The sequence below is a fragment of the Bos grunniens genome, chromosome 8, assembly GCF_055505025.1.
Source record: "Bos grunniens cultivar Pamir isolate PY7600 chromosome 8, Bosgru_T2T1.0, whole genome shotgun sequence".
NCBI classification, from domain to species: domain Eukaryota; kingdom Metazoa; phylum Chordata; class Mammalia; order Artiodactyla; family Bovidae; genus Bos; species Bos grunniens.
The window spans coordinates 68,388,008-68,492,723 of record NC_141172.1 but is presented as its reverse complement, the minus strand read 5'-3'; the positions used below and the strand labels follow the sequence as shown (position 1 = coordinate 68,492,723).

Here is a 104,716-nt window from a genome sequence, read left to right as displayed (position 1 = left end):
CATCAACAAGTCTTTATGGGTGCGAAAATAATTTTCAATACAAAAATGAGAGGGGAAAAAAGAAACACCCCTGATAATTAATATAGAGAAAAACTATGAATCAGCCAATCCAGTAATAAGATTGTTCTAAACCATTTTAACTGACTGGTCACCCAGAGTGGTCAGGATAAACTTAATTCTCAAGAGCTTGAGTTTTGTATGTATAGGTATGGTACAATCGAAAATTCTGGAGATCAGCAAACAATATTTACATAAAACAAGGGAGAGTAGAGGGAACAGATTTCAGCCTTATTTACTCTGAGGCTAGAGAGACTCTTGAGTAATGACCATGAGCAGTGAATCCAGCTGTATCTCATGTAGGCATGGTTTATAATATTTTTCTTAGAGCAGCCACCTCAAACTTTGTGTGTTAAAATAACTCAGAAGAGGATCTAAGGGACAATGCCAAGGCCCCAAGTTATCCAACTCTAAGGAATCCCACCCTTTCTCCATAAGGATATTAAATAATGACATTCTGTTTACAAAACAAGTAAGAACATTTCTTTTCCTATTTTGAATGTGTGTTAGTCACTCAATCATGTCCGACTCTTTGCGACCCCACGGACTGAAGCGTGCCAGGCTCCTCTGTCCATGGGACTTCCCAGGCAAGAATACTGGAGTGGGTTGCCATGCCCTTCTCTAGGGGATCTTCCCGACCCAGGGATCAAATCCATGTATCCTGCATTGCAGGCAGATTCTTTACCATCTGAGCCACCAGGGAAGCCCTATTTTGAATAGTGTCATGAAATCAGATATCCTGTTACCAGGATAAGAAAGCAAATCTTTGCTATTGAGAAAAACTTGTTTCATGGAACTGTATCTGTTCTATAGGAACAGAGAAGGCTATGTAAACATAGATTAAAAGATATGAAAAACACCGATATTCCTGGAGAGTCTGATGCTTCTGTCTTAGGCAAGAAGGCACATCATGCCCATTGGTGTGATAAGCCATTTTCGCTTTGATGGTCAATATCTAGTCAAAAAAGCCCAGTGAATTAGCAATGTCTATACCTATAACCTACGGTTTTCAAGAAAACAGGCTGCTTTTGTTTTAGCATTCTGTCACACACACAGTTTATTTGTTTTGCTTTTGCTGTAAATATTCAGGACACAGAAATTAAAAACGGATGTATGTTTTGAACTTGTATTAGATAAGTACTGAAATTTTGATTAATGAGAACTGTCAACTGATCACTCTGAAATTTTGTATAACATGGAAGTAAACAAAATTGGGAAAACTGAGTTTTGGGAAGTGTCATTTCAAAAATGGTTATTTCAGAAAAGTTCACAAAGATATAGAAAGTGCCCCATGCCCCCGCTGCCCCCCACCATGAGAAGAGTTGAATAAGGTCCCTGTGAACTTTAAAGTGAAGGAGAACAAGAGAAAAGTATTTCCAGTATGTTTAGAGCAAACATTCAAAGGAAAGATTTAGTAAAAACAGAAGAGGTTTTCAAAACAGCGACACTGCAGAGCACTGAGAACATTAAAATGTTTGAAATGATGACTCCAGGCAAACGATCAGGCCCAAGGTAGTCCTATGACAAACTGACGGCAGGCCACCAGCCCTCTTGGGAGCTGTTGTTTAGATTAAAACATTAAAAAAATAGGTTAAAATCCTCCAATGAAGTCTAAAGGGAAGAACAAGTACCATTATTACAATATATTCCTAAGGCTCACATCTTCTAAACTGTCTTGAATCACAGGTGCAAATGCCCATACAGGTACACTGACTGTGGTCTGGTTTTAATGGCCACCCATTCCAGTGTTCTTACCTGGGAAATCCCATGGGTGGAGAAGCCTGGTGGGCTACATATAGTCCATGTTGTACAGAGTCAGACGCAACTGAAGTGACTTAGCATGCACGCACTGTATTATACTCACCACACAACTTTCTAAAGCATTGAAGTACACACCCCAGCCTTCCACAGAACATAAGAAATGCTTTTACCTCTAGCATTCAACAGGATTTCCAAACCCAACTTCCTATAAGAGCTTTTGCTCTTTTAAACCCCTTCTAATTTTCTTGAATTGTGACCACTTAACTTTTGGCTGGTACTTCAACTGCTCAAAGGGTACCTGTAAAATACATCTTTTCACTCAGCTTTGTCAAGGAAAATTGTTTTATCATACTACTTCATTTTGAGAAGAAAATGAAGACCTTCCTAAGTAACTTCTTTTTTAAAAAACTAATATAATTTTTGCTTATAAGGATTTAAAGTAACTACTTCCCTATTCGCCTCTTGACTGAAGCCCTTACGATCGAAGCCCAAGGTTTCTACCTGTGGACCGTGTATGTGTAAGAATAGCCTCGATGGACAAGAGAATGGGATCAGGGACATCCATCCATCAGACTTGTGAACTGATGGTCAGTGTTACATGAGATTTCCAAGATGGCAGCCCTTTCTCTGTTGGGATTGGGGGAAAGAGGAGTATGAGGATATCTAGGTGATCAATTCCTCTGATTATAAAGAAATGATGATCAGTAAAGACAGCTACTGGAGACTCTCCCTCCTTTCAGAAGTTTTACTCACAATCCAAAAAGAGATGTTTTTCTCTTCGTCCCAATATCCTTCCTATCTTTTTTGTTAAGAGAGCAATCTATGCCATCAGATTCCAACCTCCAAAATACTTTGATTTCTGTCATAAACAAATCGGGAACTGTTAGCAAGGTATAGGAAAACAGAGATAGATGGGCTTAATCCTCATTCTCCTTATGAAATTATGTTTGTTTTCGGTTTTTTTTGGCTGTTGTTTCTTTTTTGAGCCACACCACGTGGCTTGAGGGAGTTTAGTTTCCTGACCAGGGACTGAACCTCAAGCCCTCAGCAGTGAACGTGTGGAGGAGTTGTAACTACTGGGCAACCAGAGAATTCCCTGAAGTTGTATTTTTTTGAAAAACGTTTTCTGGTGTCCTCGAAGCTCCAAACATAAAGTACTACTGCCTGGGATACATGTTTCAAGGCTGACCGATGAGTTATTACGACATGGCACCTGTCACCAGGCTAAACCAAAAATGGGAGCCTAAGGATCCCTGAAACGTTCTTCACTAGTTGGTTGTGACCTGAAAAACTAAGGGAAGGTTATTCAAACATTATATCTGAACACTTGTTTTTATATTCTAAAATATGCGACAGAGACTAATAATACACAGTTCAACCTAGTGAGTGCTAAAAACATGGAGGAACGTCCCAGTATTTGATAGACAGGAATGCCCTTTAGCAAGACTTGCAGTTCACAAGGGGACCGTTTTAACCTAATCAGTTTCCACGACCCTGTGCGCACGTGCTAAGTCGCTTCAGTCGTGTCCTACTCTTTGCAACCCTATGGACTGTAGCCCACCAGGCTCCTCTGCCCATAGGGTTCTCTAGGTAAGAATACTGGAGTGGGTTGCCATGCCCTCCTCCAGGGGCCCCAGTTGGTTTCAAAAATGTCGACACAGAAAAACAGATGGAAGACAGGGAGAAGAGATGTGAGAGCTGATGCAATAACACGGAAGGGCATAACTGTCGAAGGTTCTACAGAGGGCATTTATAAAATATTTAGAAATGTCACTTCCTTTGCAGATGAGGTAAATTACCTAGGATTCAAAAATAAAAGCAAAAGAATCTGGCAACAGTTAAGAAATCTCCAAAGTTCTAAGGGAAGTTTAAACCAATCATGCTCAAGGTTAGATGAATAAATTTTAAGTCATTCTAAAAAAATCCCTCATTATTTTTTATTTTGCCATACCAGGATACATTAAGAGTAACTGAGAGTCCAGAAGAGAGTAGGTTATTATGGAAAGCATTTCCCTTGGCCCTTAAAATCACTGGGTTTGGGTTATTCACTGAGGAGTTCTACTATAATCAAGTTTTCCATAAGAAGAGAAGTTTTAGCCACTGAAATCTAAGAGATATTTTTCAGTGGTACCCTGTAGAAAAGGAAAAAGAAAACACCTTTTTGTGTTTGCAAAATGATTAGCCTGAAATGAACAATACTACCTCCAAAAACAAGAGAAAAGGCTGACTAGTTCAAGTCAGAAAGCCAGGGAAGCAGTTTCCAAGGCCCTTTTATTTGGGGACAGTCCCCTTTATAACACACGACTTCACTATGTGTCAGACAATCAGATCAGTTCCTAAAAATTAGAGGGGGGAAAAAAAAGGAAAAAAGAAACAGATGCATTTTACATATATATTAAACATAAATTAAAAGAATTTATAAAAGGGTCACGTTTCTTACAGAGTAAATGCAGAGTGTATTTTGAATGCACCTCCAGGTTTAAGTTGTTTAAGTTGTTTGTGTTTAGCTTTCCGATAATAAATAAATAACACGGACTGTTAAGTCTTGGAGCCACCAGTGCCACCGCAGGGCTCTGAGTCATTACTGGCTCTTCTTCCCTTGTCGCTCCTGTGTGCAGCGTTGGCTTGGACCAGTTTCACCGGCCCATCAAAGTACTGGCTATCTTTGCGGGGTGGCATCCGCTCATTAATCCGGTCGAGACCTCGGGCTTCTTCAAAACTTCGGATCCTGTGCTGAAGCGAAAACCCTCTGATGGCTACAGGAAAACAGGAAAGGGAGGAGCTCCATTAGATATCTTTTAAGTTTCTTAGCATACAGCAACCTCCTAGAGGAAAATATAGAAGGGTGACCGTGGAGCACATATCTGGTGAAGGCAATGAACGATATTTGATTTCAATTAGCCTGGTCTGAAGCTATTGTTTCCTTAAGGCCCAAAGGGCCACTGAAACTGTGAAAGTAATTTTCATAGTTCAGTTCATCACAGCAGAAGTGGACCTGACATAAAGCCCCCAACATCTTTGAAAGAGTCTCTTATGGGCCAGAAACGTGCTCAGAGAGAGGAAAGAAGGCAACACTAGAATAAGAGAACAAGTTAAGCAGACTAGTTACTCTAACACAAACATCACACTGACCACACAAAAAAGTAACAAAAGAGCTAATCCATTTGTTTAGGATAGCTTTTTTTTTTTTTAATCTTGCAAAACCAGGAGCTGAACATAAGTTAAAAGCCATCTAAAAAAATAGTTTCTAGGTATTTTCTTTCTGTCTGCACTTCTGTATCCACCAAGGAAAGGCATTCCCAGTGTGAACCACCTTATCTAACAGAACAATTAAATTTATAACATAAGTTTATCAATTGTGATGCTTTCAGCCTCAGATTCATAGATAATTTGTTACTTAAAATTTGTATAATTTAGCTTGGCTGACTGAGGGCAACCTCAGCAACAAATCAGACTGCATTCCTATCTGCTCTTGCCTCCACTTTTGATATGCTTCAGAATCATTAGATAAAGAGGTTGATGGTTTGAATTTCCAATAAATAAATGGATACCTCATAGCTATGGAAGGGCTATCAGCATGTACCATCTGAACACCCCATGACTGGTGGCTTAAACTTCAGCCATTGCATTAAAACTGAGAGAGCCCAGAAAGGACTTTGGCTGTGGAGAGGGTCATTTGAGTTAATATTACACAGATGAAGGACACAAAGGAAATACTTTGTGAGCATAGCTAGAGTTATCTTTTCCTTTTCTCAGTGTTAACAGTTCTGGTGATGCAATAATAAAAGATGTCTAACATTGACAAAGCTTTTTTAAGAACTAATACACAGACACATGATCACATCTATCGTAGGAACATGGCCATACCTTCCCGGGCCTCTACCGCTTCTACTGTGGCTGTAAGAGGCAGGAGCAGTGGCATGCAAAAAGGAAGACAGAGAAAGAGTGAGTAAACCAACAGCACCGCTGCCAGCAGACATCCCGGGCCCGACCTTCGAGCCTGTTCCCATCCGTAGTAACAGTGAACTAGTCAGAGAAGCGAGAGGCTTATTGCGAAAAACTAAACTAGGGGTGGGGCTGGGGGAACACGAGGTGGGGAGAGTTACTGAGGTTTCTCACACTGCAAGTGGCACGAGAACCTTTTAGCTGATGGCATCCACGGCTAAGACAGTCAAGCTGACTCGGAGAAACGAAATGCTGCTTTCCTCATTTTAAGTAGCCAGCTGCTAATTTATGCCTTGACATTCATGTATCCAAAATAATGACATGTCCAGTCAAATCACCTGATATTACAACCGTTCTTTAGTTTGTGATAGTTCAGATGGTACTAACTGAGCTGCTGCTGCATCCTATTAAAAAAAGTTATTTAAAACTATGGATGATTTCAAGCAACTTGTATAAGGTCTAGCTATCCTTTAAAATTACTTAATAAAAAACAGTGGCTTTTGCCACAGGAACTATCCTCCAGTTAAAATAAATAAATAATATATATATTTTTTAAAAGAGTGGCTTTTGAATAACAGACTGGCATTTGGAAGGAAAAGAAAAAATGGAATATAAGTGAGAGGTTATTTCTTTTCCAAGGGGTGAATTACTAAGCTGGGAAAGGCATAAAGCTATTCAATTTCAAATACAAATTCATGTACCATCTGGAATTAGAGAAACAGCAGAGGCTGACATATCCAACTGACATGGCTTCCATTCTCCACATGAGAGAGCAGGCCAGTTACTAACAAGGCCCTCTTCTTTAGTGATGGAAAAGGAAGCTATTCAAAAATTAGTACTAACAGGTAAACTTTCCTGCATTTGTTTTTTAAGACAGTAAAAGCAGTACTACAGCAAGTCCTCTACATATAAGCCTTCAAGTTGAAGAACATGTGTTCTCACGTTCAGTCACCTAAGTTCTTTTAGTGAAGTTGCAGCTTGTCTTCTATTGATTGATGACCATCCTTCAGTTCTACCATCTCTCACCTCCTCCAGGCAGTAACTCTTCTTGCCTGTTCACTCGATGCCAGCCCCTATGTGCCAGCTGTTTACTGTACTTTTCAAGGTACTGGACTGTGAGATGGAAAATGTTTCCTTTGTTTCTGTGTTTGTTTTTCATGTATTATGTGAAATTAGTTGGGTGCCCAGGCTACCTCTGTTGAACTTACAAACCAACTGGACATACGAACGTGCTCTTGGAATGAAACTTCTTCTTATGTAGGGGACTTACTGCGTATGAAAATGTTACAGGTTGTAGTGAGAAAAGACCTTATTAGGAAAATCCTGTCAGCTCCCCCAAAACTAATTTTTTAAAAGAAGGCAGGGAAGAATAATGAACAGTAACAGTTTGCTGTTCCCGAAGCTTTTTATAATCAATCATAGAGGAAAAACCGGAAGAACTGAAAATTAACTTCTGAAAGAAATGTGAAAAATGGCAACTTGGGATCAATTTATCAAGTGAGTGTTTACATTTGTCAACCATATGTTGGCATGTGTTAAAGCAATGTCACATCCTCCCAAATCACTTCACAGAGAACAAACTCTCAGAAGGAAAGGACAGTGCCTTCAGACAGCATACTATAACAGCAACTGTTAGGAAGTGAGAGAACAAAGCTTTACCTGAAATTGTATAGAGTGTTGGTTTAATTAGACTTTAAAAGCTATGTTTGCGGTAAAATGTGTACTAACATCGCATTATTTTGGGTCCTCCTAGAATTGCTTTTTGCACTAGGTATTAAGATATTAGCCTGCATGAGGGATATTCTTTATAAGTAAGAGTCATATAAAACTGAAGAACTGGTTTTCCCCCCCTCCCGTACTGAAATACTTTTTTTTATTGAATGAGATTTCTTTACTGAAATATAATTCATATACCATAAAATTCACTTGTTTAAAGTGTACAGTTCAATGATTTTAATATATTTAGAGTTGTGCAACCATTACCACAATCTATGGTTAGAACATTTTCATCACTCTCCCCCCACCAAAAAAAAATGATCTCCCTCCCTCATTCCTTCACCTAACCTTACAATCAACCACTTACCTACTTTCTGTCTCTACAGATTTGGCTGTTCTAGACATTTTGCATAAATGGATCACATACTATGTGGTGTTAGTGATTGGCTTCTTTCACACAGCAAAATGTTTTCAAGGTTCATTCATGCGGAGGATTGTAACAGTATTTCATTCCTTTTTATGACTGAATAGTATAGTTCATTGTATGGATATACCACATTTTGTTTCTCTGTTCATTAGGTGATAGACATCTGTGTTGTTTCTGCTTATTGGCTATTACAAAGCATGCTGCTATGAACATTTGTGTACAAGTTTTTGTGTGGTTATATCTTCATTTCTCTGGGTATGTAACTAGGAATAGAACTTCTGGGTCATATGATTAACTGTATGTTCAATCATCAAAGAAATTGCCTGATTGGTTTTCAAAGAGCTGCTCCATTTTACATCCCTACCAACAGTATATGAGAATCATAATTCCTCTCCATTCTCACCAACACTTGTTATCGTCTGTCTTTTTGATCACAACTATCCAGTGGGTCTTTAATTAAAGTGGTTTCTCATTGTGGTTAATGTCTAATGATGTGGAATATCTTTTTACATGCTTATTGGTCATCTGTATCCCTTCTTTGGAAAAATGTCTATTCAATTTTTTACCCATTTTTAATTGGGTAATTTGTCTTATTGTTATTCAGTTACAAGAGTTCTTTACAGTTTCTAGATACTAGTCTCCTATCAGATATATGCTTTGTAAAGATGGGGTTGACCAAAAAGTTCCTTTGGGTCTTTCTGCAAGATGTTATGAAAACACCCAAAGGAACTTTTTGGTCAACTCAGTATTTTCACCCATGCTGTGGGTTGTCTTTTCACTTTCTTGATGGTTCCATTTGTAGTACAAAACTTTAAAACTTTCAGTGGAGTGCCATTTATAACTGATCTGTTTTTCTTTTTCTTTTTTTAATCTTATGGTCTTTCCTCTTTATTTTGGCTACTTGGAAGCCTGGAATTAAATGTGTGATTATTGGATTTCACTGGTTTGTTTTCCTTTGTGCTCCAATTTCTCAGCATATTTATTTCCCTTCACCATGTTGGATGTATACTGTAACTTACTCAAATCCCCCTTGGAATAAGGTGGAGTATAAATGAATGTAGGCTATAAGGTTATATGGGTTGGGACCTTGTTCATTGAAGGCTGTCCAAGTAAAGTTCTATGAACAATAAAAGGTCTTTTCAGCTAATGCTCATTTGTCACTGAACCTGTGGAACTGAGATTCTGATGGAAAAATGACAAAATTAACTCAGTTCTTGCAAATCAATGATAGAATAAGAGGCTCTAAAAAGTTTGCTGCAACTTTAGTTATGTTCTGACACATTCCTGAGCTTTCTATCAATTTTCAAATATCAATGCTGCTGCCAAGTCGCTTACTGTGTGGTACCCCATACCTGGCAGCCCACCAGGCTCCTCTGTCCCTGGGGTTCTCCAGGCAAGAATACTGGAGTGGGTTGTATCAATAACAATCTTATATTGATTAAAACATTCATATTCAAGTCAGGAACGAAGAGAAACTGCATATATTGGGGACTGAGAACAAAAGGTAGATTAAGGGTTATAAACAACAAATCTCCAAACAACACATCTATGAAATTCTGCTACTTATCCCAGATTTGCTGATTTACTTTTTCAAATCAAGATCTAGAAAAATTTGGTTCAGATTAAAACAACTTTGTGGATCAGCAAATTTTTGAATCATTTCAAGCAAGGATGTATAGGGTGTTCCTTTTTTCCTTTACCCACGTTACTTCCTATTAACTCTAAAATGCCTTGTCAGAGTTGCTCTCAGAATATCTCACATGGCTAACAATGAAGTAATGATGGAAAAGTATTTTGCTTACAAGAAACTGTGCATTTGACAGGAAAAATTCAATTGGAAACAATATTCTTCCTGTGAAACTACAGAAGCTAAGAAAATTAATTATATACTTCTAAAGAGGAAATATTCATTCTTCCTCATAAATAAACTAATATTTCAGTATTTGATTTGAAAGAGAAAAGAGGAAACCAATCCTATAAAAAGTATGGGGAAACGAGGCTGTTCCTAAGAATCAATAGCCTTGGAATATTTACAAAACACAAAGAATTCCTGTAAGAGGTATTCCTATAGGAGAAGAGGAAAAAAGAAAAACTGAAGTAGAAACAATTTAAAAAAAAAAGGGCAAAAAAGCAGTGAACTCTAAGTTGTTAATGCTTCAACTCCAGTTTTCAAGCCTAGAATTTAGTCATCCAGTGATCTGATCTCATGTCTCTTCCCCCTGCTTGACCAGATCTATTTATATTGACAAACATCAACCTTTTCATTCCTGGGTTCTATCAGGCCCTCTCCTTAGGAAGTCAGCACCCACATGATTTTCAGAACTGACATTATGGTTGAAGAGGAAACCATATCTTGCAGGATATGGTTTGCAGGCAAAGAGGCAAACTCCTTCTCTGACTGAGGAACTTTAACCTCCACTCCCCATCAAATTAAGATATAAAATGCACACAAGTGAGGCACATGCTATGCACAGATATGAAGGGCACTGCTTAATACATCTTTATATATATGCACACACTTGTGTAACTATCACCCCAATAGTAATACAGAACATGACTCCTACTCCAAAAGTCCCCTTGCCCTTTCTGGGTCCATATTCTCCCACCAGAGGAGCCATTTTGACTTCTTTTACTATTTATGAGTCTGCCAGTTGTTGTTGTTTTTAAAGCAGAAAAATAATTTAATCCAGAAGAGAGCAGAAGTAAATTCATCCTGAAAATATATTTAGGCATAATTCTGGTGGGACAGATCTTCCTTCTGAGTATGTTCTTCTATTGGTGGCCCCAGTATCCTGTAACAGTTCTTAAACCCTTCGCTGATGCTCATGTAGTGAGTACGCAGAATCAGCCTTCAGATCCACAGGTTTCACAGAGACAGTCATGTATTTTTCTTAGAAAAACAGTACTTTTTATTTTTCCATTTTATTATTTTTTAATTGTATTTTTTTCTAGAACAGCACTTCCTTTTTTTTCTTTCCTTATTTAATATTTTTAGGCTCTCCCCCCAAGAACAGCACTTTCTGTCTCAGTTCAGTTCAGTCACTCAGTTGTGTCTGACTCTTTGCGACCCCATGGACTGGAGCACTGCAGGCTTCCCTGTCCATCACCAACTCCTGGAGCTTGCTCAAACTCATGTCCACTGAGTCGGTGATGCCATCCAACCATCTCATCCTCTGTCATCCCCTTCTCCTCCTGCCTTCAATCTTTCCCAGCATCAGTGTCTTTCTATCCCAGCAGAGCACACAAACATTTTATGGAGTTTGTACAGTTTACATTAGGTAGGTATACAATTCATCAAAAGGTGAAAAAAGTGACAGGGAAAATAGCACTGCACTGTAGAGTAAGACGTTCCAATGTGCTGTGAGTATTTAAGGCAGTGGATGGCCAAAGCAGGCGCATCAAGGGAGGTGGTCAGGTACTGCACTGTAGAGTAAGACGTTCCAATGTGCTGTGAGTATTTAAGGCAGTGGATGGCCAAAGCAGGCGCATCAAGGGAGGTGGTCAGGTACTGCACTGTAGAGTAAGACGTTCCAATGTGCTGTGAGTATTTAAGGCAGTGGATGGCCAAAGCAGGCGCATCAAGGGAGGTGGTCAGGTACTGCACTGTACAGTAAGACGTTCCAATGTGCTGTGAGTATTTAAGGCAGTGGATGGCCAAAGCAGGCGCATCAAGGGAGGTGGTCAGGGTATTGAGGTGATTTTGTATCTCTTCATGACTAAAGACAACAGCTAAGTGACCCGGTCATCAACAAGGGGATGATAACTCCCTAGTCGGGACCCTCAGGGATGAACCAGGGCTCCAGGAAGCTGACGAAGCCCCAGGAACACGTTCCTCACGATGAAGGCATCATGAGGCTGTGTTCATCATGGTTGTAGCCAGAGCTGCCAGTCCCTGCCCCACACCCTCACTTTGGTCCCACCCAGAAGTGTTCATCTGCCTGCTCCTGAACATCATACAAATCAAATAGTCTGTGCTCTTTTGTATCTAGTGTATTTAGTTAAACATGGTATCTATGAAATTCAACCATATATTCATAGTGCTGTTTTTTTTATATATTCATGATGTTACCTTTATTGTTGAGTAATACTCCACTGTATAAATATTAAGTGGAATATTTTTTGCATTTATTCATAATGTTTTTGCATAGATTCATAACGTTATTTTTATTGCCTGGTTATAGGGTAGACAAATGTTTTGATTTACTGCCCAGCAATTTTCTGAAGTGGCTGAACCAATCTGCAAATGCACTGGCAATATATCTTGTTTTCCACAAACTCACCAACACTTGATACTGTCACACTTTTAAATTTTAGCCATTCTAGAGGATGTGTAGTGGTATCTCACCATGGTTTTATATCCATTTTTAAGCATCAAATTTTCATATGCTTTTTGGCCATTTTGATACTCTCTTTTGTGAAGTACTGTTAAAATTTTTTGACCATTAAAAAAAATTAGTTGTTTGTATTTTTCTTATGGAGTTGCAGTTCTTTATAGACTCTGAATGTAAGTTCTTTGTTAGACATATGTACTACAAAAATATCCCAGTTTAAAGTTTGTCTTTTCCCTTTTTTAGTCATGAATTTCTGTGAATAGACATTCTTAATCTTAATGAAACCCATTAATTATTTTTTTCTTTTAATTTTAGTGCTTTTTGTGTCATATTTAAAATTTTATCTTCCTCAGTGCTTACTTTGCATGTTTTTTTCTGGGAAGTTTATTTTTTTTATCTTTTACACTTAAATTATAATTCATTTTGATTTAGTTTTTACATATGGTGAGAAGGAGCAATCCATTTTCTCCCCTCCAGAGATGAATATTCAATTGCTTCAGTGCCATTAATTTGAAAGAAGCCTTAATTTCCAATTTGACACTGAATGCTGGATAATAAGAGCACACATTCCATGAAAGAAGTATTGCTCATACTTACCTGTCTCAATAGTCTGCTTTCCTCCTGAGAGGACACCCAAAGGCAGTGTCCCTGTAGGAGTCAGGCCCTTGAGAGTTAGCACGCTCTCACTCTCTTCCCTGCAAGAGAAGATCAAAGCCCCAGGTTAATGCCATGCAGGGTGTCTACCACTTAGTATCTACAAAGATACGTGAAAGAAGACAAGAAAAGATGCACAAAGATGGAGGATAGATACTCCTTCTTCTACCTCTTCCCTGACCCCCAAAAGGGATGTTTTCTGTAAATATTCCAACTTTAAGCAATTAGCCAGGCCCTGCTTTTAAATTAGAGCCACTTAATAGTCAGGTGCTGATCTAATGTTTTCCATATATTACCCTATTTAATCCTCCAAATAACCTTAAAAGGCTGATCCTGCTATTATCTTTTACAGGCCAAGAAAATGAGGCACAAGATCACATGGCTGAGAAGATATAGGGCCAGGATGTGAACAGAGGCCACTGAGCTCCAGAATCCACATTAAATCACTAACATTCACTGCACTGTATCTAAGCTCACACCAAATAAATGTTTGCCAGAATTATTTCTAGTCACTTTAATATGTAGGACTGATTCAATCTGCATTCAACCCAAAGACCCACAGTTTTGATACCACACTCCAATTCTAAAACTACCGATCTGAAATCAACTTCTAAATCACTCTCAAAACATTTTTATTGCACACCATAATGACAAGGCTTTTCCTTACCGAAGAATTGAAAAGACCCGTGCCATCTTCCCAATAGCTCTGATTTTATTCTTGATGATCTCCTTGCGAACTGTAGTGCCTCCTTAGAGAATACAAACAATATGTGAGTTAAAGGAATATGCTAACAGGTTTAAAAAAATGCAGGATGAAGTGCCTTTCTAAGTTAAAGAAATGGTTTTAAACAAAGAAATCAAGGCCAAAGTTTGTCTAAACAAACAAAAAACCCAGGAAGTTTTAAGGAGCAGGGGAAAAAAATAAAGATGAAGTAAAAAAATGGAGGGGCCACAAGAAGGACAGAGTGAGCAGATTTATGAAGGTAGGAACTTACTGGTGCTTCTGAAAGGTAGAACATAGTGAAGAAGGAAATACATACAAACAAAGACAGTTGCTACTACAGCAAAAACATCTCTTGAGAATGCTGTGGGCCACCTTACGATGCAGGGCTTGGTCGGCCAAATGGCAAGGGATGACTTAAGCACTTGTCTTCTACGTGGAAACACAGCACATAGCTGGCTCTCCTGAACTGAGCAGGAGCTGCTTTCATTCTATCATCCTCACGTACACACTGGTGAGTTATTTCCAACCACAGACAGCTGTGCAGTACAAATGAGGATGACGGGTAAGGTATTTTATAAAACATCAAAAAAGTTAACAGAAGACTGTGGCCTTTTCTCATACCAGATTTAGGAAACAGCTCACACACCAGAAGTCAATGTCCAGGCATGCATCAGGTGGCCGCATTCAAAAGTCAGAAACTAAGAAACGTGGCCTCTCCTTCCTCACCCACCCAGCTCTCAAAATCCTGCAGGATCACACAGCAGGGGCCAGAGAAAACGTAAACATTAAAACAGAAAGGGAGGATGGAGGGCCTGTCTGAAATTATTCAACTATAACTAAAAAAGTCTAATTAATAGACTGTGATGAGACAGACAGCGAGTATTAAGCTCGTAGCACATTCTGTTCAGATACCTTTCTGAAAGCTTGAAATGTAGTGATCTTCAGGGAGAAGAGACACCAAGAAACAAGGAGATGGAAATAGAAATATGGGAAGAGAAATTTAAGTTTGCATGGAAGAGAGAGAAAAAAAAAATCAAAGTGAAATGCAATGAGAGAAGCAGGCTATTATCTTTATCAGCTCAGAAGAGACATCCTTGGTATCATGATAGAATATTAAATTACAGACTTCTTGCATGGAGTCTTCAAAGTTTTAAATGAATTCACATCTCTTATTTTCCAACATATTCTATCCCCACAGATCATGAAGATAAAATCAGACAAGGAAAAAAGATATTATTTGTGTAACAAATAATGCTGAAAACAATGAACAAAGGACAGAATGAACAGCAGGTGCATCTCTAAATGGAGCATCATGTTTTTGTATGATGGACACAATTATCTTCTCACCTCCTTCTGGAGATACTATAGTTTTTCCATGTTTAAATTTTATATCTTTAGAATCTCAAGTTCATCCACTTAGGCTGTTTTATGCTGTTGTCTCAGAGACTCTACAGAGAAGTCCCATAATCCTTGGTGTTTGCTCATTGTTAAGAATGACGGACTGGAAAGCTTTCTGAACTGGTTGGTGGTTGACTGCTGTCTTGCAGCTTTCTGTACACAGAGTGATCGGGGTGTGTCTTTTTTTAGGGTATTTTCTGTATCAGTACTGAAAACGTGGGCACATGTGCCTGTGTGTGTGTTAGCTGTTCAGCTGTGTGTGACTCTTGGTGACCCAATGGACTGTGGCCTGCCAGGTGCCTCTGTCCATGGGATATCCCAGGCAAGAATACTGGAGTGGGTATAGCCATTTCCCTCTCCAGGGGAATCTTTCTGACCCAGAGATTGAATCCGGCTCTCCTGCATTGCAGGCAGATTCTTTGAACCACCAAGGAAGCCCACTGAGAATGCATGCGATCACTTAATTTACCCATTTTTGGCAAAGTTATCGATGCCCTCAACTGTATCCCTGTCCAGAAATTCTTTGGTTTACTTTTTTGGATATTAGCCTCTGGTCTTGGGAGAAAAGACAGCTAGGACTTTAACTGCCTTTCAAATATCTCTTACCTGCTCTACTTATTTTAGCTAGAGGCCATCTCCCTCTTCTCAATAGGCCCCAGTTCTAACAACTGGCACAGTCTAGCAATTCCTCTGCTTTTTGAGAATTCTGTGCTGAACTCAGCATTCTCCATTACTAAGCCAGGCTTCAGCTTTCTTGAATCAGCCAAGTTAGTAATACTAATTCGTTTGTTTCCTGGCTTCCAAAATTCCTACAAAAATCTCTACATTTTTGTAGGCTTATAACTTTGGTAAAAAAAAAACCTCTATTGTGAAGTATGATAAACATATAGAAAAGTACATAAAACAAAGACAGACTCAGTGCTTTTTACTAAAACACAAATGGCCAAATAACCAGCCAGGACAATAAATAGAGCCTTGTCAGCACCACAGATTTCCCCCTACTTGGGCCCCTCCTAATAATTAAGAGTCCCCCTCTTCCCAAAGAAAACTGTTCTCTTGACTTCTATTGGAATCACTTTCTTGCTCTTTCTTTATAGTTTTACCATTTAAGCATGTATTCACAAGCACTAGTTTTAATTTTATTTTTAATGTATGTCGTTGGAACAATCAAATAATGCATTTTTGTGTCCGGCTTCTCTTGTTCAACATTATGTTTTTAAGATTCATCCATGTTCCCTCTGTTCCTGTAGTTCACTGTCATTATTGTATACAATTCCACTATAAGAATATGTCACAATCTATTTATCCTTTTCACTGTCAGTGGTCATCTGGGTTGATTCCAATTTTTGGCTAACTCGGCTGCTATGAATATTCTGGTGTATTTTTCTCAGCTGCACATATTTCTGCTAAGTACACTCCTACAGTTAGACTGCTCAGATATAAGGTATATATATGTTCAACTCTGGATAATGGTTTGGCATTATCTACTAAAGTGGATGTACCAATTTATACTTAGTGTATGAGCATCCCTGTTGCTATACGTTCTGGTCAACATTTGGTGTTACTCATGTTTAACTTTAGCCACTTTGGTAGGTATGCAGAATCACCCATTGTGGTTTTAATCTGCACTTTCAAAATGACTACTGTGGCTGAATAACTTTTCCTATTTTTATTGGCCATTTGGATATCCTCTTTTATGAAGTGCTCATTCAAGTCTCACCTCACTGATCTGTAGTTTTTTATATACTCTGCAAGTGAACTGTTTGTTGGTTGTGTAGCAAATACCCTCCCCCATTCTGTAGCTTGTCTTTTTTTTTTAAACATTTATTTATCTGGCTGCTCCAAAGGTCTTATTTGTGCTTTCTATCTTCACTGAAGTATGTGGGATCCTTAGTTGGGCATGTGAACTCCTTAGTTGCAGCATGTGGGATCAAGTTCCCTGACCAGGGACAGAAGCCGGGCCCCCAGGCACTGGGAGTGCAGAGTTCTAGAGCCACTGGGCCACCAGGGAAGTCCCTGTAGCTGTCTTTACACACTTGCTGCTGCTGCTGCTAAGTCGCTTCAGTCATGTCCGACTCTGTGCGACCCCATAGATGGGAGCCTATCAGGCTTCCCCATTCCTGGGATTCTCCAGGCAAGAACACTGGAGTGGGTTGCCATTTCCTTCTCCAATGCAGGAAAGTGAAAAGTGAAAGTGAAGTCGCTCAGTTGTGTCCGACTCTTAGCAACCCCATGGACTGCAGCCTACCAGGCTCCTCCATCCATGGGATTTTCCAGGCAAGAGTACTGGAGTGGGGTGCCATTGCCTTCTCCGCTTTACACACTTAGTCTTCTGATAAACACAAGTTCTAATTTTTAATGCAGTCCAATAATTTCCTATATTGCCAGTGTTTTTTGGTGTATTGTTTAAGAAATTTTCCTCTACTTCAAGGTCATGAATGCATTCTATGTAATACATATTAGAAGCTTTATTGTTCTATCATATTTGAATGTGTTAGTCCATCTGGGAATTTATTCTTGGATTTAGAATACAATAGGGGTTAGTTAGGTTTAATTTTTTTCTCAAACCATACCAATATCATCATTTTCCTATTACTCTACAGAGATACCTCTAGTGTAAATCAAGTGTCTGTATATACGTGGATCTGTTTTGTTTCACTGCTCCTCTGTCCTTGAGCTAATAATTCCAGTTACTTTCTTCTTTGATTTAGATATTTCCGTATGAATTTCAGAAACTACCCTTAGAAGTTCCATATAAATTTTAGGGTCAAATGGTTAATATTTGACTTTGTATTGAATCTGCAGATCAATCTGAGAATAACATACCTTTATAACATTGAGTCTTCCAATAATCTATGGACATGGTATTTCTTTCTATTTATTTAGATGTCCTTTAATTTCTCTAATAATGGTTTAGTTTGTTGCTTAGAGGTATTACACATCATTTGTTAGATTTATTGCTAGGAATGATATTGTCAATGGTATCTTTTTAAAAAGTTCATTTTGTTTCTTGCTGGCAAATAGAAATACAGTGATTTTTGCTTTCTGACTTTGTATCCAGCAGCTCTGCTACATCTGTTTATTGATTCTAATAAATAATCTATAAACTTTTAAATTGCCTCTATATATAATCATATAAATAACAATCTATAAATCTATAAATCACGATCTATAAATAATGATCATTTTGTTTCTTCCTCCTCAATCTTTATACCTTGTATTTCTTTCTATTGCCTTACTGTACTGGCTACAACTTCTAATAAGATATTATAAAGAGGTTTTGATAGCTGGCATCCTTGTCTATTCCCAACCACTAAGGAAAGCTTTCAATATTTCACATATGATATTTGTTATAGGTTTTCACAGATAAATTTGTCAGATTAAAAAACTCCTTTCTAAACCTAGTTTAAGAGATCTATTGTAAATGAAGGATGAATCTTATCCAATGCCATTTCTACACCTAGAGAGGTAATGATTTTTCTCCATTTTTTCCCTTAATGCAGTGAATTACATTAACTGATTGATTAAAAAAATTTTTTTTGGCCATGCCTGCAGCATTCAGGATCTTAGTTTTCCAACCAGGGATCAAACTTGTGCTTCCCGCATTGTGAGCATGGAGTCTTAACCACTCAACTGCCAGAGAAGTCCCTGTTGATTGATTTTTTCATATATATATTTTTTACTTTTCAATAGTTTTAGATGTATAGAAATGTTAAGATAGCATAGATAATTTCCATATACCCTCTCCTAGTTTCCACTATTATTAATATCTTACATTAGTATACCCTGAATGAATTCTGAATGCTAAATCTTCAAACATGTTATTTGAGTAAGTTACATTTTTCTAGAAATCTATTTTGTCTAAGTTTTAAATTTTACTGGTATAAACTTATTCTTGTTATTTTCTTAATGTCTATAGGATTGGTAATGAATGTTGTCTTCTTCTTCAGTTCTGTCATCAGTTATGTTTGTCTTTTTTATCAGGGATTTGTCAATTTGATTGAAATGAGCACATTCTGGTTTTACTGCTCCTCTATCCTATATTTTATTTATTTAGTTAGTTTTTGAGGGGTGCACTGCATAGCTTGTGGCATCTTACTTTCCCGACCAGGGATTGAACCCAGGTCCTCAGCAGTGAAAGCACAGAGTTCTAACCACTGGACCATCAGGAAATTCCCTATACTGTATTTCATTTTGTTTTCTTATGCTTTTCTTAACTTCTTTATTTCATTCCACCTGCTCCCTTTAGGTTTAATGTGCTATCCCCTTTTTCTCTTAACTTCTTGAGACAGATTTTGATTTTTCACCTTTCTTCTTTTCCAACATATACATTTGAGGCTGTAAGTTTTCCTCTAAGTATGATGTTAGATGCATCTCTCAAGCATTATTGTTTATTTTTGTTCAATTTAAATCATTCTGTATTTAAGCACTCATTTTACAAAATGTGATATAAAGGTCAACTAAATTTATAATTTAATTTGTTCATGTAAATTGTCTTCAAAATACACTGCAGCTAATATGTGTATAAAACTTTACATGCATTTTGGAAGGAATCACACAGAAACAGTTGCTTTTTCAACAAAATTAGCCAGTTTCACATCCCTTTTGGTCAGTCTCCCACAGATACGTGAAGTGAGAGGCACTTGGACCTTGTACATATTGAACCATTCTAGGTAATGATTCATCTTCTCTGCTTGCAGGTAACTTGAGACATAAAACCAGATGCCTGATTAAAATTTCTGAAAGAGAACTCCTTGTTGATGGCATCTCTCTCACTTAATTCTGACCATCCAGCTGCTTTAAGGTCAAGTATAACTCAGTTCCTCTCCTCTGGTGTCAACCAGCGAACATCTACTAAAATTCTGGTTCCAATGCCAGACCCACACCTGTCTGGTGCACTGCCTGCCCTCAAGTTTCAATGTATACTGCTTTTCATTTTCTGTTCAAATTATTTTCAAATTTTAATTGATTTATTATTTGACCGCTGGATTATTAAGTATATTTTAAAATCTCCTAAAATATGGTGGTGTTCTAGTTATCTTTTTGTATTGGTTTATATCGTATCTGTCAGAAAAGGCAATGGCATGCCACTCCAGTACTCTTGTCTGGAAAATCCTGTGGACGGAGGAGCCTAGTGGGCTGCAGTCCATGGGGTCACTAAGAGTCGGACACGACTGAGCGACTTCACTTTCACTTTTTATGAATTGGAGAAGGAAATGGCAACCCGCTCCAGTGTTCTTGCCTGGAGAATCCCAGGGACAGGGGAGCCTGGTGGGCTGCTGTCTATGGGGTCGCACAGTTGGACACAACTGAAGTGACTTAGCAGCAGCATATCTTTTCTGCATATTGTCAAAATATAGTCACTGTGATTTTAATGCTTTGCATGTGAAACTTGCTCTTAACCCAGAACATTTCTTGTAAAGGTCAAGTTTTGTAAGTATTCATGTGTGTTTGAAAAGAAGGTATAGTCGGTATGTTAGATGCTTTCTCTTTCTATGTCGAGTGTTAATATTACATGAAATAGGGACTTCCCTATTTCATGTCACTAAGTTGTGTCCAACTCTTTGCGACCCCATGAACTACAGCACACCAGGCCTCCCTGTCCTGCACTAGCTCCCAGAGTTTGCTCAAATTCATCTCCACTGAGTCAGTAGGTCAAGTTTATTATTTGCATTCTAATTTTCTACAACGTTCTTAGTTTTGTTTGTCTGCTTATTCTGCCAATCCCTGAAAAATATTTGTTAAATTCTCTATCACTGTGGACATTTCTATTTCTTATTGTACTTTGGTTAATCTTGGCTTTATATATTATGAAGCCATTTCACTAATTCACACAAACAAAAATTTTTCATCTTTTTGTTTTGGAGTTTATTTCATGTAATTTTTCAGTATTTATTTTTATTTATTTATTTGGCTGTGCTGGGTCTTAGTTGCAGCACATGGGATCAATGATCTTTTTTACAGCATGAGAACTCTTAACTGTAGCATGTGAGACCTAGTTCCCTGGCCAGGGATCAAACCCAGGCACCCTGAACTAGAAGCACAGAGTCTTAGCCACTCAACTACTAGGGAAGTCCCTATTTCATGTAATATTAATCTATCTACAATAGCTTTTCTTTGGTTAGTAGTAATATAATATTATTCTTTTACTTTCTTTTCTTTACTTCTTTTATAAAAGTAGTAATATATTCTTCTTTTACTTTCAAATTTTCTGTGTCTTTATGCTTTATCTCTCTTATAAAACATCATACAGTATTTTTTTCCTTTGTTTAATCTTACCTGACTATCTTTCATCTATTTACATGTAATGAAGTTGCTGGCATATTTATCATCATTTATTTATCCCATTTGCCATAGTATTATACGTACCTTCCCTCCTTTCTTGCCATCTAGACTGTTTTTTTATTATAGTCATTTCTTTCCCTATAATTTAAAGATTACACACTTAAAAAAAAACCTCTCTCTTCTTGAAAATTACTCTGCATATTACACCATGCATCTCTTACTTATCAAAATACAATGTTAACAGGTACTTCCCCCCACCTTCCCCAGATAATATAAAGTCCTCACACACTTTATCCCACTGCCAACTACTATTGTCATATCTTTTAATTGTCATTTAAATTCAGTAAAACATTATTATTATTTAATAAGGTCTACATTCATTTTATTTACCTACGTATTGTCTACTATTCTCGTTATTTCTTCCTGACTCTCCAAGCTTCCATCTGGTATTTTCCTTCTGTTCGAGTAATATTCTTAGTGTGGGTCTCCTGGTATTTCTTTTAGTGTAGCTTTTACAGGGAGGAATACCTGAAAAGTGCTTATTTCTTCATTTTTAAAGGATATTTCTGCTAGGTATAGAATTCTAGGTGTACCAATTATCATCTTTCAGTGCTTTGAAAAATGTTAGTCCATGGTTTCCTCCTTCCATTGTTTCCATTAAGAATATATGGACAGTTTAACTGTTCTCTTTTGAAAGTAATCTTTTCTTTAGCCTGGTCCAGTTAAGATTTTTTTTCCTTGTCTTTCATCTGAAGCACTTTTACTGTGATGTACTTAGATATTATTTTCTTTGTATTTATTCTGCTTTGGTTTTGGCGATTCTTCAATCTGCGGCTTAACTAATCAGTATTAAAAGCTTTTATCCATTATCTCTTCAAATACTGGTTGTACCCCATCCTCTCTCTCTCTTCTCTAGGACTGATTCCAAACACACAGTTGATACCTGTTCACTGTGTCTTCCATGTCTCTCATACTTTTTCTGAGTATTTTATTCTTTCTCTCTGTGATGTATTCTAGGTTGTTCCTTCTGACCTATATTCTAGTTCATTTATTCTCTGTTTAGCTTTATTGAGTCTTCTATTAATTCATCTGTTAAGTTTTTTTTATTTTTCATTCTTAGAATTTTCTTTTGGTGCTTTATCAGCTCTGCTACATTCCATTTTTATAATTCACAGTTCTCTGCCAAAATTTTTAATTTAGTCTTTTACATTCTTGAACACAGCGTTGTTTAATTTTTTAGCATAGTTGTTTTAAAGCTTGGTCTGATAACATCTGAAGAACGTAGGGGTCTGTTTTTATTTCTCACTCTTTCTGCTCATTTTCGTTTGTACTGTTATGTCTTCTCATGAATCTACTTATTTTTGGTTGTGAGCCATGTATTATATTTGAAAAACTGCAGCAGTTTAAGGTTCTATATAATGCTATCTTAGTCTGAAAAGGTTTGCTTTTGCTAGATGCTTGAGACTACCTTATTTAAATTTCAGAGACTGAAATGATTGAGGATAGTCCCTTTCAGGGAATTATACTTCTAGTTCACCCTTACTCTTACACAGATACAAGCTTTAGGGGCCCAAAATCAATGAGCAGAAGCTTACCCACTCTATCCATTTTTGACAAGTCATGAACTCCCAACTTTCTTAGCTTCTTTCAAGAGGGCTGGTCAATCTCTTAGCCCCCTCTTTTGAAATTCATGAATGTGTTTAGGAGAAAATTAGCCCCAAATGTGACCAAATGTCTTACTTCTCTGGATGTATGCTTTTCCCCAGATCTCTACTTGGTAATTCTTTTTCACTTTCTTAGCTTTCTGAATGCCTCTGAAGCAACTTTTTAAAATATTTTGTCTAGCTTTTCTACTTAAGAGTCAGGCTTGGTTTGAACTGTCTGGCATTATTAAAGCAAAAATCCTTAGCTTTTATATCACTTGGATAAAACCAAAATTGTAGTTTTAGTGTGGTTTTAGGAAGGAATGGATTTAGAAGTATGCTCAATTCACCAGCTTACCCTAAAAGGTTATTCTTCATTTCCCTTCAGAAAAAAAAATTTTTTAAGCCTGTATCAGTTTATAGCCACATGCCTTGTTTAAAAAAAAGGAAATGAGAAGATTCTATACATTTACTTTTGTACTTAATATCTAACACACTTTCCATATCAGCAACAATAGCTCTACTTCATTTTTTCACTTTTTAATGGCTGTACTTCATACCATTCAATCTAACTCAACAAATATTTACCTACTATGTTCATTTACCTACTCTACTTGGTTTTGAGGTGATAATGGTAAGCAAAAACTAATTTTGTCCTCATCACTCAAGTCCCTGTTGAGTGACTTGTAATAATACACATATATTAACAGTATAAATAAATGCAAAATTGTAACTCTATCAAATGCTAAGAAGTTAGCACCATTGATATGAGAACACGTGAAGAGTGTGTTGGGTCTAGTCTGAGAGATCAGAAATACCTTCCATGACAAAGTGGCAATAAGTTGAATAGGAACTAACTAGAAGAGAAGTGGGAAGGAAAGGAGGCTTACCGCAAGGAAATAATCTAACTCCATGTTGAGAATCTACCATATGGATATATCATAATTGACTTACCCAGCTCTCCACTGAGGGATACTGTGATGTTTGAATCTTTTGCTACTATATATGATACTTTGATAAATATTCCCATATATAATTTTTGGTATAATTTAGGAATCTTATTCTTACAATAATCAAGGATACATATAATACTGTTAATACATACAAGAGAGTTCACAATAATTTTCACTTAGATTAAAATACAAAATTTACTAGATCTATTTCTTACATATTTCATCCTTTCCTAACTTGAATTCTTTGTTTTAATTTTCACTTGGCTGCACTATTTTCACAAGAACTGGTTCCCTGCAGTGATCTCCTATCCCATTCATAAAGGTAAACATAGTTATGCTCCATCTGCTCTGCACCTTCAACATGGAATCTGAAGCATAAGTATGTGCAGGACTTTCGTCTATATTCTCAAAGTAAGCTGGGCTTTCTTCACAACAAGGATACTTCATGCTAACAGCTGAGTGAATCACCTTAGTATAAGCTTGGAGAGAATGAGGCAGTCAGAGGTTTATGCTAAGGCGCCACCATCTTTTCAGAATCTCCTGCGTTCTCAGGTGAGTTAGGATCTATCTTTAAAATCAAACCTCCCACAAATTACTAGGGGGAAAAAAAAAACAACTTGGCTACATAAACAAAATATAACTATATAAAAATCTCTCAGGCGAATAAGAAAAACAAACAAGCACATAACAGTACAGAAGTGGGGGAAATGCATGAATTGACAACTCACAAAAAAGAAAAAAAGAACTAAAAGAGGTCAGTAAGCACAAGAAAAAACGCTCATTAGTCATCATAAAAATAAAATTTTAAATTAAAAAAACACCAGACTATAAAAATTAAAATAAGCAGCATGTACGAGAGCACTGTGAGCTATGTGCTGCACACGCAAAATGTAAGCTGTTACAGCCCTTCCAGGTTATCTGCGTCTAAATAAAATTGTAAGTGCTAACTGACACAGATTTTCAATTCCTAGAAATCTATCCTATGGAAATAATCAAGAAAGTATTATTTTTCATTTCCTAATAGTACTTTTCTTTCTTTCATACCACATGTCAACATTTGACTTTATTGTTTGTCTTTCCCACCACAAGAATACAAGCTTATCGAGAGCAAGGAACTATACAGTTCTAGGAGCATATAAGGCATATAAGAAATGTTGATTGTTGGACAGAATATGCAAGGATTTATCTATAAAAATTTTCAAAACTGTGAAGTTTTAAAAGAAAAAAGTTGGAAAAAATTCAAAATCCATCAGCAGAGGATTGGTTATAACAAAGAACAATCAACATGGACAACTATGTAGCCATTGAAAATTAGTCTACAAAAATACCAGTAAATGTATGTGATGCTATCACATGACTTTATTTTTGTTAAAAAGAAAAAAAGAGGAGAAAAAAGATGCTAATAACAGTATTTATATCACGATGTTAACAGTGGGTATCTATGAGATGGCAGGATTGCTGGTGACTTTTTCCCCTTATTTATGGCTTCCTGTATTTTTCGAATTTTACTTTTCTACAACAAACATAATTATTTTTTAATAAGGCAAAGAAAAATTCTCCAAAACAAACTAAAACCCAAACCAAAAGTTCTTCATTTCTAGTTCAGAGAAGGAAAAGGCAAGTTTACCTTCAAGTTCATCATCAGAAATCAATTCATCATCAGAGCATATGTTGAGAATGTTAACCAGCATCTCTGTAACTAGATGATAAGACAAAATAGTCCAAAATTTGTATAATTAATAAGGCACTTTCTCTAAAAGGATGTGGATATATAAATAAATATATATATATTAAATAAACACAGATAAAAATGATTGATTGTTTTGCTATTCAGAGTGGCTTAAGGAGCAGCATTAAATGCAGACCTTCAAGTTTATACAGATTTGGGGGAGATTACTTGTTCCAGTTAAAGTACAGTCTTTGAAGATTCTAATGCTTAACAACTTGATTTCATTTTAGACTGCTGCCAGAACCTTTTCTACACTGATACACACAGGAGAAGATTTCCTCCCATTTTACAAAGAAAGTAAGCCACCAGGCCTATGTACGACAGGCTTATATATCTGCATAGCTCATCTGCTGGTGCTCAGTCACTCTTGTCCGACTCTTTATGACTCCATGGACTGTAGCCCTCCAAATGCCTCTGTCCATGGAATTTTCCAGGTAGGAATACTGGAGCGGGTTGCCATTTCCTGCTCCAGGGATCTTCCCGACCCAGGGATCAAACCTGCATCTCCTGCATTGGCAGGAGGATTCTTAACCATTGTGCCACCTGAGAAGCTTATTTGTACAGATGCACAAATAGAATTCTAAGGATAAATCTTCCCATTTAAATCTCTTTATCACTGAAGGAAAGGTTATTTTACCGTTACTTATGTTATTCTAACATCTTGATCATACAAGGACAGCTATTTTAAATTGATACTTAGAATAAGAAAATCATCATCAACTAGAATTATAATTTAAAATCCAATTAAGCGCCACTTAAAAGTCTTTGTAGAGAACAGTGAAAACAGAAAACCCTTCTGATAACTTTAAGAAAAACACTTCTGAACCATCAGGGAATGCAGGCAAGTAGGAGGGTGTCACTAGTTAGGATAACTGGTGGTCCCTCTGTCTTAGTTCTCTTACCTTTTTCCCCGACAAAAGGCAAAGACCACGTGAAAACATCCATAAAGTTTGGAAGCCAGTAGGGGTGTGGAGAACAGTTAAACTGCCTGATATTCATGACGTTGTTTTCATATTTTAACACAGCAGCTAAAACAGAAAAAGAAGAGAAATATCTGGCACAGAGGAACAGGACATGGTAAATGGTATACTGGATACAGCTGTGTACCTACTACCCAGATTTCAGGAACTGACTTTCCATTTATAAATTTAGGACACATGGAAAATCTTACAGCATGTTGTACACAGTTCATTCTTCTAAGAATTATCCCAAGGAACAAAGTTACCTGAAGAGCTCATATAATAAAAGTACAAAAGAAACTTCAGCTCTGAGACTTCAAAGGTCTTGCATGGTAACTATCTATAGAAATCTCAGATTCCACATGAGAAAAATTTCATCATGATTTCCCTTTGTAGGCCAAATGGTTACAATTACAACTTTCCTTTGAGGGCAAACATTTCTCATTAAATGAACACAGCCTGTTTTCCTAGTCATTAGCCAGGGCCAAAGATTTTATAAACTCTCTAGGAGTTTATAACAGCAGTTATTAATTCATAGTAGGGAATACAGATAGATGGTAAACTTGGAGCAATTTAACAAGGTTCAAAGTAGATTAAATCACTTCTCCATACAATATGTGAATAAAAAATTGCCCATCTCTCCTATACACAGTCAGTATATTGCTCACACTTTAAATGTTTAATATTAACCAGTTCATATACATATATTGCGCACATACACACTTTGGTACCAAACTGATTTTCTTTATACTTAAAATTTTTTAAAAATCCAATCCCTTAGTTTGCATCACCAGCAAAGCAATGTGGTTTGCCTTATTCTCTTAAATTATTCTTACTATGATCATAAATAGAATAGGGTACAATAGTTCACTGGAAATGACAGGTGTAAGTCATCTCCTGATTCCTGTCTCTTTGCTTATTATAGATAGCCTAGTATTCTCAAATTTCTAAGTCACTGAATATTTAAAATGTTTACCACAGATTATTAAGTAAATACATGAAAACAGGATTTTCAGCTTTTAAGAAGCTTCTAATACTGGTACAATGTACATGTCCCATTATTTTCATGTATATGTATTTTAAGTTAGATGAGTATATAAATATTCAACAATTCCCTCAATCTACACAAGAAAAAGAGATGGAAGGTGGACACAAAAATAGAAATAGAGATCTTTAAAAATCATGACTTAGGGGTCTTTCACGTAACCAGTAGAACTACTGATAAAAAATGTCTGTTCATACCAGTAAGTTTAAAGAATATGCAAGAAAGAAAAGCAACAGAAAAAGATGGAAAGGGGGACAGAGTCATCTTCTTCAAGAGGAATAATTAAGCATCACTAGAGATTATTTTAGATGCCACATTTTCTTCCTCCCCCATCCCCCCTAAAAGGTTAAGAAATGACCAAGGAAAACAAGATTGTTGCAAGGTAAAGGATAAGTCAAGGCCGACAAAAAACTCAGATTCAACTGCGACTCTAAAATAGTTTACTAATGGAATGATCAAAACAAGACCAGATTAGAATGAGGCAAAGAACAAGCTGGCAGTTAGTTAAGCTAGTAAAGTGATTGCTGATTTAGATGACATGTTTTAGCTTAGCACACTGATAAATCCACCAGACAATCAATAGACACTTTAATAGCAAGGTTAATAAAGGGAGTAAGAAGGGAAAGTCTTCATCACAGATAGGAGGGTGAGGGACAGACTGTCCTTGAGGAAGTCTGACAACATGAGTGGCACATACCATTCAGAAGGGAGGAAACAAAAACAAAAACTAAGTTTCTATTAGAAAAAGGGAAATAAAGAATGGACTTAGGGAAAAGCAGAGTATTGAAGGAGAGCCAAGACTCAGAAAAGAATGATGAGAAGGAAAGCAAAAATATAAGACTGGAAGAGAATTTAAGTCAAAGAAATGCCTTTTAAAAATGGACAGCATGTCACTAAGGACATCCAGAGATAACTGATCCAAATCAGACTGAAATGAGATGTGCCATTTCATAGTTGACTTTGAAATAGAGGAAATAAGTATACCATGGACCTCTTTTACACTTCTCTCCCCAACTGCATATACAAGATATGACTATAAAGTAATGAGACTTAAGAAACCATCAACGACAAACACACCAGACCTTATATATCAGATGAGTGTGGTCCTTTGATGTAATCACACCAGGCACAATAACAGTAGGATGTTACAGCAGTGTAGCAATTTATAGTCTGACCAATGCTTTTAATATTCATTTTGATTATTCCAACTTATCTTCAACAAGCCTATGTGACAGTTATTTAAGATCAACTGAGGCTCAGAGAAGTTAAGTATCTTATTAATTGTGAATTTAAAAGTGAAGCAGGACTAGACGAGGATTTTTGCCTCCTAGCTCTCAGTGCTCTTATCAGTGTACCTTGCTGCCTTACCGTATGTTTAATCCAAAGATGCTGCCATTACTCAAAATGTTTTTGGAACTCTTCTTTTGGAATTACCTCCAGAGCCATTTTATAAGCAACACAAGGAAAATCAGTCTCATTACCTTATAATCATACCTTGTTCCTGACCCCAAATGGTATCATCTAGCTTGATCACTCACCTTGGTCCTCAGTCTTGACTCCGAATGACTTTTGGCTGTTCCAAAAATCAAATCCACCCTCAAAGGACGAAGATTTCCCATCACTGAGGATAATCAAAAGAATGTGTCGCAGACTCTGAAGGCAATGCCAAAAGAGGAGTTCCAAAAATGTTTTGAACAATGGCAGCATTGTTGGAATAAGGGTATAAGCTCCCAAGGTAACTACTTTGAAGGGACAATACTCACTTGGATATATTTGTTCTGGCATGTTTGTTTAAAAGTTCTATTATTTTATAGTCATACTTTATCAACAACAAAACAGTTACAGAGGCATGTTACAGAAGAGGCTTTTAGGTAGAAGATCGTCCTGATACAAACTTATCAACTAGGGATCATAAAAGTTAAAATTTTTAAAAAAATGACTACGACTACAAGAAAGCCTTAAAAGTACAATTTCTGGATCAAAAGGCAAGTGTATATCCAAATCTCTTTTTTTTTTTAATGGGAAACTGAGGTTAAGAAAGCTATGCGACTTCCTAAAATCACACTATTAGTTTTGAGCAGGGCTTGGACTAAACGAAGATTTTTCTGACTTTTTGGTACGTATTCATTCTAACTACATCGTTTTTCAAGAGCAAAAACAGCTTAATAATAGACATTAAAACACTAAATAGTGACATTTTATTGAGGGACTGTTATAAATAAATTAGATTCACCAAAACCAATAATTTATGCTGTTTTAATTTCAACCTGAAGTAGTGTATTTCTTCTTATATTTTGATTCAATGGTACAATTAAACCTACTGTAATCATTACTTATAATCACAGAGAGTCCCCAAGTCCTTAGGAGATGAAAACTAAACAGAAGCCTAAATCTAAGTTTCTTGGCCTTTGTTTCAATTAAGACTTTTTTTTCTTATTTAAAATTTACAAATATATTCTAAAAATTACCTATGCACATAACATATGATTAAACTAGAGCTCACATTTACTCACAAATTCAAACTCAAGTATCGCTGGTCTCCTTTACCTTTATTGTTATAGACATCTAGGTAATTGGGTGCAGAGAAAATTGTAATGAGCGATGGAAAGCCCGTCATTTGGCTCTTCCTGTACATTCGATACCTAGAAGAGAAATGGCAGCCCGTCTGTCTTGATATTAAAAGAAGCAACTGTGCAGTGCTGCTGGGTTCAGAGTTTTGTTTTGCTTATTATTGCTGTTGTTGTTGGCCATGCCACACAGTCAGCAGGATCTTACTTCCCCAACCAGGGATCGACCCCACAACCCCTGTAGTGGAAGCACGGAGTCTTAGCCACTGGACTACCAGGGAAGCCCTGGTACAGTTTTGATATAACTTACCCGGCATCTTGGGCTTCATGGGCTCTGATTATTGAGAGCAAATTATTGTTCTGCAGAAATTCACAAACTGCAGGGTAACTGTAAAAGAAAATTAGAAAACATAAATTCAGAATGAAGACACTTGTCTTTTAATAGGAGGCAGGGGAAAAATTAAGATGAAATGAATCTGTTTTAAACTTACAGGTTTTCATTACCACTGAACTTTTATTAATAGCTTAGCAATCATCACTCTTGTTTTCCCATGTCACTGATACACCTCATTCCAGATCAAGGACGTACATAACGGACAACCTGGGACAGAAGGAGAGCTCCCCTACCTTCTAATTTTTTTCTTTAACCCATAAAACTCATAACAATAATAATACAACATCAAAACTTTTCTTGGTATCTTGATATTAAAAAAGTATTAATACCACAGCAGTGTGTGTGCGCCATGTGTGTGTGGTAGGTACTAACAACTGAACAGGTGCTTTCTGAATGGCAAATCCCAACAGAGGATACAAAATTATCCCAGAATTATCCAAGTGTTAATTATTTACTTTAGGTTTAGTCTTTGTTTCTTATTATGTCCAATAAGTTTTAAAACAGGTTGCACATTTATTCATGTGGTATAAAATGGAAAGATACAAAAAGTTCTACAGTGAAACATCTCCCTCCAGCCTACCTCTATCTTCCAGTTACCCTGGAATCATCGAATGTCCGTGATTTCTTTGAGACCCCTTCAGAGATACTTTACTCAATTTCAAGCAACTATACACATACACATGCATAGCCCCCTTTAAGAAATGTTATCATGTTACCATCGTACACATAGCTTTTTTGTAGGTCTCTTTTTTCTTCTTCACTTTATACTAGTGATTATTCCAATCAGCATATAAAGGATTTGTTTTCTTTTCTTCATTAAAAAAAATAATATTCTCATTGCATCATCTGGTATATTCCTTTGTCGGGATGTACAACCATTTATTTAACTAGTCTTCTATTAAATGTTTAGGTTGTTTAAAATCCTTCAGCATAAACAATGCAGGAAGCAAAAACCTTGCACATGCATTTTACACATTTTCAAGTACAGTGGATTCCCATTACTTGCAGTAGCTATGTTCTATATAAAGTTGCTGCAAAACTTAATGACAGAACACTGAACCACTACTCCTAGGGGAAATACATGGTTAGGGTCCAGCGAGCCTCTGGTCACAACATTTTCACCAACTAATCAACACATAACCTTGTTTTATTGTGTTTCTGTGCAAAGACATCTGATTTAAGATATAGTGTTGATTCATTAACATGAGACTCATGGCCAATAGTGCCATACTTATTCCAGAATGAAACTTATCTAACACACCACAGCCTTCTGGCACATAAGAACAACAGACAACACTTCAGTACTATGCTTGGGGTGATTTTAGACAGCAAAACACCAACAAAAATGTGGGAAATGTTTCACTAAATAGAGCACAGGAAAAAATACTTGCTTACAGTGTGAGAGTTGAAATAAGAAGGCAGAGCAACTGTGCCTTCAACCTCAGTGGGAACATGCAACGGGTGACCCAAATTTTCCATTGCTCTGTACACATGAATGTCTGTGAGTGACTGGAATTGCTGAGACTACTGACTCTGGGGTTACAAATAAAAACAAGCAGGCAGATTTGCAAAGCAGAATTCATGAATAATGAGGATCGAAGATCATGAATGATAATAGCCAAAGGATTACATTTTAGAAGTAGAAATTCTGGAATAAAGGCCAAGGCCATTTATAATTGAGAGATATTGTCAAGCTGACTGTCATAGAAACTGTACCAATTTATATTCTCCTAAAGATAAAAAGCTTTATGTTCTTTATTTTAAGCAATGTAAAGAGAAGTAAAAATTTAAATGATTCCATCATATTAGTCACTGCTAAAGTTGGCAGAATAGAATGAAAAAGTTACTTAGAAGAATGTTAAAACTATGGCAAAACTGAGGTTTCTTTTTGTGTGTAGATTTCATTTAATGAATGCATTATCTTAACAATTATCAGAGATTTCCAGGTTACTAAATACAGATATTATTTATTGGAATAAAATATTGGAATTAAAAAAAAAAGTAGGCTTCAAACTTCCCTGAACCTCCCTAGTTTGGAGTGGCAAAGCACAGTGAAAGCTCACATGGGAGATTTAAGACAACAATCAACTTCCAGGAAATGTCCTGGGCTTAGTTCACAATGTCCTGTTCTTTTTATATCTTTGCCAATACCAGCAGTTTCAAAAGCTAGAGCGCTTTTTAAAAAATAACAGGACTCCCTTGTCACAGGCTTACTGAACCAGAATCTCTGAAAGAAGAGCCAAGAAATCTTTATTTTTCAAGAATCCAATATACGATGTTTGGGAACAAATAATCTAGATCATGTAGAGTCAGACAACAACACTTAAGCACTACAAGATAGTGTGTTCAATTGTGTTTGGTATATTACACCTATTAGGGCATAACACTTAATAAAGTATAAAAAACAAAACAAGCAAAGGAAGAAAAGCGTTTTCTTCCTTTTATTAAGCAAAAAATTAAGTAGATGTCCCTGAATGACACAGATTCAAGATGCCAAATATGCAATTAAAAATATTTTCATAAAGTATATTAAGTAATTTTCTGAGGATTCAGTTCAGTTCACTCACTCAGTCTTGTGCAACTCTTTGTGATCCCATGGACTGCAGCACGCCAAGCTTCCCTGTCCATCACCAACTCCCAGAGCCTGCTCAAACTCTCATCCATCAAGTCGGTGATGACATTCAACCATCTCATCCTCTGTCATCCCCTTCTCCTCCCGCCTTCAATCTTTCCCAGCATCAGAGGCTTTTCCAATGAGTCAGTTCTTTGATAGGTGGCCAAAGTATTGGAGTTTCAGCTTCAACATCAGTCCTTCCAATGAATATTTAGGACTGATTTCCTTTGGAATTGACTGGTTTGATCTCCTTGCAGTCCAAGGGACTCTCAAGTCTTCTCCAACACCATAGTTCAAAAGCATCAATTCTTCAGTGCTCAGCTTTCTTTATAGTCCAAATCTCACATCCATACATGACTACTGGAAAAATCATAGCTTTGACTACATGGACCTTTGTTGGCAAAGTAATGTCTCTGCTTTTTAATATGCTGTCTAGGTTGGTCATAGCTTTTCTTCCAAGGGAACAAGTGTCTTTTAATTTCATGGCTGCAGTCACCATCTGCAGTGATTTTGGAGCCCCCCAAAATAAAGTGTCTCACTGTTTCCATTATTTCCCCATCTAATCTTAACTGAGGATTAGCTTACCTGTAAAAATAAGAGCACCCTCGGACAGTGTTGTGGGTATAGTGTTCCAAGGTCTTTTCATTGCCATAATCCTCGGAGGGATCAGACCAAAGCAGGTCACACACTGGCCCAAAGGCTGGAGGTTCTTTAAACCTGTCTAACTAGAAGACATGCAAAAGCCAAAAGAAGAGAAATCATGAAAGCAAAAGAGCTTTTGGAAACTGTATGTGCATGTTCAGTCGCTTCTGCCATGTCCGACTCTTTATGACCCCATGGACTGTAGCCCGCCAGGTTCCTTTGTCCATGGGATTTCCCAGCAAGAACACTGGAGTGGGTTGCCATGCCCTCCATCTGGGGATCTCCCGACCCAGGGACTGAACCCTCGTCTCTTTAGTTTCCTGCATTGCAGACACATTCTTTACTGCTCAGTCACCGGGGAAGCCCTGGTAGAAGTCAAAAAAGACCCTTCCAATCATAAGACTGTAATAGGAGAGTGGGTGGTAACCCCTAAAGAATTTTCCTTTAGTATGAAAATGAACATTTAATAAATTTACATGCATAGTTTTTACTAGTTTTTGGTAATAAATTTTAATTAATATCTATATCCCTATGGTAGAAAAGGACCCCCTTACATCCTCATCTTAAAAATGGTGCTCATTTAATTTGAATGTGAAGTCCATCACTATAGAAACATACTATTTATGAGAAAGACTCTGTAATGTTTATTTCAATTGCCTAGGTGAGTCCAGGTTACCATGAGAGCAGCAAGGGTTTTTCAGTGGCTCTGTTCACTGTTTATCTCATTCCGGTGGAGATTTATTTTAAAGAATGCTAGTTCTGGGGGGGATTTTTGCAAAAGGTTTCATCCTTTCCATTCTCTGCAGTGGAGGCATTTCACCGTAAGTTATTAACTGAAGCCTCTAATCACTGGTGCTTTAGTTAACAAATGAAAACAAAGAAACAAAAGAAACCACATGCACCAAGCAACTAGGCGAGCTGAATGCCAAGAAAAGGACCCCTACTAAATGAAAGGGGAGCTTTTTATTAACACAACTGATTTAGAATTGTAAAATTTGAGATTCACTATGTAAAACACTGGAAGTGAAAGTTGCTCAGGATGTCCAACTCTTTGTGGCCCCATGGACTATATATAGCTCATGGAATTCTCCAGGCCAGAATATTAGAGTGGGTAGCCATTCCCTTTTCCAGGGATCTTCCCAACCCAGGGGTTGAATACCAGGTCTCCCACATTGCAGGCAGATTCTTTACCAGCTGAGCTATCAAGAAAGCCCAAGAATATTGGAGTGGGTACCCTATCCCTTCTCCAGCAGATCTTCCTGACCAAGGAATTGAACTGGAGTCTCCTGCATTGCAGGAAGATTCTCTACCAGCTGTTTATTTAATAACAAGGCAGCAGAAAAGGCTGTGCATTGTTACTACCCTCTTACCCTGAGAATAGTAACTTTAAGTCAGAGAAAATAGTTTTCCAAACAGAAAATTTTTTAGTTTCCATACCTGTGTAAGAGAGGTAAGAGAATACCTCTCTTCATGGTTCCGTCTTGGAAGTTTGTATGATTCTAAAAATTTGTCTGTTTCTTTTAGGTTGCCCTATTTGTTGGTATATAGCTATTCATAATATTCTGTTGTGGGGCTTCCCTGTGGCTCAGTGATAAAGAATCTTCCTGCCAATGCAGGAGATGCCGGCTTGCTCCCTGGGTCGTGAAGATTCCCTGGAGGAGGAAATGGCAACTCACTCCAGTATTCTTGACTGGCAAATCCCATGGACAGAGGAGCCTAGTGGGCTACAGTCCACAGGTTTGCAAAGAGTCAGACATGACTTAGCAACTAAACAACAAGAGAATGCAAAGGCAGGGGAGAGAAGGCGATGATGCAGAGCAACATAATTGGAAAAGACTGACTGCCTTTTTTCAGTCATGAAGATACACAATCCTGAAAATCATGATTACCAACTAAGGCAAGTGTAGCAATTAAACTCTATCGTCTAAAAAGTCAAAGTCAATGAATTTCACAGCTGAAGAGTCCTCAGCCTATTCATTTCAACTTCCTCATTTTACAGAGAAGAAAATCTAAGAGGTTAAGTGATTTGCTATGGGTTGCACAATTAATGGGGGCTTCCCTGGAAGCTCGGATGGTAAAGAATCTGCCTGCGATACAGGTAAACCAGGTTCAATCCCTGGGTCAGGAAGATCCCCTGGAGTAGGGAATGGCTACCCACTCCAGTATTCTTGCCTGGAGAATTCCATGAACAGAGAAACCTGTTGAGCTACAGTCCATTGGCTCATAGTCAGACACAACTGAGTGACTAACACTTTCACTTCACTATCACATAATTAATGGCAGAAAAGGGATTAGAACCCTGGTTTTCTTCCTTCCTTCAGTTCAGTCACTCAGTCATGTCTGACTCTTTGTGACTGCATGGACTGCAAACTCACGTCCATTGAGTCCGTGATGCCATCCAACCATCTTATCTTCTGTCATCCCTTCCTTCCTTATTGCAACATAATTTAAAGTTTCAGGACTATACTCAAAATATGTTATGTTTCTAGTTTGTAAAAGCCAGGTTCTGTTAAAAATTAGACATTTACTGGAAGATACACAGGAAAGATGTTAATAGAAGCTGCTGCCCAATAAAAGATCACTGGTGATTTGTTTTTCTTACTTTTAGTTATCCATATTTAATTTTTTCAGCAATAAAGACATATTAGTTAACTGCAATAAAAGACGAAATTAAAAGCATATTTACTCCACGAGACTAACGAATGCTTACTTACTTTCCGAATGTCATCTAAACAAGTAATTTCAGGTGACATTCCTCCATGTACACACAGAAACTGCTGGTTTAAGAGGGCAGCAAGAGGAAGACAGTCAAATGTTTCCATACACGCATCGTACACCTGTTCAGAATATTTGATTCGACCTATTAAAGGAAAAACAAAGGAAGAGAAACAGAATTTATCATACCTGAGAAAGGATACAGGCCAGATGATTATAAAGCTACTCCAAAGCCATTTAATGCAGGCAAATTTAAAAAAAAAATCATCTTTATAAAGATATTTCTGAAAAGTTGTGGATAAAGGGCAGACAAAATCTCCATCTTTTTCTAAAGACAAGTGTGACCTTGGATTAAGTTTCTAGTTCTGTTGTCTTGGAAACCTGATAAAGTGAATGTAATCAGCTGTGTCATTAGGCAACGATGTTTATGGTAAAAATTACCCAATCACCTCAGTGCTCAGTTGCTAGTCATGTCCGACTCTTTCTGACCCCATGGTCTATACCTCCCAGGCTCTTCTGTCCATGGGATTTCGCAGGCAAGAATACTGGAGTCGGTTGCCATTTCTTTCCCCAGGGGATCCTCCAGACCCAGGGAACAAACCCACATTTCCCGCATTGGCAGGTGGGTTCTTTACCACTGTACCCCCTGAGAAACCCACCCATTACCTGGTGGAAGCTACAGCTTTGGGCATCTCTGAGTTCGGTGACTCATGAGGTATGTCCCTGGTGGGACCCTGAAAGCTATGCCAATAAAGCTTTCACAAGTGATGCTGGCACTTGTGATGCATGAGGTTTCTAAGGCAGGGTGGCTGCCTAATCTGTCCAGTGTGGATACTGTTTCCTTGCACCTGCGCTGTGACTAGGAGCAGACTGGGGAAAGCGAAGGCAAGAGGCAAGAAACCTCTGGACTGAGGCATGTACTCTGTACTCCCAAGAGGACTGCTCCCTGAAAATGGATACCTGGCGCTGCCTTCCTGGGTTGTGCTGTTTAGGATGGATGCCAAGCACCCATGCCCCATGGTCTCTCGTGAGTCTGAGAATTTTGTTGGTTCTAAAAAGCCTTTCTGGTGGTGTTGAAAATATATAAATAGAAACTGAAATTTTAGGAGTCATCAATAAAATGTCAATAATATTTTTGCTCAGGATTTTTAAGGACTTTAAGCAAATTATGTCCTATGCTCTTTTAGGTAAAAATGTTCATCTTAGTGAACTGTATTTTAACGTGGTGGTTGTTTTTGAGGCTACAGAACAGCAACAAAAATACTCCAATGGGCTGAGAGTTATCTAGTCATGATATATAATAGTTGAGGTCATGAGAGGTCATGAAAGAACAGGTAATAGTTGAAAAGTTGGAAGAGGGCTTCCCTGGTGGCTCAGATGGTAAAGAATCCTCCTGCAATGAGGGAGATGCAGGTTCAGTCCCTGGGTCAGGAAGATCCCCTGGAGAAGAACATAGCAACCCACTCCAGTATTCTTGCCTGGAGAATTCCCTGGAAAGAAGAGCCTGGTGGGCTACAGTCCATGGGCTTACAAAGAGTTGGACATGACTGAGCAACTAAACAATAAAAAGTTGGAAGATGGCTTTAGTTTAAAGACAGAGGGAACATCTTCTTTGGCCTTGGGTTCAAAAACCCAATATGCTAGGAGGTGCATATTGGTAGACACGGCCAGAAGTTGTACAAGCAGGCAGCCCTACAGAACTGTGAGCTCCTTCTCCTCTTCCATGATTTCATGAAGATGACACAAAGCCTAACAGGGCCCAGACAGCAATGCTATAGCAAGTGAGTCAGACTATCCAGCTGGTAATTATTTCTGTGTTTAGTGCCTTCCTCTAACCTCCATGCTTTTGAAAAAGTATCAGAGTTCAAGTATCAGAGCCTGGTCCTGGCAAGGCTTTGGGGAATAAAATGCAGGGTGATGGGTCCAGATGTGGGTCAGAGTGCAATTCCTCGGTGGCAGGAATGACTGGAGAGAGATTCCTGAAGGGAAGGTGTAAACCAGTGGACCACTCTTCATCCCTGAAGGTGGATACTGTCCCTTTACTGACAATACCGATTAGGATTTGAGGACATTAAGGGAGTCTGTGGGTTCCTTTAGAGACTTTTTTTGTTGTTGTTGTTGTTGTTGTTTTTTTTTTCTGCAAGAGCGCCAGGTTAAAGCGACACTTGGCAAACCCCGAACAATAAGCACCCCCCACTCCACCTAACCTGTCCCCTCATCATCTAGGTCCCTTGGTACCACGTGAGCAGACGTGTCTGTTAGTCTGAAAGTGTTTATAGCACAGCAGAAACTAACACAACACTTAAAACTGTACTCCAATTAAAACAAAAATGAAAGTTTATACCAAGACTGTTCTCTATCTCTGGTTCTTAATCTTGTCTGCCACTGGAATTAACTAACTGGGTTTAATTAAGACTCCACTCAACAAAATGGGGCCAGTGCCTGAATATTGGTAGAAATAAAAGAAAACCTCTGCCCCATTCTTACGTGTAGCCAGGTTTGAGATCAGTGACAAACGACCAATTTGAACCATAGGTAACCCACCTTTTTCAGGATCTCAGAGCAGGATACATGAGCTGAGAAAACAGAAAAGTCAAGTACTGCCTGAAGAGTTAGGAATATTCAAGAGAAAAAGAAAAAGGCTATCTTTAAAATGTTTTCACCTCTCCTTAGAATCATACTTTTGTAGCAAGTATTACTATCCAACTCCACTCATTGGGCCAGAGACCCTTGTGGCGTTAGCGAAAACTTGCCGCTCGTGTAGCACACTACCTACACTTGAGAGTTCACCGGCCAGCGGCCTCAACCCCAAGCTCTAACAATGTGCGGTCTTTAGAGACTTTTAAAGAATTCTGTATTACCACAAAGGTAATTAAAATCCATTTCACATTATATGCTGACTCTATTACAACATCCAAGTTAACAAGAGCCATGTCTTCTACATCTTTGTATCTGCTTGCAATTACATCCTTCTATTCTCCTTTGCATCTGAACACTACACCTTTGGCTATTTCAAAAGTAGACCCAGTAACAGCCATAAAAAGTTTTGAAGGAAAAAAAGGCAAGGAAAAAAAAAGCCTTTCATTTGTGGCCAGTGATTTACTTTTTCTCTTGTAAATCCATGGAGCCAGAGTTCTCCGTGTTGCCAACATCAATAAGCAATTCCTTTGTAAGAGTCCGAAGGGTGTATACAGGCAGGGATTTTAATTACTTATTAGTTCATGCTCCAAACACCATTTTACACCAATAAACTGCCTTTCAACTGTAAGAATGACTCAGAATAATTCCTTAGCCTATTTCCAGAAGAATGCCAAGTCTGAAGAAAGAAATACAGTGTCTTAACTCATTTTGTAAATTGAAAGAGGAAGTCACGAATCAAACTAAGCACACAACCAAAATATGAGTTACAGAATGTTATCATTTTTATGTTCTTCAAGTTTTTGAATAGGTATGTAAACACCAATTCTTCTTTTCTGAGCGGTTAGACTGAAGATGACTTAGTTTAACTGCATTTTCTATAATGGATATATAATTTTTGTATAGTAATATTTATTATATTATTTTTATTATATCTACATTATATATCTTTATTTATATTATCTTTATTAAAATTTGTTGAAGGCTCACAATGTTCCTGTGCCATCTTAAACACAGTGGAGTCTGGAACCTGACTACCTGGACTCAAACCTCAGCTCCACCACCTATTAGTAATAGTACTTTGGACAATTACTTAACTCTGTGTCTTCATCTTCTCATCTATAATTTGGGCCTAATAATAATACCCACCTACATTACAAGGTTGCTGTGAGGATCAAGTGAATTCACATACGTAAAATGCTCTGAAAAATGTGTGGCACAAAGTCAGTACTATGTAAGTTTGTTTTTGTTTTTTTTTTTAATATTTACTTATTTATTGGGCCACACCAGGTCTTAGTTACAGCATGCAGGATATTTGAGCTTCATTGTGGCATGCAGGATTTTTAGCTATGGCATGCAGGATCTAGTTCCCTGATTGAACCCAGGCCCCTATGCATTGGGAGCACAGAGTCTCAGACCCTGAATCACCAGGGGAGTCCCAGTAAGTGTTAACCAATAAAATTACCTTATTTTATCCTCAGAGAAACTCTATGAAGTAGGTACTATCACTGACTTCATTAAAAAGTTGAGGAAACTGGGCTCACTTGTCCAAAGCTGCAACTAGTAAGTAACGGAACTAGAACTTGAACCTGTTCATGCTCTTAACATGACGCCATACTCCTTCCAGTCTTTAAGTTAAATATTTAGTAGGAGAATATAAAGCGCCAGATATATAGTTACCGAAGGTTAAATGAGCTGACCTGAGTGTTTTATTTTCATGATAAATTGTAAGGTACATCCCATAATGAAGCAAACGCGCACCTCGGTCACAGGATCACACTGATAACAAGTTCTAACCAGTATCCATAACAGAACATGAACGAAACAAAATTCTCATCAATATTCTTTCAAAGTAATTTTGAGAGTCAACACTATTTGCAAAAAACCATGAATTGCTCTAAACAGTGGTTATATATATTTGTTTTAATTTTTATTTGCTTTCTTTTTTTTTTTTTTTTAAAGGTAATAGGTTTAAAAAAAAGGCTCAAAATTAGTGTGTCTTTCCCCTCCTTTAGGCAACTAGTTTTCTGGGTGTCTTTATAAGATATTTGAGGCATATACATGCAAATATGTGTATTTCCCTCTCACAACAGCCTTTTGTTTTTTACATAAATGCAGCATATGTACACGACTGACGTGACTCAGCAGCAGCAGCAGCATATGTACACTGTTTTCACTTGCTCTTTGGACCTTTTTCTCCTGGTTGTAATATGTGGCATGTTGCATCTTAGTCTCCTGACCAGGGATGGAACTCAGCCTCTCAGCAGTGAAAGCATGGAGTCCTAACCACTGGCCCATCAGGGAATTCCTGCTTTTTTGGACTTAAAAACATATTCTGGAGATCATGCCACATCATTATATGAAGAGCTTTGTAATTTTTAAATATCTATATAATATTTCACTTTATGGATATAACACAATCTAAGGACACCAATCTCTTGCTACTGTAAATAATGCTTATGTAAGTAATGAACAATGGCAAACAATATTTGTTTATTAAAAAAAATCAACTTGTCATAACAGTACTATTTTCATTAGCAAAATTATAGGAGTTTCTGGAACGTCCTGTAATTTTAATAAATGTTTAACTACACATCAAAAAAGGGCCCCTGGAAAAAAGAAATTAATTTACTTAGAAATTTGAACCTAGAGCTATGAGATGGAATCATAAAACCACTAGGTTACTTGCTTTCTAAATATTATAGCAATAAAGAAATGTTTTTGCAAAGATAAATAATATGTCAAAAATTAACTGTGATACTTTGCTACTCAAATTATCTTTGAAAAACTTATCTCTGGATTTGAAAGAAATTTTAAAAATATCTGCAATATAAAGCACTTAAAAACCTGATATAATAAAAGCCTCCACCTGCCCCTTTTGGAAATATTAACAAGACTGCAGCTGCAAAATTTGGAACTAAGCATCACTTGGCCGTAATTATAAGTACTGATTCTAAATGCCACGGTGTCTCTATAAGAAAGATCAGCTTATCAGTAAAAACACTTGTGCAAAGCAGTACACATGCTCTTTCCTTATATAGGAAAAAAAATTGAAACTGTACTTGAATTTGTGTGTTTATTCAAAGATTTATTTACATTTCAGATGCAGCGTTAGAATGAAACAGGAGTATGTTGGTAGATGAGAGAAAAAAATGTGGTTTAACTAAAAAATTAAAGCATGTGAAAAGTAAATAAAAACCTGAGATAAGAAATTCTGTGCAAAATGACACACTCAAAGTGTTTCCCAAAACTATTGTTGTATCTGCTAAAAAATAGCCTTAAACCAAGTATACTCATCAAAAAAAACTCTGAACAAAACAGAGGAAAAATTAGATTTACCTAAAAAACCCTGAATCTTAATTCAAAGGCATCCATACACCTCTTTCTTCATTTCTTGTATATTACTAAATATTGGGCATTCCAGGGCCTTTGTGAATTGCTTAATATGAATTGTTTATTTTCCCAGGTAAAGAAATAGAGACATAATGAGAACCACTTTAACATTTGGCTTAGAAAAACAGTGCAAAATATTTCCAATTTTTCAATCACTTAATGGAGTGGTTCTCAAGTGACAAACAGTAGATGTGTGCCAAGCCTCTGTAACAGGTGTTCTTAACTGGCGGTGTGCTACAGAGCCACCTGAGATGCTTTAAAAAGCTAAAGATTTAACTTTAAATCTTTAAAGTTAGATAATTTGAAAGTTACCAGTTTAAAACCTTTTTATAATATTAAGAGTACTACATAGCCGTGATGAAAAGCTCATTCAAGGAGTCTAGGGCAAGACAAACAATTAAAAGTACTAATTTTCCTGATCTAACTCCCCACAGGTAATCATTGTGATCAATTATTTCTGCACCTTACATGTTTGTAATTTACAGAGGCAATCACACTATACATGTTCTGCAAATGGCTTTGGTCACCTAACAACAGATTTGAACATCTCTTCATATCAGGACATCTATATCCACCTTGATCTTACAACAGTTGCCTAGCATTCCATTTTTCAGATGTATTATCCCTTATTTAAGCAGCTCCTTACTGACATTTGCTTCCCTGGTAGCCCAGGTGGTAAAGAATCTGCCTGCAATTCGGGAGACCCAGGTTCAATCCCTGGGTAGAGAAGAACCCCTTGGAAAAGGGAATGGCTACCCACTGCAATATCCTTGCCTGGAGAATTCCATGGACAAAGGAGTCTGGCAGGTTACAGTCCATGGGGTTGCAAAGAGTTACACATGACTGAAGTGACTTAGCACACACATACAGGAGCATGTATGGAAGTTATTTGGAAACATTACCCCACTTTACATAAGGAACTTGATAATCTGCAGATTTTGGTATCTGCGGCAATCCTGGAGCAAATCCTTGGGGACATCAAGGGACGGCTGTGTGTGTGCATGTATGTATATATGTGTGTATAGATCTGAACTATTTCAGGATAGGTTTTTATATAGACAGAATAGAAATCTGTGTCTCAAATAGTGAGCTGCTGCTGCTAAGTCGTTTCAGTCGAGTCCGTGTGACCCCATAGATGGCAGCCCACCAGGTTCCCCAGTCCCTGGGATTCTCCAGGCAAGAACACTGGAGTGGGTTGCCATTTCCTTCTCCAATGCATGAAAGTGAAAAGCGAAATGAAGTCACTCAGTCATGTCCGATTCTTAGCAACCCCATGGACCACAGCCTACCAGGCTCCTCTGTCCATGGGATTGTCCAGGTAAGAGTACTGGAGTCAGGTGCCATTGTCTTCTCTGAAATAGTGAGCTAATAGTTACTAATTTTAAGTGATGTAATTGTGTGGACAATTTATATCTTTGGACTTTTTAATGCTTTCCAAATATTCCCATGGGGGAAACTCAAAAGTTATTTTTTAAAACAAGTGTCTTAAATAGTGGAACCTAGGTTCTCACTAGAAAATGAAACAAAACAAGAACAAAACAGAACAGGAAGTATTTGAGGTCCATTAGTTTCTTTTCTTTGTGTTTAATTTGCTTTGGGACAAGCTAAAGCATAACTTCTAAAAAGTTCTGTGATTATATATATGTGTAAGAAATGATTATACTTACATTCCTGTTTGAAGGTAAAATATTCTGTAAGATGCCTGCATTCATGATTTCCTCGAAGCAGAAACAATGTTTTGGGATGATTGATCTTTAAACTCCATAAATACAGCACACACTACAAGACAAACATAAGGATAAAATTTTTATTTTTGATCACGATTTATACAAGTTGAAATGACTTGCTGTAATGGCATATCTCATTGCTATTCCCAAGACAAAACATGAGGAATCCATCTTTTGAGTGTGACCTGCTGCTGTCGCTCTAGAATTCTTTTTTTTTTGTTTTTGTTTTGGCCTCACTGTGTGGCATGCAGGATCTCTGTTCCAGACCAGGGATTGAGCCCAGCCCCATGAAGTGGAAGCACAGAGTGCCAACCATTGGACCACCAAGGAATTCTCTGCCCTAACGCTTGAAAGAACATAGGAGAGTAGCCTTCACAGAAACCTCTTCTTACTTTCTGTTCCCATGTTCTATCCAAACATCTAGATCTCTATGATAAGGCCACCCACACACATACCTTAGTCCTGCTGCTGCTGCTAAGTCACTTCAGTCGTGTCCAACTCTGTGTGACCCCATAGACGGCAGCCCACCAGGCTCCCCCGTCCCTGGGATTCTCCAGGCAAGAACACTGGAGTGGGTTGCCATTTCCTTCTCCAATGCGTGAAAGTGAAGAGCGAAACTGAAGTCGCTCAGTCGTGTCCGACTCCTAGCGACCTCATGGACTGCAGCCTACCAGGCTCCTCTGTCCATGGGATTTTCCAGGCAAGAGTACTGGAGTGGGGTGCCATTGCCTTCTCCAACCTTAGTCCTAAAACTTATATTTTATTTAGTGGAGAAACACTAGAGACATTTCCACTAAATCAGGAACAAGAAAAGGATATGGACTATCACCACTACTATTCAACACTGTACTAGAGGTATTAGTCAGCTGAATTCCACAAAAGAAGTCAATGAGAGGCTTAAGAATGAGTAAAAATAAAACTGTTCCTATTTGAAGATAATATAGTATCATACCTGATAAACTCCAGAAAAATCAATGACACAACTAACTAAAATAACAAAAAAGTCCAGTAACATGGAAGGATATAAAATCAACATATGAAACCAGTAGTAGCCTTCATATATACAAACAATATGTAGGATGCAGTGGTAGACAAAACTCCATTTACAACAGCAGTAAAGAAGATTAAACACATAAGAATAAACTTAACAAGAAATATGCAAAACTCAAACCAGGAATAACTTGAAAAAACACTCCTGAAAGACACAAAAGGAGATATGAACAAATAGACTTTCCCTGTTTTTGGATAGGATGATTCAGCATTAAAAGAATATAGTTCTTCCAAGTTTATAAACTCATTGCATTTCCAATAGAAATACCACAAGCTATTCTATGGAATTAGATGAGTTGATAATTAAATTTATATGAAAAAATAAACATGCATGAATAGCCAGGAAACAGCCAGAAAAACACTGAAAAAGAGTGTTAAGACATACTGTACAATTTCTAAATTAAAACAGTGGTCCTGGCACATATGTAAATAAATATACCAGTGGAACAAAATGGTCAGAAATTAATCCACGTATTAATCCACGTAAATCCAAGCTCCAGGAGTTGGTGATGGACAGGGAAGTCTGGTGTGCTGCAGTCCATGGGGTCATAAAGAGTCGGACACGTCTGAATGACTGAACTGAACTGAATCCATGCATACATAAAAATTTAAGATATAAGAGAAGTGGCATACATTTATTTTTAAAACATATATAAATATATCTGTATATGTTTAACCTATCTCTGAAAGATCATATAAGAAACTCTTAACAGTGGATCGTATGGGTACAATGGCTAGTACATTAGAAGATGTTTAATTGCACTAGTAATCAAAGAAATATTAATTGAAGCAACAATATACCCATCATTTTGGTAAATGTTAGAAAATGAGATAAAACCAAATTCTGGAAAGAGAACATGAATTCTTAGGTGTTGCTAGTAGGCATATAGACTGTTACAGCTATTCTAAAGAGTGATCTGAAATACTCAATTCATGTATGGGTCATACCCTTTTCCCTAGCAATCCCAGTCTTATTCATACATCATTTTGTTTTTCGTTGCTGTTGACTTGCTCAGTCACGTCCGACTCTTTTGTGACCCCATTGACTGTAGCCCCCCAGGCTTCTTTGTCCACAGGATTCTCCAGGCAAGAATACTGGAGTGGATTGCCATTTCTTGCTTCAGGGGATCTTCCTGACCCAGAGATTAAACCCGTGTCTTCTGCATTAGCAGACAGATTTTTTACCACTGAGCCACTAGGGAAAGCCATAGAGGAACTACTAATAAAACATGGGACCATAAATGGATTTATACAAGGGTGTTCCTCACAACAGTGTTCATTATAAAAAGAAACTGGAGTCAACCAACCTGTCCACCATTGAGAACGAGAACTAAAATGTCATAGATGTTATACTACGGAATACAATGGAATAGACAGAAACCCATATAGATCTGTAAAACATAATGATACATGAAAACCAAAATCAACAGAAGCTTGTTAGAATACAGAGATTCCCAGGGTCTACCCCAGACCTAAAAAAATCAGAAATTTTGGGGTGGGGTCTAGCAATTTGTTTTTGAAAAAACCCTCCGGGTAATTATGATGCCTGCGAAGAGTTTGAGAATGACTGAACAGCACCATATATTTATGCAAAACTAAAAAATATTTTTTCCTCAAAAACGTTATATGCTAAAAAGTTATATAATTAATATATGTATCCTGAGGTATATACCAAATACAACACAAAAGTGTACACTTGGGAGAGGGAGTAAGGAAAATAGAGGTCACAGATTAAAAAAAAAAAAACCAGTAGAGGGACTTTTTAGGAAAAACTAGCAATACATATGCCATGACCTGAAGGGCTGAATTCAACCAAGATTTCCTACCTCCTAAAAGGAAAGACATCAAAATTCTGAATCCAGACACTTCTCTGAGTCCTCTACTAATTCACCAGCATCTTCTGCCTATTGATTCCTGAATGAGACTTCTAACCAGTCTCCCTGAACCCACTCTTGGGCTCCTAGAGTCAGTCTACCACATAATAGCTAGAGTAACTGTTCTAAAACATGAATGGAAGTTTTATCACTGCCATGCTTAAAAAACAAAAAGCATATAAACAAAAAAAGCTCTAGAGGATTTTCATTGCGTTCAGAATAAAACCCAAACTCTACCATGGTTTGCAAAGCCTGACATCATGCAACCCCTGCCTATCTCTCTGATGCACCATCCACATTGTCCCCTTACTCATTTTGTCTAGCCACGCTGACCTTGCTTCTGTTCCTGAGCTGTCTTAGGCTCGTTCCTTCCTCAGAGCTCTACTTGGCCTCTGCCTGGAAGGTACTCGCCCCACCTCTATTTACGGGTGGCTCATTCTCTCAGGTCATTCACATTTTCTATTCAAATGTTACCTCTTCAAGTAGAACTTCCCTGACCTCCAACTAAATTGAAAGTGAAAGTGTTAGTTGCTTGCTGCTGCTTGCTGCTAAGTCGATTCAATCGTGTCCGACTCTGTGCGACCCCTAGACGGCAGCCCACCAGGCTCCCCCGTCCCTGGGATTCTCCAGGCAAGAACACTGGAGTGGGTTGCCAGTTCTTTCTCCAATGCATGAAAGTGAAAAGTGAAAGTGAAGTCGCTCAGTCGTGTCTGACTCTTAGCGACCCCATGGACTGCAGCCTACCAGGCTCCTCCATCCATGGGATTTTCCAGGCAAAGAGTACTGGAGTGGGTTGCCATTGCCTTCTCCGGTTAGTTGCTTAGTCACGTCCAACTCTTTGTGACTCCCTGGACTGTAGCCTGTCAGGTTCCTGTGTCCATGGGATTCTCCAGGCAAGAGTATTGGAGTGGGCAGCCATTCCTTTCTCCAGAACTTCCTGACCCAGCGATCGAATGTGGGTCTCCTGCATTGCAGGTGGATTCTTTACCATCAGAGCTACCAGGGAAGCCCCAAATGAGCTACTCCTGTCCCCTTTAGTCCTTTACCCTGACTTGATTTTCATGGACACTAAACAAATATAAAGATGCTGTCTCTCTTACTAGAAAACACAAGAAAGGACTTGGTTATGCTTGTTTATCTTCACATCCCCAGAATGATAACAATGTCTCTCAACTTATGTACTATTAACATAAACAATTCTTTGTTGCAGGATGCTTTGCATGCCTGTGTGCTAAGTTGCTTAGTCATGTCTGACTCTTTGCGACCCCATGACTGTAGCTCGCCAAGTAGAACTTTATGTGACAAACCATTCATGTCATTGTACATAATTATATCTGTAGTATAATTTCACAAAAAGTGAAATTGTTAGATCAAAATATGTGTATGTTTTAAGGAAGATAATGCAAAACAACCATTATAAAATGTAAACACACAGACACATACAAATATAATTAGATAGCTTTTCCCTTTTGGGGCCTGACTTCCATTTGCAACATACCAACTTTCACAATATTCCAAGGAAAAATTAGATTAAATTCATATATAAACATAGAAAGCACTTTCTCTTTTCTATACTTACCTTTCCAAGAACGTGATATACCTTTGGATTTATTTGGTCCTTATTTCTGCCTTCTGAAATGACCAACTAACCTTTCTGAAGTAATGAGCTATAAAAAGCACAATGCACATCCACTCTACAATGTAATTCGGTTGGTATACTTCTTGGCCCCTAATTTCAAGTTTTATTCCCTTGTACTATAGATCAGGATACAATTTTATGATTTTTTGTACACAACAAAGAAAGGTCATGATTATCAAAAGATCTCTTTATATACTACTGGGTAAAAGAGGATCCCATGTTTACTTAGACTAACCACCTAGTACCAGGGAGTGGACTGCCACGACTGGCTCAAACCAGCCAGAAGAATTCATCCCCTTGGGCTGGGATAAGGGCTTTCCCTCCCCAGCATTGAAAGTTCTCCCTGAACCCCCAATCCCATTTTTTGAACAAAACAAGGACTTTGCTAGTAAGGAATAGGAAGAGAAAAAGTAGACAATAAGCAGTACCTGCTACAAACTGAATTATCCAAAGAGGAATGGTGAAATAAATTATGGTATTTATGCCGCTGATCACGTTTTTAGAGAAATTTTAATGACAGAGAAAAGTGTTCTCAACACAACGTTCAGGAGGGGGAAATGATTACAAAAGAGAACGTACAAAACAATCTCAACTTTCTTTGAAAATTGTATATACATGTAAAAGGAGAAAAAAATGCAAGGAAATATAACAAAATAGTAACAGTAATTATTTCATTTATAAATGTTTTTGTTAGATTCTGCATTTCCCAATTTTTCTACCCCAAAAAATGACTATTTATAACAAAAAATTGTCATCAGGGCTCCATTACCTTATTTTCCTGTTTGACAAACATAACATTCATGTTTATCAAGCACATTGATAAAAAATTATTGTTCAATTATATACTTATATCATGTTGGACTAAGCTGTAGCTTACAGAAATCTATAACCTTATTGGTTTATAAGTGACTTCCAACTAACACCAGATATCTCCTACAGTTTAATTTTAAAACTGGTGTGATACAGCACTGTCACTTTAAAGTTTTGATTAATTTATATCTTAAACTACTCCAGAAAAACACTTTAAGGTAGCCAAACATCAAGTAACAAGATAAAGCCAAATACAACCTATGATTTATTAACATCCATTCAACCAACAAATACTGAGTGCCTGCTGCTGCTGCTGCTGCGTCACTTCAGTCGTGTCTGACTCTGTGTGACCCCACAGACAGCAGCCCACCATCCCTGGGATTCTCCAGGTTAAGAACACTGGAGTGGGTTGCCATTTCCTTCTCCAATGCATGAAAGTGAAAAGTGAAAGGGAAGGCGCTCAGTCGTGCCTACAATGTGTCAAAACCTAACAGAGAGATTTCCCTGGTAATCCGGCAGGTAAGACTCTGTGCTCCCAATGCAGGGGCAGTCTGGAGGCAAGGCATTTAGAATTTGGGATACTGGCAAGACAACCCTGAGGTTTTCTGACTCATGAATTTAGACTGTCTAACTGAAGAGTAAGATCCATTTCTCCTGTTTCTTGTTTTTTTGGCAGCTTTAGAACCACAGCTGCTTCTCTTGTTAAGAACCAGGTGACATGGTTGACTTGTATTTAGCAGACATGCTGCATGAACCTTTAGCCACCAGAAGCGTACTTAGTTCAGTGAGCCCCCGCTGTGAGGGAGAGGCAGAACTGAGGACTGCGAGAACAACAAGCGGACTCGATGTCTCATCTCAAACCTACTCTGGGGACACAATAATTCAGTTACCTGAACTATTTCAAAAGCTACTTTTCTTTGCCGACCACATACAGCTGAATCAATAGACATTAAATATGAATGTACTAAGTCCTTCTGCTAGCTTTTTAAAAAGTATTTATTTAGGTCTTAGTTGCAGCATGCAAGATTTTCGATCTTTGTTGCGGTGTGGTTTGTGGGATCTAGTTCCCTGACCAGGGATAGAACCTGGGCCCCCTGCACTGGGAGCATAGAATCTTAACCAATGGACCACCAGAGAAGTCCCTCTGTTAGGTTTTAAAATAGTTTTATTTTTCATATGTAAAAGCTTATATTAATACTTTGTTTTAAATCTAACCATTTTTCTGTCATCATACAGTTTTCAAAATATACAAATTGTGAGTTTTCATTAACTTCATTAACTGTAATTATTTTTCCTTCAATGAACATGTACTTACTATGTGCAATAGTATCAGAAATTATTCCTACAATAGGTTAAATGCCTGATTATTTAGCATTGGCAGTTAATCTATGCATTCAGTGTAGCCCAACAGCTTATGGTTTTACAATTAAGGTAAGCTAATCCAAACCCCATTTAGGGTGAAAAGCAATTTAAGTTATTTATATATAGCCTGTACACTACCTCCAAAGAGGAAAGGTTGGTAAACACTTAAGTTGTTTGCAAAACTGGGTTAATACAGCCTTCCACATGTCAGATTTTTACTGGCAAATAAAAGAAATAGTTTTTTAATATCAATTTCTATCATTTTACTTAATGAAAGTAACAAAGTTTATAAATCCTGCAAGTGTTCATTTTAATTTCTTCTACTGAAGAAAGAAAATTAAAAAATCTTAAGAATACAATATGATAGTTTCAATATATCCAGTTTAATATTTACCTCTATACTGAAATAGCCTCTGTCCACGTAGTCACCCAGGAAGAGGTAGCGTGTATTACTAGGTGATCCTCCAACTTCAAACAACTTCATCAGGTCAAAGAATTGTCCATGAATGTCACCACATACTAGGAGGGAAAAAAGACATAAGGTGAGGTGAAAAATTATGTTTTAGAAGAGAAAGAGCATTACACTGTTAAGACCACAGTTTAACTTTTAACTTAAATCATTCTAGCTTTTGACTGGACTGCTTGATAACTGCAGGTAATCTATCAATTTGAAACAGTCCTACTGGAAATATTAGACATTTTAAATTGTATTTCTTCAATGAAAAATAAACATATCAAACAATCGTGAGACTGCTCACAATTCCTAGAATAATTATTACACATTTTAGTCGATGATGATTTGTAATCATTCCTCAAACTAGCTCAAATCTGTAGTCATTCCTCAATCTAGCGCAAATCTAAGTGCCACCGTGCAGACCCTTCTCATACCCGTGACTGGAGCATCTACTTCTATCATAGTCTTCTCTTGTCTCAGTATGGCAGCCCCATCATTGATTATTTTTAAGGCTACTTCCTCTTCCAGTCGCCCTTCCTTCACCAAATGGTTTTTCAAAACATCAATTTTAGGTTTCCCATTCTCAAATACTTCCTTCAAAGAAAGCCGCTGGGTCGGAGGAAAGGGGACAGCTAGAAAGAAAAGAAAAAAAAAATTTAAACAGCTGAAGATATAGAAAACCCCCATAAACACATCACTTTTACATAACAAATTAAGTCTAAAACATCACCATGATTTAACATCCACAGCACCAGAACTACATGGGGAAAAAAACTAAAGATACTATATATTATAGATGATTGATTCTAATTTTTTAGAAGGCCACAAAGTCATTTAAAAGATCTAGAGGTGTATAAATTATGCCTTACATATAAACATGAAACACTTGATTCAGTAAATAAGCTAACAGTGAGACAATGAATATATTTTTTCTATGAAAAAGTATTCAAAAAGAAACTACGGTTTAAAAAATGAAGGACAAGAAACCACAACACTACTAAAAATGCATTTATTTCCTTCAAAGAATAGACATAATGAAGCCATGTCTTGGAAGTTTGACTTCAGTTCCTATTTAGGGGAATCATAAATGTATGATTTTACTACTAATGCAATGTATGATTCTATTATTAATAATACATACACAAGTGTATGTATGTATTATTAAAAGGTGAAAGTGAAAGTCACTCAGTTGTGTCCGACTCTTTGTGACCCCACGGACTATATAGTCCATGGAATTCTCCAGGCCAGGATACTGGAGTGGGTAGCCTTTCCCTTCTCCAGGGGATCTTCCCAACCCAGGAATCAAACCCAGGTCTCCTGCATTGCAGGCGGATTCTTTTACCAGCTGAGCCACAAGAGAAGCCCTATTAAAAGGTAGTCGCTTAAAATATTAGTCATAATAAGAACACAACTAACAGAATGGAGCTCTTTCACAAAATAACTTGCTATAGTAACAGAGCACAAACTTAAGAAAAATAGATATGGGAGGCCTAGTTTTGTTTTCTAATCTGGAAATGCTAACAACTAACTTCAGTTTACACTAGATATAAAGATTATATACAACATCACAGTAAATCAGTAACTTGAACAGAAAAAAATTTTTGATGTTTTAAAACTGGCTATCACCTCTTTTTTTACCTATCTTTAAAACAGTCTACTTTTAGATTTCCTGTGACCTATAGCCATAAGTCTATAAACCATACATTTTAAAGAAGAGGTTCATGTTATTTCTTTTCCATTTTTGGTCACATGGGATCCAAGTTACCTGACCAGGGATCAAACCCGTGCCCCGTGAACCAGGAGCACAGAGTCCCAACCACTGTACTGCTGGGGAAGTCCCAACAGAGGGGTTCATTTTAATCTGTGCTTATGTCTGATGATTTCACTTCTAGCTTTATGGAAGTGTTATTAAGAACCAACTTCTACAGGCACTTACACAATTTTAAACTTGCTCTAGCCATACCATTTTGTATTATTCAAAAGTAAAGAAAGTCCTATAGTAGGTTTTGTAATACTCTTGGCTGCAACTTGGCTCATTTTGACTATTCAAAGCCCACTGAAAGAAATCATAGTAGCTATCCAACCGGCAAATATTACACTGAGACAGGGGATGACATGCTGCTGCTGCTGCTGCTAAGTCGCTTCAGTCGTGTCCAACTCTGTGCGACCCCATAGACGGCAGCCCACCAGGCTCTCCCGTCCCTGGGATTCTCCAGGCAAGAACACTGGAGTGAGCTGCCATTTCCTTCTCCAATGCATGAAAGTGAAAAGTGAAAGTGAAATCGCTCAGTCATGTCTGACTCTTAGTGACCCCATGGACTACAGCCTACCAGGCTCCTCCATCCGTGGGATTTTCCAAGCAAGAGTACTGGAGTGGGTTGCCATTGCCTTCTCCGGAAGGGGACCACATACACCCCAGTTTACTCAAGACAGTCCTAGATTTCAGTCATTCTCCTAGTGTAACTGTTAACAGCATCCCCTTTCACTCTCAAACCACCTCAATTTGGAGGACAAATTTAGTGTTAACTTGTGTGATTCATACCATACACCAATATACTATCTTAATAGGATAATCTACATCTATTATAAGACAAAAATATTATGATGGGTTTTTTATTCACTCATCTAGTGAGTCTATAAAACAGGGTAAAGGTTAGTCCTGAACAAGTTTACTTACATTTTTACTAAAATAGCAATGGTACTATGGTTGTGTTAAATAATAATAATAAACCTTTTGTATTTTAGTGATTCTTACTGAAATATTTTTAAATGAAGGTAAATGCTATTTGGGATTTGCTTCAAAATTATGGGAGAAACAAGCAATAGTATAGAGTAGGCACAGCGTGTGGCGTAAGCCCTCTTGGAGGAGGTTGCCATTAGACCCACTACAGAGCCATCAAGCAGGTGACCCATTTTTTCCAGTAGTCATGTATGGATGTGAGAGGTGGACCATAAGAAAGCTGAGAGCTGAAGAACTGATGCTTTCAAACTGTGGTGTTGGAGAAGACTCTTGAGAGTCCCTTGGACTGCAAGGAGATCAAATCAGTCAATCCCAAAGTAGATTAACCGTGAATATTCCTTGGAAGGACTGATGCTGAAGCTGAAGCTCCAATACTATGGCCACCTGATGCGAAGAGCCGACTCACTGGAAAAGACCCTGATACTGGGAAAGATTGAGGGCAGGAAGAGAAGGGAGCAACAGAGGATGAGATAGTTAGATAGCATCACTGATTCAGTTGATATGAATTTTGAACAAAGTCCAGAAGTGAAGAACGGGGGAGCCTGGTGTGCTGCACTCCATGGGGTTGCAAAGCTCATGCCCACTAAGCTCAGATAATCAGCACCTTCATTCTCAGTCATCACACAGGCACAGTTTACTCGTCTTCGTGTCCTTACTCCCAGCCCTTATGTGGCCACATGGATACAAGGAGTGCAGAATTTCTGAGTGGAAAAAAAGGGGATCTAGAGAAATGCTTCATAAACTGTCTTGGGAACTGCCCCCACCCTAGCACCAACAGGTAGAAAACTAAACTTTGTAAAATGCAGTAAAAATAAATTACTAGAAAAATAATCACAGGCACAGATGTTGTGCTGATGTCGAGCTGCTATGAAAGTTTTTAAATGCTCACTACTCTCTGTACTTACTTCACTTAGCACCAATTGGTGGACAGACACTGGTTCACAGACCACACTTTCTAAGTCAGACTGGTTTGGATAAATATGGATTTAGCGGAACAAGAATAAGACTAGAATGAAAACTTAAATATTATGTATATACATGTGTTCAAGCCCAAGTTTGAGTTTTAACAAGTTTCAAACTGCCTTTAATGACCTACAGAATTTCACTGATTAAAAAAATACAATCTAAGCACTTGGACTCTGAAGTTTAAGCTTCTAACATCTTACCCATGCTTTAAACTATGAAGTATTTAGACTGTAACACTGAGGTTTAGTACTTGTATCCTTTCAAGTCATAAATAAACCATATGCCGCCAGACATAGAAGTTCCCCTTCTTCATTTCTGTGGCTGTGTTGCCTCTTTATTCCATTTCTAAACCTATCATCCTTCCAAAACCAAGTCTTAGGACAATTTTTCAAATTTCCAAGAAAAGATACTCAAGTGTAATTACAAGAGTAATAAGTAATTCCAGACATTTTATTTGTTAAAAAAATTATGCTAGCCAAAGTAGGCATTTTAATTTTTTTTCTAAATATATATATGTTTTATTGAAGTACAGTTGACTTACAATGTTTCAGGACCAAATTAGGCGTTTTTAAATGAAAGAATCAAAATGTCGGTAGTGCCAGCACTCAAGTTATTGCTTTACTGGTTATTTCATATTGTCACTTGGGGGACTGGATCCTTTATTTTTAACCTAGGCTCATCATTTTAAAAGCTACAATCCTTATCAACAAGAAAGCGGGTTAATAGAGGGATTAAAGGGTCTCAAAACGCAAGCATAGAGTTAAAAAAATTTTGACTATGAATCAAAACGTCATTTACCCAGAAATATGATAATTTAGGGGTTAACAAACTACAGTACACTTTTTTTGGGGGGGGAGAGGAGGTTCTTGTTATTCAAAGATGACTGGTACTAGAAAAGGCCACTTAGGCCTTCCCTGGTGGCTAGGAATCCACCTGCCAATGCAGGAAACAAGGTTCAATTCCAGGTCCGGGAGGATCCCACATGCCATGGAGCAACTAAGCCCATGCGCCACAACTACTGAGCCCGCGCTCCAGAGCCCACGAGCTGCAGCTACTGAGCCCACGAGCTGCGGCTACTGAGCCCACACACCACAGCTCCTGCACGCTCTCAGGCCTGTGAGCCACAGCTACTAGAGACTGTGCTCCACAACTAGAGAAGCCACCACAGTGAGGAACTAGGCAGCAGCTCTTGCTCATCACGACTAGAGAAAGCCCACGCAAGGCAACGGAGATCCAGCGCAACCAAAAATAAATAATAATTAAGTAATTGTTTAAAAAAGAACAGGCTACTTAAAGTGTATCCACATTAAAAAAAAATAGTCATAAAAAACAGTGGAGGGAAATCATTCAGCTTTTTATCTTTAAAAATAAGGGACTTTCCTAGTGGTCCAGTGGCTAAGATTCTGTGCTCCCAATGCAGGAATCCTGGGTTCAATTCCTGGTCAGGGAACTAGATCCCACATGCCAACTAAAGATCATGTGTGTCAAAACTTAAGACCCAGCACAGCCAAATACATAAATAAATGAGAAAGTAAAAACTGTAGAAATGACTTTATTTCATAATTAAACTAGCTGCAACATGATTATAAAGGGAGTTGTTTGTACAAATACAACCAAGAATTTCAACATAAACCTTCTGAAAACTGATGAGCCCTCCAGACTCTTAAATCCCACAGTCTATTTAACATCTACTCAGATGTCTAAGAGGCATGTACAATTTAACATGTTATGGAAAGAACCTGTGTGTCCATTGATGGATGAACAAAGATGTTATGGTACATACGTACACAATGGAGTATTATTCAGCCTTAAAAAATGAGAAAGTCTTATAATTTGCAACAATATGGATGGATTTGAAGGCATCATGCTAAAAGTGAAATATGTCAGGCAAAGAAAGACAAAATCCTGTATGGTAGCACTTACATATGGAATCTAAAAACGATTCTCATAGAACAGGAGATCAGACTCACAGTTACCAAAGGAGAAGGGTGGGAGGAGGGAGAAATGGAGGAAAGGGGTAGCAAGATACAAATTTTCAGTGAAAAGGTAAATAAGCACTAGGAATGTAAGGTACTGTAATGGTAATAGCTAACACTGCTGTATAATATATAAGAAAGTTAAGAGAATAAATCTTAAGAGTTTTCATTGTTGTTATTATTGTTCAGCTGCTAAGCCATGATGGACTCTTTGCAACCCCTTGGACTGCAGAGTCAGGTTCCTCTGCCCTTCACTATCTCCCTGAGTTTGCTCAAACTCATGTCCATTGAGTCAGTGATGCCATCCAACCATCTCATCCTCTGTTGCCCCCTTCTCCTCCTGCCCTCAATCTTTCCTAGCATCAGGGTCTTTTCCAATGAGTCAGCGGCTCCTTATGTAAGATTATGTAACTCAGAGAATCAAACTTCCACTCATGTACACGTCTTCCATTTCAGTTCCTTCTCAATCCTAAGAAAAGCATTAATAGAAGGATTTTTTTCACCCCACTGTTAAAACAGAATCATTGTTGACATGGTTGATGACCAAATCCAAATCACATTTTGGACACTTTGCAAGGAATATTACAAAACAAAGCATTTGTCTTTGCCTCATCTCTCTCCTCAAAAGTAGAAGCACAGTAAGTAATAAAACAAACTATTTTCATCACCAAGTAAATAGTGATTTTCTGTATTCTTTAATAATTCATATAGCGAATGCCCAGTCTATTAATGTTTCAGCAGGAAAATACCGCACTGAGACCTCTATCAGTCTGCATCTTCGGGTAGGACATTTTAGCATTCTAGTCCGTCCCAGGTGATGCCAGTTGTAAAGAATCTGCCAGTGCAGGAGATGTAAGAGACACAGTTCCATCCCTCGGTCAGCAAGATCCCCTGGTGTAGGAAATGGCAACCCATCCCAGTATTCTTGCCTGGAAAATTCCATGGACAGAGGAACCTGGCAGGCTACAGTCCATGGGGTCACAAAGAATGGGACATGACTGAGGGACTGAGCATAGTCAGTCTAAGAAGTCAGGAGAAGAGGGGAGAGGAGGCACATGGTGCTCTCTTTCACTCTCTAAGTCTGGAACGTTCTTTAAAGACCTCTTTTCAAAGCACTTTCTTTTTCTGAGCTGCTATTCCCCAGAGGGAGCCAGGGTCATGGCATCTTGTCTCAAGAAGCAAGAGGGAAGTAGAGCCAATGGAAACACCACTGTCCTTGGTCCATGGATGGCATTAAAATATAAGGTAGGGTGAAAACTCAGCTGTCAGGGACTCAGAGGGAGTGAGTCAATTTGAAAAGACAATGGAATTCTCTTTTTCCCACAAAATAGTGATTATACATATATATATATGTGTGTGTGTGTGTGTGTATATATATATATGTACATATGCATGTAAAATTTTTTAAATAAAAAACTTATTTATGAATTTAAAATTCACCCAGAATTAACAAAGTCACTTTTAAAGATTAAGATACAAAAAAACTCCTGGGTGATAAGTAATACACCAAATATCTTTTATTTAAAATTGTTAAGTGTCCCAGTGTTAACTCTGTTTAAAAATAAATTCATATAATATGATCTAAATTGTGACTAAATAATGCATTAGACCTGGGCTTCCCTGGTGGGTCAGAGGTTAAAGGATCTGCCTGCAATGTGGGAGACCTGGGTTCAATCCCTGGGTCGGGAAGATCCCCTGGAGAAGGAAATGGCAACCCACTCCAGTATTCTTGCCTGGAGAATCCCATGGACGGAGGAGCCTGGTGGGCTACAGTCCACGGGGTTGCAAAGAGTCGGACACGACTGAGCTACTTCACTTTCACTTTCAATGCATTAGACAAGGCAGTAAAGAAATATACCCAAGTATTAGTGCTAGGTAACAAGATTTTAAATTATCTTATTTTTCCAGCTTGCCTATTTTTTAAATTTTCTCCAATTACCCTGTATCACTTCTATAATCAAAAAAATATATATATATAAGAAGTTAGTATATAATTATTTTGTACATTACATGAGCATACTGATATTCTTTTTAGTGAACAATAAAAATTAGAAGAATAGGATGAAAGTATGTGTTTGGACTACAGATGGCTTTTTTTTCCCTATCTGCTTTGCCCTACATTTTTCCAAGTTTTTATTTAAAAAATTTACTAAAAGAAAACTAAGAAATGCCAAAGGCAAAAAAGGCAATCCCGTTGTCAATAACCTTCCCTATGCTAATCAGTTTCATACATAAATAAGACTTTTCTCAAATCAGCAGAGCTGTACCCCAAACTGACTCTTAGCAGCGACATTCAAAAATTCAACGTCAAATTTAAGTTACACCTATAAATGACCAAGAGTTACTAAGATGACAAGGAGGAAGCTCTGTGGCTTATGCTTCAAAACACACAAAGGCACTGGGGTGAGTGGGAGATAGACCCCTCAAGATGCCTGGCCCATGGTATCCACACACCTTCTCCCAGTTACTCCATCAAACCACAGTGTAGGTACTGCTGGAAGGAAGGAAGTCTGAAAGCGTAAGTAAGGTCCCATATCAGATGACCTTAAAATAGGAGATTGTCCAGGTACACCTGACCTAAGCACAGGAGACCTTTGCATCTGGATCTAGAGGTTAGACATAGGAGTTGAGAGATCTGAAACATGAAAAGGATTCGACGTATAAGTTCTCCATCGTTAGCTTGGAGAGAGAGGAGGCCATGGAATAAGGAATGAAGGCAGCCTCTAGGAGCAAGGAGTGGCCCCCAGATAAAAATACAGACTTCATTCCTACTACCACAAGGAACTATCAATAACCTGAACGTGCTAATGTCAGATTCTTCCCCGAGCCTCCACATTTAAACTCACCCTGGTGGGCACTTTGATTTCAGCCTTTGAGCTGTTGAGCAGAGAAGTCTATGCCATGAATGTACCTCTGAGCCACACAACTTTGAGCTAAAAAAATCATTGTTTTAAGCCACTAAGTTTTTGATAATTTGTTACACAGCAGTGGAAAACTACTATTGAATTCTTGAAGTCAAAGTTTTTTCCTTAGACTGTTCAACAATCACAAATACACTTTTATACGCACAAGAAACTAACATGAGACACCTCTCAGAATCGAAACAGAAGTCCCAACTTATAACTGTACTATGACTCAAAGGACAAATAAAGTGAGCCAAACCAAACCACAACATACATCACAGACTATCTGAGCTCAAACTTTCTCACACCAGATGTTTCAGATCTGTATGTTTCAAGATAAGACCCCAGGTAAAGTAATTTAACAGCAACTCTGCATAGACACCAGATCGGATCTGATACCATGGATAGAGGAGCCTGGCGGGCTACAGTCCATAGGGTCAAAAAGAGTCAGATAAAACTGAGCGACTAAGCACAGCACAGGAGATACAAAGAGGCTTTCCTGGTGGTTCAGTGGTAAAGAATCCATCTGCCATTTCAGGAGACACAGGTTCAATCCCTGGGTCAGGAAGATCCCCTGTAGGAGGAAATGGCAACCCATTCCAGTATTCTTGCCTGGAAAATCCCATGAACAGAGGAGCCTGGGTAGACTACAGTCCATGGGGCTGCAAAGAGTCGGACACCAATGAACTTAGCATTCACACAGGCAGGAGACACAAAACCTGGAAAAGACTAATTGGCATTACCCTAAAGAGAATTTAGAGACCAATTAATCCACAGGCAATAAAAGCCCTTTTAATTTGTAACTCTCTGAAAGTTATAAGATTACTCATTTCTAATACCCTCACTATTCCCCTCTCATTCAACCTTTAACTCTTAACAATGTCTTTTGTTATTGATTTTGAAAGAACGTAAAAGAATCCATGTAAAGACACGGAAATGTGAATGCATAGTATCAGATATGTTTTTGGTTATCTAGAAATAAAGAGAATAATCTTGTATTTTAGAATAAGAAATGTCTGTCTCACCACAAAAAAAATATGGTCATTATACGGTATTTATATGTTGTCAGCTAACACCATTGTGGTAAATAATCATTTTGCAGAATATAACTATATCAAATTAACATATTATACACCTTAAACTCACAAAATTATATATGTCAATTTTATCTTAATAAAGCTGGGAGGGGGGATTTCTGGTTGTATCAAAAATGACAGAGTATAGCTATAGATAAATTAGACAGTAGACCTTAATAAAAGTAGAAAATCTGAGAACTGGTATATTTTATTTGTCTGGGTTTGTACAAAAACAAAACAACCTTCGACAAGAGAAAGAAAATACATCAGAATTTCTGCCAAAACTGGTCAAACGTGAGGGATTTATCATAAAGGAATAAAGGCTTATAAATCCTTTTAATGTAAATGCTTTCATGAGTAATAAATAAAGGAAAACTAGAATTTGATTTTCTTTCTATTAAAAGGGCAAAGTTAGTCTGTGCCAAGAAGACATTCCTTAAATCCTTAAATCCAAGTATCCTGTTAATTCTGTGCTTTTTTTTCTTTTGACAAACTTGTAAGTCTTCTTTTTTTTACATTCCTTACTTTTAGAAAAAAGATGACATTCCTAATAAACAGTGTCACTTATTGCTGTATTTTTAAATATACTGCCTTTAACTACTCCTCACTTTTGGATAGTCACAACTGGTATTTTGTCACACAACAATTCCCTTTGATTTTGTTCTACTCCAAATTCAGAACAATAAAACTGTAAAGATGTCTCTTACGCCTATAATATCTTTGGGTCTACCCAATTAAAGGACCATTAGGTTACACAAAGATTTGATCCTTTACCTTATTAAAAATATTTTTAAAGGATTAATAGAAATTATTAGCTCTGTTTGGCATTCTCCAACTTTTAATTAACTCAAAACTATTGTGAGAGCTCTTTGCTTCATTAAAATGGGGTAAAAAGAAAAAAAAAATCCGACAAATGAAAAGAGTTCAGCCTTCAGCCTTCCTAAGTTAATGATGTATTAATTTAAAATGTGTTAAAGTAGATATGCTTCAATGTTTGTTTATCTTTCAGATTAAACACTGACACAATAGCTGTCGACAAAAGATTTATCTCTAGGTTTAAATAAGCTTGTATTGGTGACATTCCTCGTACATTTTATAGGATAAATCAAAAGGCTTGGATATTTGTCAATATCCTCTCTGTTCAAGACATATTCTTACTTCCAGAATACTCAATGACTGACTCTTTATGAAACTGATTATGTACTTGAACAGAAGATTCCACTCTCTTCCATTCTGATAAGGCTGGTTAATGTTTAATATAATAAATTAAATGAATAAATAAAGCCTGTAGACTCAACACCTACCAGGAGTTTCTGCTTCTTCCTTACATCCACCTAAAGTTCCAGCTATAATCTAAAGATCAACAGTTAACCTTGGGGAGACATGTCAGAAGAACTTTGGTAAAGGTATGTATCATGTACTTGTAACGATTAACACTACATGGAACAAATTAACTACGCATACTGCTGACATCATTGCTATGGCCAGACACTGTGTCTGAGTTAGGATTTCCAGAACTGTTTTGCTCCAAAAGCAGAAGATAACGTGAATAGACCATTTATGTCCAAAATCAACAAAACACAATCTCTCCGATGCCAGAAGCCACTGATTACCGCGCACATTCCATGATTTTGCCCTTTATTCTCTTGGATATTTTCTTCTGTCTCAAGATTCTAGACTGTCAGTAAACACCCTGCCCTTTATTCTTAGTACTACCAAGACCTTTATCCTTGATAATCAACAAATGCAGGACTAATTCCTCAGACACTGGGAAAGGTAAATAATCCATATCCAAATTAAAGGGGAAAAAATGACTTGGTTACCATAGGAAGATCCAGATAGATATGAAATATATGAGACATTATCTCAAGTTTTAACAATAATTACTGAAGTTTTGTCTGTTACAGATGCCATGTGTGTGGTCTCTAGAGTCTTAAATAATGCATTCAGTCATTATCATGCCAAGTGACTCTGACTCAAAAAACAATCATCTAACCTAGAGGGGTGGGATGGGGGGGTGGGAGGGAGGCCCCAGGGGGAAGGGATGTATGTATACATATAGCTGATTCAAGATGTACAGCAGAAACTAACAAAACATTGCAAAACAATTATATTCCAATAAAATAAAAACAAACAAAAAAATCATCTAAGAAAAAGAACAAAACGGCTTGGTGTTTACAGAGGTCAAAATTACTACCATCAAAAGCTTGATAAACACTCACAACCTCTCATGGCACAGATCTTCACTGATCACTCCTAAATGGTAAATCCTCCAGTTTAGTTAAAAAATGATCAGAAGCAAAGAGTGAAAATTGAAACAGAAACCACAAATTGTTCCCAAACTCTAAGAAAAAACACTATGACTTAAAAGTCAGATAAAGTGAACCAAATCAAACCACAATGTGCATTACAGACTATTTAAGCTTTTTTTTTTTTTTGACATTAGCTCATTATGTATGTTCCAGTACTACACAGAAACTGATCTGACAAAAACACCTCAGGGACTCAGGTGTACTAAAGATAAAATCACTGAGCATTCCAGCAAGTCAACTACATCACATAGTGTAGCCAGTCCCCACCCAGACTACTAACTTCCACCCTAAATTCACTCTATGACCAATCTCTGCTTTGAAAATTCTGTGTATCTTCTTTTCTAACTCCCTCCTTCTGAGATGCTCCACCAGTTATTCCAGTACATGTTATTCCTTGCTGCAACAAGCTAAGAGTAACTTCATTTTGATAAGATATAGATGTGCTCCTGGTGGTCTCTGGTAACAGGCTTTAACCTCCCCAAGACAGGGAACTGGTGGCCTAGAATCAGGGATAGGAAGAAGACTTTTATTATACACCTTTTAAAAGTTTATACCATATTACTGTATTACTCACCTAGAGACAGACATCTTGGAGTGCAAAGTCAAGTAGGCCTTAGGAAGCATCACTAAGCTAGTAGAAGTGATGTAATTCCAGCTGAGCTATTTCAAATCCTAAAGCTGATGCTGTTAAAGTGCTGCACTCTATGCCAGCAGATATGGAAAACTCAGCAGTGGCCACAGGACTGGAAAAGGTCAGTTTTCATTCTAATCTCAAAGAAGGGCAATGCCAAAGAATGTTCAAACTACCACACAATTGCACACATCTCACATGCTAGCAAAGTAACGCTCAAAATTGTCCAAGCTAGGCTTCAACAGTACGTGAATGGAAAACTTCCAGATGTTCAAGCTGGATTTAGAAAAGGCAGAGGAACCAGAGATCAAATTGCCTAACATCCATTGGATCACAGGAAAAGCAAGAGAATTTCACAAAAACATCTACTTCTGCTTCATTGATATGCTAAAGCCTTTGACTGTATGGATCACAACAAACTGTGGAAAATTCTTCAAGAGATGGGAATACCGGACCACCATATCTGCCTCTTGAGAAATGTGTATGCAGGTCAAGAAGCAACAGTTAGAACTGGACATGGAACAACAGACTGGTTCCAAATTGGGAAAGGAGTACGTCAAGGCTGTATATTGTCAGCCTGCTTATTTAATTTATATGCAGAGTACATCATGCAAAACGCTGGCCTGGATGAAGCACAAGCTGGAATCAAGGTTGCCAGGAGAAATATCAATAACCTCAGATATGCAGATGACACCACCCTTATGGCAGAAAGCAAAGAAGAACTAAAGAGCCTCTTGATGAAGGTGAAAGAGTAGAGTGAAAAAGCTGGCTTAGAACTCAACATTCAGAAAACGAAGATCATGGCATCTGGTCCCATCACTTCATGGGAAATGGATGGGGAAACAGTGAAAACAGTGTCAGACTTTATTTTTGGGGGCTCCAAAATCACTGCAGATGGTGACTGCAGCCATGAAATTCAAAGATGCTTACTCCTTGGAAGGAAAGTTATGATCAACCTAGATAGCATATTCAAAAGCAGACACATTACTTTGCCAACAATGGTCCGTCTAGTCAAGGCTATGGTTTTTCCAGTGGTCATATATGGACGTGAGAGTTGGACTGTGAAGAAAGCTGAGCGCTGAAGAACTGATCCTTTTGAATTGTGGTGTTGGAGAAGACTCTTGAGAGCCCCTTGGACTGCAAGGAGATCCAACCAGTCCATCCTAAAGGAGATCAGTCCTGGGTGTTCATTGGAGGGACTGGTGTTGAAGCTGAAACTCCAATACTTTGGCCACCTGATGCAGAGAGCTGACTCATTTGAAAAGACCCTGATGCTGGGAAAGTTGAGGGCAGGAGGAGAAGGGGACGACAGAGGATGAGATGGTTGGATGGCATCATTGACACAAGGACATGGGTTTGGATGGACTCTGGGAGTTGGTGATCGACTGGGAGGCCTGGTGTGCTGCGGTTCATGGGGTTGCAAAGAGTCGGACACGACTGAGCAACTAAACTGAACTGAAGTCATCTGCACTAAATCCTAGATTAATTTTAGGGTATAGCTCCCTTAACTTCTTTTTTAAAAATAAGCTTTATTGAGGTGTATTTAGGAACAGTAAACTGTATCCACTAATGTGCACAATTCGATAAAATATGACACGTCTCCATTTGTCAAACCACAGCCACAATCAAGATATGAAACATTTCCATTACGCTTGAAAGACCCTCTCCTCTGACTCCCAGCACCAGACAACCACTGCTCTACTTTCTGTCACTACACATGAATTTTGCACTTTTTATTTTTATATGAATGTAACGGTCCAGTGTATAGTTTTGTGTGTGTCTGGTATTTTTCATTAACATAGTGGTTTTGTGAGTCACCTGTGCTGTTGCATACATCAGTAGTTTGTATCTTTTTATTGCTGACTAGACTCCACTGTGAGGATTTACCATGAGGTCATTCATTTACCCATTGAATACTTCCTGGTTTGGGCTATTATGACCGAAGCTGCTATAAACATTTGTGTACAAATCTTATTTTCATTACTCTTGGGTAAATACCTAGGGCTGGAGTGCCAGAGACGTAAGGCAGGTGTATAATTAACATATGAAGAGGCTGTCGAGCAATCTCCCCCAAGGACTTTTACAACTTTACATTCCCACCAACAGTGCCTGAGAGTTTGTCACTCCACATCCCTGTTAAAACTGGATAGCTGTCCCTTCAATTCAGCCATTCTAATGGATGTGTCATGGCAGTTCATTGTGGTTTTAATTTGTACTTCTTTAATAGCTAAGGATATCAAATATCTTCTTGTCTACTACTGGCTATTTATATATCTTCATTTGCGACTTGTCTGTTCAAATCGTGTCCATTTTTAAATTTTGCTGGTTGGCTTATCAGTGAGTTGTTAAGTTCTTTATATATTCTTAATAAAAGTCCTTTGTAAGACACACCTAGTGTGAGTATTTTCTCCCAGTCCAAGGCTTGTCTTTCATTCTCTTAACAAAACATATTTAGAAGAACAAAAGATTTTAATTTTGATGAAGTCCAATTAGCAGTTTTTATAGTTCTTGCTTTTTGTGACTTAAGAAAACTTTGTCTACCCCAAGGTCACAAAGATTTCTTCTAGGTTTTCTTTTCAGTTCAGTTCAGTCACTCAGTCGTGTCTGACTCTTTGTGACCCTACGGACTGCAGCATGCCAGGCTTCCCTGTCCATCACCAACTTCCTGGAGCTTACTCAAACTCATGTCCATCAAGTCGGTGATGCCATCCAACCATCTCATCCTCTGTCATCCCATTCTCCTCCTGCCTTCAAACTTTCCTAGAATCAGGGTCTTTTCCAGTGAGTCAGTTCTTTGCATCAGATGGCCAAAGTATTGGGAGTTTCAGCTTCAGTATCAGTACTTCCAATGAAGATTCAGGACTCATTTCCTTTAGGATGGACTGGTTGGATTTCCTTGCAGTCCAAGAGTCTTCTCAACACCACAATTCAAAAGCATCAATTCTTCGGCACTCAGCTTTCTCAGTGATCCAACTCTCACATCCATACGTGACTACTGGAAAAACCATAGCTTTGACTAGACAGACCGTTGTTGGCAAAGTAATGCCTCTGCTTTTAATATGCTGTCCTAGTTGGTCATAGCTTTTCTTCCAACGAGTAAGTGCCTTTTAATTTCATGACTGCAGTTACCATCTGCAGTGATTTTGGAGCCCAAGAAAATAAAGTCTGTTACTGTTTCCAGTGTTTCCCTATCTATTTGCCATGAAGTGATGGGACTGGGTGCCATGATCTTAGTTTTCCGAATGTTGAGTTTTAAGCCAACTTTTTCACTCTCTCTCTTTCACTTTCATCAAGAGGCTCTTTAGTTCTTCTTCACTTCTGTCATAAGGGTGGTGTTATCTCCATATCTGAGGTTATTGATATTTCTCCCAAGTTTACAAAAATGGTAACATTTCACTTTTACATTTAGGTCTGTGATCCATTATTAAATAAGCTTTGTGTAGGCTACATGTCAGATTTTACTGTTCTCCATACGGACATCCAGTTGTCCCAACACCATTTGTTGTAAACGTTTTCTTTTCACTGCTGAATTGCTTTATCAAAAAATCAAGTGACCATTTATGTGTACGTCTATTTCTGGACTCTGCTGCTTTCCATTTATCTGTCTGTCTGTCCTTTTCACCTTTACCACACTGTCTTGATTACTGTAGCTTTATAGTGAGTCTTGAAATCAGTAATGTGAGTCCTTCAAGCTTGTTCTTCCTTTTTAAAATCAGTTTGCTTACTATTTACAATAGCCAAGTCATGGAAACAACCTAATTGTCCATCAACAGATAAATGGATAAAGATATGGTGTACACACACACACACACACAGGAATACTACTCAGTCATAAAAAAAGAATAAAATAATGCCATTTGCAGCAAACATGCATGGGCCTAGAGATTATCATACTAAGTGAAGTCTGAAAGAAAAAGACAAATGTTATATGGTATCACTGACATGTATAATCTAAAATATGATACAATGAACTGATTTACAAAATAGAAACAGACTCACAAGCATACAAAATAAACTCAGCATTACAAAACAGGGAAAGAAGGGATAAATTAGGAGTCTGGGATTAGCAGATACAAACTATTATGCATAAAATAGGTAAGTAAGGACCCATTGTAGAGCACAGGGAACTATACTCAAAATCTTGTAATAAACTATAATAGTAAAGAACATATATATATTACATATATACAGCATGCCAGGCTTCCCTGTCCTTCACTGTCTCCCAGAGTTTGCTGAAGTTCATGTCCACTGAGTCAGTGATATGTAACCATCTCATCCTCTGTACCTCCTTCTCCTGCCCTCAATCTTTCCCAGCATCAGGGTCTTTTCCAATGAGTCAGTTCTTCTCCTCAGATGGCCAAAGTATTAGAGCTTCAGCTTTAACATCAGTTCTTCTGGTGAATATTCAGGGTTGATTTCCTTAGTATTTCTAGAAGTATGTTTGTTTAAATCATGAATGGGGTGTTGAATTTTTGTCAAATAGTTTTTCTGAATTTACGAAGGTAATGCTATGTGTTTTCTCCTTTACCCTGTTAATATGTAGATTATATTCCTTGATTTTCAAGTGTTAACACAACTTTGCATTACTGAGATAAATCCTACTTGATAATAATGCATTATTCTTTTTGTTAGTACATTAAATTTGCTAATATAAGTTAGCTACAATCTCTGATGCTAAATTATTTATGTTGTGCTAGGTTGTCGAACGGAGAAGGCAATGGCATCCCACTCCAGTACTCTTGCCTGGAAAATCCCATGGATGGAGGAGCCTGGTGGGCTACAGTCCATGGGGTCGCTAAGAGTCGGGCACAACTGAATGACTTCACTTTGACTTTTCACTTTCATGCATTGGAGAAGGAAATGGCAACCCACTCCAGTGTTCTTGCCAGGAGAATCCCATGGACGGAGGAGCCTGGTGGGCTGCTGTCTATGGGGTCGCACAGAGTCGGACACGACTGAAGCGACTTAGTAGCAGCAGCAGCAGCAGCAGCAGGTTGTCGAAGGTATCCGAAAAACACTTCTCAGTATAGGTTTCAGATTTCAACTTTAACTATAGAGTCACAAAAAATAATAGTGATCATAATGATAACTGTGTCTGCTAACTACAAAACAGCCATTATGCCGAGGGCTTTACATACATAGTCTCATCTAACCTAATAACACTCTATGAAGTATTATTATCCCCACTTGACAAATGTGAAAACCAAGGTTCAGGGAAGTTAGAAACTTTATCCAAAATCTCACAACTAGCAAGTAACTGGAGGAGCTGGAATTTGGTCTCAGGTTGATTGATTCCAGAGACTAAGTTCCTTTGCTGTAGCAAAAGTCACTCAGTCGTGTCTGACTCTTCGAGATCCCATGGACTATACAATCCATGGAATTCTCCAGGCCAGAATACTGGAGTGGGTAGCCCTTTCCTTCTCCAGGGGATCTTCCTAACTCAGGGAACGAAATCCAGGTCTCCCATATCGCAGGCGGATTCTTTACCAGCTAAGCCACAGATCAGATCAGATCAGTCACTCAGTCGTGTCCGACTCTCTGCCACCCCATGAATTGCAGCACACCAAGCCTCCCTGTCCATCACCAACTCCAGGAGTTCACTCAGACTCACGTCCATCAAGTCAGTGATGCCATCCAGCCACCTCATCCTCTGTCGTCCCCTTCTCCTCTTGCCCCCAATCCCTCCCAGCATCAGAGTCTTTTCCAATGAGTCAACTCTTCGCATGAGGTGGCCAAAGTACTGGAGTTTCAGCTTTAGCATCATTCCTTCCAAAGAAATCCTAGGGCTGATCTCCTTCAGAATGGACTGGTTGGATCTCCTTGCAGTCCAAGGGACTCTCAAGAGTCTTCTCCAACACCACAGTTCAAAAGCATCAATTCTTCGGCGCTCAGCCTTCTTCACAGTCCAATTCTCACATCCATACATGACCACAGGAAAAACCATAGCCTTGACTAGACGAAACCTTTGTTGGCAAACTAATGTCTCTGCTTTTGAATATGCTATTTAGGTTGGTCATAACTTTCCTTCCAAGGAGTAAGTGTCTTTCAATTTCATGGCTGCAGTCACCATCTGTAGTGATTTTGGAGCCCAGTAAAATAAAGTCTGACACTGTTTTCACTGTTTCCCCATCCATTTCCCATGAAGTGATGGGACCAGATGCCATGATCTTCGTTTTCTGAATGTTGAGCTTTAAGCCCACTTTTTCACTCTCCACTTTCACTTTCATCAAGAGACTTTTTAGTTCCTCTTCACTTTCTGCCATAAGGGTAGCGTCATCTGCATATCTGAGGTTATTGATATTTCTCCCGGCAATCTTGATTCCAGCTTGTGTTTCTTCCAGTCCAGCGTTTCTCATGATGTACTCTGCATATAAGTTAAATAAACAAGGTGACAATATACAGCCTTGACGAACTCCTTTTCCTATTTGGAACCAGTCTGTTGTTCCACAAGGGAAGCCCAATAACTGAAGTGGGTAGCCTATCCCTTCTCCAGTGGATCTTCCCAAGCCAGGAATTGAACTGGGTCTCCTGCATTGCAGGAGGATTCTTTACCAAGTGAGCTATCAGGGAAGTCTTTTGCTATAGTGCTTCATCAAATAATCTCTAATAGTTTTTCTTCATACATAAGTCAAAGTAAAAAAAAAAAAAGGTTAGAATACCAATAATCTCTCTGGGAAGCCACTAAAATTTAAGATTAAATGAGTACTATGTAGACATAACATACAATAAATAAATTCATATGGAAGATACACTCAAGAAAGCAAAAGAACATTATACAATCCAGGATTTTACACAATTTGAGATTTTACAGAATTCATGGTTATACAATGTTACTAACTGAAAAATAAAACACTCAGTACCTGATGAGATCTATAGGCTGGCCTTCCTAAAATCTTATTTAATAGTGATTATTTGTTAAAACCTTAAGTTCTGAAATCTATAGGAAACAAAAAACTGCAAAGGTTCTTTGAGTAAAAGTAGAAAATACGAGGGAGGTAATTATATTCTAAGTTAAATAACTCAGCATTTATCGAGCATCTACTACATACCCATACTGTCTAGAAGGTAAGGTATAGATTATATAACTTTAACACATGAGTCTACCTTAAAGAAATTTATATTCTATTTAAGCACCCAAAATAATTAATGTAATGTCAATATTACATAAAAAAACAAGATGTAATGTCAACACAGAACAGTTAAGCAATATACTGTACTGGAAGTATTAGCTGTATGAAAGACTGTAGAGGGGATTATCAGTAGATGGCTACAGAAATCAGGGAAGGGCATCAGAAAGTTGAAACCTGAGCTGAAAGTCTGGGTCTTCTGGAAATTCCAAAGCTACTTTCTCAATCCTCATTTGTAGGTATTTATTTTCACTGTTGGCACCAAAATAAAATAAACAGAAGGTATACTAAAAGGGAGAAAAGAGGAAATTCCAAACACAGATGTAATATACTGCATGTAGACCCAGATTTGATCTCTGGGTTGGAAAGATCCCCTGGAGAAGGGAATGGCTACCCACTCCAGTAGTCTTGCCTGCAGAATCCCATGGACAGAGAAGTCTGGTAGGCTAATAAGTCCATGGGGTCACAAAGAGTCAGATATGACTGAACGACTAACACTTTATACAAACTTTTAATGAAATAGTTTAAAAAAATAATTTTACATAAAATGGTATAGGAAATAATATAAATACTATGAACACCCATGTACCCACTATGTAGATTTAAAACATTAAGTCTGCCATATCTGTTTCAAATATTTTTAAAGAACTAGAATGTTACAATTATAATTGAAGACAGCCTCCATCCTTTTCCTTCATCCCAGGGGTAATTAGTACCATTAAGTATTTGTGTATCCTTCCCAATGTCAATTTCTTTATATATATATATATATATAATTTTGCTTAAATATATTTATACACAATATATTTAAAAATTTTAGAAGGAAATGGCAACCTACTCCAGTATTCTTGCCTAGAGAATCCCAGGGACAGAGGAGCCTGGTGGGCTTTCATCTATGGGGTCACACAGAGTCAGACACGACTGATGCGACTTAGCAGCAGCAGCAGCATAGAACTGAGGGGCTGGGAATGGATGGCTAGGGAGGTGACAGCTTAAAGATATGGGGTTTCTTTTTGAGATTAAAATGTTCTAAATGGTGATGGTTGCATATATCTGCGAATATGTCTAAAAACCATTGAATCATATACTTTAAATGGGTGCATTGTATGATGTCAATTATATCTCAATAAAACCTTTTTTAAGTTTAAAAAAATTTTATATATGTATCATACTCTGTATCCTTTTGTAAGGATACATTGTATCCTTTTTTTAAAGCTCCACAGGTGATTCTGTTTGGTAACCAGAGTTCAGAATCATCATTCTAAGCCTTTATACATTTATCCAAGAAAGTTTTTAGTGCTCCCAAATTGCCAACACATTTTAACCTAGTTTTTGCCCTGAGACAGTTGCTGTTAGATTACCTGGATTGCCGGGGGGAAAAAAAATCTACTGTACAATGCTTTCAACTCAGAAGCAAAAACCCTAATCAAATCAAGTTTATATATGATTCAAGACAATAACCAAACTATAAAAATGAGTTTCTGAAGGGGACGGGTGTGGCAACAGAGGGGTAGTAACACAAGAGTCTTGTGGTGGTGATTCAGTTGAGTATCTTGATTGTGGTTGTAGCTATAAACATGTGAAACTGCATACAGCTACACACACACACATATACACACACACACACAAATCCGTGTATAACTGGTGAAACTTGAATAAGCTCTCTGGATCGTGCCAATGTCAATATCTTAATTTTGGTACAGTACTTTGGCAGTGTGGGATAGTGACACTGTGGAAGAGACCTAGGTGAGGGTGCATAGGACTTTCCTGTACATTTCTTTGCAACATCCTGTAAATCTAAAATTATCAAAAAAAAAATTTAATAAATTTTTAAAACTAAGTTCCTACAGTACACTGAAAAAATTCTGCAGCCTTTTCGTGGTCAAATTCAATTCAATACACTGCTTTAATATACATCCACTACATAAATGATACATATTTTCATATGCCTAACATCTGATGCAGAACTGCATTAAAGAGAAAGACCACATTGGTGACAACCACGTTAATCCTGTAGAAGTATCGGAGATAAACCTTAAAAGTTATTGGCTTTTAAGCTATTATTTTTAGATTATTGTGTGGTCTTATCCTCATGGGACACTAGGATTTACCTAAATAGCTGTCTCCGTTCACTGCAAATAACCCTGCTTTCATTCCTATTTTAAGCCAACAAGCCTGCCCTACTTTTGCAGCTTATTTCCTAATCTCCTCACCTGCCTTTCCAATCATGAACCAGTTAAACACTGCTTGCCTGGAAAATCCCATGGACGGAGGGGCCTGGTGGGCTGCAGTCCATGGGGTCACTAGGAGACAGACACGACTGAGCGACTTCACTTTATTTTTTCACTTTCATGCATTGGAGAAGGTAATGGCAACCCACTCCAGTGTTCTTGCCTGGAGAATCCCAGGGATGGGGGAGCTTGGTGGGCTGCCGTCTGTGGGGTCGCACAGAGTTGGACACGACTGAAGCGCCACAGCAGCAGCAGCAGCAAGAGGTTATATTAACTATTATTAGTGAAAGTGGTATGTACATTTCAGGTCCTTTTATAACTGATCAGAACAAATTTTATTTCAATAATCGGATATCACTCTTTCAGATTATTCTCTCTGTTCTTTGATAGTCACTGAACTCACCTGTCTTAAAGAAACCATAACTTTACAGTGATCCTATGTGTTCAATAAAACTTGCACAATAGTAAAAACAACAACAACTAACTTACTTTCATGAATAAGTCCACCAATTACCTTTATTACTCTGGCCCTTCATTAAAACTATCCTATTTTATTTTTAAACTTCCACAAAGCCTTAAGTCACAAGAATAAAAGGTACCAAGGCATACATACAAAAAAAAAAACCAAAAACCTCCCACAAATTAAGTCTTACCTAGTGGGGCCACCGATCAACCGTTAAAGTTTAAACTTGAAAGGATTATCAATTTATAGAGTGAAGGGGGCAAACATTTCTTACCAGATATAGTCTATGGTTTAGTCATCTGCTCTTCCCGGTGGTATTAGTCATAGGAAGCTCCACAGTTCTAATTTTCTGTTACATTTTTGGGAAATTATCACAGGCTATACTGAGTACTTTTTAAGACAGTAATTAAGCTTCTGAGTATAACCAAAAATATGTTGCTTATAGTAAGAACTCACCAAATATCTGTTTCTGAACACATGATTTCCAAATTCTATCTATACTATAGAAAAGGAAATTTTCACTATTTTGACTAAGCATTTATGTTCTTTCAAAAGCTAGGGACACTAAAGTTGGAAAACACAAAATATAACACTGTTAAGCTATCATTGCACATATACCACTTAAAATCAAACAGATCTGGGGCCAAATCTCACCAAGATTCAAGAATTCATTTAATAAAGAATAGTTAACATTTATTAAGCACCCACTATGGGCAATATGCTGAGCACTTTATATAATAAGAAATATAATCTTTAAATTCTGAGGTAGGTACTGTTATCTCCCATTTTTAAATTAAAACAAGGAAAAGAAATCACACAGCTAGTAATTAGCAGTTCCCATGCTCTTTTCTACACTGTCTTCAGTAAAGTTAAGTTTCTTAGGCTTTCACTTAGACATTTACTAAGCACCTATGGTCTAGGCACTGAATTCAGCATTAAGAATACACAGTTCTTGGAAACTTCCCTGGCAGTCCAGTGATTAAGACTCTATCTTCCAATGCAGTGGGTGCAGGTTGAATCCCTGGTCAGGGAGCTAAGATCCCACATGCCTTGGGGCTAAAAAACCAGAAGATAAAACAGAAGCAATACTGTAACAAATTCAATAAAGACTTTAAAAACTGGTCCACATCAAAAAAATTAAAAAAAAAAAAAATACAGTTCTTGCACTTCAAAAAAAGTTTAAAACAAAGAATAAATTAGAAAGAGTTTCTAATTAGAAATTATAATGAACAAAGAACATTAAAATATTTTCAGAAATTTGTAAAGCAAGTGAAAGTGTTCATGGGAGCATGTAGGAGGCAAATATCTCATTCTTCTGATGAGGATGAGAGCAGCTAATACATACTGAGCATTTACCAAGTGCCTGTCACTGCACTCTATGGAGTTTATTTAATCCTTATAACTATCTGGCTTTCCTGGTGGTTCAGCGGTAAAAAATCTGATTCAGGTTCAATTCCTGGGTCAGGAAGACCCCCTGGAAAAGGAAATGGCTTCCCACTCCAATATTCTTGCCTGGGAAATCCCATGGATAGAGGAGCCTGGCGGGCTACAGTCCATGGGATTGTAAGAGTCGGACACGACTCAGCAACTAAACCACCACCACCATCCTACAAGCTAAGTTTTATCGTCCTTCTTCCTCAAATAGGGAAACTGAGGTAAAACAAAGGTAAGTGATTTGTCCAAGGTTATGCAGATACTAAAAGAAGCCGAATTTGAATCATTCATCTGACTTCAAAGCCCAAGTTCTAAGATAATTACTCATACAGCCTCCTAGTAAAGGAGAAAAAGTTTCTCAGCTGTCCTCTTGGCTAAATCCTGAAAGATAAATAGGAATTAGTCATGTTAGGGGACAAGATTTTATATAGAAGTGGTGCAAAGAATCCTTTCACAGATACAGCACGGCATGGGATTCTAGGGGCAACAAGGAGCAGGAACGTAGGTTCGGGAGGGGGTGTGAAATAAGGAGGAAGTAACACAAGGTTAGAGGCTAAGCACGAGGGAAACTTCCGCATCAGCAAAGCTGAAGTTTACCCTACGGGCTGCAAGAGTTCATGAAGGATTTCAAGCACAAAAAAGATTCTTTATATTATCCAAGGATCATGATGGCAGCATGAGATTAGATTAAATCGCCCTAGCAAGAGGCTACAGCACAGTATTAATATAAGCAAGAAGTGAGAGAGGAAGATGAAGCAGTAGCTTTTGTAGAAACCAGAAGTCCACAGAACTAAGTCTGATAGAATGGGATATGACATGTAAGGGACAGGAAAGAGTCTGGCCTGATTCCCAGGCTTGTCATCTGAGCCAGTGACTGAATGCTAAGTGGTGTGATTAACAGGGATGGGAAATATACTTAGGAAATCCTTCCCATCTTCTCTGCTTCTTAGTCCTTTTTAATATTTATTTTATCTCTCTACCACTTTTCTCACTTCAGTCTCCCCAAAAAATAAAACAAGTCTGTCACAATATCTGTTTGGGTAATGTTTGAATGTTCCATAATTCTGAATTACATTTATAAGTCGATTAAGCCTGTTTGTTTGTTTTTAACACATAGCCATCAAAATAATCTTGCTTTCTCCTTAATGGAATCACTGCCAACTGATCACTGACAGTTTTCAGTTGCCCCTCATCCTTCTCCTCTCCTTCATCAGGCCGCTTCCCTTCTCTGAACTTATTCACCCCTCCTCTCAATCTCTTAGTCAAGTACACTTTGTTTCTCCATCTTTACTTCTGCATGTTCTTCCATGCCCGACTGTGTAGCTGCAACCACCTCTTTTCCTACTAAACAAGTAGCCATCACTCCACATCAGCTGTATGTGCTTTAAAACTCATGTTCTAAACAAAACTCGTGTTCCTCTCTTCAGCATGCCTTCACTGGGCCACCACTGCATCCTCAATTGACAGTACCTTTCCCGAGTCTGGTTACTGGAGGCATCTCTTAATTGTACTCTTTTTTTCTCTCTCCAACTTTATATTTTGAAACACTGAAATTCTATCAAAAAGTGAAAGAATACTAAGATGAATATCCATTTGCTCTTCACCCATATTCACCACTGGACTTCCCAGAGGTGCTAAAGAACCTGCCTGCCAAAGCAAGAGACGCAAGAGACACGGGTTCGATACCTGGGTCAGGAAGATCCCCTGGAAAAGAGAATGGCAACCCACTCCAGTATCCTTGCCTGGAGAATTCCATGGACAGAGGAGCTACAGCCCATTGGGTCACAAAGAATCCAACACAACTGAAGCGACTGAGCACATACCACGGTAAACATTTTGCCACTTTTGCTTTCTCTTTTAACAAATAGATTTCTTTTTCCTAAACCATTTGAAACCAAACTGCAGACATCATGACATTTCAACTAAATGCTTCATCAGGTATCACCTCAGAATAGGAACATTATCCTTTATAACCACAATAGCCTATCACATACCCAAGACATTTAATTTTGAATTTCTATATCTAATACATACTCCATATTCAAATTTGCCCAGTTGTCCTAAAAATGTCCTCTATGGCTTATTCATCTTCCCCATCCAGCCTTGGCACTGTACTTGACTGCCATTTCTCTTTCATCTTCTTTCATCTAGAATACTCCTCTTGCCTTTTAAATTTTTCATCACTGTGACATTTTTGAAAAGTTCAGACCATTTGTCTTACAGAAAGTCCCATAAGTTGGATTTGTCTGATTATTTACTATAACTAGATACAGGTTAAATATTTTTAACAAGGGTTACAGGTGGCTCAGTTGTAAAGAATCCACCTGCAATGCAAGAGATGTGGGTTCAATCCCTGGGTCAGGTAGATCCCTGGAGAAGGAAATGGCAACCCACTCCAGTATTCCTGCCTGGGAAATCCCAGGGACAGAGGAGCTTGGTGGGCTACAGGCCGGGGGGCACAAAGAATCAGGCTCAACCTAGTGATTAAATAACAATTATCTCCTAGTGCTTATTTCATTCAGAATTTCACTCTCTTGGGCTGACACTGTCTGGACATTGCACCAAAACATCATGACTTGTTAGCATTCAATAAATCTAATAACAATCATCAAAGATACATATTTCCTTGGCCAACTAGTATAGCATATTTTTCTGTCAATCAAGCTAGAGAGCCTAGTTACCAAGTTGTACCCTCTTCTAATAACAAAGACTCAAGAAACTAAAAGATTTCATGATAAAAATCCAGTTTGCCAACAAAATAAAACTGCATATAAGGAACCAAAGTTCTCTCTGCATACATTTGAATAATTAGGTAATTATAAAGATAACGAAATCAGATATGACTTAGGTTAGGATGAAATTTTTAGACCTCAGCTTTTTATCTTTGAATGAAGCTAAAATTTAACATAAAATATGTAAAAATAGAATGCTATATTCTATTAATGACTGCAACAAAGGATGATGATTAAAAAACACCTCTTTATTTCCATTAGTCCTTTAGCAATTCAGTTCAGTTCAGTCGCTCAGTCGTGTCCAACTCTGCGACCCCATGAATTGCAGCACGCCAGGCCTCCCTGTCCATCACAACTCCCTGAGTTCACTCAAACTGACCACCATCGAGTTGGTGATGTCATCCAGCCATCTCATCCTCTGTCATCCCCTTTTCCTCCTGCGCCCAATCCCTCCCAGCATGAGTCTTTTCCAATGAGTCAACTCCATGAGGTGGCCAAAGTACTGGAGTTTCAGCTTTAGCATCATTCCTTCCAAAGAACACCCAGGGCTGATCTCCTTTAGAATGGACTGGTTGGCTTTAGCAATTAAGTAGCACCAAAGCCCCAAAATGACTACAAATATAACAGAATTAGTTGAATAATTTTGTCTCTCACAGATATGCCTAAAAATTACTTTTCCCCCAAATGTTACTTTAATGGAAAGATACTCTGTTATCAAATACTGCTTAGGAAAAAGTTTTTAATCAATTCTTTAATTCACTTTAAGTAATGAGTCCTTCTGGCGCTAGTGGTAAAGAACCCGCCTGCCAGTGCAGAAGATGTAAGAGACAGGGGTTCGATCCCTGAGTCAGGAAGATACTCTGGAAGAGGGCCTGGTAACCACTCTGGTATCATTCATTGCCTAGAGAATCCCATGGACAGAGGAGCCTTGCGGGCTACGGGGCTACGTTCCATAGGATCGCAAAGAGTCAGGCACAACTGAAGTGACTTAACATGCACACAAGTCCTTAGCATTTGTCTCTCCCAACGATCCAATAGCTTTTTTTTTAACTCTACAGTAAAATGTGGTTACTTTATAGAAGAAAATTGTATTATCAAATGTCTGATATAAATAAGGCTTTCATCACAACCATTATCATACAGGTAAAAAGAACACCTTATTCCTGCTCAAAAAAAAAGAAATTAAGTGTTTAAATTAAGAGATCCTTTCTGAATTTTGAGACTTTCACTTAGACGTGTGAGTTTCAAATAGTCTTGGATGTCCAAGTGTTCAGATAGTTTGGCAGCTTATTAATTACAATGGTAAACTAAGCATAACTGAAATACTTTTGACAAGTTCAACAGATGTGTGCTATATGACTTGCTCACACTGAATATTTATCCTTGAAAAAATTTCTTCTAGATTGGCACTGTATCAAATGATTGAAAATATAAAGGATCAAAATATGAATATGAGCACTTTCAAATCATTCTCATGTTGACTGAAACCATTATGAAAGGATTTAGGTAAAATTACCATATTTACATTAAAAGAAAATGAATTATTTGCACAATAAAAGGTTTAACATGACATATATTAAATTCAAAGCATACCAGTAGATGGAAATACAGCTGATCCTTGAATAAGGAGGCGCTGAAGGGTGCCAACACTGCACACACTCTAAAATCCACTACAACTTACAGTTAGCCCTCTGTATACACACAGGTGGTTTCTCCATACCCAAAGTTCCTCCCTGTCCATGGTTCTACATCCTCGGATTCAACCATCTTCAGATCATGTAGCACCATAGTATACTACTGAGAAGATCCACGTATAACTGGGCCTACAGTTCAAACCTGTGTTGCTCAAGGCTCAACTGTATGAAAAGTATTAATGAAAGTACAGTAATGAAAAGTATTAACAGCAGTTGCTTCTGTAAGGAATGAATATGAAGCCTTTGTTTTCTTCCCTTTTGCCTTTCACAATTTATAGGATTAAGTATATATTTACAAGAAAAAATAATTTTAACCCTTGGTAAATTCATTGTCATGATATGAAAATGGGAGAGGGAATGAACAGAAAATAAAAGAGGTATAAGTACCAGAGACAGAAGGGTTCAGGGTATACTTGTGGAAATAGTCATTTCTGGTCATACTACTCTTCTTAAAAAATTTTAAGAAAGCCGTGCGTGCGTGTGCGTGCCAAATCGCTTCAGTTGTGTCCAACTCTCTGTGACCCTATGCACTGTAGCCCCCTCCCCAGGCTCCTCTCTCCATGGGAATCTCCAGGCAAGAATAATGGAGTGGGTTGTCATTCCCTTCTCCAGGGGATCTTTCCAACCCAAGGATCGAACCTGTCTCATATATCTCCCGCATTGGCAGGCAGGTTCTTTACCACTAGAGTTACCTGGAAAGTCCAAGAAAGCCATAGCCACATCTAGTCCCAGTGCCAGAATATTAAAGAACCAGCAGTCTTCAAAGCGTGCTACAAATGACTGTACATTCTCTGACTATACAATTTACTTGAATTTCAAGAGAATGGGAGAACTGTATCAAAAAAGAAACCTGACTTCTGTTAAAATCCATTCAGCCACCAAATAACAGACTTAGACAATGCATTCTCCCTATCTGTCATGTAATGCCCAGTGAAATTTCCTTGTTGCTGCTGAAAAGATTCAGTCCAGAGGAATAAAAACTTTTTATAAAAATCACTGTCAAAGGAAAAAAAAAAAAAAAATCCCTCCAACAGGAAAAGAAACTTGGAAACCAGAAAAAAAAAAAAAATTAAGCTGAAAGATTTTCACAATTCAATTATTTGAGTTTCTGCTCCAGACACAAGTAGTGATGCTCTAGTGCATATGGACTGTTCTAGAAACTCACACATATATTAATTTTTAAAACAAAGAGGAAACAAATGAGCACCTATTGGGAGTACACTGCAGATGGCTCTCCATAAACATTTAATGAGTGAGTGAAATCATAAGAATTTTTATATTTTTTAAACACAAAATGAACACCTTCAACTGGGAGAGAAGAAACCAGCTGCCAGGGAATACAAGACAGACTGTATTATTGGTTTCCATGCTGTTATCCATGGGATTCCACCCAGATGTCCTTTATATTATAGAAGAGGTATTTTCCTCAGAACAGCTTCTTAACTTATAATTTCATATGCTTTCTGATATTTTTCAAATGGTTCATAATACTACACTGTCTTAAGCTTTTCACATCCATTATGTCATTTGCATGGCTGAGATGCTTGAGGAAGAAAGTATTATTAACTCTATTTTGCAGATGAGATTATTGAAGCAAAAAACAAACAAACAGGGTTTAACTAAAAACACAAGGTTAGAAAAAAAAAAAACAGGCAAGGTCACAAGTAAGCTTGAGAAGCAGGAGTAAAACCACAGGTCTAGTCCTTCATTTTAGGCAAGTTGCTGTTTAAAAAAGACACTTAAAATACAAATCACTCCCACCCACCCACTCTTCTCCACCATTCGCTCAAGCAAAACAATTAAGTAGACTTTAAAGTGAACAGGAAATGACAGAACCAAAAATAACTGGGGTGTGGTCTCACCTCTGAAAAAGATTTCCAGCTGTGAATAAATGCAAACAATTCTGGCCAGACAAGATAACATTAGATCAGATTTAGAACCCAATACAACCAGGGGACCTTAGCTATAAATACAGTGACACCTTACTTTCTTAGAATAAATCTCAATATTTCAAACTCAGGAAAATGTAGATAAAAAGCAAGGTAAGTCACCAAGAAGCCACAATTGCTGTGCTCAAGTTCTCATGCTCAAGTTTTTACATACTAGACAAACCCATACAATCTAAGGGCTTGAAATCATTCATGTTTCATTTCTTTAAGAGTAATCTGATAACACGCAGTCATTTATAGTTTCACCAAAAAACAAATGTGAATCATACAGACTATGAGGGTGTTCACTTAACTATGGGAATGCCTAGCAATAAGTCAGCACCTGCATATTAGCTGCATTTTATTTTACTTTACTTCTGCATTTAACGATTTGAAAGGGTCATTTTACAATGACCTTTGTATCTTTTATATCACTTCCTTTATAGCTTATTGCACGTTATGGTAGAAATTACGTGCTACAATGGCGATCAGAATTTGGGATCTGTAAAGGTCTGAGGACTACCACTAAGCTTCACTCAGATCCTATTTATTCTGACTTGACACACTATTCTGGTTTATCTGGTTTCCCTGCCTACTTCAGCTTATAAGTGGCAGATTAGAAGGGCATATTTTGATAGATAAAGAACAGTACTGAAGGAGATAAACTAAAAACAGACAAAAGCACTAAACTGGTATAGCAGTGAGGAGTCATTTTAGCACAGGAGGAAACTGCCAACACCCTTATATAGCAGAATGCACCGGCCATATTAACTGCATGGGACAGAAATTAATGTACATTATGATGACCTTGATTTATCCAAGAAGACTGTCTAATAGATTCTAAATCTTAAAGAGATGGTTATATACCCTTGATGAGTTATATACTATGAAAACTGATATTAAAATGATCAAAATAATTTAGCAGTTACAGGGCTGTCAGTTATATGACCAATTCTCTTAAATCCCCAATGATAGCAGACAAATGCTGAGGAGGTAAATCTCAAAAATCCCATTATATTTAATAAATATTATATAGTGTAGATAATTAACATTTATGAGCAACACTTTTGATGATGACTTTCTGGGTGGAAACTACATGATACATTAAAATTATATACTGCAGACAATCAACATTTATGATGCTTAATGTTTCTGGAGGTGGGGGGGCCCTAAGTTATAACTAAAACTCTTTTCCTTCATTGACCAATCATTTTTCTCCACTAAGAGAAAAATGTTTTTTCATCACCAATCTTGGTTTCTTTTCTCCATATAATTACCAAAATAAAAAAATAAAAGTATTTTAAGAGTTCTCCCCACTTACAACTAACCCCTTTATCTAGAGATCACTAACACACCTGGATCTTGGTATATTCCCTTCTTATAAAATAGTGCTTTCAAACCCAGTATTAAAACAGAGAGAAGAGTTGTACTTAAGTCTTATGTCTGAACAAAAGAAGCACATAAATTAGCGGTTATGCTTAAACCACTAATCTTAAGGGCAGAAACAACTACAACATAAGGAACACTTTAGTCGATGTTGGACACCTGAATCAGAGAATATCATTCTCCAAGTCTCTATGGCCAAAAAGAAAATAAAACGCCAACAATCATGTCAAGAGATCTGTAGATCCCTTTCAAATATCATAAAATGAATTTATTTGTATTTACTTCACTATATTCTTTCTTTTAGTAATAACAGTGACGTGATGATCTGGAGAAAGTGGGCTAAAAGGTACATGGTATTCATACTTAAAAAAGGTTGGGGAAGGGGCAAGAAATATCTGACCTTTCAGAAGAGGAGCGGCAGAAAGATCTGACTTGGAAGAGCCTTCTTAACACCCTGCCCACATCACCCTAGATGGCTTCCCCTCAGGTAAGAGACTAAAAAGATGGAGATCCAGACTCTTTAGGGGTTGACAGGATTAGAAACACCCACCCTGCCTGGAAATCCGACACTACTGGAGACAAACGAGCAATCCCCACCTAGCTACTGGTCCAGGTGCTACAGAAAACGCCCGGCGCCCCCGCCGGGCAGCCCCGGTGGGAATCCCCGCCTCCCGTCTCCCACACCCCCCTAGGTCCTCCTCCGGGATGGGCGCCGCCCGGGACCCCGCCGCCCCCCCGACTCCCGTCCTCGGCTCCTTCCCTCCCTCCGGCCCCGAGCCATCGCCCGGCCGAGGGCCGTTTCCCGCCGATCGACTGGAAGGCCTGGGCCGCTTGGCACCTTTGATGACGCGTTCGGTGGTGGAGAGGTGGAGGTTCCTCCCGGACATGATCCCCTCGGCCTCCTCCCGGTCCGGGGAGATCTCCAGACGTGCGCCCCCGCCTTCGCCTCCAGCGATCTCGGCTCCCCAGGGCCGGTCTACCGGCCGTGCCCCGGCGCCGCTTAATCAGGGCGGCCAAGGCACCAGAAGGAGGCGGCCGCAGCAGCCCGGCCTCGAATCCCACGGACACTATGCGGGCCCACTGACCGCTCCCTCCCGAGGCGCCGAGTCGGGAGCGCCCGCGACAGCAGATCGGGGAGGCTACGCGGGCAGCCGCGGCTGCGCGCGGCCGAGGCTCGTGCGCGCGCGCGCGCGCGCGCGCTGCCCCGACTCGGCACCTCCCCAACTTCCCTGCGGCGCGCGCGCCGCCGCCGCCGCGGTTAGCGCGCCGAGGCCTTGAGCTCGGCAAGTTTCCCCGGCAGCTCGGTCGCCTGACCTCCAGCCCCCGAGCAGTAGACAACCCCGGCTTTACCCTTCGCGCGGAGACCCCCGGACCCGCGCGGCTGCCCTCCGTACACGCGCCCTTCCTTCCTCTCCTCCAGCTTCCGAATGTCGGTCTTCCCCCTCTCCTCTGCCTGCCCTCCCCTCCAGCTCTGACTGCTTCTCAGCTGCCTGCGCCGCCCGGGCCTGGAGCACCTAACACCGGGCCCTGGTTCCCGCACCCAAAAGCCCAGCGGAACCGCGGCCATCTTGTGACCCGGCCCGAGCGTCCCGGCGGCTGTCTGGCGGAGCCGTGCGCATCCTGTCCGCCTGGGATCACCTTGCAGGGCGCCCTCGTCCTCCCAGACCTTCCCCACGGCGGGGCCTCCCTCCCTTTCCTCGGGGTCTCCCCTCCACTCTGTCTCTAGGAGTCGTTATCAGTTTGATCCAGCTCCTTCCCACAGCTTACCCTCCCCCCAGTCACCAAACCCATTTAAACCCCTGGTTTAAGTTGTCACATTTGTCGAGAGCACTTAGTATAGTGAGAACGATCGCGTGCATCCTAGTTCTAATCTAGTAGTGGGGGGTGGAGGGGGATGGTTTCCGAGTGGGTGGCTAAGAGCCCCCCCCACCCCCACACACAACCTGTCAGGTCCCACAGCCTCCTAGCTTCCTTTCCACTTGCCAGAAAGGGGACCGCAGCCCCCTCCAAGGAACCCCTGGGCCAGACCTCCTCTGTGTAGGGAACCGACCTGGAAGTTCTGCGTACCACCTACACAGCTGGAAGCAATCCTTCTTCCCCTTTGACACCCCGTCATTCTTACCATGGAAAACGATGGGCAAGTCTCCATAGAGTCTTAATAATCTGGCTCATCTCTAGATTAAAAACTGACCTTTTCTCTCCTTGAATTGCAAGCCTAGTATAGAAACTGTCTTCTAGTATAGTGCCTGGCAAAGACAAAAATATTTTGATTCTAGTCCTGATGGTGGAATGTTAAAACTGGGATCCAAGGAAGTATATGCAAATTACAGGGAAACCGATTTTAACAGTCACTGTGGTGGCCAGTGAGTAGTCATAAGTGGCTCTGTACATTTAAAGTAAATAAATATTTATTTCCTCAAGTGTACTAGCCACATTTGAAGCATTCAATAACTACCTGTGGCTAGTGACTATCTAATTGGATGTGGCAGAATAAGACCTAACGCAAAGAGCCATCTCACTGGAAAAGACCCTGATGCTGGGAAAGATTGCAGGCAAAATGAGAGGAGGGCAGAAGATGAGATAGATGGTTCCTTGGCATTATTGACTCCATGGACGTGAATCTGAGCAAACTCTGGAAGATAGTGAAGGACAGGGAAACCTGGCGTGCTGTAGTCCATGGGGTCTCAAAGAGTCAGACACGACTGAGTGACTGAACAATAACAACGGACTAGGACGCTTCCATCATCGCAGAAAGTTCTTTTGGACAGCTCCCAGCTAAAAGATTATAGAGCTTAACCCAAATCTCCTTTAACATAGATTTATGTAATGGGACCAACCTAGACAGCATATTAAAAAGCAGAGACGTTACTTTGCCAACAAAGGTCCGTCTAGTCAAAGGGAGAAGGGGACGACAGAGGATGAGATGGTTGGATGGCATCACTAACTCAATGGACGCGAGTTTGAGTAAACTCTGGAAGTTTGTGATGGACAGGGAAGCCTGGCATGCTGCAGTCCATGGGGTTGCAAAGAGTCGGACATGACTGAGTGACTGAACTGAACTGACTGATGTAATGGGAGGTGATCTGGGCATATACACTAGAGTCAGACCCCGAATTATGCTTTGCAGTTTTTTTTTTTTAATTGGAGGTTAATTGCTTTACAATGTGGTGTTAGTTTCTGCTGTATAAGGAAGTGAATCAGCTATATGTATAAATATATCCCTTCCCACTTGTGCCTCACTCCCACCCCACTCCCCCCATCCTACCCCTCTAGGTCATAGTGTATGAGCACAGAGCTGAACTTCTGTGCTATACGGAAGCTTCCCACTACCTATCTATCTTACACATCGTAGTGTACATATGTCAATCGTAATCACTCAATTCATGCCACCCTCCTCATCCCCACCTGAGTCCACATGTCCATTCTGTACAGCTGAATCTCTATTCCTGCCCTTGCCTTGCAGTTTTGACCTAAAGGCAATTCATGGCAACTCTAGCAAGGCAGAAGCACTTCAGGAACTGGACAGATTTTGGTTCTGAGTTCTTGGGTCTTGATTTCAGGCTTTCACCAGAGAGAATTGCTCAGAGATTCTGAGGAAGTTCTTCAACTATGAAGTAACCAGAGCTTCACACCTCTATCAAACAGATCAACTTTCTAGTGGTCAAAAATAAATTGGTTCCTGCAGCATGCTGCTGCTGCTAAGTCGCGTCAGTTGCGTCCAACTCTGTGCGACCTCATAGATGGCAGCCCACCAGGCTCCCCCGTCCCTGGGATTCTCCAGGCAAGAACACTGGAGTGGGTCGCTATTTCCTTCTCCAATGCATGAAAGTGAAAAATGAAAGTGAAGTCACTCAGTCGTGTCTGACTCTAGCGACCCCATGGACTACAGCCTACCAGGCTCCTCCATCCATGGGATTTTCCAGGCAAAAGTACTGGAGTGGGGTGCCATTGCCTTCTCCATCCTGCAACATAGTACTAAAATTAATCTAGAAGAATGTACGCAAGATGACTAAAAACAAGGAGTTTAAGAAAACACTGCAAACCAACATGAAGAGATGGGTTATTCAATAATAGTAGTGGGGAAATTAACCAACTCTCTGGATCTCAGATATATCTTTGTTTGTTCGTTTTTATTTGTTTGGTTTATTTCTTTTGTTTTCTTTGTTTTTTGGCCACACTGGGAGGCATCCAGGATCTTAGTTCCCTGACCAGGGATCAAACACATGCCTCCTGCAGTGAAAGTGCAGAGTCTTAACCACTGGACTGAGCTACGGAAGTCCTTGGATCTCAAAGTGGAGCCACATTTTAACACCAAACTTCATAAGTAATAAATATGAGAATTAAAATGAAGTGCTATTTTTTACATAGAAAATTGGAAAATATTTTTAAAAGGTGATACTGTTGGTAGTACATCATGAGAAACGCTGGGCTGGAGGAAGCACAAGCTGGAATCAAGATTGCTAGAAGAAATATCAATAACCTAAGATATGCAGATGACACCACCCTTATGGCAGAATGCAAAGAAGAACTAAAGAGCCTCCTGATGAAAGTGAAAGAGAAGAGTGAAAAAGTTGGCTTAAAGCTCAACATTCAGAAAACAGATCATGGCATCCGGTCCCATCACTTCATGGCAAATAGATGGGGAAACAGTGGAAACAGTGACTGACTTAATTTTTCTGGGCTCCAAAATCACTGCAGATGGTGATTGCAGCCATGAAATTAAAAGATGCTTACTCTTTGGAAGGAAAGTTATGACCAACCTAGACAGCATATTGAAAGCAGAGACATTACTTTGTCAACAAAGGTCCGTCTAATCAAGGCTATGGTTTTTCCAGTGGTCATGTATGGATGTGAGAGTTGGACTATAAAGAAAGCTGAGCACCGAAGAATTGATGCTTTTGAACTGTGGTGTTGGAGAAGATTCTTGAGAGTCCCTTGGATTGCAAGGAGATCCAACCAGTCCATCCTAAAGGAAATCAGTCCTGAATATTCATTGGAAGGACTGATGCTGAAGCTGAAACTCCAATACTTTGGCCACCTGATGTGAAGAAGTAACTCACTGGAAAAGACCCTGATGCTGGGAAAGATTGAAAGCGGGAGAAGGGGACGACAGAGGATGAGATGGTTGGATGGCATCATTGATTCAGTGAACAAGGGTTTGGGTGAACTCCAGGAGTGATGGACAGGGAGGCCTAGCGTGCTGCGGTTCATGGGGTTGCAAAGAGTCGGACACACTGAGCGACTGAACTGAACTGTTGGTAGAATTATAAATTAGCACAATTTCTCTGGAAAGGAATTTGGCAGTATCAATCAAAGGAGATATATGTATGGCCAATGAGAAGACTCAACATTATTAGTCATGAGGGAAATGCTGAGATACCATTTTACTAACCTAGAAGAGCTGAAATTAGAACTTCCCTGGTGGTACAGTAGGTTAAGAATCCACCTGCCAATGCCGGGGACACAGGTTGAATCCCTGGTCCGGGAAGATCCCACACGCTGAGGGGCAACTAAGCCCATGCACTACAACTACCGGAGCTGTGCGCCACCGCTGCTGAAGCCACCCACCCTTGAGCCTGTGCTCTGCAACCGTAGAAGCTATCACAATGAGAATTCCATGCACCACAACAAAGAGTAACCCCTGCTCACCGCAACTGAGAAAGCCTGCATGCAGCAATGAAGACCCAGTGCAACCAAGACTCGAAAACAAAAATTTAAAAAAAAGCTGAAATTAAAAACTCTCAACATGCAAGTGTTGGCAAGGATGGGAGCAACTGGAACTCTCCTGCATTGCTGGTGGGAGAGTAAAATGCTACAACTACTTAGGAAGTTTGTTATAAAAGTTAAATATACACCTACAGTATTACTCAGTAATTCTACTCTTGGGTATTTTACCCAACAGCCATAATAACCCAGCAAAAATACCCACTACTACTCAGATAATAAAAAGAAAATAATTAATGATGTATGTAACAGTATGGATGAATCTTAAAAACATTATGGTGAACAAAAGCGGCAAGACACCAGGACTTCCCTGGTGGTCCAGTGGCTAAGACTCCATGCTCCCAATGCAGGGGGCTCGGGTTCAATTCCTGGTCAGGGAACTAGACACCACATGCTGCAACTAAGAGTTTGCTTGCCTGCAACTGAAAAGATCCTGCATGCCTCCAGCTAAGACCCAATGCAGCCAGATAAATTTTCAAAGAAACGAAGAAGCAAGACACGAAATAGACACTATATGATTTCAGTTGCATAGGAAAATGGTTACATGAAGTATGACACTGGATGGAACATTATACATCATGAAAAATCCTACTTTAGGTGGAAAGATATTTGATATCATGAGAAAAATCTCAGGAGATGATAAGCGAAAAAGTACAATATGGACTCCATGTTGTTAACAAACGAGCTAATGTCTGCATAAAAAGGCTAGGGGGAAATGTTAATATAGTTATTCATTCAATAAATATTAATTAAATGTCATCTATGCCAGGTACTGTGCTAGGCAGTTAGGCATACAGTGATGAACTGAAATCAACACAGTTCATACCACCGTGGAGCACTAGCTGATGACGAAAAGATGTTAAAAGCAGCCATCTCTTGGTGGCATGATTAAGAGTCACTTATATAAAAATAAGAGGGAAAAAAAAAGAGAAAGAAAAGAGTCACAAAAAATGAACCATAATTTTCCGTATTTTCCAGGTTTTCTACGGTAAGAAAGTATTATTTTATAACTAGGAGAAAAAAAATTTTAAGTGTTCTTTTCTTTCAAAGGCCTATTGTCTATGCCTATTTCCAGTAGCATTAAGTATTTATTTGGAGAACTTTCTGAGAGACTTCTCTGATCAAAACAAACAAAACATCTAGTACCACTCAGTGAAAAAAGAAAACTCTTAAGTAAGTTCCCTTCAAAAACAATTTTTATTTTAAGTAAATAAGGCTTTAATGCACTGGTGTTGGCGGTAATGTTTTTAGTCATCATATTAATAGCTCCTGGCAACAACTGGGGAGTTCTAGTTCATTCACCTGTACATCTACCCACCTAGCCAGGGTCATTTGCATCTTCATTTCATTGATGTATTTGATTCTCTTTCCTTTTACTTTCTGCATTGGTCAGAATTGACTAAATATTTAAAACTACCAAGATTCATGCTTAATTGGCAATCCTACTAATTTCTTCAAATCTAGGTTTCCATGTTACAGGGCCTGTGAGACTTGTTTTATTTCCTTATGAAACTCCCTAAGCACTTCATAAACCTTAATTAATGACTAACTCTTTTGAGAAATAATTATGAATGCTTTTGATTTAACAAAAGCACAAGGAAACCTAGTTTCCACTGTTGTATAAAAGTAACCTGGCTTTAGTTTCTGTATGAAGCCATTAAATATTAAACTTCTGTGTTAAATGCAGGCAAGAGAACTGCAGAATATTTTTTAAATGAATAAAATGAGCATTTCTAAAATAGCAACACAGAGTAAAAGGTATTTTATAGTGCATAGTTTTTCATTTTATATGAAAAGCACTACATAAATGTTTTTATTGGTAATACATATGATATGGACATCACATACTAATATTTCATTTATCTCTTTCTATATGAGTGCATTTGCGCTCTCCAGGCAGGAGATGTGGATTCAATCCCTGGGTCGGGAAGATTCCCCTGGAGAGAAAATGGCAATCTACTCCAGTATTCTTGCCTGGGAAATCCCACTGAAGAGGAGGCTAGCGGGCTATAGTCCATGGAGTCACAAAGAGTCAGACACTGAACACACACGCATGAATGCATTTAACTTTGATTACATTACCTTGGCATGAATACCCTCCCCCCTACACCAACAGTCGAGGTCTAAACAAAATTAGCAAATTTATATTAAAAAAAATTTTTTTTCACAATTGGAAAAACATGACCCAAAGGAACTTTCTACCCATCATAGCCTGATATGAAAGTAGTAATCTCTGTAGACATGTGGGAAAAAAAGCGCTAAGGAAAGTCTTGCCTGGTGTGCTGCAGTTCATGGGGTTGCAAAGAGTCAGACACAACTTAGTGACTGAACAACAACAAATATATATTTACAGGTTAATATGCAGGTCATTTGGGGGGTAATGTGCAAGCCTCTGAAGTGTGTTACTCCTTGGTCTTCCCTGGAGAACCCACTACTATAACTGTAACAGGATTAAAGGCCCCCCCAAAGTTGCCCATGATTACTTTTGTTTAAATCATGACAAAACAGGAAAAGATGGTAACAGTCATTACTGGCTACATAATACAGTACAGTCTAGGAGAATAGAATTTAATACCTCTCTTACTGCTGGGCTCCAGCATTCCACAGGTGAGAGATGCCACAGGTAAACGTCAGGGGCATTCATCAAGTTGCTTGGGCCAAAAATTGACAGTGGGAGGCAGGCAGAGGAGGAGGCCAGTCCTCACATCATGTCCTATAAACTTACACCCCCTACAGTCCATTTCCCATACAACAGATCCTTTTCAACTAAAACAAATCTGATTTTTATCATTTCTCTGCTTAAAACCCTCAAGTGTCTCTTTTTCTAAAAGTGGTCTACTTCTTAGTAGACTTCTGTCTAATTCATTGATCTCAGCTCAAACCTCTTCCCCTCCATCCACTACATTTCAGACCTAGTGGCCTTATACAGGGTATACTGCAATTCATACAAATAGCCTCAAACAGACCAAGTTCATTTGTTTCCCAGAGCTCTTGCATTTCCTGAATATTCATTGAAAGGACTGATGCTGAAGCTCCAATACTTTGGCCACCTGATGTAAAGAACTGACTCACTGGAAAAGACCCTGATGCTGGGAAAGATTGAAGGCAAAAGAATGGGGCAGTAGAGGATGAGATAGATAGCATCACTGACTCAATGGACATGAATTTGAGCAAACTCCAAGAGACAGTGAAGAATAGAAGAGACTGGCATGCTGCAGTCTATGGGGTTGCAAAGAGTCAGACACGACTTAGCAACTGAACAACAAAATTGCTTGGAACATTCTTTTCCTAGATCTTCACAAGGCTGCCTCCTTACTCTCAACTCAGGTGCACCTCCGGAAGGCTGGCCTTCCCTAAGCACTGTACTGCCTAAAGCTACATCACCCCACCACTCTCTGCCTCATTTCCATAAATTAGCTTATCCATAGCGTGTCTACTCTCACTTCTTAAGGGGGCATCTTTGTCTGTTTTGTTCACTGCTGTTACGTTGTCATGCTGACCATGGCCTGAGGTTGGAGGTTAATAATTTGTTGAATTCATGAATATCTTCTTACTCTGGTCCTAAGCACAAGTTCTTAACTTGTGGTACAGGGATTTCAAATCATTCCCTCCCCATCCAGCTCCCAACTATAAATTAAATCAAAGTATTGAGTTTATTTTTAAGTGCTTTGGGGTGTGTGTGAGAAATGTATAGGAAAGCATATTTATTTTTCATTTTCTCGAAGGAATCCAGACAACAAAGTGTTAATGACCACTGATACAGAATTTTAATTTACAAAGCACTGTCCCTTTAAAAAAAAATTCTTTTTTTGGCCACCCTGCATGATGGAACCTGAGCCCCCTGCAATGCAGAAGTTTCTTACACATTTAGTTCTCTTACATTTATGCAGATAGACAGTATAGAAATGATCTTTTCTACCTTGTAGATAAAGTCATTGAGGTATGGAGACATTAAACAAATCAGAGTTTGCACAGCCAGTCAATGACGGAATTGACACAAATCCATTCTTCTGGACTCAAAACACTTTGCCCTGTTGGCTGAAGACCAAGACAGAATCCACTCTTGCTTAACTTCATTTGCTTCCAAAAGCATCGAACTTAAACATTTTTCTAAGAGATTTCTTATTTAAACTAGTTTATAAGACTGCATTAAAATTTTCAATGAAAATAATTATCATCAGCTAGATCAAGGCAATTTTTTTCAAGCAAAAATTTAATGTATGGACCAAGGAGTGCAAAACAGTTTTCCATTAGGTTAGCTGCTGCTGCTAAGTCGCTTCAGTCGTGTCTGACTCTGTGCGACCCTATAGACGGCAGCCCACCAGGCTCCCCCGTTTCTGGGATTCTCCAGGCAAGAACACTGGAGTGGGTTGCCATTTCCTTCTCCAGTGCACGAAAGGGAAAAGGGAAAGTGACACGACTCTTAGCGACCCCATGGACTGCAGCCTACTAGACTCCTCTGTCCATGGGATTTTCCAGGCAAGAGTACTGGAGTGGGGTGCCAGTGCCTTCTCTGTTCCATTAGGTTAAGTGGAACATAATTGAGGAAATAGCTTTGCAAGGATAAATATAACAAATGAAAATAATGTTGAGATCTCGAATGTTTAGATTTTATCTACCCTTTCAGTTAGGATGCACAACTGAACCATTTATCCTAAAAAATCAATTTAATCTACTTTTTTTTTAAAAAGTTAGGTTTCCCAGAAAAGAAAAATCTAAATTTAATCTCTTTGCTCTGCTCATGCAGTTTTCAAGAGGAATGAGATGGAGGGACCTACATTATTTGCATTAAACCATGTACATTTGGGGCAAAGACATTTCTCCTCAAGGGCGATGCCTGTGTAATAACCCATATGGGAAAAGAATCTAAAAAAGAATGGCTGTATGTATATGTATAACTGATTCACTTTGCTGTGCGTATGAGACTAACGCAACACTGTAAATTAACTATACTCCAATTTCAAAAAAAGTGGGGGCATGCCTGTAGGATACAACCAGACACCAGCTTCAAAAGAGCTTGTTTCATTAACCTCAAGAACTTATGGGGAACATGCCACTTGAAAGAATCTCCTATTCTGGGAGGATACAGTAGATCAAAGAATTTTTTCCTTCCTTATGAGAATCTATAATTAAAGACCTAATCCTTTATTTTAAGGAAGAAAAAAAAATGTCCTCCTTTATTGAATCAGTTGTTTTCCTCTCCTTAAAATGCACATGGTTAACGTCATGTTTTGGAAGGAATTTCCTTTTAACTGGCCTGTCATTCTTAGATTTTGGTGCCTTTAAAAATGTTAGCCTGGGGCTTCCTTGGTGGCCCATTATACTCCCATCTTCAAATGCAGGGGGCACAGGTTCAATCCCTTGTTGGGGAACTAAGATCCCACATGCCTGGTGGCCAAATAAATAAAACAAAAAATGTTTTAGCAAGCAGAGTGTGTTCCTGGCATCTTGGGACCTGTCACTTTCCCAAGACAATGTGAAGCCCAGCGCCCAGTCCCTGCCGCCAGCAGAGGCCCAGTTCTGTGCAGAGCAAGGGTGGCAAATGGAAGGACAGCCCTACTGAAGACGGCTCATTACCCTCACTGGCAATCACATAAAGCAAGAAGCGTGACTCCATCTACTTATGGGGTGTGTCCACAGCTAGGTACAGGCGGCAGTGACCACTGTATCCAGGATTTCTCCACTGAGGACAAGTTCAAGTTCCACTTTGGAATCCAAGGGCCTCATGTGGGCAACTGCGGTTCCCACAGGTGTGGCATGTACACCAACGGAGGCCTTGTTGTGCTAGACTGTGATAACCCTTGGGTCAGCATCTTTTCTTCTGAGGGCAGGTTCAAGACAGAGATTGGACCAGGTGGCCTTGAGAGCCCCAAGAGAGTGGCCACAGGACGGATGGTAACAGGTTATGCATCTTAACCGTCCGGGCCAGTGGCAAGCTGGTTGGCCAGTTCGGAGGCCATGGGGCCACTAACTATGCAGTGCCTGTGGCTCAGATGGTAAAGAGTCTGCCTGCAATGTAGTTTAGACCTGGGTTCGATCCCTGGGTCGGGAAGATCCCCTGGAGAAGAGAATGGAAACCCACTCCGGTCTTCTTGCTTGGAGAATTCCATGGACAGACAAGCTTGGCTGGGATCGCAAAGAGTCAGACACAACTGAGCGACTAACACTTTCACTTTGTGAACAAGAATGCAATTGTAGTGATAGATTTCCATAAATGTTCATGGAGGTGGACACCCCTGGCAGAGTTCCTCTTCAGGTTTGCCTCCCACAGGAGGCCGTGGACCCTTCAATGCCTCCATGGGGTTAGCTGTGGACTTCAGGAGGAGCCCCCTTGTGGCTAACAGGGGAAGTGCAGCCTCCAGCCATCCGAAGGCTCTGGCTCCTTCTAGTCCTTGTATCAACTCTGCAGAGCCACTACAGCACCACAGGGCCTGGCACTGACCACAGATGCCCATGAGGTGGTGGCCTATGCTGGTGTCAAAGAACATAATCAATAATCTATCATAGGAATGGAAGAGATTTATTTGAGTCACACTAAGGACAATTCTAGGAATCAGCGAACTAAAATGGACTGGAATGGGTGAATTTAACTCAGATGACCATTATATCTACTACTGCAGGCAGGAATCCCTTAGAAGAAATGGAGCAGCCATCATGGTCAACAAAAGAGTCTGCAATGCAGTGCTTGGAGGCAATCTCAAAAACGACAGAATGATCTCTGTTTGTTTCCAAGGCAAACCATTCAATATCACAGTAATCCAAGTCTATGCCCCAAACAGTAACACTAAAGAAGCTGAAGTTGAACGGTTCTATGAAGACCTACAAGACCTTTTAGAACTAACACCCAAAAAAGATGTCCTTTTCATTATAGGGGACTGGAATGCAAAAGTAGGAAGTCAAGAAACACCTGGAGTAACAGGCAAATTTGGCCTTGGAATACAGAATGAAGCAGGGCAAAGACTAATAGAGTTTTGCCAAGAAAATGCACTGGTCATAGCAAACACCCTCTTCCAACAACACAAGAGAAGACTCTACACATGGACATCACCAGATGGTCAACACCAAAATCAGATTGATTATAGTCTTTGCAGCCAAAGATGGAGAAGCTCTATACAGTCAACAAAAACAAGACCAGGAGCTGACTGTGGCTCAGATCATGAACTCCTTATTACCAAATTCAGACTGAAATTGAAGAAAGTAGGGAAAACCACTAGACCATTCAGGTATGACGTAAATCAAATCCCTTATGATTATACAGTGGAAGTGAGAAATAGATTTCAGGGCCTAGATCTGATAGATAGAATGCCTGATGAACTATGGAATGAGGTTCGTGACATTGTACAGGAGACAGGGATCAAGACCATCCCCATGGAAAAGAAATGCAAAAAAGCAAAATGGCTGTCTGGGGAGGCCTTACAAATAGCTGTGAAAAGAAGAGAAGCGAAAAGCAAAGGAGAAAAGGAAAGATATAAGCATCTGAATGCAGAGTTCCAAAGAATAGCAAGAAGAGATAAGAAAGCCTTCCTCAGCGATAAATGCAAAGAAATACAGGAAAACAACAGGATGGGAAAGACTAGAGATCTCTTCAAGAAAATTAGAGATACCAAGGGGACATTTCATGCAAAGATGGGCTCGATAAAGGACAGAAATGGTATGGACCTAACAGAAGCAGAAGATATTAAGAAGAGGTGGCAAGAATACACAGAAGAACTGTACAAAAAAGATCTTCACGACCCAGATAATCACGATGGTGTGATCACTGACCTAGAGCCAGACATCTTGGAATGTGAAGTCAAGTGGGCCTTAGAAAGCATCACTACGAACAAAGCTAGTGGAGGTGATGGAATTCCAGTTGAGCTATTTCAAATCCTGAAAGATGATGCTGTGAAAGTGCTGCACTCACTATGCCAGCAAATTTGGAAAACTCAGCAGTAGCCACAGGACTGGAAAAGGCCAGTTTTCATTCCAATCCCAAAAAAAGGCAATGCCAAAGAATGCTCAAACTACCTCACAATTGCACTCATCTCACATGCTAGTAAAGTAATGCTCAAAATTCTCCAAGCCAGGCTTCAGCAATATGTGAACCGTGAACTTCCTGATGTTCAAGCTGGTTTTAGAAAAGGCAGAGGAACCAGAGATTAAATTGCCAACATCTGCTGGATCATGGAAAAAGCAAGAGAGTTCCAGAAAAACATCCATTTCTGCTTTATTGACTATGCCAAAGCCTTTGACTGTGTGGATCACAATAAACTGTGGAAAATTCTGAAAGAGATGGGAATACCAGACTACCTGACCTGCCTCTTGAGAAATCTGTATTCAGGTCAGGAAGCAACAGTTAGAAGTGGACATGGAACAACAGACTGGTTCCAAATAGGAAAAGGAGTATGTCAAGGCTGTATATTGTCACCCTGCTTATTTAACTTATATGCAGAGTACATCATGAGAAATGCTGGACTGGAAGAAACACAAGCTGGAATCAAGATTGCCGGGAGAAATATCAATAACCTCAGATATGCAGATGACACTACCCTTATGGCAGAAAGTGAAGAGGAACTAAAAAGCCTCTTGATGAAAGTGAAAGTGGAGAGTTAAAAAGTTGGCTTAAAGCTCAACATTCAGAAAATGAAGATCATGGCATTTGGTCCCGTCACTTCATGGGAAATGGATGGGGAAACAGTGGAAACAGTGTCAGACTTTATTTTTCTGGGCTCCAAAATCACTGCAGATGGTGACTGCAGCCATGAAATTAAAAGACGCTTACTCCTTGGAAGAACACTTATGACCAACCTAGATAGCATATTCAAAAGCAGAGACATTACTTTGCCAACAAAGGTCCGTCTAGTCAAGGCTATGGTTTTTCCTGTGGTCATGTATGGATGTGAGAATTAGACTGTGAAGAAGGCTGAGTGCCAAAGAATTGATGCTTTTGAACTGTGGTGTTGGAGAAGACTCTTGAGAGTCCCTTGAACTGCAAGGAGATCCAACCAGTCCATTCTGAAGGAGATCAGCCCTGGGATTTCTTTGGAGGGAATGATGCTAAAGCTGAAACTCCAGTACTTTGGCCACCTCATGCGAAGAGTTGACTCATTGGAAAAGCCTCTGATGCTGGGAGGGATTGGGGGCAGGAGGAGAAGGGGACGACAGAGGATGAGGTGGCTGGATGGCATCACTGATTCGACGGACATGAGTCTGAGTGAACTCCGGGAGTTGGTGATGGACAAGGAGGCCTGGCATGCTGCGATTCATGGGGTCGTGAAGAGTCGGACACGACTGAGCGACTGAACTAAACTGAACTGAGGGACGATAGCTTGGAAGACAGCATCGCAGATAACTGTGAAGAACTGCTCTGGAGAAACAGGGTTTTCAGCAGTTTTATATGTTGTCAAAACAAAGAGGGCATCCCTGGTGGCTCAGGCAGTAAAGACTCTGCCTGCAACTCGGGAGACCCAGATTTGATCCCTGGGTCAGGAAGATCCCCTGGAGAAGGGAATAGTGACCCACTCCAGTATTCATGCCTGGAGAATTCCATGGATAGAAGAGCCTAGTGGGCTATATAGTCCATGGGGTCACAAAGAGTCAGATACAACTGAGCGACTAACACACACACACACACACACACACACACAGAATAAAGAGCACTCAACAAGTCAGGGATACATTCCTTCAAGGTTTTGTTTAAAAAAAAAAAAAAAAACACATACACAGCGAGTCAGTTTGACCTCGGCACCTGGGAAGGGAGTTTTATCATTGAAGGAATATCAGCACTGGTGTCCCAGGAAGGGAGACATTGAATCTTTACTTTCCACACAACATTCTTTACTTTGGGTCAGTGTACCCTTTTCTTGATCATTAAAGCAGATGTACAATGTATGTTTGATATGCCACAAACAAGGCTGTTTTAGTTAGCGTAAAATTCAAGTTATGTCATGTATAAGCCAGAATGACTTCCCCAGACTGCAATATGTGAATACTTTATCACTGCTAATCAGAAATGGCAACCCACTCTAGTATTTTTGCCTGGGAAATCATAGGCAGGACAGAAGAGCCTGGTAGGCTACAGTCCACGGGGTCACAGAGTCGGACAGGACTTAGCAACTAGGCTACAACAAACCACTGTTTTAAGGTCTGTGCTGCACTAGTGGCTGCACAGAGCCTGCCTGGTTCACGCAGGGAAATACCTAGGGGTGGCTGGACCAGAGGGTCTGGCCAGGAGGTGGGCCACAAATCTGGCAGCACTGAATGTGGGCTGTGGGCATGGGTGCCCTCCCTTTCCCCATCTCCCAAACTCAGGGCTGCTCTTTATTTAATTCTTTTTTTTCCTTTGGCTGTACCATGCAGCATGCAGGATCTTATTTCCTGCATTGGGAGTGCAGAATCTTAACCACTGGACCATTAGGTGCATGCATGCTAAGTTCCTTTAATCATGTCCAACTCTTTGCCACCTTCTGGACTGTAGCCCACCAGGCTACCCTGTCCATGGCATTCTCCAGGCAAGAATAATGGAGTGGGTCATCATTTCCTACTCCATGGAATCTTCCCAACCCAGGGTTTGAATCCACATCTCTTATATCTCCCACATTGGTTCAGTTCAGTTCAGTTCAGTTCAGTCACTCAGTCGTGTCCGACTCTTTGCAACCCCATGGACCGCAGTATGCCAGGCCTCCTTGTCCATCACCAACTCCCAGAGTTTACCCAAACTCATGTCCATTGAGTCGGTGATGCCATCCGACCATCTCATCCTCTGTCATCCCCTTCTCCTCCTGCCTTCAATCTTTCCCAGCATGAGGGTCTTTTCAAATGAGTCAGTTCTTCACATCAGGTGGCCAAAGTATTGGAGTGGCATCGGTCCTTCCAATGAATATTCAGGACTGACCTCCTTTAGGATGGACTGGTTGGATGTTCTTGCAGCCCAAGGGACTCTTAAGTCTTCTCCAACACGATAGTTCAAAAGCATCAATCCTTCAGCGCTAAGCTTTCTTTGTAGACCAACTTTCACATCCATACATGACCACTGGAAAAACCATAGTCTTGGCTAGACGGACCTTTGTTGGCAAAGTAATGTCTCTGCTTTTCAATATGCTGTCTAGGTTGGTCATAACTTTCCTTCCAAGGAGTAAGCGTCTTTTAATTTCATGGCTGCAGTCACCCTCTGTAGTGATTTTGGAGCCCCAAAAAATAAAGTCTGCCACTGTTTCCACTGGTAGGCAGGTTCTTTACCACTAGTGCCAGCCACCTGGGAAGCCCACTAGGTGAGTCCCTTTTCATTCAGTTCTTGCTTTAACTGGGTGGGCCTAGACTGTGTACCTTCCTTACACGTCTCCCCTGTCCCTTCAGTGCTCCCCTCCGCCAGCCTAGGGCCAGAACAGCCTTTTACTCCAGGTCTGCTTGTCTGCCTACCACCCCCTACACGGACAGTGATAACAATACCCCATTACTCCTATTAAATGACTTCACACACACACACACAGGATGATATATACTTTACAGGATGATATATACTTTAAGACCACGTTTCATTTGGAATCACCGCATCAAAGATTTCTTTTCAATATGTTATTTCAGATTCCTTGTTTCAAAGAGATTCAACACATGTTTCTGGGCTCCCTATGTAGGGGGGAGGGACTATAAAAGGTGTATGAAAGGAATGATCATGGCTCACAAGAAATGGAAGAGAAAACAAAAGAAAAACCTACAAAACACTTAAAATGTATGGAGGCTTGTTACGTTTTTGTGACATTTTTATGGTATGCTTATGTATGGATGTTATGATGGATGTACACTTATGCTGTTTCCAGTCATAAAAAAGGTACATTTTGAAAACAAATTTTCTTTTCAGGGGCCTCTCCTTGGAATTTCCTGATGGCTTTCTTTTAATGTGTATACTTACAAAAACTCTGTGGATTATTGCCTGAGTTTATTCTTAGGGAACCTCAGGAGATAAGCAAACCACAGATGGAGAAAAATATTCAGAACCTAATGGAAGAAAGGACTCCTTCTTGGCTTCTGAGCACTTTTGGATTACTCCTTAACTATAATTGATGCCACTGTTTCAGAATCCCACCCACTGCCAGGGTCAAAGATTGTTCTTATACAGGAAGCATAGTCTGTGAACTCCCTTCCTTCTTTTAAAATAAACCTTGAAGAGACATCTGGCAAGAACTGTGATGTTGGAGAGAAAAATATTTTGGGGCTGACAGCTCTAAACATACTTAGCTGAGAGCTGATAAGGACCTATGGATCTTTTCCAACAACCTTTTTTTTTTTTTTTTTCTATTTAAATAGAGTGGAATTCAGTTTATTTCAGAAGGTGGACAGGATTCACTTCCTCTGGGATTTAAACCTGTTATTCTTGAGAAGTCCAGGTAGATCACATTAGATCATTCAGTTCAATCGCTCAGTTGTGTCCGACTCTTTGTGACCCCATGAATCACAGCACGCCAGGCCTCCCTGTCCATCACCAAGTCCCGGAGTCCCCCCAAACCCATGTCCATTGAGTTGGTGATGCCATCCAACCACCTCATCATTTGTTGTCCCCTTCTCCTCCTGCCCTCAATCTTTCCCAGCATCAGGGTCTTTTCCGATGAGTCAGCTCTTTGCATCAGGTGACGAAAATATTGGAGTTTCAGCTTCAGCATCACTCCTTCCAATGAACACCCAGGACTGATCTCCTTCAGAATGCACTGGTTGGATCTCCTTGCAGTCCAAGGGACTCTCAAGAGTCTTCTCCAACACCACCGTTCAAAAGCATCAATTCTTCGGCGCTCAGCTTTCTTCACAGTCCAACTCTCACATCCATACATACTACTGGAAAAACCATAGCCTTGACTAGACGGACTTTATTGACAAAGTAATGTCTCTGCCTTTCAATATGCTGTCTGGGTTGGTTATAACTTTCCTTTTAAGGAGTAAGCGTCTTTTAATTTCATGGCTCCAGTCACTATCTTCAGTGATTTTGGAGCCCAGAAAAATAAAGTCTGACACTGTTTCCACTGTTTCCCCATCTATTTCCCATGAAGTGACAGGACCAGATGCCATGATCTTCATTTCCTGAATGTTGAGCTTTATGCCAACTTTTTCACTCTCCTCTTTCACTTTCACCAAGAGGCTCTTTACTTTTTCTTCACTTTCTGCCATAAGGGTGGTGTCATCTGCATATCTGAGGTTATTGTTATTTCTCCCAGCAATCTTGATTGCAGCTTGTGTTTCTTCTAGTTCAGTGTTTCTCATGATGTACTCTGCATATAAGTTAAATAACCAGGGTGACAATATACAGCCTTGACGTACTCCTTTTCCTATTTGGAACCAGTCTGTTGTTCCATGTCCACTTCTAACTGTTGCTTCCTGACCTGCATATAGGTTTCTCTAGAGGCAGACCAGGTGGTCTGGTATTCCCATCTCTTTCAGAATTTTCCACAGTTTATTGTGATCCACACAGTCAAAGGCTTTGGCATAGTCAATAAAGCAGAAATAGATGTTTTCCTGGAAGAGTGTGAAAATCTTTAATAAAAGAGATGAGCATTTTGTTTTCCAGTAAATCAAAAACCCTGTGTTGATGTTTGGTGTCATTATTTCTCAAAACAGATTTTGTTCAAATCAATCTCAGCATCACTGAATGGTAAAGACAAATGTGCAGAAGCAACTTGATAGAAGGGCATTCAGTTAAGTTTAGTTCAGTAGCTCAGTCGTGTCTGAGTCTTCGCGAACCCATGAATCGCAGACCAACAGGCCTCCCTGTCCATCACCAACTCCCAGAGTTCACTCAGACTCACGTCAATCGAGTCAGTGATGCCATCCAGCCATCTCATCCTCTGTCGTCCCGTTCTCCTCCTGCCCCCAATCCCTCCCAGCATCAGAGGCTTTTCCAATGAGTCAACTCTTCGCATGAGGTGGCCAAAGTACTGGAGTTTCAGTTTCAGCATCATTCCCTCCAAAGAAATCCCAGGGCTGATCTCCTTCAGAATGGACTGGTTGGATCTCCTTGCAGTCCAAGGGACTCTCAAGAGTCTTCTCCAACACCACAATTCAAAAGGATCAAATCTTTGGCACTCAGCCTTCTTCACAGTCCAACTCTCACATCCATACATGACCACAGGAAAAACCATAGCCTTGACTAGACGGACCTTTGTTGGCAAAGTAATGTCTCTGCTTTTGAATATGCTATCTAGGTTGGTCATAAGTGTTCTTCCAAGGAGTAAGCGTCTTTTAATTTCATGGCTGCAGTCACCATCTGCAGTGATTTTGGAGCCCAGAAAAATAAAGTCTGACACTGTTTCCACTGTTTCCCCATCCATTTCCCATGAAGTGACGGGACCAGATGCCATGATCTTCATTTTCTGAATGTTGAGCTTTAAGCCAACTTTTTCACTCTCCTCTTTCACCTTCATCAAGAGGCTTTTTAGTTCCTCTTCACTTTCTGCCATAAGGGTAGTGTCATCTGCATATCTGAGGTTATTGATATTTCTCCTGGCAATCTTGATTCCAGCTTGTGTTTCTTCTAGTTCAGCGTTTCTCATGATGTACTCTGCATATAAGTTAAATAAGCAGGGTGACAATATACAGCCTTGACATACTCCTTTTCCTATTTGGAACCAGTCTGTTGTTCCATGTCCACTTCTAACTGTTGCTTCCTGACCTGCATATAGGTTTCTCAAGAGGCAGGTCAGGTAGTCTGGTATTCCCATCTCTTTCAGAATTTTCCAGTTTATTGTGATCCACACAGTCAAAGGCTTTGGCATAGTGAATAAAGCGGAAATAGATGTTTTTCTGGAACTCTCTTGCTTTTTCCATGATCCAGCAGATGTTGGCAATTTAATCTCTGGTTCCTCTGCCTTTTCTAAAACCAGCTTGAACATCAGGAAGTTCACGGTTCACATATTGCTGAAGCCTGGCTTGGAGAATTTTGAGCATTATTTTACTAGCATGTGAGATGAGTACAATTGTGTGGTAGTTTGAGCATTCTTTGGCATTGCCTTTCTTTGGGATTGGAATGAAAACTGACCTTTTCCAGTCCTGTGGCCACTGCTGAGTTTTCCAAATTTGCTGGCATAGTGAGTGCAGCACTTTCACAGCATCACCTTTCAGGATTTGGAATAGCTCAACTGGAATTCCATCACCTCCACTAGCTTTGTTCGTAGTGATGTTTCTAAGGCCCACTTGACTTCACATTCCAGGATGTCTGGCTCTAGGTCAGTGATCACACATCACACATGAAGATCTTTTTTGTACAGTTCTTCTGTGTATTCTTGCCACCTCTTCTTAATATCTTCTGCTTCTGTTAGGTCCATACCATTTCTGCCCTTTATCGAGCCCATCTTTGCATGAAATGTCCCCTTGGTATCTCTAATTTTCTTGAAGAGATCTCTAGTCTTTCCCATCCTGTTGTTTTCCTGTATTTCTTTGCATTTATCGCTGAGGAAGGCTTTCTTATCTCTTCTTGCTATTCTTTGGAACTCTGCATTCAGATGCTTATATCTTTCCTTTTCTCCTTTGCTTTTCGCTTCTCTTCTTTTCACAGCTATTTGTAAGGCCTCCCCAGACAGCCATTTTGCTTTTTTGCATTTCTTTTCCATGGGGATGGTCTTGATCCCTGTCTCCTGTACAATGTCACGAACCTCATTCCATAGTTCATCAGGCACTCTATCTATCAGATCTAGGCCCTGAAATCTATTTCTCACTTCCACTGTATAATCATAAGGGATTTGATTTACGTCATACCTGAATGGTCTAGTGGTTTTCCCTACTTTCTTCAATTTCAGTCTGAATTTGGTAATAAGGAGTTCATGATCTGAGCCACAGTCAGCTCCTGGTCTTGTTTTTGTTGACTGTATAGAGCTTCTCCATCTTTGGCTGAAAAGAATATAATCAATCTGATTCGGTGTTGACCATCTG

At 39.1% G+C, this 104,716-nt stretch overlaps 1 protein-coding gene and 1 non-coding gene across 19 annotated transcripts; both read right to left on the bottom strand.

Moving 5' to 3' along the window:
* Positions 1-4,049: 4,049 nt before the first annotated feature.
* PPP3CC (protein phosphatase 3 catalytic subunit gamma) lies at positions 4,050-85,305 on the bottom strand. Of its 18 annotated transcripts, none has more exons than XR_015170001.1 (15): positions 84,455-85,305; positions 51,940-52,137; positions 51,446-51,570; positions 44,257-44,368; positions 36,559-36,704; positions 33,788-33,927; positions 30,505-30,582; positions 30,175-30,269; positions 29,166-29,280; positions 26,526-26,651; positions 25,522-25,593; positions 13,559-13,640; positions 12,835-12,932; positions 5,686-5,715; positions 4,050-4,574 (listed from the first exon to the last, which is right to left on the bottom strand). XR_015170001.1 is itself a non-coding variant. In XM_086416231.1 (15 exons), the coding sequence occupies exons 1-15, from the start codon at positions 84,669-84,671 to the stop codon at positions 4,357-4,359; spliced, it is 1,764 nt and encodes a 587-aa protein (XP_086272357.1). In that variant the 5' UTR covers positions 84,672-85,305; the 3' UTR covers positions 4,050-4,356. The 18 variants fall into 18 exon arrangements, 11 of the variants coding, with proteins under 11 accessions (XP_086272357.1, XP_086272362.1, XP_086272366.1 ...); XR_015170004.1 differs by lacking the exon at positions 29,166-29,280 and adding an exon at positions 14,528-14,554 and having other exon boundaries at positions 33,788-33,923; XM_086416231.1 differs by lacking the exon at positions 29,166-29,280 and adding an exon at positions 14,528-14,554.
* Positions 39,241-39,389, bottom strand: LOC147367321 (small nucleolar RNA SNORA62/SNORA6 family). Its single transcript, XR_015132198.1, has one exon. It is a non-coding gene; the product is annotated as a small nucleolar RNA SNORA62/SNORA6 family (small nucleolar RNA).
* Positions 85,306-104,716: the final 19,411 nt, after the last annotated feature.

Coding starts and splice junctions, on each gene's coding strand:
- PPP3CC (XM_086416231.1), bottom strand. CDS start 84,671: ATGGCCGCGGTTCCGCTGGGCTTTTGGGTGCGGGAACCAGGGCCCGGT. Junction 33,928..36,558: donor GTTTAGATGACATTCGGAAA/GTAAGTAAGCAT, acceptor CATGTCTTCTAG/TTAGACAGGTTTAAAGAACC. Junction 25,594..26,525: donor GCCTTTTGTCGGGGAAAAAG/GTAAGAGAACTA, acceptor CTTATCATCTAG/TTACAGAGATGCTGGTTAAC.